This window comes from Tenrec ecaudatus, chromosome 10 (assembly GCF_050624435.1).
Source record: "Tenrec ecaudatus isolate mTenEca1 chromosome 10, mTenEca1.hap1, whole genome shotgun sequence".
Lineage (NCBI taxonomy): Eukaryota > Metazoa > Chordata > Mammalia > Afrosoricida > Tenrecidae > Tenrec > Tenrec ecaudatus.
In genome coordinates this window covers 51,120,579-51,263,214 of record NC_134539.1, presented here as the reverse complement: position 1 = coordinate 51,263,214, position 142,636 = coordinate 51,120,579, and the positions used below count along the sequence as shown (strand labels likewise).

Genomic DNA, 142,636 nt, shown 5'->3' with positions numbered 1-142,636 from the left:
CCCCAGAGCCGCTGGCAGTTTGAACGGCTGACCCGACAGTTAGCAGATCCATGTGTAAGTCAGTACTTCACCAGGGCTCTGGAAGAATCAAGCAGTGGCTGTACATTTAGCATCAAGAACTGGACTGATATGTGTTAGTGACAGTACCTTTTGTTCTTAGCAGCCATTGAGATGGGCCCCGGATAGCTGTCGAGGTGGCCCTGACCTGTGGAGTCTCGATGCATAGGCTCAGACCTCTGTGAACGATAAGGTTTTCACAAGCGGGTTTTCGAAAGGTAAATTTCTAGGCCTTTTTTCCTAATCTGTCTCAGTCTGTGAGCTCTGCTGAAATATGTTCAGCATGGCCGTGCACACAAGTCCTGACTGACAGCTGGCTGCTGACTGCACTTGAGGTCCACGGGTCACAAATCGACCACTGCGCCCTGTGTGTGTGACTGTCGATGATGTGTCCATCCATGTGTTGGTTTTTTCGCCTTCTTTATCTGTGGAATCATTTAATTGAAGGATGTCCGTCATAAAATAACCTGGCGGGGTAGTGGTTACGACGTGGGCCGCCGTGATTCCCAAGGTCCGCAGTTTGAAACCACCAGCCTCTCTGCAGAGAAAGACGGGGCTTTCTACTCCGGGAAACAGCTCTAGTCTCGGGAATTCCCAGGGACAGTTCTACTCTGTCCTGATGGGTCCTAGGAGTTGGTATCGACTCAACAGCAGTGAGTTCGAGTTTGGGTTTGCACATGCTCAAAGGGTATGTTCTTAAAGTTGTGACTGATGTGAACACCCCATAATGAACACATCTCCTAACTTTCCTCCTGCCCATAGAATCTCCCCAGGCTCCTCCCATTACCAGACAGCCACACAGACAGGTTTTCATCTTTCTGTGTGTGTGTGTGTGTATAAGAAAGAGCTTTATATAAAAGAACAAGTATATTAAAACATCCCAGTCCAGATCAAATGCATAAGTCCAATATTAGCCTTTATGTCCAATACCAGTCTATAAATTCCTCTTAAGACTCATGCAATGATGCTGACTGCAGGAAGCTCACAGGCCAGTGGGTGGAAAGCCTTGTGGATCCAGTGGCAGTGGAAGCATCTCAGTGCTGGCAGGGGTCTCCACATGGCTCCTCCAGCTCCATGACTCTGAGCCCATCAGCGTAGCTCCAGGTGGCTTGTCCACAGGAATGTGTAGCAGGGAGAGTGTGTCTGCCCGCCAGTGAGTTCTCATCTTTTAGAATGTCTTCTCTAATAAAACATTCCATGCTATAGCTTCCCCTAAGTACTACTTTATTGCAGTTCTAGCAGGTACACTAGCTAGCAAACTCACTATCTGTCGGTTTGTCCTACTGTGGTGGCTTGTGTGTGGCTATGAGGCTCAGAGCTATGCCAGTAGTATCTCAAATACCAGGAGGGTCACCAGGGTGGGCAGGCTTCCATGGGATTTCCAGATTGAGACTAGGAAAGTGGACTGGAGAGCTGGATCCAAACACTCGCCCATGAAAACCTTACGGGTCACTGTAGAATCGAGGGCTGGAAAATGAGACCTTCAGCTTGGAAGACTTTCACAACAGAGCTCCTTCCCTGGAGAAGGACACTGTGTTTGCTAAAGTAGAAGGTCGATGGGAAAAGGGCGATGTGTGAGGAGATGGACAGACCCCGGGCTGCAGCCGTCTCTCAAGCACAGCAATGACTGTGCAGGACCAGGCAGCTGCTCACGTGGTTGTCTGCGGAGTTGCTATGGACCTAACAACAATGGTGGGTGCAGAATGGTATCTCATCGCAGTTCTGGAATAGCATGTACATTTTGCTTTTTGAAAGTCTTCCCACAAGTCCTCATGTTCTGTTCAGGTTCAATTCTCTTCTGTCCTTAATTTTGGGAGTTTCTATTGCTGCATCATCAAGACCAGTGGTCTTTGCTTCTCAACTGATGATTCTTCTCAACCTACAATTGTTTCCTCGGACATTACCGTTTTCTGCTCTAGAACTTGCATTGGGGTTTGCTCTTTTCTTATATCTTCCACATACCATTGAACATGTCCGACCTTTCCTCTAGCTTCTAGAATGAATGCTGTTACTATGACTGGTTTTTTTTCCCATGTCTTTTATCTGCTATTGTTGAGGTGTAGCCCATGCTGAAAGCTCTCGTCTTTAAACCCACCAGTGTTTCAAGTCCTCTCTGGCTTCAGCAAGCAAGATTGTGTCATCTGCAAACTGAAAGCTATTCAGGAGTATTTGGATCCTGGTGTCATGTCCTTCTTCAGATAATCCAGCTTCGCAGATTATGAGCTCATCGTACAGATTCAATAAATATGATAGACGGATACAACCCCGATGCACAACTTTCTGGATTTTCAACCACTCAGTAATCACTAGTGCTGTCCAAAGGACAACCTCTTGGTCTGTGTACAGGTTCCACATTAGCATCGTGTTTTTCGAGTCCCATTCTTTGTGATGCTAACTGTAATTTGTGATAATCCACATAGTTGAATGACCATACAACCAACAAATCATAAAACATCTTTGTGTGAAAATATTTTGAAAATGATAATGGCAACATATGTACAAAAGTGCTTGACACAGTAGATGGATGGATTGTAATAAGAGCTGCAAGAGCCCCCAATAAAGTGATTAAATAAAAAAAAACATCTGTGTTGTTTTCTGCTTTGGCTAAGAGCCATCTGACATCAGCAATGAGATGTCTCATTTCATATCTTCTTCTGCAATCAGCTTGATTTCGGGCAGTTCCCTATTACCATCAGCAAGACTCTATTTGCTGGATGCTAATGCTGTTCTTTGATGTTGTCCTCATTATGCTGGGTCACCATGGTTTGGAATGGGCATGCGTCCAGGACAGGTCTCTTTCTTGCAACTCTCTTGACATAGACAAGTGAGTGTTTCTGGGGTTGCACCCATTTGTTGAAGCCTCTCCATGGGCATTCCATCAATTCTTACAAGTTTGTTTTGGGCCAATGCCTTTGATTCAACTTGAACTTCTGCCTCTAATACCATCGACTTTTGCGCATATGCTACCTCATGAAGTGGATGATGAACATCAACCAAATACTTTTGGTACACCGATTCTGGGTATTTCTTCCACCTTCTTTTGAGGCATCTTGCCTTATTGAGGGCTTTTTCTGTCCATTTCATCCTTCAATATTTTAACTTGAGGTTTTTTTTCCTTTAGTTCTTTCAATTTGAGAAATGCCAAGCACATTCTTTATTTTAGGATTTGAATTGGTCATGGATTTCATATAACTTGGATCCACAGGCACACCTTAAAAATAAGGATGGTTTGGACATCCCCTCACAGAGGGGACACAGGGAAGAGATGAATCAGTCTGGGGGCAGTATAGCACCAATGAAACACACAACTTTCCTCTAGTTCTTTGGTGCTTCCTTCCCCACACTATCATGACCTCAATTCTGCCTTACAAATCGGATTAAACCAGAACATGCGCACACTGCTATAGATAAGAGCCCACAACACAGGGAATCCAGGATAGAAAACACCCCTCTCCCCAGCCAGGCCAACAATGAGAGTGGAGATACCAGGATGATTAGGGGAGAGTGGTGGGAGAAAGGGGAAATCAATCACCCGGATCAACCAGCAGGATGAACAACGGAAAAGTGAGTGAGGGGTGATGGAGGATCATGTAAGATATAGAAATAATAATCTATAACATATCAAGGGTTCATGAGAGAGGGCAGGGAGGGGGGATGGGCAAGAAATGGGGAGCTGTTATCAGGGGCTCAAGTGGGAAGAGAATGCTTTGAAAATGGCATTGATATTTCAGGGGGCTTAAGTGGAGAGCAATTGCTTTGAAAATGATGAGGGCAAAGAATGTACAGACGTGCTTTGTACAATTGATGTATGTATATATATGGATTGTGATAAGAGTTGTATGAGCCCCTAATAAAATGTTTTAAAAAAAAGAAAATGATGAAGGTAGCGTATGTGCAGATGTGCTTGACACACTGGATGAATGTATGGATTATGATAAAATATCTAAGAGCCCCCAATAAAAGTATTTAAAAAAATACATTAAAAAAAAACAAAAACAAACAAGGATGGCATGAATTTGTCTCATGTATTTCAGGCATGTTATCCGGAGGGACCAGTCCCCAGAGAAGGGCCTGCCACTTGGTAATGTCGAGGATCAATGAAAACAAGGAAGACCTCAGTGAGATGGATGGATACAGTGGCTGCTGCAGTGGGGCAGTTATGAATCAAAGTCGACTTGATGGTAGTGGTTTGGGTTGGAAAATAAACGCATGGATGTTTGAATCAAGACAATTCCAACTTTTGTACTTGTCGCCAGAAATAATTAAATATATAGACTTAAATTTTTCGACACATTTAATCCATCAACTTAAAACTGTTGTCTAGCCAGGTCACACTTCCACATTTCCAGAATATAGCTTTGGACGTTTCTTCTGGGAGGTGGTTACGTTGCTGAGAGCAATTGGATCTTTTCAGGGATTCCTTTTCCAAACTTTGTCTGGCAGGTTTTTTTTCTTTTCAGTCTAGTGTTAATTTTCCCCACGACTAAGGCAATGTGTTTCTTTGCCTTCTAACGAGAGCCCCAAATAGGATGAGATTTTATTTTTTTCTCTTCAACTGTTGGAGATAGGCACTCTGGGCACTGCTCCCGCTAATGCTTGGGGTGAGGAATTAGTCAGTGAGCCTGTGCAGAGCCCCAGAGGCTCCCTGGCTGTGCAGCTTCTTCCCTCCTCTCAACCCTGTCCTACCTTTTCCTCACCACCCAGGTCTGTATCCTCAACTCCTGGGCCATGCAGGGACCTGCCACAGCCTCACACCTGCCTGCACCGTGGATGGGGACATTCTCAAGGCGGTGAACTCCGCTCCTTTGCTGCTCAGCTCTCAGCGAAGGAACGCTTCCTCACTGACTGGTGTCCACGTCGGGAGCGTTGACCTTTCCGGAGGGAGAATAAATCTAGTGCGTCTGACTCCATTTTATTGAGAAGCAGAGGCAGAAAACTTATTATTTGGATTGTTTATGCCTCAATGTCCTAACCTTTAAATTGTGAGTAATAATAGAACCGATCTCATACCGTGCTCACAGGATTACGCGTTATCTTGTGAAGCCTTCAGACCAGTATCTAAAAACAAACAAGCCAAGAACCAGTCTCAGACAGTTGCCTTCGAACTAATTGGAACTCAGCCAGGGCAAGACCCTGTGTTTCAGCGTCAAAGGGCTCATGGCAGTGAGCTTCCAGATCTCCTACCACAGTGGCTTTCTTCCGGGAGGGATTGAGTTGCCCATCTTTTTGTCAGGAGCTGAGCGTGAGCCCCTTTATCCAGGGACTTAGTACCAAACCAAATGCCCAGAGCCATCGAGCCATTTCCTGTCACAGCAACTCTGTGGGATTTCTGAAGCTGAGATTCTTTATGGGAGCAGCCACTTTGTCTTTCTCCCCAGGAGCTTGAACCCAGCTGGGCTGGAACGGCTGACAGGGGCTTGCTCAGTAAGTAGAATGATGAAGATGTTGTCGTTACTAGCAATAACATGAGGGACCCTGGGACCTGAGAAACTTCCACCTGTTTAGTACCCAGCCCCGTGCCCAGCACTTAGTGATGGTCATTTTTGTCCCTGCCTGTCTCAGCTCCCAGGCCTGCAGCCGAGAAGCATTTGGCCTCCTATTCTGGAGCAGGCAAAGGATGACCTTTGAGATTTTTAACTGCCATAACTTCAGTTCCATGCCTTGGAACTCTAATTGATATTCTCCCGGAGCAGATTAGCATTTTCAGCAAACACAGTTCGCTCTAGATTTATTATGCTCCCTAAATTAATTGAACAAGGGTGTCCTGAAGAGCAAACCAGACCTTCATTCAGGGAGTCTGAGTGAGCGATAGGCAGGCGGGGCAGAAAGAGGAGCACATTACATCCCTTCCCTGGCTCACCATGCGGCGAAGAGGACAGAGAGACAGCCCTTTTCAACAGCGGACGGTAGAGCAAATGGTTTCTCTCAGCCCCTCAAGGGTCACAGTCAAGGAAACCCTAGGAAGCAGATCTACTCTGACATTAGGCACCGCGTGCTTTGGAATCCACTTGTTGGCAGGGGGTTGAAAAAAGAGAAAACAGTCATGAGACCTCTTCACCCCTTTTGATTTCCCGCCCCTGGCCTTCAGACCGCTTCCCTCAGGGTGGATGTGTGTGGCATTCCATGTGCTGTTCACAGCAGCACCTGACAGGCTCCTTCTGAAGGACCCGGGGAAGCCGGCAGTGTGAGGCAGGCCCCAATGTGCCACCTGAACAAACTGCCTATGGCCCACAGCAGCCTCAGACGAGGCCGGCCTTGCAGTCTTCTGATACAGCCTCTTCCGTCCTCCCGCGTCCACCCTAGGAAACCAGGCCGGCTCCCGCTGGTCCATCTTTGCCCAAGTGGAGCAAGAACATTTGTCTCTGTGGCTTATCAGTGCCTCACTCACTCTCAATCAAAGCAGGGGCCCACTCTTGTTGACCCCACTGCTCTGTCTTGCTTAAGAAAACCAGCCTGTTTGTCAACAAGAACTACAAGTCTGTGCTCGAATCGGCAGTGACCACTTGGCACAGTGGCTTCGTATCATGGCATTTGCAGTTCATTAACTGCAAACTGGCAGATGCTCCTTTCTCATCTGAAAGTACATCAAGATGCTCTACAGAATTTTCACAAATATCTCTACACTACAGAGGATTAAGTCTGATCTTTGAGAAATCAAAGAATACCAGGAGGATGTTGACCTGCGTTTTATCGACTACAAAAAGGCATTTGGCTGTGTGGATCATTCCACATTATGGGGAATCTCGAACACCTGATTGTGTACATGTGGAATCTCGACACAGAGCAAGGGCACACTGCATGGTTTAAAAGCAGGAAACTTGAACATCAGGTTGTTTCTTTTACCGTACTTGTTTATTCAGTGTGCGCTGAACGAATGATCCTAGAAACTGAGCTTTATGGAGCAAAGATTATTCACAACCTACGATATGCAGATGACACAACCTTGTTTGCTGAAATCAAGGAGGGCTTGAAACCTTGCTGATGAAACTCAAAGACTACAGCCTTCTATATGAATTTCAACTCCATGTCGAGAAAACCAAAATCCTCAAAACGGACCAATAAGCAACATAATAATAAACAGAGAAAAGGTGGGAGCTGTCAAGGATTTCATGCTACTTCGATCCACCATCAATGCCCATGGAAGCAGCAGCCAAGAGATCAAATGATGTTTTGCACTGGGCCAATCGATTGCAGCTAACCTCTTTAAGGTATTAAAATGCAAAGCTGTCGCTTTGAGGACTAAGATGTGCCTGACCAAACCCATGATATTTTCAATCACATGCATTTTCAATGTGTGGAAACGCTGGATAATAAATAAGCTAAAATTAAAAGGAATTGAGGCTGATGAATTCTGGCATTGGCAAAACAACAACAAAAAACCTCTTGAAATGACCATGGACTACCAGAAGAAGAAACACACCCATCTTTGAAGTACAACCGGAATGCCCCTTGGATGGGAGGATGGTGTGACTGTCTCAAGTCCAGCCCCTGGAGAAGGCCAGCATGCTGGGTAAGGACGAGGGCCAGCGGCACAGGGAAAGCCCTTCACAAAGATGGATTCGCACAGTGCCTACCGCAATGGTCTACGACACACCAGCCATTGTAAGGATGGTGCAGGACTGGCCGGTTGTATGTTGGGTCCCTATGAGTCAGAACCAACATGGAGATACCTAACAACAACAACAACAACAACAAAATGCTCCGTCAGATCTTTGAGGGGATACTAGGGCCAGTGGAGTGAGAAAGAATCTGTGAAGTTAGGGTGCAGGTCTGCCCTTAAACCGACGGTATTCATTTGAAGGAGCATTCTTTTTCTTTATTCAATAGTCAAGGAAAGATCTGCAGTCCCCACAAAGAGAGGGGCTGCGTGGAGGAGAAAATGCATCCAGGGGGCAGTTTAGCACAGACGAAATACACAACGCTCCTCTAGTTCTTTAATCCTCCCTCCCCCCACTATTATGATCTCAGTCCAGTCTCGCAATTCCCACTAGACCGGTGTACAGACAGCGGCACAGACGAGAGCTTCCAGTGTACACAATTCAGGAAAGAAAAAGCCCCTCAGAAACAGTAATGGGAGCAACGATTCCAGGAGGGTCAGGGAAGGGAAGGGGGAGGAAGGGAGGGGATGGAGGGAAGAACACCAGCATAGTAGGTGGAGGGATAGAATGGGCGGTGTAAGATATGTATAAATAGTAATAACAATACATGATATATTAAGGGTTTGAAGGGGTGGCAGGGGAGGGGAGGGAGGGGGGAAAGAGGTGCTGATATCAAAGGGCTTAAGAAGAAGATAATATTTAGAAATTGTTGATGCCAATCATTGTACATGTCCACTTGAGAAAACGGATATGCGGCTTGTTATAATACATGTAAGAGCCCCCAATAAAATGATTTATTTCTTTAAAAGGATGAAAAAGAAACAGAGGGAGGAGGTGGGAGAAATGATGCTACATTGAAGGGAATCACAGTAAACACAGACAAAACAGAATGGATATGAAGTGTTCAGTGTGAAACAAATGATCTATCTGCTCTGTGAACCTTCTTCTAATGCACAATTAAAGTTTAAAGCTGGGGCGGGGTGGTGGGGGAAGAGAGCTGCACTTCAATAGGGGGTATATAAGACAGGGACATAAATCATTGGAACTCATGGTAGAAAATGCTTAGGGCCAGCAAAGTGTATCATATCAGGATTCAAGATTTAGAAATTTGGAGTCAAGCCTGTGTTCAGCTGCAGGCTTTGACTCCGACTAGTTGTGTGACCTTGAAAAAGTCATTTCAGTTCCCGAGCCGTGGTTTTCTCATCTGGCAAAGAGAGCGGGTCGTGTACTATTTAAGAGCTCTGTGCATTCTTTTGAGTCAGGAGGCAGTCAGTGTTAGCTATTATTATTTGTTTCTTCAGTTCAGAGGAAGACAAGATCTCAGGTTTCCCATGGGGTCCAGTCCCTTATACTGGCCCCACCAGAGGCCGGGGCTCTGGCAGACGGCTCATTCTACCACAGTGCAGGGACAGTTGGAGATGGCTCTCTAGGTAGTTCCCAACTGAGCGCAGGGTTCCATTCCAACCACTCCATTATTGTGTCAGTTCTGACATAAGTGGAATAAGTTTCCTCCTTTTTGTTTTCACTATGATTGCCTTCTATGCTCAGCATTTTTTTTCCAAAATCATTTTATTGGGGGTTAATACAGATATATCATTCCATAGTGCAATCACATCAAGAAGTATTGTACAATTGCTTCTATGATCAGTTTCTAAACATTCTTTCCCTTCCTGAACGCCTTGACATCCGCTCCCTTTTAACCACCCCCACCCCACCCCCACCACACTCCCCGGAACCCCTTATTCTACTTGCTGTCCCTATAGGTTCATCAATCCTGGTTTTCATAAACAGAAAAACCATGTAACAAAAATTCAAGAGGGGGACCCCAATGACATAAAACATCTGAGATAAACCCCAATATGAAGAAACAAAAACCAACCAAACAAAATATTTACAGAAAATGTTGAAAACCAGATTGGGCCCAATGTGCATCAGAGGGGCGATCAACTGAGAAGGCTTTTTTAACTGCTCAAGTCAGGTGTACGTCTTTGAACTTCTAGACTCATCTCTCCAAGACTCTGTTTAGTAACCACTTTCCTCCATCCCTCTATTCTGCAGAGAGAGAAATCACCAGAGGCTTCTTTCCTGTGTAAATCCCACAAATATACCTTGGGCTCCCACGGTCATCCATAGCCTTCTGAAAACCAGATTCTCACAACGGAGGCCTTGATAGTACTTCCTTCTTTGGATTGTATGATTTACCATCCTTCAGTCACTGAGGTTGGCATGCTTCTTCCATGGGAACTGAAGTAACATCTCACTTAGATAGCTGCTTGTTTGGAAACAAGCCTCTAAGACCCCAGACGCTATTTGATCTGATAGCTGGGCACCATCTAGCTCCTTCACCACACTTTGCTATAGCACCATATCTTCTGAGTTCCCTTACTGAGGGTGAATTTCGATCTGGACCATGATGTAAGAGCTGATTATTCTTAAGTTGGAGCTAGGAATCAGTGCGAGCCCCAAACCCATTCCTGGATGTATGTTTGTTTGATCTGCCGTTGGCTCGCTTTCAAAGCCCCTTGTTAATTTGTGGCAGAGGGTCTTATGGATCACCCTCTGGGGCATAACGATCTTCTGTTAATATTGGCTAACTTCATATTGCAGTAGCTGGATTATTCTCTTGTACAGAATCTATTCTTTCGGGCTGGACACTATTTACACAAACATTGGGAGCTGATTGGCAGGGAAAGTTTACAATAACAGTCACTGAAAATATCAGTCACACATTTGCCAAAATAATAGATATCTTAATAGAGCAAATAGGGCATGGGTGTAGCAAGACCAAATTTGTCCGCCTGCCAATAGTTCAATAATTTTGGTTCAGCTGTCTTCTGCTTCCTCAGACACCATGGACTTCCAGTGTTCAGTTCTCAGGTTACAGGTGTGTCTGAGGTAGAGTCCAGTTCACCCAGTGGAGATGCTGCATCGGATCTCCCTGATAACATTTCCAATATTTCCTCTGGAGCATGCTGCACGCCTTGAAGACCCAGGATTCAGTGCTCCAGCCTTCCATGGCACTCAGCCTGGGTCCCCAGGATGCACCCAGAGACTCAGGTCAATGTGACCCATTCAGTGCATATCACCAGGGACACTCCCCCACCAGGGACCCCAAAAGCAGTTTCAGTCATTCTTCCCCCAACTGGAGGTCATTCCTCCCTCTAGTCCTACCAACAGGCATGCATTTGTGTTCCCCAGACGTGTTTGCTCCCTTTCCCCTCTCCTGACTTGTTTTCCCATCAGCATCCCTCAGCCCTGTGATAGGGCTGTCCACCTGACTGGGGACCTCATCAGAGCCTTGCATGGCATCCACACAGTAGACACCAGCCCCTTCTTCCCCTCTTAACAATCTGCTCCCAGCTGGCATGAGGTGGGTGACCTTTAAGATACACACCTGGAGAGGATGGCGTATCGTTCAGCATCTTTATAAATCCGATCTTTGTCTTTGGAGATTGGAAATATTACACATTAACTCATGGGTATATTTGAATGTATGCATATACACATAAAATATACACCGATCATAAAAATTTACTGATGAAGACAAGTTGGATTTTGTCATTTGCGGTGATAACACCACGTGTGGAAGGTTCTGGATTATTCCTGGGAATGAAGATAATGTTTCCAGCTAGAAAATTACTGAGAGTTGCCTGGGTAGGCCCTCTCGTGTTTCTCTTCAACTATTGCTGGGCCGCATCTCGGTGCCCCCAAATCTGCCTCCTGACTTTAGCAAAGCGATCAGGGCCTGGGTCCATGCTTTCCAGCTGTGGGAGCGCCTGGTTTCATTTGGAACAAACTTCAGCGAGTCCTTGCAACACAAACAGTTCTGACAACTTCCGTTCTTCTTCCTCATTCTTGCTCTCTCCTTCAGCATTTCCTTCTTCTTCTAAATCCATTCAACTCTGATGGGCAAGTGACCATCTGGGAATGATAGCATCAGCAGATTATCTGCTGCAACATTATATGAAGGACATATTACTAACAATACGATCCACCCCCCCACTCCCCCAAAAAATCTCATAAATACAACAACAGCAGCAGAAGATGTATGTGAGTGCAGTTCCGGTGCTGGTGCCGTAAGTCAGAGGCTACTTGAGCTGCCACCTGGAGACCCAGGCCGCCGATGTGTGGGGGCTCTGTCCTTTCTTGGCCTTTGGTTTCTTGACAATCATATTCATCAATGTCATGTGAACGCTTCGCCTGAAATACTGAGAGGTCAAGTTTCTTGGCCCAAACTAAATATTCCTCTCTGTGTGACTCCGATCTCCAGGGTGAGGTGGCACCAACCTCTCAGTGATTAAAACCAGAAATCTCACCGACTTCTTCCATGTCGCCCATGTCTTTTCTTCTTTCTTTTACCTGCTATTGTCCCCATTCCCCCGACTGGATTTAAGACAACCTATTCTTGTTCATTTTACTGTGAGCTATTTGTGGACTCCATCCGCACACCCCTGTCTGGATCGTCACCCCGATCACCACATTGGATGCAGCAGCTTCCTCTTGGCCCGCTGTTCCTGTCCTGTCCACTCTCAAGTCATTCTTCGCCTGAAGTAAGGATGCTAGGAATTCACTCATGGGTCTGCTCTTTAAAAGACTTCCACAGTTTCCAGTACAATCTTCTTCCTCATAATCTAATATTTCATGTCTTCTTCGCTTTTCTTATAGACTCTCAATTTTGCTTGGGTTGGCAATGTGCTCAATAACAATCTTACTTTCCTGACAAGGAAGAGACAAGCCAGTCAGGGTGCCATAGAGCACCAATGAAACATACAACTTTCCTCGAGTTCTTTAATGCCCCCGCCCCACTATCATGATCCCAATTTTACCTTACAAATCCAGCCAGACCAGAGGATGTACACTGGTACACATAAGAGCTAGAAACACAGGGAATCCGGGACAGATAGACTCCCCTCAGGACCAATAATGAGAGTGGTAATAACAGGAGGAGAAGGGGAAAGTGGGGGGAGAAGGGGGAACCGATCACAATGATCTACATATAACCCCCTGCCAGGGGGACGGACAACAGAAAAGTGGGTGAAGGGAGACATCAGTCAGTGTAAGGCATTAAAAAAATAATAAATCATAAATTATTAAGGGTCCATGAAGGAGGGAAGGCTTGGGAGGGAGGAAGGGACGGGGAAAATGAGGAGCTGGTACCAAGGGCTCAAGTAGAAAGCAAATGTTTTGAGAATGATGAAGGCAACAAATGTACAAATGTGCTCGACACAATGGATGGATGTGTGGATTGTGATAAGAGTTGTACGAGCCCTCAATAAAATTATTTTTTAAAAGAAAGAAAGAAAAGATTCCACCAACAACAAATGTTACTTTGCAGACTTCCTTGCTGCTTTATGGCCGATTTCCGGTCAACGGGATGGAACCAGAAGACCATGAGGTGGGGCTTCCAGGGAAGCTACTGTTTCCCTGCTCTAAAGGGATGCATTCAACTGTACAACATACTCGATGTCCTCTCCTCTTTCTTCCTGTCTAAGACAGGGACTGATGGTCAGCGGAAGAAGAATCCTCTTGACACCAGAAAAACGGAAGTCACCTGTGAAGGTTGGGAAAGCAAAATCGAGACTGTTTTCTTGACAACTTCACAAAGCATCTCCAGTGACCCAAGATGGTCTAGCTCCAGATGTTTTGTTTTGTTGGGAAAATTAATCTCTATTTGGTTAAATCTCAGTTTCCGTTAGAGAAGGCAGCCATAATGGCACACTTTCCCACCAAGGATGGGAAAAATTTGGAAACTTTAGTGAGCATCCAAATTACCTAAGTGACTTAATATAAATGCAGAGTTGGGACTCCACCTCCAACAGGTTCTCTCTTAAGCAAATTTCCAGTCTGGTCTGAAGCTAGTATGGTTTAAGAACAGTCCTAAGTTTCTGATCCGACGATCCTAGAGAGGACCCTCAGATAAATATCAGATTTTGGAACTTAGAAATATGTATGATTTACAAAGAATTTTATGAACTGACCTCTGCAGCTTCACTAGCTGCAGCTCTGCCGGCACCAGCTCAGAAATCATCTTTCTAAGGCTTAGCTCATTCTGCTCCCATGCCCAGAAAGCTCTTCCGACCTCTCCTGATCTTCAAGATACAGCTCAGGTACCCTCCTTTCAACCCCCCATCCCTTCATCTTGGAAGCCTTCCATTGCTTTCAGACTGTGTTTGTGGCAATGGCATTGAAAGGCTGTGTTAGACAGGGTTCTCTAGAGAGATAAAACCAGGTTGCTGATAATTTTATATATATATATAAAAAGTTAGATATATAACACAAGAAATGAAGTTAAATTATAAACAGATAGATAGAGAATACAAGAAATGAACAGCTAAATTATAAAGCAGTACAAATGGCTCAGTGCGACTCACTCCTGTGAGAGAGTTGTGAGACACTGACAGTTCTTCAAGTCTTGAGGGCCACCAAGTAGTCCTCTGTAGAGAGAGCTAGGCTATCCCAGCACAGGCAGCAAACACCAAGGCAGGTCACCAACCAATGGTCAGCCAGGTCATCAACTGTCAGTCCTCAGCTCCAGAGATGTAAATTTCATTCGTGTGGCCTTAAAGGGACCTCAGTTTACAGCGACACAGTCCACAGGCTAGGCGTCCCACAGGTAGTGTAGCCTGTAATTGAGTCACAGAACAAGCAAGGCAGCTGCACACTGGTCTGATGATTAAAGAGCGAGAGACAAGAAAGGTGAAGCTTACCGAGCCACTTATCTCTCTGCCCTTCAATTAATCCCACTTGTGTTTATAGGCCAGGCTGGCACAATAAACTATCTCAAAGGCCATTGAAAAGTGCTGGCTGGTCCTCATTTTCCCCCTCGCTCCCCATTCCTCCCTCCCTCATAAACACTTGATAATCTACAAATTATTATTTTGTCATATCTTGCCCTGTCCAACGTCTCCCTTCACCCACTTTTCTGTTGTCTGTCCCCCAGGGATGAGGTCACATGTAGATCCTTGTAATAGGTTCCCCCTTTCCAACCCACCCTCCTTCTACCCTCCCAGTATCGCTACTCACATTACTGGTCCTGAAGGGATCATCCTCCCTGGATTCCCTGTGTTTCCAGTTCCTATCTGTACCAGTGTACATCCTCTGGTCTAGCCAGACTTGCAAGGTAGAATTGGTATTATGATAGTGGGGGTAGGGGGTGGGGAGGAAGCATTTAGGAACTAGAGGAAAGTTGTATTTTTCATTGTTGCTACATTGCACCCTGACTGGCTCATCTCCTCCCTGAGACCTTTCTGTAAGGGGATGTCCAGTGGCCTACAAATGGGCTTTGAGTCTCCACTCGGCACTCCGCCTCCCTCATTCACTATGATAAGATTTTTTGTTCTGATGATGCCTGATACCTAATCTCTTTGACACCTCGTGATTGCACAGGCTGGTGTGCGTCTTCCATGTGGGCTTTGTTGCTTCTAAGATAGATGGCTGCTTGTTTACCTTCAAGCCTTTAAGACCCCAGACGCTATATCTTTTGATAGCCGGGCACCATCAGCTTAAGTGGAGAGCAAATGTTTTGAGAATGATGAGGGCAATGAATGTACAAATGTGCTTTACATAATTGATGTATGGGTGGATTGTGATAAGAGTTGTATGAGCCCCTAATAAAACAATTAAAAAAGAAAAGAGCTGACTGGAAAAAGCGTCCTGGAAGAGGGGAGAGGATGACCACAGATGTGGTCACATTTGGATCACACATGCTTCCAATAGTTTGCTTGAGGAGAGTGTATTGGCTACTTGGGACTGCCATTATCAATGGCCACAACCTGGATGACTTAAAACAACAGAAATTGTTTTTCTCATAGGTTGGAGGTCTCAGCTGGGTCCTATTCCCATCAAAAGCTCTAGGTTAGAATCTTCCTTTGCCTCTTGCTAGCTTCTAGATGCCAAACATTCCTTAGTTTGTTGCAGTATCACTCCAATCACTGTCTCCATCTTCACCTGGCTGCCTTCTTCCTGCTTCTCTCTTCCGTGTGTCCAAATTGCTCCCTTCCTATTTAGACACCAATCTGGACTTAGGGCCCACCCTCCTCAAGTATGACTCATCTCAACTCGATTACATTTACAAACAGATTCAAAGGCCATTGGGGATAGGACCTCAGCATGTCTCTTCTGGGGGACAAAAATTCAACCCACAACTGGGGTAGAGCAATGAGAATTGGCCTCTGGAGGAATTTTACTTTTTATTGGCTTTTTTTGCTTCAATTTTCCTTTTATAATAATGCCTAGAGTCTATAATCTGTAGCCAGAGTTGAATAGCTAACTTTCCCGGAAATTCATTCTTTTTACCGGGCTGTTTTCTCCTCGCACTTTTCACTTACATTCAGGAGCTAGCGTCAACAGCAGATAATCACACAGCCCCGATGGAAACCAGAACATCACATCCAATCTTTCTATTTGCAGCGCTAGCTCTCAAGAGAGGGGAGGGCATTGGCCAGTTTTATTTTTATGGAACTCATTAATTCGATCATTCAAGCAGCCATTGATTTATTTACTCACTCAGCACTGATAAGAGTCTGTGGGTTACAAGTAAGAGAAGCCCATTTGAAGTGGCCTCAGGTCAAAGAGATGGAATTCCTTGGCTTGTGCAACTGGAAAGTACAAGACTATAACTGGCTGGACACAGTGGGGGCTTAAATGATGACCCTGAGTGTCTTCCCCCACCTTCTTCTTTATCCCTTACCTTTTCTTTAGTCTCCCTTTCCTCCTCCTCCTCCTCCTCTTTCCTTCTTCTTTCATTTCCCATCTTCTCATCGCCCAGTCAAGCTTTCTCATCGCCTACTAGCATCTTCGTCTTCCTGAAGAAGAGAGCTTGTCTTCAGCTGGTACTAGCCACGAGGGCCCAGGGAGGACTCTGCTCTTCCTTGTTTCACATGCTTTTGCCTGGCATCAATCTTTGGGACGAAAACTTTGGGGGTGGTCTGATTCGCTAGCCTTTGGCCACATGGACAGGTAAGGGATAGAGAGCGTGAGGGGGTCATGTTCAAGCCCACAGGGAATATTAAAGGAAGGCTCTATTTCCAGCAAAAGTATCCAGACGAAAGGGCACTGCAGAGATATAGCCAACAGATTCTACCATTCTATCCATTTGTCCCTCCAGCCGGCATTGACTTAGAGCTTTGCCATGCTACGCCCTGGATAGTCACGCATGTAAAGGCTACTTCTCATCAAGCTACCAGGCAGGATCGGGCCCGGCACCAAGTCAGTACCCAGTAAGTGCTTGAGTGAATGAGTAGATGACTTTGAGTCTTGAGCCTGGGCCACTAGAGCCATAAAGATGCCCCTGACCGGAAATAAGAAGATGGACAGGAGGAGTGAAGAGACTGAGCTTTTGCATGTTACCCTCACGGCTGATGGGACCATCACTTTTTGGGTAGGGAGGGGAATCATCTGCTGTCATCACTTGTCATTCTCAGAGGCTGGGGACTAAGCAATTATTCAAATGAATAAATATTTTGGAATGTAATGAGAGCCAGCAGGGACATGGGATGGGATGGAAATAGTGACACCATATGTTGGACTGCTCTCAGGGGCCCTAGTTCCTGGGCAGGATGGGGGGATTTGGAGAGCCAAGCTTGTGCACCAGGGACCGGCTAGGCCAGAGAGTTCATTCCTCATAAACCGTCTTCTCTTTCAGAGGATGCTCCCATAGAAGGGCACAGCACTCTGCCGCCCTCTCTCTCGGACCCCAAAGTCCACGTGCAGCTGGATCAGGTCAGTGGGCATTCTGCACATCCACCAGTGATAGGAAGCTTCCTGGTGAGGGAGAATTGGACCCCACACACTGACAACCTTGAATTAGTGTCAGTTTCTCTTAGTTGGCCTTTCATTTGAGAGCCCAGGGTGATTGCATGTTGGTGGAGATGTTCTTTCTCTCCTTGAATGAGAAGTGGGGAGGGACTCCCCCAGAGGGTGGCTGCCAGCTGCCATGTATTTACAGCTCCTTGACCCCCATTCGACAGCGCTCACTTGCTGAGAGATCACTTGGAACATCCTTTCTGTAAGCTCATAAGAAAGTTGGTGATAAAGGTGGAGTCCCTGGCATCCTGTCCTGACTCTACACCAAGGCAGCACCCTGACAAGAAGCAAGCAGCGTCCCTGCCACGGGGATTCCACTAACCCTCAAACCCAAGATAAGTTAATTAAGAACAAATCTTTGTGCCTTTACACGTGAATCCATGAATGTCTGCAGCAACTGATTGTACAAAGCCATTTTTTTAAGCGCCTTTAATTTTCCGTGCGTGGTGCAGGGGCGTGAGTTTGTCTCTCCCTCGGGGCTATGTCTAGAGATGGCTCCGTTATTTGCAGAGGAAGGGCCCTAGGCCCCAGAGTGTGAGCTCGGGCAGGTAGGACTAGCCATCGTAGCTCGCTGTCCAGAGCAATGACCCTGTCTTCACGTAACCCCTGCACTGCCAGAGCTCCCTGAAGCCAAGACTCACAGCAAGCTCCCCTTTTTGCTTGAGAGAAAGAACGCCAGGCAAACGGGGACCCAGAGAACAACTTCTCCAAGCGAATGCAGAGCAGTCCTCTGGGGACCTTGTTAACAGGCAGAGTTAAGGGTGGGACGGAGGCTGAAGTTCTGTAGTTTTAATGACTTCCCAGGCCATGCCAATGCTCTGGACCACAGTTTGGATAATTTAGAACCTGCTGCGGAGGCAACAGGCCCTTAGAGTATCTCAGACCAGCTGCTGAGGTAACAGGCTTTAGGGTACCTGAGAACCAACTGCTGGGGTCACAGGGCCTTGAGGTACCTAGGAACCAGAGACTGGGGTCACAGGGCCTCAGGGTACCTGCGAACCAGCTGCTGAGAACAGAGGAAGCCACGGTCATCCTTGTTGTTGTCATCAGAATCACAGTCACAGGCTGTTAGTACCTGGAAGCGGAATTAGAAGTTATGTCAGATCAGATACGCGCTACATGGGGGATAGCATTAGACTTGGCCTCCTGACTGGCTCTGGCCAGCAGGATGCGAATGGGGTCACTGGGGTAGAGGTCTTCAGACTGCTATGCCCACCTTTCCTTCAGCCATAAGGCTGGCAGTGCCAGCATGACCTCCAACTTCCCTTCGGCGCTGACTCTGCGGGGCCGGAGCTCCGCCGCCAGCTGGCAGCCTTTGGTTGGTAGGAGAGGCCACTCAGAGGGGCTGCAGGGCTGGAGTTGGAGGAAGGGCCTTGCCTACTTCCTTCCGAATGCCAATGCCATCTGTGTCGCCACAACAACAGCCTTTCATCCTGGAAAGAAGAGTCGGCTCCAGCTTCTGGCTTCTCCCAGCCCTACCACAACCAGCTTCGTCACAGCTCCCAGGAGGTGCCAGCCCCCACAGAGCAGTAGCCCCTCCTCAGAGCTCCGGGGATCGGTTGTGTGGCACCCCCTCTGCGTTGCTAGGCTCAGAGCTCCAACCTCTTTGCTTTGTGCCCTGGCTCCTGTGAGTGGCCTTTGCTTTCTGCAGCTAGGCTCTCTGCATTACATCACAGCTTCCTTTTGACTTTTTGCGCCTCAACAATTGGTTAAGAGGATTCTGAGTGGCGCCAACCGTTTGCAATTTAACCGAAGTTCGGCAGTCTGAACCCATCCAACGGTTGTTATGTGCCATTGAGTCGATTCTGACTTAAGTCCTCCCAGGAACAATCCCAAAGGCAAACTCCCTGCCATCTGGTCCATGACGGCTGATAGCAGCCCTACGGGGCAGGGTAGGCCCGCCCATGAGTTTCTGAGACGGTGACCCTTTATGGGTGTGGAAGCTTCTCATCTTTCTCCTGAGAGTTTCGATCTGCCAACCTTGCAGTTAGCAGCCTAGCATGTTAACCATTACACCATCAAGGCTCCTTTAACCCTGTAGGACTGTCAGGGGAAGCCAGCCCCTAACACATCATTACGGGTCCAGTAGGAGCAATTGTACAGCGATAATAAGATCATAGTAAAGTTATCGAGAGCATGAGAGATAGAAGTATTAAAATAAATGAAGTCAGACGCAATTCATGGTAGCATGCTCACCTCAGCCCTGCTTGGTGGTCCACGTGGAGAGAGAGAGAGAGATCTTTAATGCTAGCCCAGGCTTTTTATATTCTCTGGGGACATGCAAGTCCCCTAATTACAGGTGAGGACCTACGTCACAGGAAAGGGCGGTGCTATAGGTAATGCAGTAATGAGAGGGGGTGGTCTAGGGACATACACACAATAGGAAGAGGAGGGATTGGGGGTATACATGTGACAAGATGGGCAGATCCTAGACTTGGGATGGCAACTTAACCTTGGATGCCACAGAGCCAGTTTGGCCTGTTCCCTGGCTCAACTGATAGAGACCGCTACAGGTGGGGTGTGAACTCCACCTACAGGAACCAAGCTAATGGCTGCAGGCCCCCACCCCTGTGGTGTGGGGAGGCAGCAGTCTGGCAGAGACTGCCTTCAGGGAAGCTGCCTGTGAGCATCTGACCTCCCCCCACATAGGTCAAAGTAGAATTTCCCCGTAGAGTTGATTTCCTAGGCTATGGTCTTCATCAGAGCAGATGCCCAGACTTTTCTCCGGCAGACTGGCTGATGAGCTGCAAGGACTGACTTCTCAGTTAGCAACTAAGTGCTTAACCACTGTACCACCTGGGCCCCTTCGCCTAGGAGCGGGCAACGGACCATGGCGGGCCATGGACTGGTGGTCTGCTTCTGTTAAGATTATAACTGTGGATCAGTTCTACTCTGTAGTCTCTGTGGTCGATCTGATTGGAATCAACTTGATGGCCGCTGTGTTAGGCCGGGTTGATGAGAGAAGCAAATTCATTGCCAGTCATCTATGTGTAAGAAAGAGCTTTGTATCAAAGAGTAATTGATACATCTCAGCCCCATCCAAATCAAGTCCATAAGTCAGATATTAGTCCATAAATCCCTCTTCAGATTCACACAGCCACACGCAATGATGGAGAACACAGGAGGATCACAGGCCGGTGGGTGCAGTGTCTTGTGGATCCAATGGCTGTGGAAGCATCACAAGGCTCTGGCAGATCTTTGAGTGACATCTTGGCAGGAAGGTGAAGGCAGAGCGAGAGAGAAAGTTCCCAGAATCCTCCTTATGAGAAGGCCCTGCCCAAGAGGTATCATCAGGCAGTGACCTGATTGACAGGCTAGACTCCACCCCTACACTCATATCTTCAAGTTGACACAAAATTATGCAACTACATAGCTAACAAGCTCTCATCCAAACAATTCTCTGTGTTAAATTCCCTCTGTAAAAGTACAGCATGGTTCTGTTTCCCTCAGTGGATCCTGAAGTCCAAGACAGGAGCTTTTCCAACTCCTTGGGTCTTTGAATAATGACGGGGAGCAGATGTTGGCCAACCTGCCATGGACCTGTGCAGTGTGAGCGAGAAATAAGCCTTTGTTCTGTGACCCACCCAGCATCTGACTTTGTTTTTATAAACGTGTCTGCTGTGCTTTGTCTTGATGAGTGCAGAAGCCACACAAATCACAATGTCACCCTCTATGGACTTGGCCCAATGTGCTCGCACCCTGCCAGTGTTCAGAGTGCTGGACCCGGGGCACGCCACAGCCTTGGGCGGCTTTTACCAATCCACCAAAATCTAGACAGCACCTACTATGTTTGCAATTGAGAGGAAGGGGGGGGGGCAGGGGGCATAGATCTGAATATCTTTATGATACTAAGAAAACTCTAAAACTCACTGCCACCAAATTGATGTTGACTCATAGTAACCTTATAGGACAGGGTAGGACTGCCCTTTGAATCTGTGAGACTGTAACTGCTGATGGGAGTAGAAAGCCCTGTCGTTCTCCAGAGGAGCCACGGGGGGTTTTAAACCGCAGACCTTGCGGTTAGCAGTCCAACATGTAGCCACCACACCACCAAGGCCCCGGGGTATACAGAGTGCTACATTGATAAGGAAAGGACAAGTCCCCTGTAGAACAATGGGCTAAAGTGCTTGAGTAGAAATGTTCAATTTTATCAGTGACAAAAAAATAAAATAACCTAATACTATTATTTTCACTTATCACATAAAAAAAGAGTAAAAACAATAACCTCTTTCCCAGGTTACCGAGACATTCCTGAAGGGGTACTTTAACGGCGCTCATTTACACGGCTGATGGGCAATTACACTGATATCATCTTTTTGAGAAGCGAACAGGCAACATGTCTCAATAGCAGCCTTTAAAAATGAATGTAGCCTTTGACCTAGAAGTTCTATTTCTATGAAGTTATCAGAAGGAGTAATCAAAGGTTCACAGATGTGTGTTATAACTGCGTTGGATAGTCAAACAGGAGTAAAATGAATAAATTGTGGTGGCCTCCTTATTTTGACAGATTTATTGGGACTTCATGCACATACCATATAATTCGAAAGTTCAGTCCTATCAAGAAGAGTTGTACAATCACCACAATCAATTTTAGAACATTTTCTTCTTCTTTGTACTCATTGTTATTCGTGTAATTATTTTTTCTTAATTGTGGCAAAAATACACAAAACATTCTCCAATTCAACGACTTCTACAGGTATAATTCAGTGCCAATGATCACCCTCTTTGTGTTGTACAATCATTATTGATCTCCTTTTCTCAATGATCCCGCCACTATTAACATAAACTCGATGCCTCCTTAAGCAAGAGCGCTTCCTCCTTCGCTCATGGTAGCCATCGGTCAGGTTTAGCTTCTTTCTGTTTTAGTGGTTTTCTGGGTATGATATTCACACACACAATAGTCACTTACCTAGTTGCATTGCTTTTTAAAAGAGTTGTCTATACATCATCACAATCTGTTCTAATGCTCCCTGGCCCCTCCTGCATTCATTGTTTGCCCCCCAATTCCTATTACCCTCCCACCCCATCCCTAGTCCCAGTAAGCCATCACATCAATTATCCACTCCTTCTGAGCTTCACAAACTGGGAAACCTAACAGAAACAATAACAAACAACCACACTGAAACAGAAAGAAGAAAGTAAGAATCATATAAAAATAAAGAGTAAGAAAGAAATGACCACCAGCCATATTTTTAAAGTGAGAGAAGAAATTTCTGTTGTGGAACAAGTGAGTGATACTTAAGCCTAGAACAAATTCAGGTTGGGTCAAGAGAGATTATACCATGGTTGGATCCACCATAATCAAGTGTACAACCGTCTCTGTCTGATAGCAAATTTGTTCGAGTCCCTGGCCCGTGGCTAAAGCGGATCTTCATCTGACTAGACGCTCTGCAGATGGTGGGGGACTGTGTAAGGCAACCTTGACACATTCTGTGTGGTCACCCAGAAAGACGTGTAGATCGACCAGCACTGTCCTAGAAAGGATGTCGATCATATTGTTAGAACGGTGGATAACTTAAAAGGATAAAGTGTCTGCATACCTCGTTTAGTTTTAGGAAGAGATGTATGCCTTCACACACGTACATATGCAAAGAAAAATGTCCCCAGAGGCAAGTAAAGTACCCAGCCATTAGCAGGCACACAATCAACATTTAATAAATGAATGCGTGAATGAGTTAAATGAAGAAAAGTTATAAACCAGACTATTACTGAATGCTAATGTGGGATTTTCGTAGGTGCTGACATTGGGTGAACCTTTTCAAAGTATGCTTTATTCTTTTAGAATGGTCTGTACTTTCAAATGTCTACGCAACGAGCATATACAACTGCTCTCATGAGGGGGAAGGGCGAGAAAGGAAATGGAACTCTCCTGCTTCAGTTCTGCCCTCAACTTTATTTTCTGACTGGCACCACTGCATGCCTCCTGTCCTGCCTCAGGTCCTCAGAAAGACGAGGGGCAAGAGTGACATGATGTCCAGGCCGGCCCAGTGGCCTGGTGGCAAGGGCTAGGGAAGGCTCCGCAGCAGAGTGAACCAGAGTGATATGGAACGAGGAATGGAAAAGATTTTCCCTGGGCCTGATGAAAGTGGGGAAGGTGTTGTGTATACACCTTGACCTGGGATTCGGAGCCCAATGGGAGGCAGTGGCAGAGCTGCTAGAACATCATGAACTTCATAGGGCCTGGATCCACAGCACATCGGAAGCCCGGCCCGGGAAAACCTGGGAAACAGCAGCAGCAGCAGTAAAGAAAGAACTGGAAGTTACAGGAGCAGGGTTCACTTACAAAGCCCCAAAAGGCTGACTCTTGAGGCTAATAAAATGCTATGACTTAAGCACACCTTGAAAGACAGTCTATAGATAACAGAGTCACCACATGACCTAGCTGTTCAACTTGTAGGTACAGATCCAGGAGAACAGAAAGACACCTGTTTGTCCATAGAAAACCTTGCCAATGAATGTTCACGGGGTGTTGTTCATAGTAGGCAAACGTGGAACCAATCCAAATGCCCATTAACTGATGAAAGGCTACACAAAATGGTGTATTCATACAATGGCACATGATTCAGCCATAAAAAAGGAATCAAGAACTGATACCTGTTACAATGGGATGGACCTTGGAAGCAATATGCTCAGTGACAGAAACTAGTCACCAAAGAGGACCATATACTGTAGGCTACCATCTGACATCAAAGCTACAGAGGCAGACAGGGAATTAAGAGATGGAAATTCCAGCCCTTGGTTGTGCTCCTGCAGAACTCGTCCATGGATCGAGAGATAGTTGCAAGAGTACAACAAGGGACTGCTGGGTGCCTTAAAGTCAGGAAAGGTGTGTGCCAGGGTTGGATCCTCCCTATTATGTCTGTGTGCTGATCAACTATTCAGAGAAACTGGATTAGATGGAGATATAGCATCAGGATTGGAGGAAGGTGCATTAACAACCTGCAATGTGCAGATGACACGACCTTGCTTGCTGAAAGTGAGAGGCGGGCTTGAAGCACTTGCTAATGAAGATCAAGGATTCCAGCCTGCAGTGTGAATTACAATTCAATGTCAAGAAGATCAGCATCCTTACAACTGAACCAACAAGGAACATCATGTTAAATGGGGAAAAGGTTGATAGTGTTAAGGATTTTGTCTTGCTTGACAAGACACAATCAATGTTCACAGAAGCAGCTCTCAGAAGATCAAAAGATGAATTACAACTGGAGGCACAGTGTGGAAATAGTGCCCCAGCTGACCCCATCCCACTGGGGTGAAACACTCAGGGCGTGCAACAGAGCAAGGGGAGCAAAGCAATGAAGTCCCTGAGGAATCCCAAAAATACACTTTGGGCACAGGGCGTGGCACCCCATCAGACTCTATCAGAAAACACTCATAAAGGTCAACAAACAGACCTGGAACTATTTATGCGTTTTTCTTTTTTGTTTTGTTTTTTCATTTTGTTTTTGTGTTTATTATTATTTTTGCATGGCTATCTAGATAAGATAGGTGGGTAAACAATCCAGAGGGGAAAACAATCCAGGAGGGACACAGGAGAGGGGAAGGTGGAGGGACGGATAGGAGGAGACAACAAACCCAGGGACAAGGGAACAACAAGTGATCTAAAATCAATGGTGAGGAGGGCATAGGATCCCTCGTGGGGCCTGATCAAGTACAATGCAGCCAAGAGGAATCAATGAAAGCTGAATGAAGGTCAAACATGATAGTGGGACAAGAGGAAGGTAAAAGAAAATAGAGGAAAGAACTAGGAGGCAAAGGACATTTATAAAGGTATAAATACAGGCATGTATATGTGTAAATATATTTATATATAACGATAGAGAAATTGATCTATGTACATATGTTTATATGTTAAGTATTAAGGTAGCAGATGGACATTGGACTTCTATTCAAGTCCTCCCTTAATGCAAGTACATTTTGTTCTAATAACTTGGTATTCCATGATGCTCACCTTCCTGACACAATCGCTGAAGACAAAATGGTTGCATAGCAAATGTGGTGAAGAAGGCTGATGGTGCCGGCTATCAAAAGATATAGGTCTAGGGTCTTAAAGGCTTGAAGATAAACAAGCGGCCATCCAGCTCAGAAGCAACAAAGCCCACATGGAAGCACACCAGCTGTGTGATCATGAGGTGTCGATGGGATCAGGTATCAGGCATCTAAGACCCAGAACAAAAAACCATATTGATGTGAACAAGGGGGAGGGCAGAGTGGAGACCCAAATCCCATCTGTAGACAATTGAACATCCCCTCACAGAGGGTCACAAGGAAGAGACAATCCAGGCAGGGTGCAGTATAGCACTGACAAAACACTAAAACTTTCTTCTAGTTCTTTAATGCTTTCTCCCCCATTGCCCACTATCATGACTCCAATTCTACTTACAAATCCAGCTAGACCAGAGCATGTACACTGGTACAGATAGGCGCTCACAACACAGGGAATCCAGGACAGATAAATCCCTCAGGAACAATAACGAGATTGGCGATACCAGGAGGATAGGAGGAAGGTGAGGGGAGAAAGGGGGAACCGATCACAAGGATGGACATATAACACACACACACCCCACACACATCATGGGGATGAACAACAAAAAAGTGTGTGAAGGGAGACAGCAGATGATTGAAGACGAAAATAATAATAATTTATAATGTATCAAAGTTTCATGAGGGAGGGAAGGTGGGAAAGGGAGTGGGGAAAATGAGGAGCTGATACCAAGGGCTCAAGTGGAAAGAAAATTTTGAAAATGCTGATGACAGCATATGTACAAATGTGCCTGACACAATGGATGGATGGATAGATTGTGACAAGAACCGTAAGAATCTCCAATAAAATGATTTTTAAAATAATAAATAAATACCTTTAAAAAGCTAAGCTGCATTAGGTAAATTTGCACACAAGGCCTCTTTCGAGTACTGTAAACCAAGGGCTAAGGTGCACCTGACCCAAACCACCACAGTTGTTTTCACTTGTTTCATAGGTATGTGAAAGGGGGACATTGAATAGAAAAGACCCCAAAGGAATAGAAGCATTTGAATTGTGGGGCTGGAGGAGAACAGTGTAAGTACCATGGTCTGCTAAAAGGGCGAATGCTTGGAAGGAGCTCCGCTAAAAGGCCCCAGGGAGGCAAGGATTGCAAGGCTTAGTCTTAAAGACTTAGGACACGTTGTCAGGAACAACCCATGCCTGGAGAAGGACATCATGCTTGGTTAAGTGGAGGGGGCAGGGGGAAAGCGGAAGGCTCTCAGAAATGTACTGACACAGCGGCTGCAGCAACGGGCTCATGCATAGGAACAATTGTGAGGATGGTGCGGGACCAGGCAGTCTTTCCTTCCGACGTATCAGTGGAACGAGGGAACACGGCATGGTTTAAACTCCGGAAAGGTGTGTGACAGGGCTGTGTCCTCTCAGCATACTCCGGTGACCTGTGTGCCGGGCAAGTAAGGGTCTGAAGCAGCTGCATGGCACTGACAACAGCACAGCGATGGGCCACTCTCGGTCCTCCTGTGGCTTGCATGTGTCCCTCTGTTAGATGCCTGATGCTATGGCACTGCTCTTCCAAATGCCAGGAGCATCACCCATGGTGGGCAGGTTTTAGCAGAACTTCCAGCCTAAGATGAGGAAGAAAGCCCTGGTGATCCACTTTTGAGAAGTAGTGAATGAAAACCTCTGTAACAGCAAAGCCTCCAGGCCAGTGCTCGGATAGGAGAAGATGCCACAGCACGGGACCACACACTGCGTATATAAAGTCACAGGAGCTGGCGCTGCTTTGAGGGCAACTTCAACTACAGCGGGGGGAGAAGGTGGTAGGAAGTAACATGAGGCAGCTGTGGAAGCCCCCTGGGTCAGTTCTCCTTGATCCTGCTGTGTCTTTGAGTCGGAATGGGCTCCACAGCTGGGGGTGGTAGAGGATGGGGGTCGGGTAATGGCTAAAGAATTTCTTTTGGGGTATTGAAAACGATCTGACATGGATTGGGGAGACAATTGCACAGTCCCGTGAATATATGAGAAGACATCAACTTGTATACTTTTAAGGGGTAAGCTGTGCAGTATGCAAAAGAATGGCTCAATAGACCTTTTCTAAAGAAAAAAACAAAACCCGAGAGACGGCCCTTTTCCAAGCCATGTTCTCAGTTCATCCTGCAGACCAGTGGGTTGCTAGCTCTTGTTCCTGGCTGCATGGTGAACATGACCTCCTGTTGGAGAAGGATGAGTGACAGGGGCCCTGGTGCTCCTGTCACCTCAGCCAATGGTCAACATCCATCAGACTGGTGAGGGCGGCCATTCTAGGTCATCCAGCTGCCAGCTAACCTTCCACCTCTTCATAGCTGCTTTAGATTGCCCAGTAGATGCCCATCAAACTGGGCCCTCTCCGAGGACTTACCCAACTGCCCCGTGAAAACATGAGCTGCATTAATTCTTGTTGTCTTAGCTCCTCCGTTTTGGGGTGGTTTGTTACACAGCACAAACTAACTGGTGCGCTTCTGGACAGGCGCCTGGGTGAGAGTTCTCCCAGGGAAGACAGCAAGATATAAGCTGCTGAGTTATCCAGTGGGCGGGTCTCCAACGCGACTGGACTTTGCCACGTAGCTCCTCATGCTGGTCATGCCAATCACACTTCCAACAGCTAGGTGATTCTCTGTTGCGCCATGATCTTGCCCAAATTTGGGAAGATCAGATACTGATTTTTCCTTACTTGGTGTCAAATGATATTTCACCATTGCTTTCATTTGCAAGTCCCCGATGTTAAGTGAGATTGGCTATCTTTCCTGAAGTTCCTTGGTTGAATGAGGTTTCTGCAAGAGAAAGGTCCGGGGCCACAGACTTCGCTTCTCCACCTTCCTATCTGGCAAACACCCAATCATTCTTGAAGAAGCATGTTGGACTGCCCTTCTGAGTATTCTGCCCAACACAGCTCAGGCGGGGCTACGTGTCCCTGCCACATCCCAGCTGCCTTCTTCTATCTGAGCTTTCACAAGCCCAGGTGACATGTGAAAGATGCAGTTCTATCCAGCCTTAACGATGTATGCTTTCAGCAACCCCCAGGAGCAGTGCTACTCTGGATTTGGGCAGGATCTGGGCATCAAAGGGGCCCTGGTATCACAGTGGATTAAGTGTTGGGCCACTATCCAAAGGCACAGTAATTTGAACTCCTCTCTGGAGAAACACTGGGTGACCTGCTGCCCATAGAGAGTCTCAGCTTCCTCCTCTCGTCCTTGGGAATGATTCTGGGATTTGGAAAGTTGGCCTGAGTGTCAAATGAAGAAAGGATCATAATGCAGATACTGCATGAGAGAGACCATTACGATAAAAAAGAGATGGTTTTCATATTAAAAGAAGCAGACTTTGATGGTTATAGAAAAGTCGGGACTGGGGAAGAAGGCTAGGAAAATAAGGAAATAAAAATTATTCTTTAAATAATACATAAATAGTACCCTGCATAGGCAGAAAAAATAATAAGAATGTCACCATTCCATCACCAAATCTAGTCGGTTTGATGCCAGGAGGGAGGGAAAAGACCAAAGGAAAGAGCACATTGCCCCTGCGGTAGGTGATATTTAAAATCGGGGCGCTCTCATCCTGTTGCCTCCTTGACTACAGAATCCAGAAGAGTGATACCCTCGTCTGTATACATAGTCACCACATCCTGCTCAATTCCAGGAAGTTCCAAGGAACTCTGAAAACCACAAGCCCCAGGTTAAGAAACCGTAATTAAGGCACACATATAAATGTCAGTTACTTTTATTATACCATCAGCAGCCCCTAATGATTGCTTAATAAGAAGGTGCTGCTGCACAAGTTAACAGTGGAGACAGATCAGCTGTGCCTGCAATGTCTCAGCCCATGACCTTCTCAGGGTGGGGCCAGGCCTTCCTAGCATGGAGGGCTGTAAGGATGGAGGGCTCCCAGCCAGTGGGGGAACCTGGGCTTTTTCTGTCCAGCAAGAACAGTGGCATAGAGCCTTCTCCACATGACGAACAAAGGCCCCCACCTCCTCCCCGGGCCACCTCTCCCAACCCCCTCACAGTTCAGTTTAAAATAAAATCCTCTTTTCCTCCAACTCCAAAACCAGAACAACTGATTCTGAAATGGAACTGCAATCTCTTTGCTACAGTGCCTTTTAATTAGGCATCAAAACGCCCTGGAGATCAAACTGCTCCCATGTAAGAGGGTGTTCTAGAAAATTACTGCCATCGGATTAAATTAAAGGAAAGTTATTCAACTGATTCGTTATGCATATTTCAAAGGCGCTGGCTTGGCATCAGGGCTGTTGTTGCTGCTGCTGTTATTTACAGTGTAAGCAGCAGATGCATAGCCATCCAGAACAGCGGTTCTCAACCTGTGGGTCGTGACCCCTTTGGGGGTCAAATGACTCTTTCACAGGGGTCCCCTAAGACCATCGGAAAACACATACATATTTCACAATATATAATTACATATTGTTTTGTGATTAATCCCTATGCTTTAATTATGTTTAATTACATTCAATTTATAACAATGAAAACACATCCTGCCTATCAGATATTTACATGACGATTCATACCAGTAGCAAAATGACAGTGATGAAGCATCAAGGACATTAATTTGATGGTTGGGGGAGGTCACCACCACATGAGGGACTGTGTGAAAGGGTGGCAGCATTAGGCAGGTTGAGAACCACTGCGATAGAAGCTTCTGGGTGAGACGAACTAGCTTTCACAGAATCCATAGAATGGAGGAGGTGGAGAAATCATGCCTGGAGCCAGGGCAGAGCATTTTGGCTGGAGGAAGAAGAACCCGATGTTAGTGGAGATATGTATTTGTTGCCAGATGAGGGTGTGGCACATCCAGTTACCTGTAGTCTTCACTGGAGTCTCTGTGGGGCTCCTTGGCCAAACGCTGGACCGCTAGCTGAAAGGTTGGGGTTTGCACTCACCCAGAAGTCGCTTTGAAGGAAGATCCCATGTCATTGCCTTGAAAAACCAATGGGGCAATGTCCTCCGCACACCAGTGATCCTCCTGAGGGGGAGTGGGTACCATGGTAACTGACAGCAACAAGCTCTGTTGAAGCCCGTATGATTTCTGATTTCCGTTTAACAGAGGAGGAAACAGAACCAGGTGGGTGAGTCACTTGCTCCAGGTCTTAGCAGTTGGCAAGTGGCAGAACCAGGAAGGGAACCCAGGTTAGACCAATTCCAGTGTCTAACACATGTGGTCAAGCTGCATCAGCCCAAGGTGAGAAGAACGGTCATTGGCCTGTATGATCTTCGAAAGTCTCTTACCAAGTTCAATAGGCTAAGGTGCAGGATCTATTTTTGAGAAAACTTTGGTGTCTCTCAGTCTCTTGAAAGAGAGGGTTCTTCATGGAGCATAAGAACTTCTGTAAATCTTTGAAAGCTGTTTCAAGAAGGCGCCTGATGCTTCTCCGGGAAAATGAGAACTTTCACCTGCGATTCCATGGCTCTCTGATACTCAAAGAGTAACCCCCAACTGCCTAGCTCACCACTTGAGATCTGCCACGATTCAGCCTGCCTCCTTGGCAGTCCAAGCTGGCCTCACACAAACTGGATCCACTCTGCAGAGTGGCGTGGAGTTCCCGGACCACAGTGCACTCTCTTGCCTCCGTGTCTTTGTGAGTGCTGCTCCTACTGCCGAGGGTACCCTTCCACCTTGCCCACCTGGCGACCCCTCCTCATCTAACAAATGTAAGCCTTTACGAGCAAATCTTCTCTGCCTCAGTCAGCAGAATCAGGGAATTTCTTCTGTAGTCACGGTTACAATTGGTCCATCTTCGGAATGGTGGACCCATCCTAAGATGATCAGAATACTCATTAATCATGCCTTTGTATCATCTCCCCACCCCCTTCAATTCAATTCAGGTGATTTGCTTCTAGCCAATGGAATATGGTGAAGGTATTAGGATATTATTTGGGGGGCGGGGAGCTAGGTTAACTTATATGTCAACGATGTGGGATGATATTCTTGTGATTATGTCAATTCTATCTGACTTCCTCATAGCTGACTGGTTTTGAAATACCCCTACTGATTTTGAAGAAGTCAGCTTCTAGGTTATGACCATGTGTTAGGGCACTGAGAGCAGTCTGTGGGGTCAGCGAGCAGGCCCCAGTCAGCAAAAAGAATCCTCAGTCACGTCTGATGAACTTGGAAGCACATCCTTGCACATCCAGCCTCCAGATGAGAACACAACCTTGCTCAATCCTCAGGGTACATACCAGGTCTCCCTGAAAATAAGAAATTTATTTTTCCTCCAGAAGACACGCTATGGCTTATTTTCAGCCATGTCTTATTTTTATGAAGTATGGTACAACAATCTACACTTATTCAAACATAGTGAAGCGGTCTTCTGGAACCTGGGCCCACGGAGCGGAGTCAACGGCAGCCACAGCTTTCCTCCTTCCCCTGAGGACACACGACTCCTAGAGCAGCGCGTCCTGCCTGTGTCTCCCTGTGCGCCTCAGCCGGCAGCACGCACAGAACGACCGGGACCCGACGGGGCGACCTTGTGGGTGGGGCTGCCGCACCTCCCAGTCCCTCCCGGACAGCAGCTGTCCCGATGGGGCAGAGGGGAAGGGCTGCCCGTCTTTGACCGCTCTGCGCCGGCGCGCTGCAGAGCCAAGCCCATCACGGTGTCTTATTGCCGGGGGACGGCTTATATTGAGCAAATGCTTACTTTATGGGTATGTCTTATTTTCAAGGAATCACGGTCGCTAAGTCATGACCATACTCCTGATTCATGGAAATGAGATAATGAAGGTGTGTTTAAGTCTGCATATTTCTGGCAATTTTTTATGTAGCCAGAAAGAACTGGTGCACTCTGCTAATAGCATACCGCCAGTGTCATGCTTCTTATGTCACTCTCCTCTACATGGGAGCTACGACAAGGTGCAGCATTCGACTCCGTCAGCCTATCCGCAGCGCCCTTCCATTGCTTTTGTCGGGAGATGCCGTCGAGCCGGCTCTGATGCAGCAGCCCCGTGCACAACTGATCGAAACACCACAATTCTTCTGTTTGAGCCCCTGTGTCCGTCTGTCTCACCGAGGCCCCTCCCACTCCCTTTGCACGTTACCAAGCATGATGTCCTTTTCTAGGGACTGGTCTCTCCTGACGACGTGTCCAAAGTACCTGAGATGCAGTCTCGCCATCTCGTCTTTAAGGAGCATTCTAGCTTTACTTTCTTCTAAGTCAGATTTGTTGGCTCTTTTGGCCGTCCACGCTGTTTTCCAGATTCTTCACCAGCACCACCATTCACCTTCACCAATGCATCAGTCTTCCCTATGCAGCGTTCAACTGTCGCATGCATGTGAGGCAACTGAAAATGCCATGGTTTGTATCAGGCACACCTTAATCCTCAAAGTAGCATCCCTGCTTTGCAACACTTTTAAAGAGGCCTCATGTAGCAGTTTTCCCCAATGCAATGCATCCTTTGGTCTCTCGACTGCTGTTTCCATGAGCATTGACTGTAGATCCTAACAAGATGAAATTGTTGGCAACTTCCATCTTTTCTCCACTTCTTGTGAGGGTTGGTCCAGTTGTCAGGATTTGGGTTTTCTTTTTTGTTGTTATTCTTGTTTTAAACATTTTATTAGGGACTCATGCAACTCTTATCACAATCCATACATACATCAATTGTGTAAAGCACATCTGTACATTCTTTGCCCTCACCATTTTCAAAGCATTTGCTCTCCACTTAAGCCCTTGACATCAGGTTCTCTTTTTTTCCCTCCCTCCCCACTCCACCATCCCCCATGAGCCCTTGATAAATTATAAATTATTATTTTGTCATATCTTGCCCTGTCCGATGTCTCCCTTCCCCCACTTTTCTGTTGTCCATCCCCCAGGGAGGAGGTCACATGTAGATCCTTGTCATCGGTTCCCTCTTTCCAACCCACTCACCCTCTACCCTCCCAGAATCACCCTTCATACCCCTGGTCCTTAAGGTATCATCCGCCCTGGATTCCCTGTGCCTCCAACTCCTAACTCCTATCTGCACCAGTGTACATCCTCTGCTCTATCCAGACTTGCAAGGTAGAATTCGGATGATGATAGTTGGCAGGCGGGGCGGGGGGTGGGGTGGGAGGAAGCATTTAGGAACTGGAGGAAAGCTGTATTCTTCATTGGTGCTACATCGCACCCTGACTGATTCATCTCCTCCCCTAGACCCCTCTGCAAGGGGATCTCCAGTGGCGGACAAATGGGCTTTGGGTCTCCACTCTGCACTTCCCTCTTCATTCACTATGGTAAGATTTTTTTTATTATTCTGATGATGTCTTATACCTGATTCCTTCGACACCTCGTGATCGCACAGGCTAGTGTGCTTCTTCCATGTGGGCTTTGTTGCTTCTGAGCTAGATGGCCACTTGTTTACGTTCAAGCTTCTAATACCCCAGACACTATCTCTTTTGATAGCCGGGCACCATCAGATTTCTTCGCCACATTTGCTTATGCACCCGTTTGTCCACAGGGATCATAGCATGGAGGTGTGCACCCAATGATATGATTTTTTTGTCCTTTGATGCCTGATAACTGATCCCTTCAGAACCACGTGATCACACAGCCTGGTGTGTTCTTCCATGTGGGCTTTGTTGCTTCTGAGCTAGATGGCTGCTTGTTTATTTTCAAGCCTTTAAGACCCCAGACGCTATATCTTTTGATAGCCGGGCACCATCAGCCTTCTTCACCACATTTGCTTATTCACCCACTTTGTCTTCAGTGGTTGTGTTGGGAAGGGGCGCATCATAGAATGCCAATTTAATAAAAGAAAGTATTCTTGCATTGAGGGAGTACTTGAATGGAGGCCCAATGTCCTTCTGCTACCTTAATACTAAACCTATAAATATAGGCACATAGATCTATTTCTCCATCCTCATATATAAATATATTTGCATATATACATGTTGTGTTGGACAGGGTTCTCTAGGGAGACAAGAGCAGATTGCTAGTAATTATATATATTTATAAAGATATATATAATACAAGAAATGAACCGTTAAATTATATACAGATAGATAATACAAGAAATTGTTAAATTATAAAGCAGTGAGACACTAGCAGTCCTTTAAGGCTTGAGAGCCACCAGTTGCCAATCCCTTTCTGTAGAGAGAGCTGGGCTATAATACACCCAGGCAGCAAACAGCAAGGCAGGTCCCCAACTGTCATCAACTGTCAGTCCCCAGCTCCAGAGATGAACATTCCAATTGTGTGGGCTTAAAGGGACCTCAACTTACAGTGACACAATCCACAGGCTAGGCATCCCACAGGTAGTGTATCCCCTTTAAACTGAGGCACAGAACAACCAAGGTGAGGCTCACTGAGCCATTTATCCCTCTGCCCTTCAGTTAATCCTACTTGTGTTTATCGGCCAGGCTGGCACAATAAACTATCGCAGATGTCTGTATCTAGACCTCTTTACATGGAGTTGTAGTCCAAACTAAAGGCTGCAATCCTTGCTGTTCATCAGGAAGTGCTTCAAGTCCACTTCATTCTCAGCAAGCAAGCAAGTTGTGTCATCTGCATATCTCAGGTTGATAATAAGCCTTCCTTCAATCCCAATGCTACATTTTTCTTCATACAATCGAGCTTCTCTGATTATTTGTTTAGCCTACAGATTGAGTAGCTATGGTGAGAAGATACAGCCCTGACACACACCTTTCTGGATTTCAAAGCATGCAGCGTCCCCTTGTTCTGTTGGCACAACCACCTCTTGATCTGTGTATAAGTTTCATATGGTCACACTGGAAGACCCATTCTTCTCAAGGTTATCCATAGTTTGTTATGAGGCCTACATTCAAGGGCCTGGCATAGTCAATAAAGCACAAGTAAACATCTTTCTGGTGTTCTCTACTTTCAGACAAGATCCACATGACATCAGCAATGACATCTCTTGTTCCATGTCCTCCTCTGAATCCGGCCAGAACTTCTGGCAGCTCCCTGTCAATGTACTGCTGCAATCATTGTTGGATGATCTTCAGCAGTACTTTACTTGCTCATGATAGCAATGATATTGTTGTATGGTTTGTACATTCTGTTGGGCCACCTTTGGACTATGTACAAATATGGATTTCTTACCATCAGTTGACTAAGTAGCTGTTTTCTAAAATTCTTGGCATAGACCAGTGCTTCATCAGCTGATTGAAACATTCAGTTGACATCCTGGGGCCTTGTTTTTGGCTCATGCTTTCAGTGCAGCTTGGACTTCTTCCTTCAGTTCCAATGGGTTTTACGTATATGCTACCTCTTACAATGGTTGAGTGTCAACTAGTTGTTTTGGGTATAGTGACTCTGGGTATTACTCCTCTCTTCTTTTGATTCTTCCTGCCTCCTTAACTATTTCACCCATAGAATCTTTCAATATTGCCACTTGAAACTCAACTTTTTTCTTCAGTTCTTTCAGTTTAAGATATGCTGACAATGTTCTTCCTGTCTGGTTTTCTAACTCCAGGTCTTTGCACAGCCTGGCACACAAGAGGCACTTAAATACTTGTTGAATGAATGGATGAATATGAGCATCAAGGTTCCACTTGCCTAAAAAAAAAGACAATAATTGTAGGGTGTGTCTGGTTATATCCACGCCTCATACTTATTCCATCTGTACACCGAGCTAATTTAAGAACCTGGACTATAAAAGAATCACATGACATCAGGATTTGAAGAAGACTCATAAACAACCTGTGATATACAGATGACACAACCTTGCTTGCTGAAAGAGAAGACTTGAAGAACTTATTGATGAAGAACAAAGACGACAACCTTCAGTATGGATTATATCTCAACACAAAGAAAACAAAAACCCTTACAACTGAACGAATAAGAGGCATCTGATAAACAGAGAAAACATGGATGTTATCAAAGACTCCATTTGCTTATAGCCAGAATCATTGGCCATTGAGGCAGCAGTCAAGAAATCAAATGACATAGTCATTGGGCAAATCTGCTGCAAAAGATTGCTGGAAGAGTTAAAATAAAGTAAAGATGTCACTTTGAAGCTCACGGTCCCCCTGCCCCAAACCATGGTATTCTCAGTCTCCTCCGATGCACAGGGCAGCTGGACAATGAATAAGGCCGAAGAAGAATGCATGCCTTTGAATTTTCGTGTTGGTGAGAAGTATTGCGTATACCACAGACTGTCAGAATGCATGTGTCTGTACAGGAAGACGCTCAACGAGAGCGCTCCTGAGATGTGCAGACAGCGAGACTTCATCTCACACACTTTGACAGCGTTGTCAGGAGAGAGCAGCGGCTGGAGAAAAGCATCATACCGGGGACAGCAGAGGGGCAGCAAAAAAGAGGGAGGCCCCTCCCAAGATGGACTGACGCAATTACGGCAACAAGAGGTTCAAATGCATCCGTGATTTGGTGGAGGCACCAGACCAAGCAGCATCTTGTTCTGTGGTCCTAGAATTGCCCTGAGTTGGAACAGAATCAGGGGCCCCTAATGACAGAAACAACCAGGTTGTTTGTCACGGATTGGTTTGTGTCCCCCCAAATTTGTATCAATGTGGCCGGGCCATGCTTTTCAGTGGTTATGTTATGATGTAGTCTAGTAGTTGTGTAATAAAGTAATTATTCTTCAGGATGTGATCAGCCAATCCATTGTAAGGAGACGACGGTGTCCCTTACAAAACCCGTACTTAAGTCACAGCCCTGATCCTATGTAAGAGGAGTTTCCCTAGTGTGTTAGTCTGAGTTAACTAAAGAAACAAATCCAAAGAGACTCTTATGTGTGTAAGAGAGAGTTTTATATTCAAGAGTAAGTGTATATTAAGAAAGCATCCAGGCCCAGTCCAGATCAAGATTGTAAGTCCAATATTAGCCCATATGCCTGATACTAGTTCATACATTCTTCTACAGACTCACTCAGCACATACAATGATACCGAAAGCAGCAGCATAGCTTCATGTGGCTTGTCAACAGAATGTGTAGCAGGGAGAGTTTGTGTCCTGCCTCCAGGGAGGAAGACAGGACTTCCCAGAATCCTCAGAAGAAGGGCATACCCACACAGAGGCATCACGGGCTATGATCTGATTGACAGGCTAGACTCCACCCCTTCAGTCAAGTTAACAGGAGATTATATCATTTCCACACCTAGGGTGTGATCTATATTACCTTTCATGCAACAAGAGATACAAACAAAACGAGAGAGAAGTCGAGAAGGAGGGACCTGGCCAGCTGGCTTGGGAGTGGAGCACAGCTTTTTGACTTAAGGTCCTTATGCTGAGAACCTCTTATACCCCAGGAGAAGACTGGTGGTACTACACATGGAGCTTGCCAAGGAATACGGGGTCCACAGATGCTGGAATGAGACAGGGACCTCTTTCCAGAGCCCACACAGAAAAAAAGTCTTTCCCTGGGGCCAGCTGTCCTGAGTTCAGACTTTTAGTCTTTAAAACTGAGAGAGAATGCGATTCTGTTTCTTAAAGCCAACTGCTTGTGGTATTTATGAAATAGAAGCACTAGAGAAACATTGAAACTCCCATTTACTGTTACCTTCATAGAAGGTCAATGACAGTATCACATTTCCAAAGGATAAAGAAGAATGCAGAGAGCAAGCATTCCTCTGAAACAGCTCTAGATACACGTTGACACAATTTGCCAAGTGGTTGGGCACACAGGGCCTGTGCATGTAATACCAATGGCTGCCAAGTGACTTTGAAGATGGTCAAAGTCAGAGGCAAATCACAAAACCTGCCGGAAGGCGGCTAGGACCATTAGCTCTGATGTGAAACCCCGAGGCAAAAGGACATTAAGAGCCTGGAACCATTCAGAGGAGGAGCCAACAGTCAGACACTACCTTCTGCACAGAATCCTGATTCTGTATCCAGCCAGAGGCTCAGGGAAGTCTCCATGCCTCCCCACTGTCCTGCCTCTCCCTCGCTTCCTCCTCTGCTGTAAGTACAAAAACACAGTTGACTGTGTCCAAGCCCTTCGCTGTTCAGACGGGAGGATGGAGGCTGGCAGAGAAAGGACTTGGCTAACAGTACACAGAGGGTCCCAAGAAACATATTCATGATCAGAATCCCTTGAAGCTAAAAATCAAAATAAAAAGCACATCGGTGGTTGCCAAGGCTAAGGAGAACAGGAGAGGATGGATTGGTGGAAAATGGGCATTTGGGGGGGGGGGCAATGAAGCCAGTCTGTGTGACTCAGTCATGGGGGCTGCATGGCATTAGGTGTTCGTGAAAACCTGTAGACCTTAGAACCTAGAATGCCCCAGAGGTAATCCATGAGCTTTAGTTCACACTAATGTCTTAGCGTTAGGTCATCATTCATAGCAAGTGCATCGTGCTCATGCCAGGTATTAATAACGGGAGAGTCTGTGAGCAGGGGCAGAGGGGTGCCTGCGAAGTTTCTGTAAACCCAAAACTATACTCTGAAAAATAAAAGTCTATTACCATGAAATGAAATAAACTCAAAAAACTTCCTTGAGGACCAGGGAGGAAATGAGGCAATTATACAGCAATTCAGAACGTCACTAATTGAAAATAAATTAAAAGCTTTATGGGACCTCTATGGAGAAGAGAAGGAACGCTGTCATTTTTCCGCAAGTACTGGGATCCCTGGAAAGCCCAGGGCTCCTTCCTGCAGGCCAGGGCTGTGCCGCGTGCTTAACCCGTGTTTCTCCTTTAGCTTTCCAAACACTCTGGCTCACCGCCCTTTTAATAGATAGAGGAGCCCCTAGTGGTGCAGGGGTTAATGCGCTTAGCTGCCAATCAAAATGGTTGGCATTCTGAACCCATGAGTCACTCCATGGGAGAAAGACCAAGCAGTCAGCTTCCAGAAAGATGTGTAACCCTGGAACCCTGCGGAGCAGTTCTCCGTCCTGTAGGGTCAATATGGATTGGAAGTGACTGGTCAGCAATGGGTTTGGTTTGGGTTTGAATAAAGAAACTGATGCTCATAGAGGTGATGTGGTCCTTTAAAGGTCATATCCAGAAAGACCCAAATCCATTGCTATGATCCATTTGTGGATCATAGTGACCCTATAGGAGTAGAACTGTTGGTGGCCTCAAACTGCCCACCTTTCTGTTAGAGTTAAATGCTTAACCACTGCGCCTACCAGAAACCCCAAACCAAACCATTGCCATCGAGTTGATTCCAACTCATAATGATCCCTTAGTCCAGTGGCTCTCAACCTTCCTAAAGCCTCGACTCTTTAATACAGTTCCTCATGTTGTGGTGACCCTTAACTATAAAATTATTTTTGTTGTTACTTCATACTTTAATGCTGCTACTGTTATGAATCATCATGTAAATATCTGATATGTAGGATTTATTTTCATTTTTACAAATCAAACATAATTAAAGCATAGTGATTAATCACAAAACAATATGTCATTATATATTGTGAAATATTTATTTCTGATTACAAATAAATGAAATTTTGTCTTGAAGCATGGTGTAGCATGGGTAACAGTCTTCAGTCAGGTACTCATATGTGGGCGTATCTGCCTGTGGGCGGACTCACCTGGAGACGGATGGAGGAGCGGTGTCTCGGTTCCTAAAACCATCAGAAATATGTGTTTTCTGATAGTCTTAGGCAACCCCAGTGAAAGGGTCGTTTGGCCCCCAAAGGGGTCACGACCCACAGGTTGAGAACCGCTGCCTTAGCCACTCTTTAGGCCAGAGTAGAACTGCCCCATAGGACTCAGATCTCTATGGAAGCAGCTGACTCATCTTGCTGTTGCAGAGCAGCACAGGTGGGTTAGAATCACTGGCCTCTGAATTAGCAACCAAGTGCAGTAAAGGCTGCCCCTTTAACATGGCACACCTTGAAGACCCATGAAGCTCTGCTGCCAAAGGAGTGGGTATCTGGGGTCCAGAGAAAGGGCTACCAGATGAGAAGCCTTGTCCGGGCCCCTTACCTTAGAGCTCAGGAGACAACTACCATGATCACATTTGATCCACACAACTCAAGAGCCCCGGACTGTCCACGCCAGAAGGTCAGGGACTCTGGAGGTCTATTCCTGCTAAATTCCCAGTGTCACAGAGCAGAGAAGCCATGTTAAAAAAAAATCTGTGATGTACATTTTGAATACAAATGGATGATTGAATGGATGGAGTGAATGAATGAATGGATTGTCCCAGTGAACCAGGCTGATATGTGCCTGGCCAGCACATGTTTTTGTGGGGCCTGCTCGGATTTGAACCAAGCTGGTGGGTAGAGGGAGTGTCCCAGCGTAAACCATACATAATCCCTGATTAGGGAAGCGCTCCCAGATTTCGCAGCAATCGAATTGTAGCTCAGCAAGCCTGATAAAATCACTTCCGCTGCTCTGCCTCGTTCCAGCTTCAGATTGACTCCCGGCGATTTATTGCTATCATGATAATTTGCTGCTTCCCCCAAAGCGGTGTTAGACAAATCGGCATCAATCCCATCTGTTTTTCTACAAACTGCAATGAGGATTTACCGTGGGCAGGCACTGGAGAAGCCAGCTCGTTGCCCGGACTCTCTGTCTCCCCATGTATGAAGTGGGGCGTCCCTTCACAGGAATGTTGTGAGGGGGAGAAGTGAAGCCTGTCAAGCGCTTCTTCTTCTGGGGTCCTGTGGGGGTAGATTCTGATTCACTAGTGACCCCTGTGACCGCGTGACAGTAGCACTGCCTCATGGAGGTCGCTGGGTTGGAATCTGTATGGAAACAGGTGGGCTCGAACTCCAGCCTCTCCGCTCATTGTTGAGCACTGGACAGTTGGGCCATCAGGGTGCTTGTGAAGTGAGGGTACCCTGTAAACATCGCATTTATTTGGCTCCCCATGGGACTGTGAGCAAGACAGCAACCTCCTCTGGGCCTGGCTGACACTAGAGTCACCCAGTAACTATTGAGTGCCTACTCTGACTCGTGGCGTTCCCATGAGTTAGAATCCTCTCGATGGTAATTGTTTATCTATCATCTATCTATCTATCTATCTATCTATCTATCTATCTATCTATCTATCATCTAGCTATCCATCCATTCATCTATCTAAACTTCTATCTATCTATCTATCTATCTATCTATCTATCTATCTATCTATCTATCTATCTATCTATCTATCTAAACCAGCAGTGGGTAAAGAGTTGGGTTGCTAACCAAAAGGTCAGTAGTTCGAACCCACCACCTGCTCCATGGTAAAAAGATGAGGCCGTTACTTCTACAAAGATCTTCAACCTTGAAGACCCTATGCAACAATCCAACTCTGTCCTATAGGGTTTCTGTGAGTTAGAATCAGGCTCTGATTAGCTCACTGGGTGGAGTGGCTGACATAAGAGAGCCTTGTGCTTGCTTTCAGTCTGGCAAGAGAACTTTTACGAAGATACCAAGCATTGCAGGGATGCCCGGCAAACACCAGGCATTATGCTAATAAGCATTTGGCATACATGAGCTCAATTCCAAATTGCCACAAGGCCAGTAATAGCACCATGGCCCCCATTTACCGGTAAGGGATCTAGACACAACAGCCCTCTGTAAGATTTGAACCCGGGGAGCAGCACTGTGCTCTAATGCTCTGCCCTTCCAGCACAAACATCACATGAATCTTGGGGACCTTGAGACAGACTCTGTGGATTACAGCCAAGGCAAGATAAATACCTGTATCTTTCCTCTTTCTCTGACGTTTTGTGCATTCTCTTTTCTTCCTGCTTACCTCTCTGCACTGCCATCAATATGGTTTATATTCTCTATCAGGCAGAGGGGAGAACGGCTCCCGTTCCCACTGACACACTGACATTGCAGAAAAGAGGCAGGCTGTGGTCCTGGTGCAGACGTTACAATTCCAGTGGCTTCTGGTCTCTTCCCCCCGCCAATCCAGGGCTGGGAAAGGCTCCCAGAGATTCCTGGGATCTGAGAGCTTTGGATCTCCTGCTCTTTTCCTCCTTCATTCAGGCCAAGAGCCCCTTCCCCCTGGTCCTAACTCCTCTCTGTCTCCATCTCTTTTGATGGCCCTAGTCTTTATGAAAGCCTTCCTCTTTCTGTCCACTACAAAAGGTCAGCATACCACCCAGGGAGCCTTGCAGTGACTGGCTCTCCGCCTCAGGCATTTCTAATCTGACTTTCTAGAGAAAATGTGGTCCTCAGACCATCCCGATTTAGGGTCTTTCAGCATCTCTGCACCAAGCATGCAGGGAGCAGAACAGCACCCGGGGTTGAGAGTAGTAGCTGAAATCCCAGCTCTTCCATGACCTAGCTCAGTGACCTTGATAATTCATGTCCCTGTAGCTCTGCTTCCTATTGTTTAGGGATGATGATGATGATGGCCATAATCAGACCCTCCTTGCAGTGCAGTTGGAGGCTCAGAGGGGTTAAAATCCGACCGTGCCCCCACCAATGCCTGGCACTCAGCAACCGTTGGCTACAGCATTGCATGTGTCCCACAGGAAATGCACCAAGTTAAATTAATCTCTACTGCCTTCTCTGAATACATGTCGATGGAGGAGAGGGGAAGGGGAAATCAGAAATGACTGTGGAACAGAAAACAGTTTTGTTGTTTTAAAACAGAAGAGGACGCCAGCTCGCCATTTTACCTCCGGGCATAAGATAAGGGGCTTATGACTGCCCTCAGGAGAGACAGGGAGGCTCCGAAGTTCCATTCCACAGATGAGCGGTGAAGTCACAGGGCGAGGAAGGCTCTGAGATGGGAATGAGGACGTGCTACCTGAGAGAGCAACCCCAGATGTTGCTTCTGGGCCAAAACAAACAGTGAGAAACAAGCAAAAATCCAGTACAACCAAAAGCACTGCTCAGCTGAGCAAGGCCCACCTTTCTTCCCTTCCGCCTGTCCAATGGCTCCTCTGAGTTCAGGTTCAAGCACCATCCAAAGGGGGAAGGGCATCGATTACTCAGAAGGGGAAGCCGTCATGAATAAAGCTTCCAATGAGCTTTGGCGAAGACACCAAAGAGAAGCCTGCAGCGTCTTTGAAATAGCAAAGTTCCTTCTGAAGAGGGCAGTGTGCAGCCAAGGCCAGGTCTGCTCGGGAATGCAGCACCTCCACTTCCCTATCTTAAAGGCTCCAGGCAGTTCAGCCCTCAGGCGTCCAGGCATCTTGGGTTTCCAGGCGATTCTTTCTGATCGACAAACACAGCCTGAGACGTGAAATAGGATTCCTGGAGTCGGAGCCCTGTTATACACTGCCTTGATCTGAGGGTACACAAGTGCAAACCGGTACAGAGGTGGTTATGTTAGATGGAAGGAAGAAGCCCACGATTGCTCTTCTCTGCTCCTACACGCTGCGCTGCCCTCCCAAAGCAGGCCTCCATGCAAGGAGACAATAGCGCAGCATCCCAGATGGTCTCTACTGTTAGCCGAAGAGAGTGTCTTTCTGTACTGAGACTCTCTGCTGCCTGAAGCAAAATACCTTTTCACAAACATCCTTTGCACAGAAATAAAAGTGTTAGGAACGGGGAGCCTAGCTCCTGGGAGGCATTTATCAAGCCAATCACAGTAATTATAATTAGAACACAAACTCGGTGAAAGCTATGCATGAAATGCACAGCAGAAAACCTGACCTGCATACAATTAAGCCCTGCTCGGTGGCATTTTGAGGTACGGCATTAATGCGTTTTGGGGGTGAGGGAGATTGATTTTTTCCTTAAGTGTCTTGGCTAGTTGCACAAAGGCTTCAAGGGCAGTGAAGACGGAGGAATAAAGACACACTGTTATCTACAGAGCTCAGATGTCCGACGTGAGCTTAACTGGTGAACATCAAAAATGTTGGCTAGATATGAATGTAATAGAGGTTTATTTGGGGGACGTGGAGAAGAGGATGGAAGATTTTAGGGGCAACTTTAGTTTCAGTTTCTGCCTCAGTTTGGAGAGTGCATTTGGTCAACAGTGTTGAAAACCCTTCCCCTTGTTCATTGTCCCGAGAAGAATGTCCTTCCTCCTTAGTCACCTGTAGTTCAGGTGTCAGCTCTGCTGCAAACGCTCCCCGTTATTCTGCTTGCCCGACCCTGAGTTTTCTAAGTCATGTCACATTTAGCATGCTGGGCTTTAACTGATTATTTACCCATGCTGTTTTTCTCTTCTGCTAGACTACAACCTCCTTGAAGTCAGCCTGTTTGTCTCTGACCTAGGACAGAATGTTTGTCAAGTGTTGAATGAAGAGTGAGCTAACAGATAAGTGGATGAATGAATGAATGAGTCTTTACTACCTCCATAGTGCAAATGCAGGCCCCAAACACTGACGCCACTAGTTGATGAAGGAGCTTGGCGCAGCCCAGGCTTCAGATAGTGGCTAAATTCCACTTTCTCAGCACACCCAAATCCATCCTCTAGGCCCCCTTAAACCTTCTCCTTCAGGTAGCATGGCTTCTCTCCCTCCTCCAGGTAGAAGTCAGCTGGCTCTGCAATGGCAACTCCAGACGTTTCTACCGGAAGGTGTCTGGGTTGTAGTTTGAGTTGGAAGGAATGTGTGTGTGTGTGTGTGTGTGTGTGTGTCTGCGTGTGTGTGTGTGTTGGGGAGTGGGGCAAAGATGACTGAGAGATTCCTTAGGAAACACAGAGCTAAAGCACAGAGCCTTTATGTGATTGTATTTTGTCACAAGGGATGCGAGGCAGGAGGCCATTTCTTGGGGTTATGGTGCCAGGATCGCCTCATTTGGCCTCGAATGGAAGAGCAGAGAATCTTTATATATAAAGGGGAGTTGGTGTTTTGTGTGTGTGTGTGTGTGTGTATGTGTGTGTATACGAGGAGGCTTCAAAAAGTTTATGGAAACATGGAAATAAAATATGATGGAATTTTCCATGAACTTGTTGAAAAAAAAATATATATTGATATATATCAACCTTTTTTCTGGAAAATGCTGGATATTCCAGACTTAGTTCTCTACCTTAACATGCTGCTCTTCCCCCTTGCAAACATTTATATATATAAAGGTTGGCATCTTACATAATTGTATACACTGCCATTAAGCCAATACTGAAGCATAGTCCTGGTGGGCTGCAATCAGAAAGGCAGTTGGAAACCCCCTTGGGAGAAAGATGGGGCTTTCTACTCCCATCACTGTGAAACTCACAAGGGCAGTTCTACCCTGTCCTATGGAGTCTTTGTGAAATAACTATATGTAGCACATCAGAATCAGCAAAGAGGCTGACTCTACTGGTAATGTCTGCATGTAATACATAGCTTACATACAGCAGGTGCTCAACAAACGCCCCCCCCCCCCCCCGCCACACACACACATTCACAGCACACTTGAACTTGCATCGCAGTACATGTGCAAGGGAGAAGCGCAGCATTTTAAGGAAGAGGACCTCGTGTGAAGTGCCCAGAATATTTGAGGGGAAAAGTTGATTATTTTTCCCACAGTTGCGAATTAGCCTGCTGGCTAATTGCTCCAGAGCGATCCTGATGCACACGCTCCGAGCGATCGCGGAGGAGCACGTCCTGAGTCCTCCCGTGACACCTCCAGAGCTAGAGAAGTTGGGGTGGGGCTTACAGTGCCTCCAGGGCATCTCCCACCCCTACCCCCACTTTCACCCCTTTCCCCCCCCCAGGGCCGAACTGTTTCACCCCGTCTCTAGGCAACCGCCAGGCGCGAGGCGGGACGTCATTTCCTGAAGAGCCTGCGGGGGGGAGCGGGGGGGCGAGGGGAGGGGCTAGGGGCGGGGCCAAGGCTGGCTGGCCACGGCGACGGCGTCGGAACTCACTGGAAGACGCTGCCCCCGGCGGCTCAACAGTTCCCAAAGTCCGGGCTCGCGTCCGCGTGGCTCTGCAGGCGCCCCATCGGCGCAGGGGCGCGGGGGTCCCCGGGCGGCTGCACCCCGGGCTGCCGCGGACATGCCCCGCACCCCCTGCCGGACACCCGCGCGGCTGCAGCAGCGGCAGCGGCGGCTTGGGGGGTTCTAGGAGTAGAGCGCCCCCTCTCCAACTTCTGGCTTTGGGGTCCCCCAGCCCAAGAGGAGCGGGCAGCCCGGCTGGGGGAGCCCCGGGGATGGTGTGACGGGGCGGTCAGCCTGGCCGCTCCCCCGACTCCAGCCACCGCCGTCTCCGCGCCCTCCGGAATGTAGCTGCTCCCTGCGCGCGCCCGGACGCCGCGCCGCCCTCTCCGCGATCCCCGGGCTCCGGCCGCCACCGCCGGCTCCACGCGCCCCGCGCGCCCCGCGCCCTGCGCGCCCTCGGGACTCCGAGCCGCGGGCTCCGCGCACCGCTGCGATCCAGCCCGGGTCTCTGCGCCCCTCCAACCCAGTCTCCGGCCGCCCTTCCTGCGCTCCCCAGCGGGGATCAGGCTGCCGCGCCAGTGGCTGCAAGTGCAGCGGCTGCCCCACCGCGCGCCCCAAGTCCGTGCGGGCCTCGGCGGGGAGATGAACGCGCAGCTGGACGGCCTGTCGGTGAGCTCGTCCTCCACCGGCTCGCTGGGTTTGGCCGGGCCGGGCGGCGGCGGCGGGGGCTCGGGGCTGCGGCTGCTGTCGGCCAACGTGCGCCAACTGCACCAGGCGCTGACCGCGCTGTTGAGCGAGACGGAGCGGGAGCAGTTCACCCACTGCTTGAACGCCTACCACGCGCGCCGCAACGTCTTCGACCTGGTGCGCACCCTGCGCGTCCTGCTGGACAGCCCGGTCAAGCGGCGCCTGCTGCCCATGCTGCGCCTGGTCATCCCACGCTCTGACCAGCTGCTGTTCGACCAGTACACGGCGGAGGGTCTCTACCTGCCCACGACCTCCTCCTACAGGCAGCCTTCCTGGGGAGGCCCCGACGGCGTGGGGCCCGGGGAGGTGCGCCTGGTGACTCTGCGGCGTGCCAAGGCCCACGAGGGCTTGGGCTTCAGCATCCGCGGGGGCTCGGAGCACGGCGTGGGAATCTATGTGTCGCTGGTGGAGCCGGGTTCTCTGGCTGAGAAAGAAGGGCTGCGGGTCGGGGACCAGATTCTGCGTGTCAACGACAAGCCTCTGTCCCGGGTGACCCACGCTGAGGCCGTCAAGGTAAGACTATGACTCGAGGAGGAACGGTTTTGGGCAGAGGCACTCTTGCTTCTGCACTTCACCTGCTGTGGGTCTGTCCTTAGGCAATTCATTAGCCTCTCTGGGCCCCGTTTTCCTTAACTTTAAAACAGGGCCGTCTACTTCAAGCAGCAGACATGCATTGGATGCAGTGAAGGAAAAACAGACTTGGACCCTGCCCTGGCGGGCTTTGAAGACAAGCATGGGAAATGGATGTTATTAACCAGGCACTGGGGAGGGAGTTGCCTCTGAGAGTGAAAGTGAGGCATATACTAAGTACCGGTACTCAGTGGGTGGCCTCGCGTATTGCATTGCTGTTCGTCCTCCTCTAGGCTTTTGCTGAAAGAAAGTTTTGTTTTATTTTATTTTGCAGACTCTGGAGCTAGGAGCTGAGCTGGGGTCTGGGTGAGGCCGAGGAGTTGGCTTGCTAGGCAGAGCTCCTTCTGACCAGGCCGTTTGTGGGAGGCTGTGTGTGCATCCTGGGGCATGGGGCTTGCCCTCCAGAAGTTCTGGTTCTCCACGTGGAAAATGGGGCACTGGCCCTGATAAGTGGCCCCCAGCTTGTTGGGAGAGGAGCCCCCTGGCCCAAATGTCAAAACTACCCCCCAACCCCCGTGAGAGCAGTTGTCATTTTGTGTGTGCTAATTGAGAAAAATATAACATGCACCTAGGGATCTAATCACGCTGTTTAAAAGATATGTGTTTGTTTGCCAATCTCATAGACCAGGGTCCTGGAAACCCAGTGTGGATTTGAGGATACCCCACCCCCAACACACACAGACAGAGAGAGAGAGAGAATACTAAATAGAGATGCTTAGGTGGGGGAGGCTGCAGGGGGGAGACCCAGTGCATTAGGCTCAGGTTCTGCAGAGAGAAACCTACCCACGGACTTGGGTTGGCCTGTGACTCCACCACTCCCTCGCTTTGCTTCTGCTTCTGTCCATTCTTGGCTTCTTGAAGGCAGGTGTTTTGAGCTCCAGCCTGCTGGCTGCTGGGTAGTAGGGACCTGGAGCAGCTTCCCCTTCCCGTGGCCTGATGGTACCCTACACGCCCTGACTGCACCTGGGACACCTTCATCTCATCTCTGGCCTCGGCTTCCTTCCTTCATTTTCCATCTTGCCAGGCCCTCTGGGGAGCTCCCCTGAAAGCAGGCTGGTCGGCTTAAATTGTTGGGGAGGGGGGTGCAGCCAGCAGAGCTCACTGTGGGAGCCCAGGCCCCAGCCCTGCTGCCTGCCTTCTCTCTCGTTGTATCTGACATTCTCTATTGATAAAGGAGCAGGCCATTAACCCTGGCCCTAAGAGGCATGGAATTCCAAGATGATAAATGCACACGCTAAAGATTCTTGATCCAAATGGTGACTTATACATTTGGACTCAAATTGAGAAGCAGTTTTAAAAGACTCATAATTTAACCACCACAAGGTGCCGAACTCCCAAAAGGCTGACAGGTAACCCGGGCATTAAAAATGCTGGCTCTTTCCATTCCGGCCCAGACTCAACCTGCTTGGCTGTGAGTTCCAGGTTCCCAGGAGGACCTCCCCTCACTGACCCCTCCCCACAGGTCCCCTGTTGGCTTTCTGGGTCTCTGTCAGACCCTCCTGGAGCAGCCATTCCTTGGGCTTGTGGTGGCTCAGAGCAGGGCCAGGCCTTAGCTCTGTGTTTACTCTTGTTACTTCCAGTGCAAAACCTATACTCTCCATGCAGACTTCTGAAACCTGAGAACTAACACTTGCCCCTAGAGGAGAGGTAGGTTTGAGCAGATATGTCCTTGAAGTGTGGGCCTGTGGCCCAGGAGCGTGCATGGGCTGGGCGGCCTAATTCATCACTGACCGTGACTGCCTTTGCTTCAGGAGGCCTCGCTGGGGTGAGAGTGCACCGGCCTCAAGTTTGTCCTCATTCCCACCACCTGCTCCAGACATAGAGCCTGCTCAGCATGACCCCCTTTTGGATCTTGCAGAAGCAACAGGCAAATGAATATTGCTCTGTGTCACCTTAACTCCAAGGGAAAATGAGGACGGAGTGTCCGGGAGGTGGAATTTAAACCGGAGGAGGCGGAACTCGGTCTGGGAGGCCCCTGCGCCTCAGGGTAGCACGAGGGACAGGTATTTACTGCGATGGTTGGGAAGAACAATTGGAGAGCTATTGATACCTTTCCACAAAATTCGGGGTCTCCCACCCTCAATCAAAAAGCTGGGACAGGGTCCCCAGCTTCTCTGGAGGCACCCTGCTGCTTACCAAGACTTCTCTGCCGGCGCTCCTGTCTATAAGCTGCAGTGCCGTAGGGCAGCGCGCCTGGGGTTTTATGGCAAAGGTGACCAGTTCTGATGTTTCATGCTTTTGCAGGATGGTGCTCAGTCTCTTGGGGAGGACCTGCTTTCCTCATTTCCCTGATTTCGCTCTACCCCCAAGTAGGAAGGGTCAACACAGACATTTGTGGTTCTTTTATAAAAGATGTATTATTTGGGGAGGGGGCACTGTTTTATTTGTGTGGGGTTTTTTTCCCAAGTAAAACATTTTTTTGGTGTATGTACATTTTTCTTATTTTGGAGTAATTTTAGATTTACAGGAAAGTTGCAGCAATAATGCAGAAGATTCTCTAGATACTTAATGCAGCTTATTCTGGTGATACCCAAACCAGTGCAGTCCCCCATGGTCGAGTCCATTCCCAAGCTTGGCAGCCCCTTAGGACAGAGAGGACCTGTCCCTTTGGGTTTCTAAGGCTGTAAACCTTTATGGAAGCAGACTGCCTCATCGTTCACCCATGGAACTACTGCTGGGCTAGAACCGCCTGCCTTTGGATTGGCAACCACTTGCTTTACCACAGTAGCACCGGGACTCCTCCCCTAATGGTAACATTTGCATAACCATGGTACATTTGGTTAAGGCATTGACCTTGCTCCAGTGCAATGGACTGAACCTTAGACCTCATTCGAATTTCCCTCTGTTTTCCCCTTCTTCTTCTCTTTCCTGACTTGGGATACTGCCCCACCAACATTTGGTGACAGGTGTATTTCCAACCTTAACAGCGTTTTTTCTTGTGCAGGTGGGAGGAGGGGCACAGATTCCCAAAAAAGAGATTGATTAGTTGATTGGTTTTGTTGTGGACTAAAAAGTGTTAGAAGTCCGGTTATCTAGGAGAGAGCTTATGAACCAGGAGCGACACCCCCTTCTCAGTGGACCGCAGCTCCTGCTACCCAGAGTAGTCCAGAGAGGATTTTGTCCAATGTCTGGTGGCTCCAGGCCTCAGTTGATGCCTGTTTGCTAAATCAGTAGTGACAGGTCTAGATAAAGCAAGCCATTTATGCTTTTCAATTATGTTGAAACCTTTGATTCTTGGAGGGGAAAAAAATCTATCTTGAATGACTAGGAGCCCAAGGGGGGGGGGATAATAAAAAATAGTTGACCTTTTCAAAGTTTTTCAGCAAAAATAAAACCTTGATCAATTAGCCAAGGAGTCTACAGACCCAGGTACTGCATTGGATGCTGTGTTGCATGCTTGCTGTGTGAACTTGGGCAAGTTACTGCCCACCTCTGTGTCCAGGACGGATCTATGCTGGTCTCTGTAAAGTCCCTTCCAGCTGCGAAGGCTTGCCATTTGCTCATCGTGTGCTTGATTCACAGAAGGTTAAAGCGTCTAATTCAATGTTTTGTTTTGGTTCTGTTCTGTTCCTTTGGGATTTGCTTTCCTTTAAGGCAAGTAAGGAAAAGTTGGCGAAGGATTGGGAGACCAGAATCTTGGCACGACTGTGCAGCCTCCTACTAAATCAGGAGATGGGTAGGTTACACACTGTACTGGTGGGAGCTTGACGGCCTCCCCTGACCCAAGAACACCACCCCCAAATGCAATTCCAGGGTACACTTGAGAATGCCCCTAGGGTTCTGGCACCAGCAGCACCTCCCTGGAAGCTCTCAAAATCGAATCCACTTACTTGATTGCTTTCTGAGTCCCTCGATTCGGCAGGGAGCAGCGCAGGGCATCCAGGTGCTGCCGGGACGTGTGTGTGTATGCCTGCGTACATTTCATCTCAATACAATTAAACAACTGCATTACAGTCTCGGCATTCCCATGGGCAAATCCAAGGCCCGCATGAAACTTGAAATGCTCTTGGAGTTAAAAAACAGTCGCTGGTCCTTTCATTTAATAAGGGTTATCGCAGCCTCCCTTCCTTTGCATAATAAGCCGAGAAGAATCTGTCCGTATTAATATAAGTCATTATATTTGGTCTGGCAGTTTCTAAATGATACGTTTGTCATTTCCCCATTGTACATGGTTAGCCAAAGCCATTACAAATTATTACCACTTCCAACTTTGCATCCGAAACGTTGCTTTTCCACCCACCCCTACTCCCCTACCTCCGGTCCCGTTCCAGCATTCCACTCTGGAAAGGTGGGCCATGTTTTGGTGGACAGACACATAGGACACTCCTCTGGATTCATTCTGGGGTCCTGTGAGCCCCGCCAGCCATGACACGCTGAAAGCCCATTACTAATAAACCTTTTATTGAGTCGGTTTTTGGTTGCTGCATACCCAAGCAAGTGCGATGCAACATGCTGGGTCCATTTCTTTAATTTCGTCTGGTATATTTATTTGGCTCAAGCTGAAACTCAACGTTTTAGAAAATTACGGTGCTTTTGCAAGGAAAGGGGCAAAAAAACAAAAACCAACCTCTCGACTGGTTATGTACTGTTCGGTTCAAAGGACATTTTGTGGAGCAGAAGAGAATGCATGTGCTATTTGGAACAGTGATATTTGTATAGCAGCTTCTGGACTTCATGCTGGACACGGAAGAGGTCTAGCATCACCCTGGCTCTCGCTGTGCACTGTCCGGCCACGCCCCTTGCTGACAAGCCCAACGTGTATCACCTGTCATCAACTCCTCATTTAGATGGAGCTGCAAAGAGGAGTAGACTCCTTTAACCCCCAGTCAGCTGGAATTTGCTGTGTGCTATTGCTTCCCACTTCTACCTGCCCGCAGCCGCGCAGCCCACCACCTGCAGGCAGCTGGCAAGAGCACACGGCCCTGCACATGCCTGTCGGCTCACACTGCACGCATGCACACTCCCCGAGCCATGATCCCACCCCTTCCCTGCTTGGGGCTGTGTGTGCCTGAAGCGGGCGCTCCTAGGGAAGTAGGCAACCTTTCTAGCAAGGTTCTTTTGTGACCTTACAGGGCAGCGCTGGGTCTCCACTGCTTGGGGACACCCTGGACTGGTGCACAACAATGGCCAGAGAATCCGTCTAGAAGGGATGACATTTGGTAGCCGGAGGTGGCTGGAGGCTGAAATATGTAAATCTTTCAACACCCCCTTCTTTATTTCCCCCTTTTTGTCACCCTCCAGCAAGATGCTAATTCTTACACCAAGCTTACAGACTTCTAATTGTGCCCCCAGGTGGAGGGAGGGCTTTTAAAAATTCCTATGCTGCAGATGGAGCCTCGATGCCCAATAATGAGTGGAAGGTCAGTGGTTCAAAACCACCAGGTGCTCCTTGGGAGGTTTATGCAGCTGCTTCTGTAAAGATTCCAGCCTGGGAAACCCATTGGGGCAGTTCTCCGCTGTCCTGGAGGATCGTTAGGAGACCGAAGCGACTCCACAGCTACGGTGTTTTGCATGCTGCGGACACATTTTATTTTTACAGCGTGGCAGGTGGGCAGGGTGCAAAGAGCAGGGCTCACTCTCTCCCTGGTCCTTTTCCAACACACCTGGTGTCCGCTGCAGGGGCAGCAGCATGGGGCCAATGCATTCACGTGTTAGCTCTGCTTTTGTGTAACTGCTCTGAAAGGAAAGGAGGCAGAGACCAATGAGGACCCACTCCATGTTGCCTGCTCTGTCCCTCCTGTCCCATTCAGTCTGCCCAGGTCAGGCAGGGAAGTGAGGGCCATGCTCCAGGGTTGAAGTTCACCAGCCCATGGTCACCGTAGGGATTAAGAGACTTTACCTCCCTGCCTGGAGCCCGGCCCAAGTATTGCCAGACAGCCTCCTGGAAGAGCTGCCAGCCCCCTGAGCACACCCACCCCTGCTGGAAGGTGGCAGACACCACCTAGCTTGTGTCTGGCACTGGGGGCCTTTTAAGCACCATCAACTTCCAGGGCTTGTCTTACTGAGTGGGGAGGCTCCGGCTTGCCCATCCAGGGAACGTGGAGCAAGGGGAAGGGCTGTGTATTTCTTTCTGCTCTTTCCAGTCCGGATGGGGCTGGGCCTGGGGAATCAGAAGCGACTGACATGGGGCCTCGCCCTGGAGGACCCCGGAGCCCAGTGTTCTACGAGCCTCCGCCTCCCTGCCAGCCACGTCACCTCAGTACCCGCACTCACTTCTGGGTGAAGGATTTGTTCTGTTTGTTTGCCGGCCTCCCACACGTCCAACGAGCTCCAGGGACCAAGACCTGGCTTTGTCTGCCCACAGAGCTCCAGCGCTTCTACAGTGCATGCACATAGTCAGTCCTCAGTGAATCTTTGCTGAACGAGTAGAATCCTGTTTCCACCCTAATCCTGTGCTGGTGCGGTCAGAATGCGGCGGTTCCTATCTGGTAACTGGTAAGAGGTAGAGGGTCAGGAAGGGGGTGGGACAGGGGTCGGGAAGTAATCCCGTGTGATGCAGAGTCGAAGTAGACCCTGGATGGAACATCGGAGGGAAGCCATAGGCTCAAGTGCCCGCTCCTACCACTGTGTGGCTTCGGGCGGATCACGCGACATCACGGAACCTCTGTCTTTGCATCTGTGAAATGGGCATGAGGGATTCGGTGGGCGACTAGGTGTGCAGGTGCCTGGCATGCAGGAACCCCCCAACTGCCGCGTCAGTGCAGGACTTGTTAACGCAGTTGGTGCCTGGGTGGGCCACAGCCGTTCACACTGACCCCTCCAAAGGTTTCCTTTGTAACTTTGCTCTGCATTTTAAAATCACCTTCCCAGGCGGTGGGTGATTTCCACAGCCCGTGCGTCTGCCATTCCAAAATAGAACCGTTTATGCAATCCGAAGCAATCAGTGAGCCTCGTTTGGATGTGAGAGAGCTCCTGGCTTTTCGTTTGTGAAGACGCGGTTGGGTTTCCTGCAACCAGAATGTCTCAGGGGAGGGCGGGGTGCTGCTAATCAGACCCGCATTTGAGAACAGGCTGCGTTTCATTCTGTACCAAGAACGTGGGAATGCATGGATATTTTCCAGCTCCGGGTCGAGCAGCCCCTCTGCTCGCTGCTTCCCCCCTTTGAGAACGTGTGTTCCTTCTGCTACATTGGCCGCGGTCTTGCTTCAGCTGGCAGCCAGTTTCATGGTTCTCCCTCCTGAGTGTCTGTAATATCAGCATCCTCTTGACTTGGGAGTGCAAAGCAAACATATCCGCCTCCCGAAGTCCTGACTTGTCCACCTCCCAGGGCTCTAAAGCCACAGATTGTGGCAGGACATCATAGCGTGACACATGGAAGGGGGTTTCCTTTGGCCAGGCGGTGGCCTCAGCGTTGGTGACTGTCAACCCAGAGCTTGCTTGAGCGTGCACAGGCTCCCCAGGCCAAGCCTCACCACCACCAAGGTTGGAGAAGCGGGCTCTTCCCTTCGCGTGCCTTCACCCCAATGTCTCTCCACGGGAAGACTTGACCAGAGAGGCTGACCCACCCGCCCCTAACCCCTCCTCAGCTCTTTTGTAGCACCATCCCAGATGTGCAAGGTCACCTGACACATTGCAACGATCCAAGAGAGGGAGGCCCATACCCAGGGGGCTAGAGATGCTTTTGTAGATAGAACCCCTTTCATGACCTTGGGCAGGTCCCTTTGCCGGTCTGTGCCCCTGTCACCGCACCTGGGTTGCAGCAAGCCCCCACTAACAGGTCCTGGTCACTGTCCCCCAAAACCCCCAAATAAACCAAACTCGCTGCCATTGAGTCGATTCTGCCTTATAGCAACCCTATAGGACAGGGTAGAATTCCCCCCCCCCCCCCGCCCCGGGTTTCTGAGACTGTGCCTCTTTATGGAAGTAGAAAGGCCTGTTTTTCTCCCATTGAGCCAGCCAGTGACTTTCAAAGTACTGACCTTGCATTTAGTAGCCAAGAATGTAATACACTAAGCCACTGGGGCACCCTGTGGCCATCACAGCACGTGAAGTTTGCAGAACTCCAGTCGCGGGGCTCCTGCTTGCAAGCCTTCGATGAAAACAAAGGCTGGCGGCATTTGCGTGGGTTTGAGAGGCTTCTGTGTGTCTGTTGAGTGGTTTTTAAGGGGCCATTGGGAGAACAGCCCAGGACTGGGAGCCGCAGATCTGCCGTCGTCGTTGGAATTGCAGTCATTTGCTAAACGGAGTCAATACTCCTGTGTAGACAGAGTTTCTTTTAAAACCTAATTGCGCCTATCTGGGTTTGGGCGTTTGCGTTTCCTCTTCACAGCAGCCATAAAGCCTGGTGGTTGCGTGGGATTGTTCCCCCCCCACCATACCCCCACCTTTCCCATTGACTGTGAGGGCTCAGAAACGCCAGGAGGCAGACAGACAGATGCATGGCCACACTGCAGCAATGTCAAGGGGCAGGAGGGCAGAAGCTGGGGATCCTCGGGAAGCTGTCCATCTGACTCCCAACCTCTGGTCTGATGGGCTCCCCAGGGCCCCTGATGAGGAATGGGAGGCTGCTTCCTGGGGCCGATTAAAGCAATTAATGCAGGTGAAGTGGTGAGTTGCTTGCATGGGCACCTGCACTTACAAACAAACAAACAAAATCAACCCTGCAGTTTATTTGAACCCTATCTGAGATGGAGCGCTTGGCCTCATGAAGGGGGTTCTGATGAGGAAAGAGAAGTGATCTCACCTTCGGAGTTTCAAGAGCCCTGGTGGTCGAGCTGGCTAAGGACTTGACTGCTAAGCACACAGGCCGGCAGTTCTAATCTACCAGTTCCTCTGGGGGGGGGGGGGAGACGAGGCAGTCTGCTCCCCTAAAGACTGACAAGCGGTTGGACACCCATTGTGGTCAGTCTGCTCTGTCCTGGAGGGTCTCCATGCGTCGGTATCCACTCTGCGGCCTTGGGCTGGGTTACAGTTGTCAGAGTTTAACCTCCCAGGTAGGCAGGGCTGCTCTGAGGAGAAGCCCCTGGGGTGAAAGGTTTCCCCTCTGCCTTTTCCATCCCCCTGGTGTGGAAGGGAGGCAGTCCTTGGGTGGCACAAACAGGTAAGCGATCGACTCGTATGTTCGGTGCACTGCCTGGAGAAGCAAAAACCGGGTAATGTAGGCATCTGTATAAGCAAGAAGGAGAGGCTCTCACTGTCTCTAGTAAAAATGGCCACCCGCCGCCCCCCTCCCCAAGAGGGTATCAGGCTGTGACCTTACTGATATATTGGACTCCACCCTTAGAGGTTCAAACAAACTCAAGTTGACGTAAAACTACCACAACTAGTCATCCAAAGCTTGATATTTCAAGACCACCCTGTAGCCCCTCAGGAAGGTGGTATGTGTCTAAAAGGTCCCAGTCTTGAAGACTCACTCCCTAATGCACAGTTCAAATCTGTTCGCAGGGAGTCACCAGGAGTGTCGATCAACTGTGCCGTGACTGCCTGACTGGCTCTCAGTGTTGGACTAGAAGGGAAGTGAGCTGCCCTTTGGTGGGTCTGGCGACAGTGTGACCTTTATTTTCTTCATCCCCTTTGTGATAGGTAGGTTTATTGTGCCAACCTGGTCAATGAACACATGTGGGCTTAATTGAAGGGCAGTTTAAACGAAGGGCAGAGAGAGAAATGGCTCTGAACCCTCCCTTTCTTGTGCCCTGCTCTTTGAGATCGGACCAGCCTTAGCTGGCTCTCTGTCTCAACTTGCAAGCTAAACTACCTGTGGGACACCCAACCTGTGGACCGTGTCGCTGTAGTTTGAGGTTCCTTCAACACGTGCTTCGGCACGCTACTGGAGTATAAATCACTTGAGCTGGGGACTCTCGGACCCTGTCATCCGGCTGACTTGGTGACCTGCCTTGCTGTTTGCTGCCTGTGGCCGGATTGCCTGAATTGCTCTACGGAGGACTCAGCTTCCTTGACTTGCACCCGGTGGCACTCGTGACTTGCAGGACTGCCAGTGTATTAGCTGTCTCATGGAAGTGAGCTGCACTGAGTCATTTGTGCTGTTCTATAGACTAATTAGCTGTTTATTTCTTATGTTGTATCTATCTGCCTGTCAATCAAATCATAAGTGTCCTGGTCTTGTTTCTCTAGAGAACCTGTCTAACGCAACCTCCTTCCATCTTCTTTTCTCTACAAGAGCCCCGAAACCTTCACTAGACATCTCCCAAGACTCTTAGACTTCCTTCCCAGTCTTCCTTGAAGATTCTTCATGTTCTAGTGATTTGAAGTCTACCTCAAAGGCCAGGATGTACAGAGGACCCTTTCCTCCCATCCTCCGAGGGTCTAGCTTCATTCACCACTAGCCTTTCTGTCTCCGAACAGATTGGGGTCTCCTTCCATTTGGGTTTTCACTTGTATTCTTAGCTCCTCCGCAGTATTCCACACCATCCACCTCTCCCCAACAAAACCATACAAAAACCCCACCAAAAACCACATCACTGCCACCGAGTCAAATCTGACTCATAGTGACCCTATGGGACAGGGTAGGACTTCCCTGTGGCTTTCTGAGGCTGTGAAACCTGGTCTTTCTCTACCTCCCAGAATCAGGAATGATTGGTCTTCGGTCGGGAAACCCTGGCTGGTCTCTGGCCCTCAGCTGGCCCTCCCTCTCCTCACTCTCTTCCTTACAGCATGGGGATTTTCCAAGTCTTGGTCACTGTTTACTCTCCATGGTCTCCCCTTGGGGGGGTGGGGTCCCTGGAGTCCAGTGAGGGCAGGCTCTGCAAAATGACTCTCCGCTCGAGTCCCAGGCTACCCTCACCCTTGCACCCACCATCGCCACTCCCCACTGGTGCTGCTGGTTCCCTTTTCATGGAGAGAAGGGTGCTCTCCATCTGGGGGTGGGGGCAGCTTTTCAAAAGTGTACTGAAGCTGTACTGAAGCTGGGCCCTCCAGGACCTCAGCCTGGGACCTCAGCTCACCTTTGGGCTGCTCATCCTTGTTTTCCCTTTACCCCCAGCTAGCCCTTCTCTCTGCCTCCCTTCCCTGATTACCAATGTTGCTGTGTCCAGGCCGACATAGTGGTGTGTGTGTGTGTGTGTGTGTGTGTGTGTGTGTGTGTGTGTGAATTTTCCTTCTAGATAATAAATACTCTTTCTGCCACTGCCAATTGGATTCTGACTCTTCATAACTTCCACCAGACACAAGATGCCTCCAAGCCCAACCCACTGACATCAAGTGTCCCGTAGGACAGAGCAGAACTGCCCCCTGGGGGTTTCTGAGAGTGTCAGTCTTAGTGGAAGCAGACAGCCTCATCTGTTTCCTGGAGGAGCAGCTGGTGGGTCTTGAACCATGGACTTTGCACAGTGTAGCCAGGGCTCCTTTCCTGAGTTCCACTGACAGAGAAACTGAGTCAGAAAGGGGAAGTGAGCCGCCATGAGTGTCGGTGGGCACCGGAACTTGGCATTCATCCAGCCTTTCCTGCCTCCAGAGCTCTTAGCCTGGTCCCGGCTGCTGCTTGGTGAGCAGCAGGACACGGAGGCCAGCCCAGGCCTGGCCAGGGCAGGTGTTTCATGGAGATGTGGCTCTGCACTGCCTTTTATACATGTGGGAACAGCCTGGCAGCCCTTTGATGGGCAAACTTGCAGGGAGTCTGAATGCCAGGGCTGCAGATGCAGTGCCCTGTGCTGAGCAGAGTGATGTGCATAGCATTGGACTTCAGGGACCAAGATGCCCTGGGACAACCCCCCCCCCATTCCCTTCTCTTCTCTCTTATCCCTCTTGGCATCCTCTGGCCTTAGTCAGATTTTCATGGTGTACATCGCCTATGGATACGCCCCAGACCGGGAACTGGGACCACACTCGGCCCTGTCAGGACAAAGCAGTGACTTGTGAACTCATCTCATCAAATGGCTGAGCTGCTAGATCCGTCCACACAGTCTGAGGGCAGAAAGAGAAACTTTGTGAGACAAGGTTGGCGTCTCTCACCGGCCTTGTCAAAAAGGCTGGTGGGAATCCACCCTGTATGTGTGAGAGGACAAGCTGAAGGGCTCTCAAAATTGTGTGTGTGTTGGGCCTTGGTAGTAAGCATTGGGCTACTAACTGCAAGTTCAGTGGCTTGAACCTGCCCCCTGCCTTGCAGGAGAAAGATGAGGCTGTCCTTTTCTGTAAAGACTTAGTCTCAAACGCTATGGCGCAGTTCTGCTCTGCCCTCTAGGGTTGATGTTGTTGTAACAGACTTGATAACAGTGTGTTTGAATGTATGCATGGACATGCACACATGCATATATTTGCATAGATCTGCATGCACTTATGCACCTATCTGTGTGTATATGTATAGACACACATGAAGGGGCTTCAAAAACTTGATGGAAAATCTCCATTATCTTTTCATTCTATTTTCTCAGTAACTTTTTGACGCCACCTATGTAGTGTGTGTGTGTGTGTGTGTGTGTGTGTGTGTATAAACCCAAAAAACTCAACTGCCATCAAGTCGATGCCGACTCAGAGTGTGTATATATGTGCTTCGATTATACAAATTATGTGTGTGTTTGTCTTGTGGATACAAGTGAGACCCTCCTGGGTGTGAAAGTAGTGAAGGTGGGAGGTTTGCGTCTACCTAGAGGTGCCTCCAGAAAAAGACCTGGCAATCTCCCGAACAAAGTGGACATGAAAGAGAGAGCCCTCAGGACAGGGGTCTGCTCTGACACCCCCGGGGTCACTATGAGTTTGGCATTAACTCAGTGAGAGCCAGGAGCCGGACACACACACAACCACTTTTTAAAAGGTCCTAAACTATATAGGTGTAGTGGTTGTGCATTCAGCTTCCAACTGCAGGGTTAGCAGTTCAAAACCAGCTACTCTGAGGAAAAAAGACAGGGCTTTCTACTCCCATAACGAATTACTGTAAAGTCGATTATGCAGATGAAGTTAGGTCAAAATGTTGTATCTTCACATGTGATCTCCCGTTTGGCCCATTTTAAGGTATTTACAAAACAGTGAACGGGAAATTAGACTTGGATTAGCCTCTGATGAACCCCCACTGACTGCGGACCAGGCAGTGACTGGCTTTGCTCTCGTGCAGAATGCCCTGGAAGAGGGGATCACCGCACATGCAGTTAGGTGGACATTTAACTCCTTATCATTTGATCTCCCTTTTGACCCATGTTAAATTTGTTCTTGTTGAGTGAAGTTTTTATCTGTTTTCCCTTGTTATTGTTGTTCATATTTTAGAAAATGTCTCTCTGTCCATGAAATATGGGATAGATCGATCTACTAAGACCGTAGCTGGATTAGCGGTTCCTTGGGGGAGTGAGAGGGGAGGTGGGGGAAATGGGGAGCTGACAAGGGCCAGCACAAGAAGGAAGAAAATGTTCTTGAGTCGATTGTGGTGGTAATTGTAATTCTTCTTGATGCTGTTGAAGAGTGGAATTGTACGACATGTGAATTATATGCCAACAAAATGGCTTGTTTCGCTGTTTACGTGTTACAGTCTTGGAAACTACCCTGTCCTGTAGGGACGCTGTGACTTGGCGTCAACTTGACGGCAGTGTTTTGTTTATTGTTCAGGTAAGATATATAGGCCCATTTAGAAACTGCGGGAGCCCCACAAACACACAAAGGAAATAAAATTGGTCATCCCTTCCCCTCAGAACGAATCCCCACGGGCAGTTTGATGCCCATCATGTCAGTACCTTGTGTGCTCTGAAACTGCCCTTCTGAACATGGTTCCCTAGCCTACTACCTTCACCCCGTACTACATCATGGCAATTGCCCACCTTGATAAATGTTTCTAGAACATGAGTTTGGATGACAGGATGAAATGCCATAGCAAAGAGGTTCATGATTTATTTTACCGATTTCTTCTTGTTGAATAGTTCTCTTTTAATGTTATCAATATTGCTGATTTACACACTCCTGCACATTAATCTTTGAGCACATCTCCGATAAGTCCTCGGGCCATCATGCAGGAGGTGGCACTGGCTCAGAGAACACATATGTATTTTTTTCCACTTTGATCTTTTGTTTTTTAAATCGTTTTATTAGGGGCTTATACAACTCTTATCACAATCCATACATACATCAATTGCCTAAAGCACATTTGTACATTCATTTCCCTCATCATTCTCAAAATATTTGCTCTCTACCCAAACCCCTGGCATCAGCTCCTCATTTTCCCCTCCCTTCCCGCTCCCCTCTCCCTCATGAACCCTTGTGTATTGGACAGGGTTCTCTAGAGAGACAAACCAGATTGCTAGTAACTATATATAAATATATTTATAAAGATAGATATATAATTCAAGAAATAAACCGTTAAATAATATACAGATAGATAATATAAGAAATTAACAGTTCAATGATAAAGCAGCGAGACACTAGCAGTCCTTCAAGTTTTGAGAGCTGCCAGTTGCCAGTCCCCTTCTGTAGAGAGAGCTGGGCTATATATCCCCAGGCAGCAAACAGCAAGGCAGGTCCCAACTGTCATCAACTGTCAGTCCCCAGCTCCAGAGATGAACATTCCAATCGTGTGGGCTTAAAGGGACCTCAACTTACAGCGACACAGTCCACAGGCTAGGCATCCCATAGGAAGTGTACCCCTTTAAACTGAGGCACAGAACGACCAAGGTGAGGCTCACTGAGCCATTTATCCCTCTGCCCTTCAGTTAATCCTGCTTGTGTTTATCGGCCAGGCTGGCACAATAAACTATAGCACCTTGATAACTTATAAATTATTATTTTGTCATATCTTGCCCTGTCCGACATCTCCCTTCACCCACTTTTCTGTTGTCCATCTCCCAGGGAGGAGGTCACATGTAGATCCTTGTAATTGGTTCCCCCTTTCCAACCCACTCTCCTTCCACCCTCCCGGTATCGCCCCTCTCACCCCTGGTCGCGAAGGGATCATCCGCCCTGGATTCCCTGTGTTTCCAGTTCCTATATTTTGAAGGTTTTTGATAGCTGTTGTCAAGTTGCTCTTCAGAAAGTTTTCTCTGTTTGAAAGGTTATTGCGGTTTGGATGAACATTTACGCCAGTACATTGGTTTCCCACTTCAACAATTGGCGCACATTTTCTCCTGTGACATTAGTTGTGCTAACGCTACGATGTAACAGCACTCTATCTGGTTTCTCCCCATGTTTCGGTTACTGTTCCCCTTTCTGGCCACATCTTGGCGGCTTTGTTTGGGGGCGAGCGTGGCCGTTGGGATGTGTGTGGTGATTATTCTGAGGAGTGCCTTGCTCACCATGTGACTGTTCACTGTAGAGACCTGTCTGTTACTTGGCTGAAAGGTGATCCCCGGGCATGAATTAAGTTCCAGGCTTTGCAAGAGTGGCCAAGCCCTAGTCTCAGAGGTTACACTCTCTTTGCAGACTGACAAGTCGGTTTGTTCTTTTATGATTTTGAATCCTGCCTTCCTGTTTTCCCCCTACTCTGCCCAGGACACCTTCTCTTGGGATCCCCAACAGAGGGTCCTCAGTGGGAGCCGGGCACCATCCAGTCCTGCTCTCAGACTGCAGTTCACGTGATCCATCAGGACTCAGTTCCTCTGGTCATTGATTTTCTTCTTTGTTGCATGCTGGATGCAGAGAGAGCAATAGCTATCGTATCTTAGAGAGCTGCGCCCTAGCTTTGAAGACCCCATTCCCAAAGAGTTCAGTGTTCACAGCCCCTCTTACTGACATGAACTGTGTAGGAGGACCCTCGGTTCCCGCCAGACTTGACAGTTTGTTTCTTCTCTATGTTTGCCAATCTGATGGACTGAAAACGCTTCAGTTACTGACCTTGCGCTTCTCCATGGTTTCACTGGCGGTGCGTGTGTTTATGCCCACGTAGAAGCCATCCCCGTTCCTGTTGGCATTGATCCCGATGCAGGGAGAAGAAGCCCCTTTGTTACAGAACAGCACTGCCCAGCATTGGGCTCTCCTGTCTGTGGTCGTAATGGAAGAGGATGGCAGCCCTTTCTCCCCAGGCTCCATGGAATGGGTTTGAACCGCCAGTCTGCTTTCCCTTGGAGTGGTTAGGAGGTGAGCGCTGAACCGTGTGCACCACCACCCCCGCGGGGCCTGATTCCATGTAAGTGTGTGTGCATGTATCTTTGCATGTCTGTGGTGTGTGACTCGTCTGGTGCGATCCTGTGCCCATTCAGTCACACGAGTGTCGCAGTCCGATGCTGTTGGATCCATCCATCTGAGTGTGTTTTGAAGGGATGATGGATTCATCTGCCTTGATTTCAGACGTCTGCAGTGTGAAGTTGAGGTACATGCAAAGCCCCTCACCCTTTCAGCTGAAAGTGGGCAGACTGAGGCGGGCCCGGGATCTAATAGAGGCATAGAGGGAGGGTAAAGCCCGTCAGCGTGTCTGCTCCCGGCCCAGCACGGTGTCCTTGAGAGAAGCAGAGTCTTCTGATGGATGGTGGGTGTGCGCATCCGTTCCAGACAACAAACCCATCGAGGTTTGGCTCAGGCTGTTATATTTATGACTCCTAGGATCTCGTTAATTCTTCAGGGGGTGGGGAAGAATAGAATAGAGACAAAATTCAAAAGAACATTTTTAAAGCAATTTACGTAAATTATAAAAGACTCAAAGCTGGGCCTGGTGGATAATTGAAGAATTGCATTAAAAAGGAATCGATATCTTTCTGGAATCTGCTCTGTCCTCATCTCCTAAGATGCTGTGGAAGGACGGCCACTCTTTCCTGGCACTTTCTTGCGGCTTTCTCTCCAAGGCCACCACCCTCCCTCCCCTTCTGTGACTGTAGTTCTGTTCCTCCTCACGCAACCTTAACTAACTAACCGTAAATTAACGTGCAGAGACATCTAGGAGCAGCAGCAGGGGAGAGGAGGGCCTTTGAAAGGTCAAGTTTCTGTCCCACCCTCTGAGTTGCCAGCCTTCCAGGGCCAGGAGCGAAGTTCTCCTCTGGGCCCTTCAGAAGGTCAAAGTCATAGAGAAGAGGGAGGAGGAGGGGGGTGGTGGTAAACAGTTGTTGTTCCAGAGCTACTTTGTTAAGTCCCTAATTAAATGCAGATTTAAATAGCATTCAAGGACCAGGAGAAGGAGAGAGAAGTTGGCAGTACTCGCCTACTCTCCTCACCAGCCACGGGCCCTCCCTCTGCATCTCCCCTGGCCTTTCCCCCTGGGGTCCACATCGTCTCAGCTGCTGCTCAGCCTCCTTGCTTGGGCCCATGTGCATGTGCGGCTCCCTTGTGTTGTTTCACCCCCCCTTGTTTGGAGCCGCACTTTCAGGGCCTGGGGTGGGGTGGACCCTCCTCTCACAATCCACCTGATTTAGCTCAGGTGGCAACAGCGCAAGGGGATGTGCCCGCCGGACAGGCCACTGGGCCACTCCAAGCGGGCAGCATCAGGACAGGGATTCATCCTGGACCCCAGCCCCCTGAGGGCACACAGGTGGGGGTGGGGGTGAGGGTGGGGGAGGACAACAGGACACCACAGAGCCACGCTTCTTAGAGAAACAGTGAATTCTTACCTTATTGTTACCCACGACCACCATCGTTCCAGTGGAATACAGACTGTCAGGTTTTGAACTCGTATTGAAAGGAATGTTCACCAGCGGTGCACATCTGGGGACCAAACCAGCAGCAGCAGCAAGGTATTTCAGAGAGCGAGAGGAAAGGTAGATGAGAAACAGTTACTGCCTAAGGCAGCGGTTCTCAACCCATGGGTCTTGACCCCTTTGGGGGTCACACGACCCTTTGACAGGGGTCGCCCAATTCATAACAGTAGCAAAATAACAGTTATGAAGTAGCAACAAAAATAATTTTATGGTTGGGGGGGTCACTACAACATGAGGAATTATATTAAAGGATCCGTGCATTAGGAAGGTTGAGAGCCGCTGGCCTAAGGACTCTGAGAAATCTCAACCCGCACCACGCCCCCCACCCCTCATTGCACATCAGACTCAGCTCAGTGTCATCCAGTTGGCCCCCCTCCAGCAGCCCCTAGGACAGGATAGGACTGTCTCTGCACGATCCTGAGACTGTCAGACTCTAAGGAGCAGAAAGTCTTGCTTTTTTCCCCATGGAGTGGCTGGTGGGTTGGAACTGCCGGCCTTGTAGTGAGCAGCCCAGCGTGGGAACCACTGAGCCACCACCAGCTGCACGCAGAGGGTGTCTGACTCAGAGGTGGACATTTGGTGCCGTGTGTGTGTGTGTGTGTGTGTGTGTGTGTGTGTTAGTCCTGCTGGGCTTCCACAAGCACCAGATGACTTACCTTAAAAAGTGCATTGCTTTAAAGGCAGAGGCATCAGGTGTGGACGAGGGGGTTTCACCAAGTGCACGGACAAATGCAATGAAAACAGAATGCAAATGTCCACCAGCTCTCCAAAGCCCCATCCTCTTAGTCGTGTTTGCGGTACCTTTAACAGGGACAGTATTTCATCTTTCAATTATGTTCTGAGCTTCTTAGCAACCGAGATGAAAGAGAAATGAGTGGATGAACAGGTTATTTAGATTTCACCACAGGTATGCTTCCTGCTTGGAGGTAAATTCTGAAGAAGGCATCCCGACCTTTCCTCCGTGTCTCTCTCTCCGTCTGTCTGTCTGTCTCTGTGCAGAGGCACCCACCATTCCTTTCTATGTTCCATACTCACTGCTGTGTCTGCAGCCAAGCCAGGTGGGCTTCCTGCCTCCTGAGGAGATGGGATGACTGAATAAACAAGCCGGTGCAGAGGTGCACTTTCAGGGAGGGGGAACAGTACATGCAAAGGTCTGTGCTGTGGTGGAAGAGCACTTGGAGCCCGGGGTCTGTTAGAAAGGCCATTGTGGCAGGTGGCGGTTGGGGAACAGGGCAGGAGATGAGGCTGTCCAGTGGTGCAGGCCTGAGACGTGGCTGCAGAGTGGGGTTTACACTCAACTTGGGGAGCAGCGGGGTAAGGGAGGGTTCAGTTGTATTTTACCAGGATCCTCTGAGAGGAGGTACTGAAGCGGTGGCAGTGAGTGGCCCCTGCAGGAAGTAATTAGTATGGAGAAGAATGCAGTGCAGATGAGGGAGCACAGTGGGCAGAGCGCTGACTGGGGCTTTCCTTGTTCACGTGGAAACGTGCCACCAGGGCGGAGAATTCACAGCTGCATTGGGGGGGGGCATGTCCAGCCCATGTGCCCATGCCTGCTTGGGGCCCAAGAGCCTGCCCAGTTTGCAAATCCCATGCCTTCTTTCAAGTCCCTCTCCCGGTTCATCCTGTGGCCTTGTGTTCTCGGAACTCACTTGAGCTGCCACTGAGCTCGGACATCCGATAGAGGGTCATGGGGAGAATGGGTGGGTATGCCTTTCGAGGGTCCAAGTCTCACATCCATTCCCCCACTTTGCGACGTTGCCCCCTGTCTCATTCCTCATCGGTGCAATGGGGAGAATTCCACAGGTGGCCCTGATTGTGGCTCTCTGGTACCACTGTCGTAATTTGGACATTAGCCATGCCTGGCCCTGTGTGCATGAGCTGGTCTGTTCCCCACAGCCCTAGTGGCAGCGCCAGCTTCCCTTGTTAACAGTGTGTTGGGGAGGGTAAACTGAGGCCCAGAGCGGATACAAAACTTGCCGCCTATAGCCTCAGAGCTAGATGAGATGGGATATTGTTTGGGAATGGCTTTTTAGTGAGTAAATGTCCAGTCTCCCCTCCCACCCACCCCCAGTTCCCTAAGTGGCTACCATGTTGTTCCCCTTTTTATTTTGCTGCTTTTCAAATCCTTTGGAGCCCCAATTGAGCTCCCAACAGAAGCTGGAAGATGAAGTCAACATTTGCCCACAGGAGATTTCTGCAGCCAGGACCAGCAAGGGTGAAGGATCGTGAATCCTTGTCCCAGACTGAGTGAGAGAGAAGGAGACCTTGGGAGAGCCAACACACGTCTCCTTCCAAACCCTCCTGAGACCGCAGGGCTTCTCTAGGCTGGGTGTCATTGTGCTGCCCCCTCCAGGTGGATACAGGAACTGCAACCCCTGGAAGGGAACGTGTTCTGGGAGAGTCTCTCACAGAAATGTGATGGTGTGTGTATTGGACAGGGTTCTCTAGAGAGACAAACCAGATTGCCAGTAATTATATATAAATATATTTATAAAGATATATAATTTGATAAATAAACTGTTAAATAATATTACAGATAGATAATACAAGAAATTAACGGTTAAATTATAAAGCAGTGAGACACTAGCAGTCCTTCAAGTTTTGAGAGCTGCCAGGTGCCAGTTCTCTTCTGTAGAGAGAGCTGGGCTATATATATACCCAGGCAGCAAACAGCAAGGCAGGTCCCCAACTGTCATCAACTGTCAGTCCCCAGCTCCAGAAATGAACATTCCAATCGTGTGGGCTTAAAGGGACCTCAACTTACAGCAACACAGTCCACAGGCTAGGCATCCCACAGGTAGTGTACCCCTTTAAACTGAGGCACAGAACAAGCAAGGTGAGGCTCACCGAGCCATTTATCCCTCTGCCCTTCAGTTAATCCTGCTTGTGTTTATCGGCCAGGCTGGCACAATAAACTATAGCAGTGTGTGATAGTGTCTACTCTCCACTAAGGCCCTTTAACTCCACAGCCATAGAGTCTGTTCCACTCGTCATGACCCTGTCGGGCTTTGGGGTTTCTGAGACTGTAAATCTTTAGGGGAGCAATTAGCCCATTCTTTCTCCAGGGGAGCGGCTGGTGGGTTTGAACCACTGACCTTTCTGTTAGCAGCCCAACACTCACCCGGCAGTACCATCGGGGCTCTGCTGAATCCCTCAAACTCACTGCCATCTCATTGGATCAACTCACGGTGCCTCTATAGGACAGGCTAGAACTGCCCTTGTGGGTTTCCGAGATTGTTAATGTGTTAGTCCGGGTTGACTAGAGAAACAAATTTGTAGACACACTTAGGTGTATAAGAAAAAGCTTTATGTAGAAGAGCAATTGTATGTTGAGAAAACACCTCATCCCAGTCCAGATCTAATCTATAAGTCTGATACTAGCCCATAAATTCCTCTTTAGACTCACACAGCACATGCAATGATGCTGGATGCAGGAAGCTCACAGGCCGGTGGGTGGAAAGTCTTGTGGATCCAGTGGCAGTAGAAGCATCTCAGCGCTGTTGTGGGTCTTCACGTGGCTCCTTCAGCTCGAGGGCTCTAGTTCCATCAGTGTAGCTCCACATAGCTTGTCAACAGGAACGTGTAGCAGAGAGTATATGTTCTGCCTCCAGGGAAGAAGACTGGAGTTCCCAGAATCTGCAGGAGAGGCCATGCCTACACAGAGTCATCATTGGCTATGTCCTGACTGACAAGCTAGACTCCACCCCTTCACTCAAGTTGACAGGAGATTATGTATCTGCCACAGACCACCCCTTGTCAAATTGATGCTTTTACACAACTCTTTAACCACATATACTTTTAAAACCAAACAATAAAATCATAACTGTACCTAACAGGATAAAACTAAAATGTATACAATTCAGTATGTGCCAACCTCATTTAAACATAATAATCTATATGTGAACAAAACAACATTCTATGCCTAACAATTACAGTTAAGCCTAATAATTACCTACACTTTTATCCTATGAATATATTCCCCCACCTATGAAAATTTGTAAGCCAGCCACTTCATGCCTTTATTCTCCCAATTTTGGGTATCCAGTTTCTATAATGCCCACTTATGTCAACCCAGTTCTCTGAGGAGACAATCATGTTCTTTGATGTGAAAAATCATTCCCGTTGGAACCTTGTGAATCTGCATCCATAAGCAAAGTCAAATCAGGACAGGCCATCCATAAAGTCAGCAGCAATATGCACCAATTCACAGGCTCAAAAGTATTTTCTTCGTTTGGTCAGGTTCTGGTCAACTCAATGTGGGCGGCCTCACTTAGCCTGACCAGGGTGCCCATTGGTCATCGCCTCACCTTAGACCATGAGCCCCATCACAAATTCTCAACAAGCTTAGCCCCCTTGTGCTAGGTCATTAACTTCATACCAGTCAACCCACACTCATCTTCTCTAGTCCCTGTGAACCAGGTCCACGGGTGCCAGTGACCAGACTCAACCTGTCTCTTTATTGCTGCATTTCTCTCACTCCCACTCAACGAGTGGATCCAGGTGGTCACCTAGCAAGCATTTCAGCCTGCCTGCAGTCTCCCTTTAACGTTCAGTCCTAGAGAGGAGAGTTTCTTCATGGCTCCAATTTTTTCCAGCTTCTGGCTCAAACCACTAGTTCAAAATTCAAAAACCAAAGGCTTCCCTTTTTCCTTTGTTTTTCTTTTTGTTTTTCAATCTGTTATTATCCCCCTAGACAAGTCTCTCCACCTTCAAATATCCTGGAACTCAAGACATTGTGGAGGGCTTAGTTTTTCAGAGCCTTCTTTGCAGGTGTGTTCTAACCCATTTAAAGATTCAAATTAATGGCAAGTGGGCTTACAAGCTCTCTATTTTCATACTCCCCAATAATCATTTCTATCAATCATTATATCAATAACAAGGAGAAGAAAACAGTACAAACCTAGTACAGCCAGATCCTATATTCAATTTTTAAAACTGTCAAGTTCAATTTTTTTCTATCCTATCTTAATCCTTATCTAAATGATTCCATTGATATGGAATATGGTCTTAGGCATCAAGCCAGGGCCTTCTGTCAGCCATTTTCACTAAGCAGCATGATCTCTGAGAAATTTAAGGGCGATTTTACCCCCTGAGCTCAAAGTAAACATCAATCAAATCTAATTTTGCTGTTTCAAAGAGGAATAACTAAAGATAACAATCAAACAAAATAATCAAAACTTTAACTTCCCATATTCTTCCCAGAAAAAACACCAGGACACTGCATGGCCATAGCTGACCTCTGGCTAAGAAGAAAAACTACCAAGAGGCAGAGGTCAAACAAGCACCCACTCTCCGTCTTTATGATTTATTTCTCTGGTACCCCACTCCTGGTACCATCATGTATTAGTTTGGATAGACTTAAGAAACAAATGCATAGGCACTCATGTGTGTATAAGAAAGAGCTTCATGTAGAAGAGCAATTATATATTGAGAAAACACCCCAGCCCAGTCCAGATCAAGTCCATAAGCCAGATATTAGCCCATATGTCCAGTGCTGCTCCATAAATTCCTCTTTAGACTCATGCAACACATGCAATGATGCCAAATGCAGGAAGCTCACAGGCTAGTGGGTGGAAGGTATTGTGGATCCAGTGGCAGTGGAAGCATCTCAGCACTGGTGTGGGTCTCCACGTGGCTCCTACAGCTCTGAGTGACTCAACATCAGGAAAGGGAAGGCTGAGAGAGTGTGTGCGCCTGCGCGGAGGAAGACAGGAGTTCCCAGAATGCTCAGGAGAAGGCCATGCTCACACAGAATCATCATTGACTGTGGCTTGATTGACAGGCTAGACTCCACCCCTTCGCTCAAATTGGCAGGAGATTATATAACTGCCAAAGGAACTTTTTTTAATGAATTGTTGAAAAAGCCTTCTGAATCATCTCCTTTTTTTTCTAGTTATTTTTAAAAATTGTTTTATTAGGGTCTCATGCAACTCTTATTACAATCCATCCATACATCAGTTGTGTAAAGCACATCTATACATTCATTGCCCTCATCATTCTCAAAACATTTGCTCTCCACTTACGCCCCTGGCATCAGGTCCTCATTTTCCCCCCTCCCTCCTCACTGCCCCCTCCTTCTCATGAACCCTTGATAATTTATAAATTATTTAGTCATATCTTGCCCTGTCCGACATCTCCCTTCACCCACTTTTCTGTTGTCCGCCCCCCAGGGAGGAGGTCACATGTAGATCCTTGTAATCGGTTCCCCCTTACCAACCCACTCACCCTCTATGCTTCCAGTATCACCACTCACACCACTGGTCCTGAAGGGATCATCCGCCCTGGATTCCCTGTATTTCTGGTTCCTATCTATACCAGTGTACATCTTGTGGTCTAGCAAGACTTTCAAGGTAGAATTGGGATCATGATAGTGGGGGTGAGGTGGGGGAGGGAAGCATTTAGGAACTATAGGAAAGTTGTATTTTTCATCAGTGCTACATCGCACCCTTTGTGGCTCATCTCCTCCCCGAGGCTTTGGGCTTTGGGTCTCCACTCTGCACTCCCCCACCCTCATTCACTATGGTAAAAATTTTTGTTCTGATGATGTCTGTACCTGATCCCTTTAACACCTCACCATCGCACAGGTTGGTGTGCTTCTTCCATGTGGGATTTGTTGCTTCTTAGCTAGATGGCTGCTTATTTACCTTCAAGCCTTTAAGACCCCAGACGCTATAGCTTTTGATAGCCAGGCATCATCACCTTTCTCCACCACATTTGCTTATTCACCCGCTTTGTCTTCAGCGGTTGTGTCAGGAGGGTGAGCATCATAGAATGCCAATTTAATAGAAGAAAGTATTCTTGCATTGAGGGAGTACTTGAGTAGAGGCCTAATGTCCTTATTCTGCCTAATACTAAACCTATAAATATATGTACATAGATCTATTTCTCCATCCTCATAAATATATTTGCATATATACATGTCTTTAACAAGATCTGTATAAATGCCCTTTACCTCCCAGCTCTTTCCTCTATTTCCCTTGACTTTCCTCCTGTCCCACCATCATGCTCAGTCCCCACGAGGGTTCCAGCAATTCCTCTTGGTTACATTACCCTTGGTCATGCCCTACCAGGCCTCTCACACCTTCCTTACCACCAATTTGGATCACTTACTGTTCCCTTGTCCTTGGGTTTGTTAACACCACTTCCTTTCCCCCCACCTCTCCCCAAAGGAACTCTTTATGGGAGTAGAAAGTCTCATCTTTTTTCCAGTGAGGTGGCCGCTGGTGGTTTCAAACTACCAACCTTACTATTAGCAGCCCAATAAATAACTGCCATGCCACCAGGGCTCCTCTAGGTGGTGCAAATATTTCATGCATTTGGATGCTAACCTAAAGTTAGAAGTTCGAGTCCACCCAGAGGTGCCTGGACAGAAAGCCTTGTGATCTATTTCTTTAGAAAAGACATGAACAGTCTTCTGGATCTCAGTTGGCTCACCAACACGAGTTGCTATGAGTTGGAATAGCTTCAACAGCAGTTGGTACCCTGCCTCCTTTCCTTTTGGGGGAAGTTAGATATATACAGCATCCCAGGATGTCCAGATAGGGATCTTCATTGCAGCATTATTTGAGCTGGCAAAAATAAATAAATAAACCATGAGAAGCAACCCAGTGTCCCACTGACCGGGGAGTGGGCACTATTGGGTAAGCATTGGACTGCTAACCACTAGGTTGGTGGCTCAAACCCAGCAGCTGCTCTGAGAGAGAAGGTTGAGGTTAGGTGCTTGCATAAGGTTTACAAAGCTTTGAAAACCCGATATAGGATCACTGAGGGGCAGAAATGACTTGATGGCAGTGGATTTGGCCTTTGAGTTTTGGCTTGAGTTCTTTTGGGATCCTCACACTGCAGTGCAGAATGAGGTGAATAGGCTGGCGTGGAAGAGGCCTCCAAGTAGGATTTTCACCTGGAAAAGGACGGTGGGGAAAACTGCTCCGTCTGAGTCAGCTTATGTGGGCAGCAGTAACGAGGAGGTGGCTTCCAAACGCTCAGGGGAAAGTTTTTCTCCTGTCATTCCATTTTCCACAAGATCCCTGAAGCCCCCATGTCTCTGTGTCCATGTTTGTGAACAAGCCAAGAAGGACAGACACTGAGGGTAACAGTCTCGGCACTAACAATGGGTTTGAGACTGCAGGTTGGGTCTGTAGATCAGCATTTCCTGACCTAGTCCCATCTCTCACCTGTGTCCCAGTCCCTAAGCACTCTCTATGTATCAAGTAATTTAATTCTCACCAGCCTGTGAGATAAAGTCACTATTATCCCATCTTCCGCCTGGGAAACTGGGACACAGATTGGTTAAGTACCTTGCCCAAGGTGGCCCTTGGCAGAACTAGGAATCGCAGCAGCCTGGACCCAGAGCCGGGGCTCTGAACTGTGAGCTCTCTGCTCCCCTCTCCAGGTTCTGTGATGCTCACATACCAGCACCGGAGAGCGTAGAATGGCAACTTTGGGCTGCCTGGCACCCGTATGCGCTGCTCAGTCTGTGGCCCAGTGTGAACAGCTTCCCGGGGACTGCATGGCTCACAGCGAGCACCGTGAATAGGGTCTGGCTGGATAAAGGAAGGCGTGGGTCCATGGATGGATGAGAAGGAACAAGGAGAGGTCATAAAGAACACAGAATATGGAGTGTGTCTCAATGGACCTGCCTCGCGGCCTGAGAGGGTGGATGTGCGAATGTGGACCTGTAGCCTGTGATGACTTCATGTGCGTGCTGGGTGCTCTTGGAGAAGGAATGAACCAGTTATCACCCAGGAAGGCTTCCTGGAAGAGGCGGTTCAGGAGCTGGCCGCTGAAGGTGGGGAGACAGACAGAAGACGTGGATTAAAGGGGAAAGGAGGGTGTTTGTAAAGCAGAGGAACCTCTGAAGGGCAGGTGGCGAAGGCTGCTCATGTGTTTGTGTCCTGTCGAGGAAAGAAGTTTAGAGAATTTCTAGAGCTTGCTTTGAGGAGGAGGAGCTGGCAGTCTGAAGAAGGGAACTGAGGCGTTGCATCCCTACTATGTGCCGGTATTACATCAGCTGTTCCCATGATCTTGGCGGTGCTTGCAACACTTGCATTTTAAATGCAGCAGCAGGCACAGCCTGGGCCACACAGCCAGTGAACCATGGAGTCCAGACTGGGACCCACTGTGGCCCAGCCCCAGCCCCGGCTCAACAGCGGGGATTCAGGAGGAGCCCATGTGCAGCTTCCCCCCACCCCACGCCTTCCAAGAACTGCAGAGCGAGAACCAGCTCTCTGCCTAAAGTTGATCATCGGTTTCCCAGAGGAGAGAGATGGTCGGTCGATGCCCCAAACTACACTAAACGCGGGGTGACTCTGCAGCTCCTCCCCATCGCAGCATCCCGTGCCCCGACACGGAGCTTCTGTGTGCGTCCCTCAGGATGGTGGCCCAAGAGCCCGTGACCTGGGGTCACCTCGTGCTTCTGCCTGAGTGGGTGTTTATGAGCACAGGTGTGGGCGCACATGTGCTTCGTCCACACAGCTCCACTTCCCCGTGGTCCTTGCCCGTTGGTTTCTCTGTCGCCTGCTGAGCCGAGAGTAGTCGCGGCGGGTGGCTTTGGGGATTTGAGAATCTGTGCTCAAAAGCCGAGTGTGGCAAATCTGCCCCCTGAGAGCATTAATCCAAGTAGCAAGTTATTAAGTTTGAAGACAGACACATACAATTTACATTTCCGTCGCCCTAACGCGCTGCCTGGATGGTTGTCTGTGATTGATGGCCTCCTCGCCGTGCCACCTGCTGGGTCAGGCAGGGAGGTTCGTGTGGTCTGGCGTGATGGAATGGAGACAGGGCCCTTGGTGGCTGGCGTGTCACGGAGTATACACACACACAGGGCAGCAGCGTGGTGCTCTGAGGAGCACCCTTCCTTGAGGAGGATCCAGCCTTGATGGCCCATTTGTTTCTTTGGAGCACTGGAGGTGGCGGTGGTGGCAGTGGTTGGTGGTGGTGGAATGTGCTGTCATGAGGGGCTGTCACTCATCATGGCCCCACGTGTCTCAGAAGGAAGTGCTGGCCCTGCCCCACCCTCACGCTTGTTCTGTTTTAGCTACTCTGCCGATCTGCCCTGCAGGGGGTCTTCCTCTTTTTCACCGCCCCTCAGGCATGGCGCCCTTCTCCAGGGATCGGTCCAAAGTGTGTAAGGCAAAATCTTGCCCCAGCCCACGCTTCCCGGGGGCAGTCTGGCTGTACTTCCCGGTGGGGCAGGTCGGTCTGATCCCTGGCAGTCCGTGCTCCGTACAGTCCTCTTCGTCAGCACCACCATGCAGATATCCCGGTCTTCTCCTGTCCCCCTCACCCATGTCCTGCTCTCCCAGGAGGAGGAGGCCGACTCCTGGAATTCTTAAGGAACAGGCAATGTGCTCATAGGGCTCCCCCCTCTCTGAATTAGGATTTCCATAGAAAAAACCCTGATGAACAGAGAGGGTGGGTTACTTCTCAGGGTCAGGAGATTGGCTGGCCCTGTAGGGTTGCCCAGGGGGAGAGGGAAGCGGTTGACAGCAAGTCTAACGTGCACAGGGCATGCTGCCTGCCCTACCACAGAGACTGGAGGTGGCTGCTTATGAAGAGCAGGGACATCGTGGCAGTCCCATTGCAGGGGTGTCCACTGACCCTTCCATGGACTTTTACGTCTGATGGGAGAGACCTGGTTGGGGGTATGCCACTTGCCACCTCCAAGATGCTCCATCTGCCCTTCTGGCATTTCTTAAACCCCCCGGCCCCTCCCAACTGACACAGAACCTCAGAGCCCCCAAGGAGCTGGTAACAGCCCCAGTACCTCCTGAGCGTGTTCTGGGGAATGCTGGGGACCGTTTGTTTCCCAGACCAAGCGTTGGGCAGAGGGCAGGCCCCAGCTTCAGGCTGCCTGACCCCACGCTCCTGATCTCTCCCCTGCTGTGACTCAAGCGCACTGCAAGCAAGCACAACCTTCCCTGCTTCTTGCAGCTGTAAGCCAGAGAGACAGAATGTCCCTTTGGGCAGGACCTTAATCAGCCAGTCCACCCTGCTCCTGCCAGATGGTAGAACTCACATGGTGGAGAGAGGGGAAGCAGCCCCAGGCCACCCAGCATGCCTGGGTCTAGGTCTCCCAGGCCTGACCCCTCCTGCACTTGCCCTGTGGCTGATGGCAACCTGGTGGGAGCCGGCTCATACCTGTGCAAACGGGGGTTGCCAGAGGTGGCCCAGACCTCGGGGTCAAGGTCTCAACCTTGAGTGAGTTTGGGAGTCTGGCAAGGGGAGCACCAAGTGGGCAAGACTCCTCACTCAGCTTCCTTGGAATTAACTGTCGGGTGAGGACTGCCCATTAAAAGGAGCAGGCGGTTGTTTGTGAACACAGCAGCACCAGCCCCTTCCTCTCCCTCCTCCCCCATGCAGCGCGCACCTGTTTTAGTTAAATTCAGGAGCGGTGGATGGAGCTGCTCCCGCAGGATTCTAATGGCCACTGCACCAAGATCAGATTCGGAGAGCCTGCGCCGCGACGCAGGAAATGCTGTCTCAGGAACCTGGTTCTTGTTAACTTGGCCAGAGTAACAATGGGAGGGAGGCAGAGGACAGAGATGTTGGGGGGCTCTCTAGGATCCCTGAAAAGGCCACCGCTCTTTCCCACGTGGAAGAGCCTGTGGAAGAGGGCCTGGTACAGCCTGAGCTTGGGTGGTCATCACGGATTCTGGCTGCGGTGGGGAAACTGAGGCGCGGGGAGGGGAAGGGCCCTGTGGGGCCCACCTCCAGTGCTGGGGCTGTACTCTCTCACCTGTGCTCGGGCTGCCCCTTCCCCTCTCAGGGGCCCTGAGTGCAGCGTCTGGGAGACATGGCAGCCTCCCGGGCTCTCAGGCACTGGCTTCCACAGTAACGTTCACACGGAAGGCCTTCACCGCCTCTCCCTTCTCAAGGTTGCTGCCTGCCTATTTATAGAACTGACCAGGAGAATTCAATAAAGAATACAAATGGTGCTCTTGTGCTTTTAAAATGTATGTATGTTTCCTTTTTTCACCCTCCCCCTCTTCCTTATTTCACTCCTGGGCCCATGCGTGTCCACCCCTCCCGATCTTCCTTCTCGATGCAGACCCTCCGGTAACCGGAGGGGAGTGGGCTCTGCCGTGTGCCTACTGTGTGCAGAGACCCTGAGCTTTCCACCATTTAAGCCATCCAACCCCGAAGTGGATCTATATTGCTTCTCCCCAGTGTGTGTGCACTGCTGATGGGGTGGGGGAGGGGTGCTGGCCCTTGGGCACTCGGCCGACAGGAGCAGAGAGGCGATGGAGTTCAAGTCCTGCCCGTCTCCACCAGCTGTGTTCTTCCACACGCGTCCCTCTGCTCCTAGCTCTCCTTCAGGCTTCCGGTCTGATGGAGCAAGGCTTTGGTCAGGTGGATTAGGTGCCTGCGAAGAAGGTGCCACCACGGACTGCTTGGCTTTTTTTTTTCTGGGGTGAATTCACCGCTCAGGGTCCAGCTGTGCTGTAGAAGGTTTTCTTTGTTGTTGCTTTTTCCCCGTCTTTTTAATGTTTTTTATTTGTATTTGTGAGTGACGTGGGGGGTTACATTTCAGATTTTGTATTCCACTTACACTACTGATCTCTGCCCCACCCCCTGCCCTCCACCCTGGCCCCTCTTTGATTTCTCTCTTCCCTCCTGAAGAAGACTGTTTGCCCTTCACCCCGGGTTAACAACACCTATCCGTCCAGCTCTGGGAGCCGCTCTCCACTCCCCTCTGGCAGAAGCCTGCCTGCTCTGGGCTCCCCTCCATCATGCTTCTGGGCTTAACAGAGATTTTATTTTCCTGACTGTTCTGTCGGGAGAGCTTGTGGGAATCGGAAAAGAACACCATAAATCTTCCCCTGCTTGTCTTACCAGAAATCATTTTTAAGCTAGAATTTTGGAGACCTGCCACTCTCTGGTTACCGCTCCACCGGGGGCTGGCAGTTAGCGGTGGAATTAGGGACCAGGAGCCTTCTAGTCCACTTCTCTCTCCCCTGGTAGGGCTCCAGTGTCACAGGGCTGGCCGGGCAGGGAGTTCTCCCCTCTGCGCAGGCTGCTGCCGGCCTTGTCTGCTCATGGTGTCTGTTGGGGGTGTGGGGGAGTCCGTGGAACCGAGGGAGCAGCAGTCTCAGACAACCTGGGGGAGCCAGAGAACCCAGTGTCCCCCTCTTCAAAAGGAATATTATGACTTTTTCCCATCATGAAAGCAATCGCCCTTAAAAGCAAACGAACAAGCTCAGGGCCATGGAGTTGATTCTGACTCCCAGTGACCCTGTGGTGCTGAGGCTGTCACTCTTCAGAAGGGTGGAGAGCCGCCCCCCCTTACTGTGGGACATTTGGGAAATACTCAGAAGCAGCCCCTAACCCACTGCCATTAAGTGGGTTCCTGCTCAGAGTGACCCAACAAGACAGGGTAGAGCTGCTCCTGAGAGTTTCCAAGACTGTACGTCTTCACGGGAGCACACAGACTCGTCTTTCTCTCAAGGCACTGCTGGTGGGTTTGAACCGCCAACTGAGGAGCCCGAGAACAGCCACCCACAATGCAGACCCCTCAGAGGGAAGCACCGCTAGCACCCGGCTGCCTTGCTTCTCAGTTTCTGTTTTTTCTGTACGACTTTTCTCTTAGCGTGGCTTTGATTACTGTAGGCGTGATGCATCGCCTTTTGACCCCACTCAACATAATTCCACATTTTCGTGACGTTACAAACTCCTTATAAGTAACGATTTTAATGGCAGCGTAAAATTTCTGTTTGTATAAACACCATCACTTACTCAAACAGCCCCGAGTTGTGGGGCATGTCGGCTGTTAATCTTCTCATTAAAGGTTCCCTGAAGAATAATAAAACTTGTCATCAAGCTGGTTCTGCCTCAGGGTGACCCTGTGTGTGTTAGGGTACAACTATACTCCATAGGGATTGCAGTGGCTGGGGTTTTTTTGGGGGGGTAGGGTGGAGGTTGTTTTTGGATGTGGCTTACCAGGCTTTTCATACAAGGAACCTCAGGGTGGACTTCAGCTTCCAGTCTTTCTCTGAGCAGGCCGGTTGTTTGCATACCCAGGCACTCCTGTCTCCTTGAGTAAACACCTGGATTTCTGCTCTAGGGGCATTGTGGGAAAGTCAGAGAGCTCATCTCAGTTTCTCCCAAGGCAGGGGGTGCAGGCTGACCCCTCTTTGAGTACCTGCTTTCCTTTGGAGAGTCTGGGCTGCTGGCTCAGGCAGAGGGTGCCTGGGCAGGCTCCTTCCTCAGGTGGGAACATACAGGGTGAAGGTTAGTATCTACACTAAAAAGTACTTCCTGGGGTAAAGGAGCCTCTAACCAGCTGTGTGGGGAGGGGATTTCTCTCCATTGCTAAACAGGGTCCTGCCCACAGGATTGGCTTTCAGGAGCATTTTGTGAGCTCCTGCATGTCTGCGTGCAGAGCAGAGGCCTGACACCTGCTGCACGTCCTCTATGAACACAACCCTGCTGCTGTGATCAATACTTTCATCTCTTGGCTCTCTCGTCTCGTATTGTGCCAGGGTTCCCAAGACCACCCCCATGTGCAGTGAGCTCGCAGGAGTCAGCATATAGTGAGGTGTCACTACCAACAAGAGCATTCAGATGTATAGCGACCCTCTACAGATAAGGTTCCTGGGATTGAATCTTCATGGGAGCAGAGAGCCTCATCTTTCGTCCAAAGAAAAGCCAATGGACTTGAACCACCACCCTTGTGGTTAGCTCCACACATGCTGTAATAGGTAGGATTATTGTGCCAACCTGGCCAATATGCACATGTAGGGTTAATAAGGTTGCAGTTTAATTGAAGAGCAAAGAGATAAATGGCCCAGTGAGCCTTGCCTTTCTGTCTCTTGCTCTCTGATGATCGGACCAGTGTGCGGCTACCTTGGCTAGTCCTCTGCCTCAACTTGCGAGCTACACTACCTGTGGGACACTCAACCCATGGATCGTGTCACTATAGTTTGAGGTTCCTTTGAGACCTGCTTCGCCACACTGCTGGTGTATGCATCACTGGAGCTGGGAACTGTTGGACCCTGTCATCTGGTTGACTGTTGTTGGTGGCCTGCCCTGCTGTTGGCTGCCTGTGGCCGGACTGCTTGTATTGCTCCACAGAAGACGCAGCTGTCTGCTTCCTGGACTTGCACCCAGCAGCTCTCATGAGCAGAAAGACTGCCAGTGTATTAACTGTCTCACAGAAGTGAGTTGAACTGAGCCATTTGTAGTGCTCTGTGGACTAATTAGCTATTTCTTACATTGTATCTATCTATCTGTCTGTCTGTCTATCTATATAAAACCATAAGTGCCCTGGCTTTGTTTCTCTAGAGAACCCTAACACACATGGCTAGGATTTATACCAGTCAAAGGCCACAGGGCAACATCAGCAAGAGAAAAGATGCCTGGGTTGAAGGCTCGGGGGACACCAGGCATGAGCTTCCAGGAGTCCCTTCCTGGCCAAGTGCCACAGGATGCCCCTCGTAGCTCCAGCTCTGCCTGTGACAATGCATGCCAAATGCTTTCTACCAGGGAAACTTGCTGGAGACACAGAATCCAGGCTTTTACTGGGGGCGGGTCACCTCCGCCCCTATTGCCGGCACCTTTCCTTCACAGCAGGAGGACAGGTGCTCCCCGTACACGACACTGTTTGTATAGTCCAGGCACAGCAAGATGTTTTATTAAGGGGCGGCAGATGTGCTTTCCATGTCCAAGCGCCCAGATGTAAGCCATGGACCTGTCTTGTAAGCAGCAATAGCCCCAGGCCTGAGAGGCGAACTGTTTCCGCACAGGACACTTGGAGACCAGACTTCTTGTGTTTGCATCATTTCAAGACATGGGTGGGCAGCCCTCCCTGTCTCCATAGAGCCAAAGCTGGGGGCTGGATAAGGGAGGGTGCTTCGGGACTGGCCTCCTACTCCATGTGTGGAGCCCTTGGAGGAAGCCAGGTGGGGTAGTAGACAGGTGCCTCTCACCTCTCCCACCTCCCACTCACCCGCGTGCCCCTGTCTCTGCAGGCTCTAAAGGGTTCCAAGAAGCTGGTGTTGTCTGTGTACTCAGCAGGGCGCATCCCAGGGGGCTACGTCACCAACCACATCTACACCTGGGTGGACCCACAGGGTCGAAGCACCTCCCCACCCTCGAGCCTGCCCCAGCCCCATGGCAGTTCCCTGAGGCAACGTGAGGGGGACCGGAGGAGCACCCTGCACCTCCTGCAAGATGGGGACGAGAAGAAGGTGAGTTGTCTGACCTGGGCCAGGCAGGTGGGCGGTGGGGCAGAGGGCTGGTTGGAGGACCGGCCCCCTCAGACACCATGCTCTCGTCCAACCCAGAACAGGGCAGCTTCTGAGAGGTTGGAAGAAGGGGCTTGTTTCTCTTGGGGCCATGCACCCCTCCCTGAAGTCCCCCACGAAGGCTTTCGCATTGTTCTGTTTTTGACGAGGCTGAGGTGCTACAATAAAAAGTGATTTCAATAGACTAGGTGATTTCTGCCTCATATGGCCAGATCGAGGGGACAGTGAGTCTGCTGGGGGACAGCTCTGCTTCCTGTGTTACTGGGGCCAGGTCTCCCTGCCCAGTTGATCTGGGGTCATTCTATGGAAGGGCTCCACTTCCTACAGAGGAAGTGGGCCCAGCCCATAGGAAAGGGGGAGAGAGGGTACCCCGGCTGCTCTTTGTATTCGAAATGATTTCCTTCCTGCGGCTCTGGACCCAGGTGCACAGGACTCCCGACTCCATGCACCATAGGGAACCTTCTGCCGTGGGGGGATTTGGGTTGCAAGCAGCAGAAGCTGGCCCTGGCCCACTTTAGCAGAGTTAGAATATCTGCTGGAAGGGGGTGGGCAGTGGGAGACTCAGAGTGGAGACTGTGATCCCCCCACCCCCAGACATCATATCCATCCTCTCAAGATTCATAGTCCAGAGCAAGAGCACCTGGCAGGCCGACAGGGAACCCCCTCCCTCCCACCACCTTTCCCCAGGCACTTTGATTGACAGCCCCAGTAGGGGTGAGGCAGGTGGCCTCAGTCTCACTTCCAGTGGTCAACCCATCCACAATGCTGACTGCTGCTGACTGCTGGCGACCCCACATGTGTCTGAAAAGAACTCCATAGGGTCTTCAGTGGCTGCTTTTTAGGAAGTACATCTCCAGGTCTCCCCCCGTGCCCCAGTTGATTCTGGGTGGATGGGAACGTGTCCTGCCTTTCCATGGGTGGCTGAGCGCTTTCACCACATGCACCCCTGGCACTTGCAGGACCTTGAGGAAGAGGGACGGGTGCCAGCAGGCTGCACACACTGATGCCCCGTGCCCTGGCCGAGTGGGTTGGGTTTGCTCTGGCCCCACTGATGTCTTGGACTTGCCCTCTGTTGGCGGCAGACGCACCTTGCCCATGGCTCCTCCTGAGAGCAGGAATATAATCCCTTGGATCCGAGCTCTGGTGTTTTAGGATCTTGACACGGATGCCAGGAGGCCAGGGCCTCAGGGGCGCCGGGCCAAGCCCTGCCTCTGGAGAGCCTTCCTGCGCCGCTCGGCCTGTCGATAAGACCGTAACATTTATTTAATGTGTTTGTGTTTCTTCGCTCAAACGTCAATATGCAGGACGTGGCTGAGAGCACAGCGCCGGGCGGGCGGCCTCATTGGTATGCTCTGCATGCCCCGTGGAGCCTCTGCCCGCTGCCAGGGCTGGGCTAGGGCCCCTCCCCTCCAGAAGTCTTGAGAAAAGAGGGAGGAGAGAGGAAAGCTGGCTGTGGTACTGAGTGCGTTTCAAGGCCTGCTCTCAAGTGCTGGGCCAAGAGCGGGCTTTGTCTTCCTCTGGAGCCCTGCCCTGGGCTTGATGCGGTAAACTCAGCCTTCTGAGCCCTGAGCGCCCAGTGTCCTACCGAACCCTCCCATTTGACGGATGAGGAGCCAAGGCTCTGCCCCGTGGGGCTTTTAGACTGAGCACATATGCTGTGCCTGCCTGGAACGAAACAGCAGACACAGCAGTCGGAGCCCCTGCGCTGGGGAGCTCAGAGCTCTGGGGAGGCCAAGCCGGCCCAGGGATGAGCATAAATGAGCGAGAGAATTAAGTGGTGAAATTTTGTGGAAAGAAATAAAATCCAGAGAGGCCATAGCAGGTGAAGGAGGGAGGGGCTGCTTCCCACGAGGGCCTCTCAGAGAGGGTGGCTTCTGAGCTGAAGCCCAGAAGGTTCCAGAGCCCAGCCAGGATGATAGGGCAGCGTGTGCAAAGGCCCTGAGGTAGAGCAGAGGCTGGTCTTCCAGGTGAAGAGAGGAGGACCCTGTCACTGGAGTTGAGAGGGTGGGAGGGGTGAGCTTCCATGTGGGAATCATGGAGAAACCTGTAAAGAATGCAGCTGGTGGGGGCTGGGGGTCCTGCTTGGAGGACGGCCCAGGCAAAAGAGGTATCTTTAATGGCTCTTCACATGTCTCGGCTCCAGACCAGGGCTGCTGCCCTGCCCTCCCTCCCCACCCAACCTGGGACCCCATTTCCCTCTTGGCTAGGCATGTGCATGTGACGTCTCTGGGAGGCTCGCCTGCTGCTGGCTCCTGGAGCCTGTGCCCTGGTCGGCCCGACTCCCACATGTCAGACGCCAGTGCTGATGCTTCATCCACAGTGGGGCTGACACACATCCCGGGTGAAGTCCCCAGGCTTCTTCCTTCTTAAGCTGGGGCCAAGGTGGAGGAGGAAAAACACTGGGGCCCTGTTTGTGGATTTAATTTCCACTCCCCCAGCCCCCTCCCACACAGGTCGGTCAGCTCAGTCCTGATCATAGCAGGGACGCAGCTGCACCAAGAGAGGATTTCAGGAGAAGGCGTGTGTCCGTCTCTGGCGTCCACTGTTCTGTCATCCTGACGGATGGCCTGTGTGCAGTGGGACACAGAGGCTGTCAGGACAGAGAAGTTGGGGGCGGGGGGTGCAGGTCAGGCAAGATCTCACAACTTGCTGTGGGGCCTGGGACTTTTACTCTGAGTGAGACGGGAGCCATGACAAAACCATTTCAACAGGCTCGCTGTGTTAGTCTGGGTAGCCTAGAGAAACAAGTCCACAGAAACTCGTATGTATATAAGAGAGAGTTTTATATAAAGGGTAAGTGCACATCAAGAAAACATCCCAACCCAGTGCTGCCCAAGCCCACAAGTCGAACATTAACCAATATGTCCGACACCAAACCACAAAGTCCTCCTCCATCTCACAAAATACATGCAAGGACGTCAACTGCAGGAGGAAAGCCGAGTCAGTAAGCATCTCAGCACTGACAGGGATCTCCATGTGGCTGCTCCAACACCCAGGGTAGCATTGGGGTAGGTCCATGTGGCTTCTCCTCAGGGATGTCTCACAGGAAGTGAGCCTTGCCAGCTGAAGCAGGGAACTGGCTAAAGCAGCTGCACCCTGGTCCGACCATCAGAGAGCAAGAGACCCAAGAACCGAAAGGCGAGGCTCACCGAACAATTTATTATTGGCACAATAAACCCTAACATTCTCAATCGCTGTGGCTGCTGGGTGGCCGTTGGACTGCAGGAGCAGGGCTAGAAGTGGGGAGGCCTATCTTCTCAGCTCTTGCAAGCAGCCTGGCAGGAGGTGCCCCAGTCAGGAATGCTCTAGGCTGCAGCGAAGAGAAAGCCTTCGTTCGTTGCAGGAGCTGTAAACCGGTGGGGGGGTTGGTTATTTTCTTATGGCGCCCACCAGGCTCCAGTGCTCCGTTGGACTGCCAGTCCGTGAGTCTGTTATTCGTTCCCGCATGGTAAGCTTTTGCCTCCAACTCGTGCTTTCCCGCGTGAGGATGCCAGCTGCGGTTCCAGCCCCTGGCCTCGTGCCGAGGGGAAAGCTGGGTGGGTGGAGGGGCAGGGTGGGTGGAGGGGCTCTTCCTGGACCTCTCTTTTTTCAGGATTGGGACTCCTCAGAATAATCTGCCAGCTGACACCTCCCACTACCACCCCCTGCCCCAAGGGCTCTCGGCCAGAACTGACCCCTGGACTATCCAACCCAAACCTGGCAGAGGGGGATGAGATGAGTGGACTGCCAGCCATCTCCTGGGGCTGTCCGTGTTGCTTGCAGGGCAGTCAGGAGTGAGTCTGGCTGCGAGCGATGAGGCTTATCCCTGGGTTGTCGGAGACAAGGGCAGAACCAGGTGGTGAACTCTGGCCTGGGATTGGGGCGGGGACAGCATGAGGGGTGCAGCGTAGTGTGCCGGCTAAATGCCCAGTGCCTGCAGTCAAGCCAGCCTGGCATAAGAGCCCAGCTCTGCTGGCTGCCAGGTGTGTGAACCTCTGAGCCTCAACTCTACTCATCTGTAAAATGGGCCCCATAGCAGAAAGCTCATGTAAGGGGATGCCTGGGGTATAGGAGAGGAACCCAGGGGCCTCCAGGGTTAGGCATTGGTCTGCCAAGTCAGGAGTTTGGACCCCCCAGCCATTTCTCAGGAGGAAGAAGAGACTGCTTTCTGTCATTAAGTGTTAGTCTTAGAAACAGAAGGTAGGTCACAATGAGCCAGGCTCAACTGGATGGCAGTGCTTTTTATTTTTTAATTTTGATGGTTAATGTTATTGACCACCGTGGCATGGTTGCACCGTGCTGGGCTGCCTCACTCAGGGAACACACCGGAAACCTTCATTTGCTTTTCCGTTGGTGAGCTGCATTTCGCACCAAACACCAGGAGACTTTCCAGCGAGTGATTGAGGCAGACTGCCCTGTGGCTGATAGGACGGGTATTATAGTGCGGTGATCCAGACTCCACTTCACTCCGAGGTAGAGGATCTATGGGGAGGTGGCGGGGAGGTGGGAGCTTGTTTTCCTCCATAGGATTCAGGTAGCTGCTGCAGAGCCGCGGCCGCCGCCATGCCATGTATGTGCCCCTGGGCTGCAAACACTAGCCCCTTCCCACCACAACCTGAGGGGTCCGTATCTGGGAGAGAATCAGGGGAGGGGGTGGGTAGGACTGACTCCAGTTCACCCAGTGAGCTGTGGAAGACCCCACACAGACCTGTTCCTGTCCCTGAAGGTGCGTGGTAGAGGAGGGAGCCTGCCCGGGGGCACAGTGGAGCTGGAGGGGAGAGTTGCCCGCCACCCGGTCCCTCACCTCCCATTGTCCCAGGGCATGCACATGGTATGCGGGACCCAGGCCCTGTTTAGAGACTGCTAGCACGGAGCACCAGTGGCGCGCAGGTTGCACATTTGGCTGCTAACCGGAAGGCCGGTAGTTTGAACCCACGAGCAGAGCTGAGGGAGAAAGGCAAGGTGTCCTGCCCCTGTAAAGATTTACAGCCTCAGACACACAGAGGGGCAGTTCTGCTCGTCCCTGCCCTGTAGGGTTGAGGTGTGTCTGAATCAACTCTGCAGCAGTGAGTATTGGGGTTTATTAACATCATCATCATCCAGGAGATAGACCTAGCGGCACAGTGGGTTAAACGTTTGGGCTGTGTATTAGTCCAGATATACTAGTGAAACAAAGTCATCAACATTCATATGTGTATAAGAAAGAGCTTTATATACAAGAGTGGTTGAATATTGAGAAACCAGCCCAGTCCAGATCAAGTCTATAAGTCCGATATTAGCCCATATGTCCGATACCAATCAATAGAGTCCTCTTCAGACTCACACAACACATGCAATGATGCTGAATGCAGGAAGATCACAGGCCAGTCGGTGTGAAGTCTTGTGGATCCAGTGAGGTGGTAAGCATCTCAGGGCTGGCAGGGGTCTCCACGTGGCTTCTCCAGCTCCCAGGGCTGCATCAGGGTAGGTCCATGTGGCTTCTCCTCAGGGATGTCTCTCAGGGAGTCAACCTTGTCAGTAGAGAGTCTCCAAGGGAGTGAGCAGAGAGTGTGTGTCTTCCGCCTCCAAGGAAGAATAACGGAGTTCCCAGAATCCTCAGGAGAAGGCCATGCCCACACAGAGGCCTCATTGGCTATAGCCTGATGGACAGTCTAGACTCCACTCCTTCACTGTTAATCCTCGCAAGTCCCAAATTGACTCCAGATTACATAACCATACAGGCTGTTTACCAGGAGATCAGCAGTTTGAGCCAATCGACCACTCCTCGGGAGAAAGAGGAGGTGGTCTGCTTCTGTAAAGATGAGCAGTCTCAGGAGCCCCCAGGAGCAGCCACCCTTGGCCCTACAGGGTTGCTATGAGTCGGGATTATGGACCCCATTGCAGTGGGGCTAGGCCAGGGCGTTTTTCTGGCTGATGGTGTTGTTTTTGTGATGTGTGCTGCCTCTCTTTCACCCCCACTGAATCCACTCCAACTCCTAGCAATACTCTAAGGCCAGCTAGTCCTGCTGCTGAGGGTTTCTGAGATGGTCAACCATGCCTGGGGCAGCTGGCTTCCTCTTTCCCTGGTAGGTTTCCCTGGTAGGTTTGGCCTTGACAGTGAGCAGCCCAACCTACTGCCCCACCAGGGCTCCTTCCCCTCCCACTGGTCGCTCTCAAAGACCAAGCTGAGCCCACCACTCTCCTGCTTAAAGCCCAGGCCCGTCAGCCTGACTCAGGCCTATCTCTTCCTTTCCGTCCTCCAGAGACCTCCAGCTATGCCCAGACCCGATTCCGGCTTCACGCTTGCACTTACCCCCACCCCTGCAGAGTCCCCCATACCCACCCCACCCTTTAGCACTTGGGCTCAGCGGTCCCTTTTCTGGCAGCCTCTACCTGACATCAGGTTTTCTCGAGAATGGGCCTGGAGCCCGAGATTTGCCTGAAAGAGGTGTTGGGGAGTTACCTGTGGTAGACAGGGCCCCCCACCCTACACACATGCACCCAAAGCTGCCCATGGACTCATCCCTAGAGCCTGTGAACATGCTACTTTTCCTGGCCAAAGAGGCTGGGCAGGTCGGTGAAGTTAGACCATGAGCTGGGAAGGGCACCATGGCTTATCCAGGTGGACCTGGTGTGATCACAAGCCTCCCAAGAAGGAAGGCAAGAATCCCAGAGTCAGCAATGGGAGCTGTGAGGACACACACACACACAGAGAGAGAGAGAGAGAGAGAGAGAGAGAGAGAGAGAGAGAGAGAGAGAGACTGAGATTGGAAGACGGACTACTTTGAAGGTAGGGGAAGGGCTCCATCAGCCAAGGATTGAGGGAGCCTCTAGAATGTGGAAAAGGCTCCCCCTTGAGCCCCGAGAAAGAGGACAGTTCTGTTGACTCATTTTTTACTTGACCTCCAGCCCCATAAGGTAACAAGCCAGTGTTATTTTGAGCACTGGGCTTGTGGCAATGTGTTACGGCAGCAGTACCCTGCCTTTGGGATCAATGCTGGCTAATGAGGGAGGAAGAGAGGCGAGGCCGGGAAGATGACATCCCAGCAGCAGCCTCAGCTGACCCTGCAGGAGCCCTGGAGGGCCTGCAGAGTTGTCCCAAATGGATGCCATGGATACTGGTCCTGCCCCATGTACCACTACCTACTAGTCATTGGCTGCAGGATGCTCCCTGGAGCGTGAGGCCCCTTCCAGCCAGGCCAGAGCCTGGAGGCCGCAGCTGCAAGCCAGCCTCAGCCAGCCTTCCCAGCCTGGTCCTCAAGGAGAGTCACCACACCTCCTTGGTCGCACAAGCATGCCCGGGCTTTCTTTTCTGCGTTTTCTTACCACACAGGGATGTCCCTATAAGAGTTTGGAGGGCAAGGACCCAGTCAGGCTCTTCTCTGCCTAAGATGTGCCCAGCACAGAGCTGGCAAAGGTCTGAGCTCCTCCCATCTGCCTGACCTGAAAAGCAGCTCACCTCCTGTGTTTGTCCGGGTTGACTAGAGAAGCAGATCCAGAGACACTCATATGTTTGTAAGAGAGAACTTCATATCACAGAGTCATTGTATATTAAGACATCCCAGCCCAGTCCATACCAAGTCCAGAAGTCCAATATTTACCCATATGTCCAGTACTAATCTATAAATCACTCTTCAGACTCCCACAGTCACATGCAATGATGCAGAATGTAGGAGGATCACAGGCTGGTGGATGCAAAGTCTTGTGGATCCAATGGTGGTGGATGCATCTCCAGGGCTCTGGCTGCCATCAGCCTGTCTCCATTGTGGCTTGTCAACAGGAAGGTGAAGCAGAACATGTGTCCCGCCTCCAGGGAGGAAAAGAGGAAGTTCCCAGAATCCTCATGAGAAGGCTACACCCACAAGGAGGCATCATCAGGCTGTGACCTGATTGACACTCGTAATAACTCAAGTTGACATGTGATTATGTAACTACCACATCTCCCTCCCTGTGAGGAAGACTTTGCCTCTCCTTCCAGGTTGCACCTGTGAGTGCTTCCTTGAAGACTTTTCCCGACAGTGAGGAGGAGGAGGAGGAAGAGGAGGAGGAGGAGGATACTGCAGCCTATGTTTTCCTAGTGCTGCTGCCGGCCAAGCCCTTGGTGTGTGCACTCTGTGCACAGACCCCTGCGTTTCTTAGCACAGACTGGCAAAGTGGTGCCACTGTGTCCCCTACATTCTAGAGAGGACAGCAGAGGCACAGGGAGCTGAGGGCGTTTGCCCAGGGTGATATACCGAGCAAGAATTCAGACCACAGGCTGGCAGCAGCATGGGCACACTGTGCCAGAGCACCTCCTGAATGCCCAGATACCAGGGACCAGGGTAGGCTCTGCCCCACGTCACCTCCACATCTTCCGGAGGCAGTGGGGCCAGATCACAGGGTTGGGCCTCCAGAGAGCTTGCATTTCCAGGGGAGCATCCATCTCTCTGACACTTTGGGGTCCCCAGTCCCCACCTAGAGCTGCCCTACGAGTGCCCTCTGGCAGTCTCTGGCTGTCCTCTCGTCTGAGGAGTGACCTGGAGCTGGCTTCCCTCCCAGCAGCTCCTCCTGGTCCTGCCCCACTCCCGACATACTGCACGATCTGCCTGGGCACCCAGCCCCTTGCACAGAACGGCGTGAGGCTGCCACCTGTCCCACAGGGGGAAGGGACAAAATCAACATCAGCCAGAGGTGGAGGTCAGACACGCCTCTACCCTCCGTCCTCATTTATTTATTTAAAATAAATCATTTTATTGGGGGCTCTTACACATCTGTATGTATGTTGCCATCATCCTTTTCAAAACATGTTCTTTCTACTTGAGCCCTTGGTATCCGCTCACTTCCCCCCTCCCCCACCCTCATGAACCCTTGATAAATTATAAATCATTATGATTTTCACATCTTATACCATACGCTGTCTCCCTTTACCCACATTTCTGTCGTTCCTCCCTGGGGAGACTGTTATACTCTATCATTGTGATCAGTTCCCCCTTTCTCCCCACACCTTCCCCCTACTCTCATGGTATCACTACTCCCGTTACTTTTACTGAGAGGGTTATCTGTCCTGGATGCCGTGTGCTGAGAGAGCCTGTCTGTACCAGTGTCCATGCTCCATGCTAGCCGGATTTGCAAGGTAGAACCCTCCACCCTTGATTACTGTTTCTGACACCAGCCGTCCTTCCCACTGCACCCCTGCTGCTCTGCGGGTTCCGTACTTCACTGCAGGGGCCATGCTGAGTCGGTACTCATGATTATGGGGTTGCTTGGGGAAGTTAATGGATGACAGTTTAGGGTCAGAAATGCCCAGGATATAGCTCTTCTGGTCAGGAGTGCCTCTTCTCAGCTGTACACTCAGGCCCACCCTCTCTGGCCCTCAGCCTCTCAGCCATGCAGTCCCTTGGCCTCTACCTTGCTTGGGCATGTGCCACAAGCTTTCTTTAGTGCCATCAACAGCACTAACTACCCTTTGGGCACCTCACCATAATCCTCCACCCAAAGGTGCTCAGCTCTCGCTCTGTGAGTCGGCAACCCTAACTCCCCCTGATTACATGGGGTGGGGGGAGCCCACTCTGTAAGCGAGCCTCCCACCTGGAGGCCCTCAGTCTTACTCTGTAGCCTGAGAACCCCACTACTGCTACATCTTGTGCAATTAGTCCTGCGGCTACTGCCCCTCTGCTACCTCTCTGGTGCCACAGGGCCAGCAGACAGGGATCTCAGGGTCCAAAGGACACACCCCACTCCCAACTCTTCTTTTCTCATGGTAGTGAGTCTCTGCTTTCCCCTCTGAGATGGCCCCTTTCATACCCGGTTGGGAAGGCCCAACTGGCCCATCCCTGTGTTGGAGTCCTTTAGTTGGAAGTCTAAGCACCTTATCAAATAAGTCTCCACACCTCATCTGTAGGGTCACTCTGTCAGTTGGGCTTTTCCTTGACTCCAGTCTGCCAGCCTACAGGAGGGAGCCACCGTCCGTGGGGGCCTCGAGGCAGCGAAGCGCAAGAGGGCAGAGTTCCAAATTCCCAAGGCTCAAACCTGGCTGGGTTCCAAACCCACCTTGGCCTGGAGTTGGTCTCAGCTGTGTGACCTTTTTCCGCTTCCAGATGCCGAGTTTCCATCGAGTGCAAATGGAATGGACATGGCTCACGTTTTCTGAGTATGCCGTGGTCCTCGGCGACCCCATGTGCTCACGTGTGCTCTCCGTCTGCTCCCCGCCACAGGGACCTGCTCAGACATGCTTTTCCTGATCTTACCGCCAGGGTCTCCCAGTCACCCGCGGAGCTTAGTCACTGGCTCAGGGCTCATGTTCATGAGCCAGCAGCAAGCAGGGTGGACCTGAGTCACTTCTCTCCGCCACCTCCACTGGGGTGGTTGGCTGGTTAGGAAAAAAACTGCTCCTGGTGGCCCATGCAGAGGTAGCACGTGGTCCACCTTAGATGACAGCCATGAGTTCTGTGAAGTGGTTTTGATCTCTCTCACTCTCTCTCTCTTCTCTCTCTCCCTCCCTCCCTCCCTCCCTCCCTCCCTCTCCTCGCCTCTTCTCTCCCTCTCTCCATCCCTCCCTCTCCTCTCCTCTCTCCCTCTCTCCCTCCCTCCCTCTCCTCTCCTCTTTTCTTCTCTCTCTTCTTCCCTCTCCTCTTCCTCTCTCTCTCTCTCTCTCTCTCTCTCTCTCTCTCTCTCTCTCTCTCACACACACACCATCCACCCCCACTCCCCCCCCCCATGCTGAAGTCAGCTGCCCCGCAAAGTGTGCCTGCGTGTGACTCACAGGCATTGAGTGCCGGGTCCTTGCCCCACAGAGCCACTCAGTAGATTTGAACTACTAAGCTTTCCACAAGCCCTTGAATGCTCACTGTGTGCACCCCCAGGACAACTCCGTGGGTCACTGAGTCTCCACATGGGGAAAATGGTGGGCAGGCCCTCCCTCCCTCCAGGAATCGTGGCCTCCCCCGAGGCCTGCGGGCCGCCCACCCTCCCTTCTCCCATGGGCAGCCGCACTGTGTTCCCATGCACTGCTGAGGGTCTCTGATAAGATGTTCTCCGTGCTTTCCTGGTGGGTTCCTGTCGTCCTTCCGGCTCTGTTCTTTTTCGGAAACCCTCCTCTCCAGACAGACCTATGTCACACTCAACCCTCAGGCCCTCAATGGATAAGGAAGCCTTTCAGAATCGGCCCCCACCTCTCCTGTCTGCCCTCCATGCCCCCGTGCTCTGACCTCGGGGACTCACTTCCATGTTCTGTGCGCCCCCCCGCCCAGTGTCCACGGCTGTCACATTCACCTGCACCCCACCCCCCACACCTGGCTAACTAACCACTGTTCGCCCTCCCGTCTCATCTGAGGCACCATTTTCTCCAGCAAGTCTCCCTTCCTGACCTCGCACCACACCATTGCCCCTTCTCGGCCCACGTGGCACCCAGCCCGCCCACCTCATCTCTGCTCACCCTGTGCTGTGAGCAGGCACGTGTGGCCATTGGCCTCTGTGAGACCGTGTGGGCAGGACTCCGGGGGCCATCTGAAGCCCTCCGGGCCAGCTCGGGGTCTGCACTAGTGGGGCCCACCCTCGATTTGTAGAGCTGTGGGCTGACTGGGATACTTAAGGATGGAAGGAGGATGCCAACAGGAGCCCCTGGGCAGTGGGGGGAGGCTGCCTAGAGCCTGCACAGGACCCTGGGCCAAAGGAGGGGATGGCCGGTGGCCAGGGAGGAAGCAGGCACGTGTGACAGCCCCATTCTGCAGCCACAGCAACACCCGGACCAAGAAAGAGGCTTCCACAGCCACCTGGCAGAGATGAGGCAGGAGCCTCAGGTCCGACAGGATCTTCTGGGCTGGGTGCCCTCCGAGCCAAGCCACTGATGCTGTCTCCCTCCTGCAGGTGAACCTGGTGCTGGGGGAGGGCCGCTCCCTGGGCCTCACCATCCGAGGGGGCGCCGAGTACGGCCTGGGCATCTACATCACTGGTGTGGACCCAGGCTCGGAAGCAGAAAGCAGCGGGCTCAAGGTGAGACTGCCAATTCCTGAGGAGGGATGGAGGGAGTGGGGCTGCCCAGCCGCACTGCGGGGACTCCGGAGGGGAGAGTTTTTCATGGACTCTCAAGCGCTGATATTTATTTTTAAACCACATCTACTTATTTTATGTCTGCCTTGGTTTGTTTGTTTTTTTTTAATCATTTTTTTGGGGACTCTTACAGCTCTTATCACAATCCATCCATCCATCCATTGTGTCAAGCACTTTTGCGCATATGTTGTCATCATCATTTTCAAAACATTTTCTTTCTACTTTAGCCCTTGGTTTCGGCTCTTCATTTTTTCCCCCTCCCTTCCCGACCCTCTCTCCTTCATAAATCCTTGAAAATGTATAAGTTATTACTATTTTGTCATGGCTTATACTGGCAGATGTCTCCCTTCACCCACTTTTCTGTATCCATCCCTGGGGAAGGTTATACATAGATCCTTGTGATCGGTTCCCCCTTTCTCCCTCTACCTTCCCCTTATCCTCCTGGTATCGCTACTCTCATTATTGGTTCTGAGGGGTTTATCTGTCCTGGATTCCCTGTGTTTCCAGCTCTTATCTGTACCAATGTACATAGTCTGGTCTAGCTGGATTTGTAAAGTAGAATTGGGGTCATGATAGTGGGAGGGCGGGGGGAGAAAGCATTAAAGAACCAGAAGAAAGTTTTATGTTTCATCGGTGCTATACTGCACCCTGCCTGGATTGTCTCTTCCTTGTGACCCTTCTGTGAGGGGATGTCTAATTGTCTACAGATGGGCTTTAGGTCTCCACTCCACCCTCCCCCTTATTCACATCAATATGATTTTTTGTTCTGGGTCTTTGGTGCCTGATATCTGATCCCATTGACACCTCATGATCACACAGACTGGTGTGCTTCTTCAATGTGGGCTTTGTTGCTTCTGAGATAGACGGCTGCTTGTTTTATCTTCAAGCCTTTAAGACCCCAGACACTATATCTTTTGGTCACTGGCACCATCAGCTTTCTTCACCACATTTGCTTATGCACCCATTTGTCTTCAGTGATTCTGTCGGGAAGGTGAGCTTTATGGAATGCCAGGTTATTGAAACAAAGTGTTCTTGCATTGAGGGAGTACTTGAGTCAAGACCCACTGTCTGCTACCTTAATATTAAACCTATAAATATAAATACATAGATCTATGTCCCCATTGTCATATATAAGTAATTTACATGTGCACATGCCTGTAGGCAGACCTCTAAACATGTTGGGCTTTGATTTTAATCAGACTCTCAGCAGCACAGTGAGCTTTCCCCGCCGGCCCCCGTCACCACCCCTCCCCACACTCAGGATGTCTCCAGAGCCACGCAGCCTCCCACCTGATGCTGGGCAGTGGGCCAGTATGAGCTTCTCGTGGGGCTGTGGCACAAACAGTGCTGGGGGCCTGCGATTGCCCTGACTTCGGGGCTCCCTGGGGAGCTTGGAGAGGGAGGAAGAGAGAAAGCCACAGACCAGGCTGGAGCTACAGTGGGCAGCTGCAGAGCTTGTGTTCAGCCTAGCACACGTACCCAGCCACTACAGAAATAGTATTGTTGGCGTATGTCTTTCAGGGGATGGGCCATGTGTCCGGCACTTGTAACCCACACCACACGTGCCATTGCATTGACTCCTCATGCTAACCGGGGGCATGGGTTGTTTCTGTCCGCCTTTCCCAGTGGGGAAGACTGAGGCACGGGTAAGCCAGCTTACGCAGGGTCACACATCCCGTAGGGGTGGGGTGAGTTGCAGAATAGGATCCGAACCCACGCAGTGTTCATTCTGAAGCCTGTGGGTTGCAGAGGGCTGGGAATTTGCTCCAAGTGTGGGGGAGAGTCCCTGTCCTTGAGGAGCAGTGGGCCCAAGACCCGGGTCAGCTAACCAAATCCAGGTGCTGAGGAGGCCAAGGGAGCTGCCATGTGGCACAGTGGCCACAAGGGCAGGTGGCATCAGACTCAGGCAGTGAGGTGCAGAGGTTGATGGGAAAAGGGCCTGGGGAAGGTAGAGGCTGTGTGAGTCTGATCCTGGGCGACCGGTCCATGAATAAGGCTGGGGAACAACGCACAAGATGGGATTGCCTCACTCCCAGGCCTGAGGTGCTACACTACCCCGGGGTGCCCAGTGTGGGAGGATGCTGACCAGACAGGTGGAGGGGCCAATGGAACTACCTGGTGGGCCCGTGGGAAGCTCAGGGAGGTGGGAGGAGCGCTGTTTCTGGAGATGGGAGAATGGGATTCAAACCCCTGCTTCTGCTGCCTTCCTTTAATAGCTATGTCATGTGGGGGGTGGGGGGGTCCGTGTACCTGTCTGAGCTTCCCTTCTCCAACAATGAGTACAGCAATGAGTACAATGTCTTTCTCAAGCTGCTGAAAGGTAAAAGAAGGTACCAGTGAAACAATACCAACCACGCTGGGTGTCTGTTGGTTGTCCGCGCTCTCTGATTCCACGTTTGACAGATGAAGGAGCAGCGTTGAGCACCTTGCCCGGGTCACACCGCTCAGGAGTTGGGGAGCTGGGTCTGAGCTCCCAGCATGGCAATTCAGGGGTGCTGTTGTACCCCTGCTCCAGCAAAAGGACCCAAGTCATGTCCAGTGGGCCCCAGGGTCCCCTCCTTTCCCTGTCTAAAGTCAGAGCTGGGATTGGAACCCCAGCTTGACAGAAGCCCAGGAGCCTGCCATTGACCACTGGGTGAAGGTGGGCCTCTTTGTCCCTCTGTGGACAGAGGGTAGTGGACCAGCTGGGTCAGATGGTGTGCCTCTGAGGCTTTGCCCCCGGGCTGGGAGAGCCAGAGGATGCCCGGGCCCCAGGAGTAGCCTGCACTCTCCTCCTATGGATTCTTGTGTCCACAGCTTCCCACGCAGGTTGCTGCAGGCTGACCCCTGTTTGAGATGCAGACCATGGGTGTCCGGGACTGGCGCTCCCTCCCTCTGATCCGTCATGATGTAAGGAGCACTCCTGTGCGCTCCACGCCAGGCTGGCCATGTGGCTTCAGAGCTGAGCAAAACCTGCAGCTGCTGTCTCCTCCCTCCAGCAGTTTATAGCCTACTGGGAGGACCAGGCAAACAAGTCAGCAAATTGGACAGCGTGATGAATGTCAAGGTGGCCAGGTCCCTAGAGGGCCGTATGGGGCTTGGATATCCTGGCAGGCTTCCCGGAGGAAGAAATGTCTCAGCGTAATGTGAAACACTAAGCGAGGACTTGGAGCAGGGAAAAAAGGGGGTGCCGAGGCCCCAGGTGTGCCAGCATCTCAATGAAGGTCGGTGGGTGGGCTGGGAGAAGAAGGTGCCCAAGGACACCTGTTGGAGGGACGGAACCGGGCCACACCGTTCACCCATGACCGTGCCTCCTGGAGAAGATGGTGCTGGAGAGGTGTGCCTACAAACGTGAATGGATGCATCATGTGGGACATCACACAGTGGGATACGCAGGCTGCAGCCCCACACACCTGACAGGCGTTGCTTTACATGAGACAGGGCTGCAAACACATGCATGCATGCACAGCAAAGCATCCACGTGCACTGCTACCCCAACGCCAGCCGCGGTCACCTCAGGGTGGCAGGCTCAGGGATGCGCTCCACCCTGTACCTGACACCCGGGCGTCGCCTCTGAATGGAGAAGCTCTCACCTGTGTGATCATGGGAGCAGAAATTTCCACCTTGAAACAGGGCCCAGGGGACATATGCTGGGGAAGCTTGCCCGCTGGGATGCGCAGCCAGAGGCAGTAAGATGCCCACCTTCCATAAAGCCCCTGCCCTCCCAGACCCCTCCAAGGGTGAGCACTTTGCAGTCCCTGCCAACCTTTCCACTCTCTCCTCCTGGGCACCTGCCTACACCCACCCGGGCTCCAGGCTGATGGATTAATTCCATGCATTGCCAGTGCACTCCTGTGGAACTAGGTGTATTGAAGTGGAATAAAGGTCCATGGCTATGTGGGCTGGGGAGCGGAGAACAGGCTTTCTTTGTAAATGGGGCTCCACACTGCTATGCACAGCTTCCTCGGGGAGCAGGTGGCCCTTCACCGAGTCCCGGCTGCTTGGTCCACTCCCCAGGGCCCAGGTGAGTCCTGCAGAGGGCAGGCAGCCCCTGCTGAAGGGGGAGAAGCAGGTAGGAGGCCTGGTAGGCTCCCGGCTGGCTCTGCCCTCAGGATTTATCCCGCGGGCCTCCCAAATTCCTTTGCACCTGCCTGTACTCCCCCTCCCCCAGCACCTACTTCTCATCAACGCGCAGGTCTCCAGCCTTCCTCCCCTGTGTTCCTTTTGAGGCTGGCTGGGGCTGGTTGGTATTCAGAGATCTTCATGATAGCAGTTGCCATGTATGAAGGGGGTCTAATGACTCGGGAGCTCTACTGAACACTACAGACAGCTTGCTGTTGATAGCTTCCCACCCCACGATCAACAGATCAAAACTCCGCCCAGCCCTGCAGCGCCCTCACAGTCCCCGTTGCGTTTGCGCCCCTCGGGTGGGCAACCACTGGGTCCATCCAGGTGGCTGAGGGCCTTCTTCTTCATCACTGCCCCTCCGCTTTTCCAGCCTGCTGCCCTTCTCCCGGTCACACGCCCAAAGTATGAAAGGATGCCCCGCTGCCCTCACTGGGAAGGCGTGCCCTGGCAGTGCTTCACGCAGGACGGGTCGGTGTGTTCTGGCTGGCCAGGGCACAGCTGGCACTCTTTGTCAACCCCGTCATTCAAAGGCATCCATGTGATCTTCCCCATCGCTGCCTGGTGGGCTTCAGCAGAGCCGTTAATAGATGTGAGACAGGGCCCCAGACGGATGCAGCAACTTCCCCAGTGTCACGGAGGGACCTCAAAGTCCACGCGCTTAGCTCGGCACCTCCGTGGAGCAGGCATCAGCAAAGAGCAAGAGCCAATCCTGTCCCTCACAGCCCTTTAGAAATGAGTCGAGAGCCATACGTGCCTCTTTGCAAATGAGTGACATCTCCATTTGCTGAAGAATGCCCTTTTAAAATCATATAAACGGAACAGAGAGCGTTTTGTCTTCACCTCTGTCTTACTTCAGAGCCATGTGGACAGACGGAAAGAGCTCGTGCGTGCTCGAGAGCCGCCGTTAGGACTGAGCTCCAGCCCGTCTCTAGCATCTTAGCTTGACACAATTGAAGGAAGAAACAAAGGGCCAACCTTCTGACACTCCTCATGGTTGACCCAGATCCCATGGGGGCCACCCCTGAGCATCCGCGTGGGCCCAGCTGCCATCCTGAATGAGGTGCCTGGGGCCCAAGCTCTGCTCCTGTGACTGCGGCACCATCATCCTGGTCCCTGCTGGAAGCCTGCTGACGGAGTGGGTCACTCGCTGGGCTGCTCACCACAGCGTCAGCAGTTTGAAGCCACCAGCCTCTCCCGGGAGACGGACAGCCTCGGGAGCCCAGGACAGCAGTTCTCATGCCTATAGGGTCGTCATGAGTCAGAGTGGACTTGCTGGCAGCGGGGTTTGGTTTGAGTTTGGGGGTCACTACTGTGCTGCTCACATCTGGCTGCAGGCCACCATGGGGCATATGTGGGCACAGCTCGGGGTCTTGGGGATGGAAGACTGACCACCATGCTCCAGCTCTCCGGTGTGTGCTGGGCCCTGTGTGCCACGTCACTGGTGGAAGCCCCCTGGCAGGAGCTGCACCAACAATGGAGCTTTAAAGTATCTCCCCCGCTATATGCTGAAGGGAAAATCATGCATTCACAATGGAGAACCTTGCCAAGAGCCCACATCAGCATCTCTGGTGATGGAGTGAGGACACCACAAAGCAGAGCCCTGCCTCCTAACAGGGAAGCTGATACTGGCACAGTCAAGCAGGGCCCTGGTCTGAGTTGGCATTCGATCCTCTGCCTCGCCACCCCCTGCCCAGCCTGGGCATGTGACAATGGGCTTCTTGTATCTGGCATGCTGGGCACATTGGGGCTTGGGAGCCCCCTTGACAAGCCTCTTCCCTGCATGGCTGGACCCTCAGCTTCCCAGGAAACTGCTTGCCTTCCAGTCTGGTTTGCACAACTAACTCTGGCGAGGTGGATGTCTGCCATGTCCTGGTGCTGAGGTGGGTCTGCTCAGGTGCAGATGCACAGACACTGCAAGACTGTCCCGTCCTCCTCCTGGGGGATCACCCTTGACCGTGTGGCTGGACACCCTCAGACCTGGGTGGTCCTGTAGGCCATTGTCTGCTGGTGATGCAAGGGAACATGGGAAGCAGAAGCCATGCAGTGTCTCCTGACTCCCCTCCTGCTGGTTCCTGTTCTTGGAGCCGGGTCTGGAGAGACCTCTGTGTGCTGGGTGGCAGAGGGGGTGGCCGTGGCCCTGCCGGCACCCCAGGGCTGTGGATGGCATGGCTGGAGCGCCACAGGCATTGGGGGGGCAGGTACTGGGTGCTGCCATCTGTGCCACCATGGCATGTGTTTGCAGCTGCTCAGTGCCCTACATGGAAATGAGGCCGAGCGGGGAGGATGGAGGGGGAGACAGAAGCTGCCCGGGCGGGATGTGATGGTGGGAGACACGATGTGGCCACCCACCACCCTCTGAGTGACTCATTCTGGGCTGGGGACTACGGCAAGCATGGGCTACCATCCCTGCAGGAGATGCCAGGCTTGCCTTTATTCGAGGAGGAGCCAAGTTGGGTGCAGAGGGGTTTCCATCTACTCCAGGGCTCCCAGCAAACACGTGGCAGAGCCTGGGTGGGAATCGGCTCCAGATCCACCCTCTCACCCCCGGGCCTTATAGCCCTGCTTTTTGCAGTAGAAGAAATAAACCTGGGCAGGGGGCACCTGGCAGCCTTGCACATCAGTGGCACCTGCCTGATGTTGCCATACATGCTGCTCCTGTGCTTGGACCCTGGAGGATCAGGCCATGGCCGTGGGAAGGTGTGTGAAAGCGTGGCGAGAGGCCAGCGTGTGCAACAGTGCAGGCCGGTATGCTGGAGGGCTGTCACCATCGGCCGTCACCCTGGGCAGCGCCCTCTAGTTACTGCTCATTCACAGTGAGGTAGCGCTGGGTTCCGGCAGCATCTGGGGAGGGTTCCCTCGGAGCCAATGTGTAACCCAGAGAGTGCGGTGCCTGAAGGGAGCCATTGGGTCTTCCCGGAGGGGGAGGCACTGGTACTGTGCCCATTTTAGAGATGGAGCAACCGAGGCCCAGGAAGGTAGTGTGACTTGCCTGAGGTCACGCAGCTAGTAGGTAGGGGGTCTGGTTGCTCTAAGCTTGGCCACAGAAGTCTCTTTCCAGGGTCTTTCCCAGGTTGCCCTCTTCCCTGGCCAACCCCATTGGGCTCTTTAGAGGTCAGATGGGGATGGAGGTTGGGGTTTGGGTTGGGGGGAGAACAAGGGCAGAGTCCTCACCCTGGATGTGCAGACAGAGGGCTCTTTCTGGCCCTGGCCCTGGGATCTGCCTGGAATCTTCATGATAGTAACAGCCCCATAGCACCGGGTACTGACTGCTCCGGCAGGGAGCCCCCGGCCACATGCTGCCTCTGCACATCTGCCGTCATGGCAGCCGTGAGGCCATGATAGAAACACAAGCAGCCACAAACCACAAACCCTTTGCTGTTGGGTCACTTGCAACTCTGGGCGAGCCCATGAAGGCAGTTGAGCAGCTCCACAGGTCTCCAAGATTGGGGGCTTTCCCAAGTCGACTGTGGAGCGGCTGGTGGGCTCAAGCCACTCATCTCTCACTTGGAAGCCGACACTCAATCACTGACCCACCATGCATCCTTCAGGCAACAATAGACAGGTAGCAATAATCACACTCACTGCATCACGGCGAGCCTGACTCACAGCGACCTTATAGGAGAGAATAGAACTGTCACTTAGGGTTTCCGAGATGGTTCGTTTTCATGGGAGTGGACAGGCTTGTCTTTCCCCCGAGGAGCAGGTGGTGGTTTTGAACCGCCAATCCTGTGGTGTTCAGCCCAAAGCTTCACGCAGTGCACTCTCAGGGCCCCCTTGCGGGAGCAGCGGTAGTAGAAGCAAATCAGGGAGGGCCACGATGTGTTCTGAGGGCTGGTCACATGCACAGATCCCCAATCTGACAGCCAGGCGTCCCCATGAGTGCCCACTTTGCCCCAGAGCGCTGTCCCCCTCGGCAAAGAAGCACGGAGCCAAACACGGGCTGTCAGCCACGGCCACCTCGGCCAGCTGCTGCTCAAGAGAGGCCTTTGGTTTGGGTCTTAGCTATTTATTGTGCTTTGGGTGAAAGTTTAGAGAGTAAATTGGTTATCCATTCTGGCATTTTGTTGTGGGGCGTTCACTGCAAGCCCCCTTCCCACGCCCCCATGTGGTCACCACTTCCCACGGCGGCACCTGGGATGTGTGCGCGCATGGTGGGCACCCTCCCAAAGGGGCCGGAGGTGGCCTCTGCAGACAGACCTGGCGCTCGCTGGGTGGTGACTGCTTCAGTCTCTCTTCTCTGTTGGAGGCCCCATTCTCCAGCCATCTTCTCTCTTAGCTGGCTTTCTGAAAGGCCCTCTGAATGGATCTTTAATAAAATGCAAGTGTTTGAGGAGCTTAGTCCCCCTGCCTGCCCTTTCAATCGGCCCTGCTAGGGCAGTAATTGCTCCTGGCATACTGCTGTGTACAGGGCAGCACTCAGTTTCCACAGGGGGGGGGGGGGTGAGTCCAGCTGTGGCTCGCCCTGGCACACACAGCAAGGTGAGCTGGCCAAGCACACTTGGCCATACTGCTTGCTCCAAGTGTGGCCCCTGGACAGTGTCAACCGAGCCTAAAAGCTTGCTAGAATGCAGACCCTCAGGCCCCTGGGCAGGGCTGGCTGCTGGTGTCCCTCCTAATCCCAGGGCTCCTGAAGGACGGAGCGGACACTGGCCAGATAGCTTGGGGAGGAGCATCAGCCAGGCTACCCGGCTCTGGGATCAGCCAGCCATCCCATTTCAAAAGGGAAGTAAGGACTGGTAAGCCTTGCCTCACCCCTGCTGTGGGCCCAGACACATGGGAAGGCTTTTGGGAGGAGTAGATCTTGGGCAGTGATTCCCACACTGGACAAGGTGTACCAGCCCCCTGGGGACCTTGTTCGGGGCAGATCCTGACTCCCCAAGTGTTGCAGTTTTCATGACTGCATAATAACCCAGTGGTGGAAAAGATGCCCCAGTCCCGCTCATGAATACGCTGACAAGCAGGGAATTGCCCTTGCCCCATGACCTCGGGGACCTGCTCTGGGCACTTGGCATCACCTCTGGTTGTCTGGTGGTTGATGCGGGCTGAGGGCTGGCGGCCCCATTTCTCTAGCCCGGCCTCTCCAGGAAGTGCCCCCTCCTGGCTAGTGTGGGCTGGTGCTCAGCATGGTGGTTTAGAAGGGCTTCCAGTGGGGGGCAGGGGGTATCCGAGACTGAGAGAGGGGCAGGTGGAGCCTGTGTTCTTCAGGAACATCTCGTGGTTTGGGTCTGTTCGTTGGAGCAGCTGCAGCCCAGGCAGGTTCTGTGGGAAGGGAATGGACTTGCACCTCTGGCTGGTTGGGGCTAGTGGAGCAGCAGGGTGAACTTGGAATAGTGCAGAGCTCAGCTGGGGAGGTACAGTCTGCCTCAGACAAGCTGAGGATGGGGCCTGAGGATCTGCACTTCTAGCAAACTTTTAGGTTCCGTGGACACTCTGGTCCGGGGGCCACATTTGGAGCAGCCAAGACGCAGGTACTGATTTCCTATGAAATCCACAAAGGCAGTTCTGTGCTGCTAATCTAGTGAGGGAGAGACACGGGACCTGGGTGCTATGGGGGAGGCATTGGATTACTAAACGCAAGGTTGGCTGTTCAAACCCACCAGCGCCTCCAAGGGCAAAAGATGAGCCTGTCTACCTCCATAAAGAATTCACCATGTCGGTCTTAAAGGCTTGAAGGTGAACAAACGGCCATCTAGCCCAGAAGCAACAAAGTCCACATGAAGAAGCACACCAGCCTGTGCAATCACAAAGGGTCGAGGGGACCAGGTATCAAGCACCCCACAAAAAATCATATCACCGTGAATGAGGGGAGTATGCGATGGGGACCCAATGCCCATCTGTAGACAAGACATCCCTTGCAGAGGGGTAGTGGGGAGAAGATGAGTCACTCAGGGTGCAGTGTAGAGTTGATGAAACTCACAACTTTCCTCTAGTTCGTAAACAGCTCCCCCCCCCCCAACTATCATGATCTCAATTCTACCTTACAAACCTGGTTAGACAAGAGGATGCACAGCAGTGCATATAGGAACTGGAAACGCAGGAAATCCAGGACAGGTGAAACCCTCAGGACCAGTGGTGAGAGTGGCGATACCGGGAGGGAGGAGGGAAGGGGGACGGAAAGGGGGAACTGATTACAAGGATCTACATATAACCTCCTCCCTGGGGGATGGACAACAGAAAAATGGGTGAAGGCAAATGTCAGGCAGTGTAAGATAGGATAAAATAATAATTTATAAATTATCAAGGTTTCATGAGAGAGGGGTGGGGAGTGGGAAAATGAGGAGCTGATTCCAGGAGCCAAAGCAGAAAGCGGGTGTTTTGAGAATGAGGAGGGCAATGAATGTGCTTTACACAATTGATGTATGTGTGGATTGTGATAAGAGTTATATGAGCCCCTAATAAAATGATTAAATTAAAAAAATGAATTCACCATGTCAGAGACCCTGTGTAGAGTCACCGTGAGTCAGAATTGCCTCGATGGCCGGGACGTTGGCTTTGGTTTTCAAGGTGTGCCGTAATACTTACCTGATATCACACAGTAATCTGTGATGTGCCAGGTATCAGCGCGTTTGTCCTTCACAACAACCCTGTGAGGGAGGGGACATTCTTGTCTTCTGTTCTCAGGTGAAAGAACCCCAGGGGCGTAGGGGTAATGCTTTGGACGCTAACCCCAAGCTCTGTCATTTGACCTCACTGGTTGCTCTGTGGAAGAGAGGTGAGGCTTTCAGCCCCTGTAAAGACACACAGCTGCCTCAGATCCCCACAGGGGCAGTCCTGCTCTGTCCTGTAGAGTCACTATGAGTCAGAATTTTCTCAGTGGCAGAGTGGGTGTGGGTGTTCATTCTCAGGTGAGAAAGTAAATCTCAGGAAGCTAAGGTCAAATGTCTTGCCCAAGGTCATGTTTCTAGGAAGTGGTAGAGGTAGGGCTGGAACCAAGGCAGGCTGGGTCAGAGCCCTCGTTGCTAACCAGTACCCCACCCTGTGGTGCCAGGACCCCCGCAGGGAGCAGTCTGGTTGGGGTGGCAGGGACAGTTTGGGGGATTGCCCCCCCACACACATGTTGGACTTGCAGGGCATTCCCTTGGCTGGCAGAAGTGAAGGGAGCATCAGCCGGTGCCGCCCACGCTAGCAGGAGTCAACACCTACCTAGTGTCCTTTGTGACGTGCATGGTCAGGTTGGGGTGCTAGATAGGCAAGGTTTGGGCAGACAGTGAAGTGAGAGAGGGGACCTTCAAGGAGTAGCAGGAACAAAGGCACGGAGGCTTGTAGGTGGGGTGTCAGGTGTGGTGAGGTGGGGTGTCCCCAAAGTGGACAGAGAGGAGAGGTGGTGAGAAAGGGAGGGAGAGGGACCAGCTCCAGTGGCCCCAGGGCTCCCCGCTGGCTAGTCCTGCATGCACCTTGCCTGTGGGTTTCCTGGGGTCCTGGCAGTAAGTCAAGAAGGTGTTTGCTGGAAGGCAGCTGGGAGGAGACTGGGTCTTGGGGCTCTGGGCCGTCTGGGCGGGTTGGGGAGCGAAGATGCTCTCCCACAGTTTAAACCCTTGAGGCGACCTTCTTTCATTCTCTCTTTTGTCCAGCTATTAAGGTCATTCAACCCATAATGACCCATGGGACAGAGTAGCGCTACCCCAGAGGCAGGGTTGTTTGTTTGTTTGTTTGTTTTCTGGGCTGTAGTAGTCTGGAAAACTCACGAGGGCAGTTCTCCCCTGTCCTGTAGAGTCACTGTGAGTCTCCTCGACACGATGGGTAACCTTGATGGGGACCAGGCATGGCAGAACCCCTGAATGCATGCGTGCGTGTGCACGTCTGCCTGCAAAACCCCGGTCCTGGCTGCAGCATCCTGAGTGATGTGCCACCAGGGGGCGCTGTGAGTCGAGTGGACTTGTCCAATATCACAGCAGGAGGAGGGTCGGTGCAGGATGCACCTGCTAACATTTGTGAAGCTGAAGGGCCCCCGTTTGCTTCCTAAGAGGAGCTGCTTTCCCCAAATCCATTCACCAGCGTTCCGTCCAGCAGCTTTCAGTCTGTGCCGCCCTCACCACGGAGGTGAATTCCAGAATAATTTCTTCGTCTTCCCCAAACCATAGAGCCCTCTGGCCACTTCCCCCCCAGCCCTCCCTCCCACCCCTGCCCATCTCTGTGAATTTCCCCAGGTGGGGCATTTCCATACTTGAATCGTGGAGTGCGGTGTGACTGTTCGCACTCAGCTTATGCTGTAGCACGCACGCATATCAGTCCATTCCTCATCGTGACTCAGTGATATTCTGCATGCAGATCTATCCTACATCATGCATCGGGCTGCAAGCCGCAGGGTTAGCAGTTCAAAACTACCAGCCACTTCAAGGGAGAAAGACAGGCTTTCGCCTCCCGTAAAAAGTTACATTCTCGGAAACGTGCAGGGGCAGTTCTGCCCCATCCTGGAGGGTCACTGTGAGTCGGCATCGACTTACGGGCAGGGAGTGTGGTTTTGATTTTGCTGGTTCGTTCGTCAGTGCACGGACATCCGTGTCGCCTCCACCTGCCAGCACCTTGTGGGGGTCCCTCCCTCCCCTCTTCCTCCATCTATTTCCTGAGACGCCCGTGAAAGGGAGGGCATGTGCCATGTTGCCTCCCACGCTTTTCACATGTGTCTTCCCGTGTCATTAAAAACCTCTCAGACCCGGTTTGGAATGGCTGCGTCCTCATAGTCCACCTTGCGGTGGAATTGTCAGTGACTGTGCCCAGTTGAAAGGTTTAAAAAGGAGCCAAAATGCAGGAACCTCAGAGGGTCTGTGTAAGGAGTTTATAACGGCCTCCCAGCCTATCTCTGCCTGCAGGCTGCGGGGCCTGGGCGGGGGGGCAGGGGCTGCACATCCCAATGACTGGAAGGCACAGGGTGGGCTGGGTGGCCTAAGCAGATGCTTCTGTCTGCAACCTGGCCCGGCGGCGCAGCGGTCAGAGACCCAGGCCCACCCCGCAGACACCCCAGGTGTGAGGGAGGCTGGGCAAACAATCCCCCCTCCCCCACATCTTTATATTTCTTTTCAGGATTTCCCTCCCCCTCCACTTTGTGCCCAGGACAGTAGTGGTCTCCGTGTACAATCTGGAGTGCTCAGAAAATGGCAAAAGCAGAGGAAAGCGTCAGTGACCTGGAATTCACCACTCAGAGGCAACTCATGTGACCATGACACCCCCCCGCCCCCCAGGCCTTTAAACAAACTGAGGACCATTCCAGACAGGCAGTTTTAAAGAGGATCACGCAGCCGGAATTCAAAATAAAGTCCCTTGGTTAAATACCTTCCTTTCCCACTTCCGCCTGGTGATGCTATTCATTTGAAATAAGTCCTTTGTGTCTGATAGTACTCAGCTTAAGGATTTCTCCTCAGTCTTGTGGGTTTAGTTTTACTTTTAAAACTATATATGTTAGGATATTAACAAATGCTTTTATTGGGGGATTGTTTGCTTATTTGTTTGTTTTATAAACTTTTTTGGTTGGGAATTGACCGAATTAGAGTGTACATGTGAATTTTCCTATCTTGGAGGTCTTTCTAAAGGAGAATTGCTAGAAGTGGAATTTCTGAGTCAAAAGAAATGAAGGCCCACGTAGCTTGCTCAGCGTCGCCCCCACCAGCTGGTGCTACCCAAATTTCCCACCCTTTTCCACATGATAACGGGGAACAGGCATCTCGATAATTACTTTATTTTGGAATTTTCTTTTTTTTTTTTTTTAATTTTAACAATTTATTGGGGCTCATACAATTCTTTTCACAGTTCATATATATACATACATCAATTGTATAAAGCACATCTGTACAGTCTTTGCCCTAATCATTTTTTTCTCTTTTCTTCTTTTACATTTTATTAGGGACTCATACAACTCTTACCACAATCCATACATATACATACATCAATTGTATAAAGCACATCCATACATTCCCTGCCCCAATCATTCTCAAGGCATTTGCTCTCCACTATTTTGGAATTTTCTTATGAGTGAAGTTGAACCTCTCCATGTTGCAAGGCCTTTGTAAAGAAAGATCTTTTTTTGTTTTGCTTTGTGTTTATAAACATGTGTGTCTTTCATGGCTCATGGACTGCTCCTGGGGTTTGGGATTTTTCGACCAAGATAAAGAATTCTTTACAGAAGGAAGAGAGTGCCGAAAAGTCGGTGGGTTTTTCATTTTTAATAATCTCCGTTTCCTGTTATGCACAGTGATGGAACACTGCTCACGGCTCTGAGCTGGCTGGTCCTTGGCCTGTGGCTTGCTTGGGGAGAGTGGACATCTTGGGTCTCTAAGCTATTCCCGAGCACAGGGAGCCTTCTCCCCACTTATGGAGGGTTCCTTCATGTATTGTTAGGGGCCCATCCAGTTGCGTCCACCCTATGGCTACGGAGGAACGCCTTGCCGAGTTCCCTGTGGTCCTCACGGCCAGCCCTAGCCCTCTGAGCCCATTGCCGCAGCCACAGTGCCCGTTCCTCTTGCTGATGGTCTTCGTTCCCTCCGGACTCGCCGCTTTACCAAGCACGGCCTCCCTCTCCCGGGACGGGGCCGTCCTGCTCACATGTCCAAATTTCATGGAAGGAGGTCTTGCCATCCACACCTCGGAGGGGTCTCCCGGCCATACTTCTTCCAAGCTAGTTCTGTTCGCTGATGCTGGCTGCAGTCCAGGCTATGTTCGCTATGACAGAGAGGCGCCGGGGCCCTTGGTCAGCTGCTCCCTGTGTGTTCTATCTGTCCTGCAGCCATCACAGGTGGGTTTCTCCTTCGACCACATGCTCTCACTGATCACTGTTGGAGAACGCGGTGCACGGGGGAGCGCACACTTCTCACACGTCTGTGGAGCAGAAAGAAGCAGGCGAGGACTGGGTTCCATGCTTACCCGGCCTTCAATCACGATGGGCCCTGGTCCTATGACGTCTTTTCTCTGCCACTCATCCAGTTGCCTCGTTTCCAAAATGAGGGGCTGGAGAGATGCGCGTCTTTCCCCAGACGGCAGTTCCAGCTAAAACAACACTCGCGCTCTGTGTCTTCCTGGCTTTGGGATGGGCTTTCCCTGCTGCAGTGCACAAGAGCCAGACCGCAAGCACTCAGCCAGCCTCCCGACATGCCCTGGCCTTGTCAAGACCAACCTTTACATCAGTGGAGAAGGGCTCCAGTCAGCAGAACCCAGCAGAGGTGGCGGTGGGGGAGCTGGGCCTGGGAGGCTGATGAGTCCGCTTGCCTCCACACCTGCTCATGAATTCAGTTTATCCTGCATTAACTCGTGCACCGATTCAGGCAGCCATTTGTTGAATGTCTCCTCCATTGGCTCAGACCATAGGGCAGGGATGGCCAAGGGCTGGGCAGAACAGGGCTCCCAGAAAACGTGTCATTGGAACTGAGACCTGTGAATTACAAGTCCTCCTGGTGAGGAACGTGGGGGAAAGTCGTGAGCAGAGGAGCGTGTGTGTGTGTGTGTGTGTGTGTGTGTGTGTGTGTGTGTGTAAGTCAGAGGTGATACTCTCTCAAGGGTGTGTTGGGCATTGCTAGAGAGCATGAGATACACCAGTGAGACCAGGCCCATCTCAGCCGGGTAGAGCAGGGGCTTGGGAGCCACAGTCGGGTTTCAGGAGGCTGGTGGTCTGGTCAGATGCTCGGTATCAATGGCCTTCTTGGTGGCTGTGTAGGTGTGGACTGGAGGGGCAGCGAGTGTGGGCCAGGGAGGCTGGTTAGGAGGCCGTGGCAGTGGTCCAGGGGAGGGATGATGGTGACTTGAACCAGAGTAGGAGAGTGAGTGGAATAAAGATCCTCATGGATGGAGGGGTAACATCTGGCAACACTGGTGGTGGATCTGCTGTTCCAGGAGGCTGATGGCTTAGACACTGAGAATGGGGAGATGCAGCGAGGAGGGGCTGGTGTGGAGGGGGGTAGATTGAGATGAGGGGTTCCATCTTTGGCGCAAGTATTTAGAGCTGTGCTGTGCCACACTGCACCCCGATCTTGTGCGGCTGCATATGTGGAGCTAGAGGAGCTAAGGGAAGGCTTTTAAAAAAATTCTCATTTCGTGTGAATAAATTTCAATGTAAGTAGCAGCGGCTCCCATGTCCCATGTCCATGACAGTGCAGACATAGGAGGTTGCCCATGTCACAGAAGTTGTTTGACACAGATTTAGAATGCCCCCACGTCATCTGAGTGGGCAACTGGGAGTCTGGACCCTGAAGAGCAGTCAGGCTGAGTCTGTAGCTTGCTCCCCGCTCCTGGCTGGCTGGGTGCCTTTGAGCAAGTGACTTCACCTCTCTGGGCCTCTTCATCAAGTAGGAAGGCCATTCCGTGCGCCTCCTGCGGTGCTTGTGAAGTTTGGAATGGAGGAAGCGCACCTGCCAGTTGGTGGTGACAGGCATTGGTCCTAATGACTGTGTGCCCCCCACACACCTGTGGTTGTTGGCTGCTGTGAAGGTGGCCCGACTCATGGTGACCCAGTGTACAAAGGCAGTGGACCATTGTTAGCCATCGGGTTTTTGTGGGCTGATTGTCAGAAGTAGATCTCCAGACCTTTCTTCCTAGTCTGTCTCAGTTGGGACGCGCTGCTGAAACCTCCTCCCCTGCAGCCAGATGGTGGCTGTGCTTGAGGTGCACGGGGGTTTGATCCTGAGTCTCCTGCATGGAGGGTGAGAGCCGGTGCCTCTGCCCTCGTCCATGCCTGCGACCCCAGCTGTGCCCCCGCTCGCTTGGGAAGGCAGCCTCTCCCGGGGTAAGAACTCGGAATTGGCATCTCAGCTCTGGCTTTGACCTTGACTCAGAGCACAGCCTTGGGCACGAGGCCCTTTTTCCTGGGTTTCCATTTTTCCATCTATCACCAGAAGGGTTTGGGGTGAAGGCTCCCCATCTTGTGAGTCGAAGAGGCCAGGAGGGGCCCAAGAAGGAAGGCAGCAGAAGTGAGCAAGGGCTACCGTGGGGTCCTCGTGCCTTTGCCTCCGCCGGTCCCAGCTCAGCTTTCCCAGTTGGCAGAATTCTACCTGTCAGAGAACTAAGCCAGAGAACGCGCCTCGAGCTCGCTTCAGGAACCTCCTTAGCATTTACCTTCATCCTCTTCTTCAGAAACGTATGGACGAGTTTATTGACTTCTGAACTGTTGGGAAAACTAATGTGGTCTCATTAAAATGGCATCGCTCACTCGTACTTAAAAAAAAAGCCCATTAAAGTCTTATACCTGACATGGAAAACTATGAAAGATTCATAATTGCAATAAAACTCTGTAATGGAATTTGAATTTCCAATTGTGGCAGTGCCGCTATCAGCCAGCGGGCTCGGAGTTGGAGCTGCAATATCCGCTCAGGAGAAGGCTGGGAGGGGCTGCTGGACAGACGCTGCCTTCGGGGAAGGTGGAGCTGCGTCTGGGCTCCGTGCAGGGATCTGGTGGTGCTGGGTCCTTTGCCGACTTCCTCTGGTGGGAGGGAGCTCCAAGCTGCCTCGGCCTCTTTCCGCTGCTTCCGTGGGTCTCAACCTGTGAGTCACAACTCCTTTGGGGGCCAAACGACCCTTTCACAGGGGTCATCTGATTCATCACAGTAGCAAAATGACAGTTATGAAGTAGCAACAAAAATAACTTTATGGTTGGGGGAGGGGTCACAATAACATGAGGAACTGTATGAAAGGGTCACGGCATTAGGAAGGTTGAGAACCACGGTGCTAGTTAATTTCAGGTCCCTTTACCAGGCAGGAGTACAGCACCTACTGTGTGCATCAAGCAAAGCCGAGGCCGAGCCAGAAAGGCCAGGCTACTTTCTCTTACTGGGGGTCTGGTACTACTTAGAGCAGCAGGGGCTTTGGAGGTAGGCAGATCAAAGGTCAAAACCAAACCCCTAGTTCTTGTCACCTCCCAGCCGCAGCCTTCCGTCTGTAAAATGGGAATCATAGTATGGGCTTCATGGGTATGATGGGGGTTGGGAGGTACCTGCAGCTGGGGGTGGGGCCCGAGGATCAGGGAGAGGTGGGGCATGGAATTGAGACACGCTGCAGAGGTGGAGTGGTCATCTTTGGGGGGTGAGGGGGGCTGAGCTTGGGTCCCACTCTGCACCCACCGTGTGTTTGTGAGTCAGCCCTAGCAGCAGCTTTGGAATTAGCGTAGTCTTTTTGAAAACACGGCAGGTGTTTCCTAGGCACTTACTGTATGGGGATGGAACACAGGTGGTGCTGGTAAGTGTAGGGCCGATAGCCACAAGGTCAGCAGTTCAAGTCCACCTCCCCAGGAGAAAGACAAGGCTGTCGGCTTCCAGGAAGACTTACAAGGCCTACGGGTTTGCTGTGAGTCAGAGTGGATGGACTCCATGACCCTGGGCCTGGTTCCCCTGGTTACTGTGTGCTGATGATGCTTCTCAGGGTTAAGTGTTGATACATAATCTCTAAGCAGCCCATGGCCTCCACTGTTCTCAGTACGCGTTACCTCATTGCATCTGTATTCGGATGAGACAGATCCTGGTCCTGCCCGTTTTCCAGAGGTGATAACTGAGGCCCAGAGAAGCCTATGACCCACAGACATCCATTCTGCCAATGGGTGGCAGAATGTGAACTGAGCCCACTGGGCCGACTTCGGGGCCTGTGTGCAAAAGCACAGGGCATACTGCTGGCGCTCCTGGCGTTGCTGTAGCTCGCAGGCAGGGGGTGGTCTAGTTCCCTTTCTGAGGGAAGGATCAGTGATGTTCCCAGGTATCTTAGGGAGTCAGATGCGGGGCGGCATGCCCCATCCGGAGTCGGCTGAGCATTTCCTGCTGCTCCCAGGGTTCCTTCCACCGTGCTCCTGGGTCTTAGAGAGAGATAAATCCCCCACTTCCAGCTGGCCGGCTGTGGTCGGGGATCCGCGTGCTGTGCTTGTGGAAGGCCTTTCCCACCCCTTTCCCCCTGCCCCCTGCCCCCCACCCCCCATCCCTCCAACCCCAAGCGTCTAGAACCGTTTCTCATACTGGAAACGCTCCTGCTGCCTGAGAGGCATTCGGAGGAGGCAGGACACCGGGCTGAGTTTGCTTCTCAGCGTTTGTCAATTCATCTTTTCTTCCCAAACTCCAGCTTGGCTTACCTTGCCCGAGTCTTGCTTTGAAAACACCGGGACAACGCCAAGGGATTGTCATGTGCTGCCCTCTGCCAGGGAGGCTGGGTGAAGGGATGCCAGCCATGGGGAGGCGGCACTCTGAGGTGGCCTCCTCAAGGCTGTGGCGGGGAGTGACCCAGGCCTCAGCCCCCTCCGTGGAAGGGACAGGGAGGTGGAGTGGGATTGGGGTTTAAGCGTGCCACAAGTCTTTGAGACGTGCCCCGTCTTGCTCTGCTTCCGTCGCATTTATTTTAAAGGAGTCTCCTCCTTTAAATCCAAGCAGCTTCAGCAGGAGGCCGGTTTTCCAGTTTGTAACTGTCCTTGTGTGTAATGGTCGTGTTGCTGCCGCCGCTGAGACTGTATACAAGGGACTGTCCACCGGCTCACTGGCGTCTCCATGTGCCGTCTGGTGACATTGATTCCAGGCTTGAAGACACACAACCATCTTGCCCGTGCCTGCATTCCCTCTCCATGAACATAAATCCACCAGCAGCCCGGTTACGTCACTACGTAATAGCGGGGCACTGAGGATCGCCTCCCCGCCAGAGTGGCACAGACTTCGAGAGAGCATTCAGTCTGTGGCACCATCCCGGTGGGAGGGAAATGATTTGCATCCCTCTGGTGCAGCGAGTTACGTGTTGGGCCACGAACTGCAAGCTTAGCACTTTCAAACCACCCACCTGTATGCCCATGAAGGTTGGCACTCTCAGAAACCCACAGTGCAGTTACATCCTGCCCCGTAGGGTTGCTGAGAGGCTGTGCGTCAGAAGTGGCTCGATGGCAGTGAGATGTTTCCCCTTTTGTCTTCTCTTTTAGATATCTAAGGACACTTGGTATCCTCGCATGTGTGTGTGACTAACTGGAAGTTCTCTTGGGTGAAATGGCAACTGAAATCCTATGCTCATACTATGACTAGGCCATTTACCTTTTTGTTAGCACGGACGAGTTTTGTATATACATTGCTGCTTAGATTCTTGTCAGATAGATGGTTCTCAAAAGCAGTCTCCCATTCAACTCAGGAGCTTGTCGTCTTCCTGTCCTGGTGGAGTGGTCTGAGGAACAGAGCCGCTCGTTGTCATGAGGTCCCTTGTATCTCTTTCCTCTTTTGCTGTGCGTGCCTTCAATATTAGTATTAGACAATCCGGTGTTGAAAACGAGACCTGACAGCACCGCCCCTGCTCATTCTGACAAGACTTGTGTGGCTTTCGATCCACATTCGGGTCCTTCAAGCATGTTGTTTTTGCATGTGGTGTGAGGCCTGGATCCTGTTTCATCTTTAGGCATGTGGAGATCCGATTTCCCCAGTACCATTATTTGAAGAGACTCTTCTTCCCCCTTCGAATGGACTTAGCCCTCTTCTCAAAAACCAATTGCTCTAGACTGTCAAAAGGCCTAATGCTGCAGTCGTGGTGATCTAAAAGTAGGCGCTTGGATGGATGGGCAGGCAGGCTGAACATCAGTGGGAGTATACCCACACGCACATATATATCCATACATGCTTGACAGAGGATATTTATGCATGGGTATTTCTCTTTGCTGCAAATATGCCCCAGGAAGTGGCAGAGTATGCAGGGGGCAAAGTTAGGAAACACTCCTTAGGCATCAACACCTTGCAGGAAGGAGTCGCTGGGCCTGGGGTTGACCAAGGTCAAGTAGCATCTTGGCAGCCAACTTCAGTGAGTAGCAACTGGAGTCTGGAAAGCTCGTGAGCAGCCGTCTTCTCTGTAGCTATTGTTCTCTCCCTGTCGGGAGGAGAGAAGTGCAGTGATAGTGGAAAGACACATGGCAACAAAAAGCCCAGAGGACTCGTGGACCACACAAACAGTAGTCTCCCAGCCCCAAACGGGAAGAGCTAGATGGTGCCCAGCTGCCACCATCAGCTGCCTGAAAGGATCCCATTAGAACAGCGGTTCTCAGCCTGTGGGTCACGGTCCCTTTAGGGGTCGAATGATGCTTTCACAGGGGTCACCCGATTCATTACAGTAGCAAAATGACAGTGATGAAGTAGCAACGAACATAATGTTATGGTTGGGAGTTACCCCAACATGAGGAACTGTACTGAAGGGTCTCGGCAGGAGGAAGGTTGAGAACCACTGCATTAGAAGATCCTGGGTTGAGTGGAAGAGACACGTGGGGGACAGCCCTCAAAGTTGGAACAGAGAACTGGTTTACTGGTCAGGTCGAGATTGGTGGGACCCCCAAGACCATGGCCATTCATCACCCTTCAGGTCTTGAAATGAACACCCACCTGAGTTAGAATCACCAGTCATTTAAGATCCAATGGAGCAGCAGCATTTACCTAAGGACAAAGTCCAAGTGGCCCGGGAAGGAGGAGGAACGGGAACAAGAGCCACAGGGAAGAAGCGGGGCACGAGAGGGTGTGCCGAGGAGACTGCAGTGGATGGGTTGAGTCGAAGGCGTGTGAGCTGATGGATGTAGACATGATGGTCCACTCTGGACACCATCCCCTGATTCGCTGCAGAATAAGAGTAAAAGCCAGAGAGAGTTGCCCATCGGTGAAGTGGAGTTCATTCTCTTTTTTCATAAATGGAATTGTTTATGACTTACAGTCAGTAAAGATGCCCAGGCTTGCAGTAAAAGGAGACAACCGCGTCCAAGTGTGAAGGGAATATGGGATTCTGCCTTCCTGCCTGTTGCCTCCCTGCCCTTCACCGCCGTGCTCCCTGTCCAGCCTCGGATGACTGCTGCTTCCCTGATAAGGGGACCCTTAGCAATGTCATCACAGACCTCCTCACAGCTGTTGCCAGGTCGTGGCTCAGGACTGGAAGTGACAGGGGTCTGGCTCAGCCACTGGCTATAACCTGTAACCCTGTCTGAGCGGTGACGACGTCCTTGGCCGGCGGTCCAGGAGGAGGGTGAGATGGTATGGCCCAGGTGACTGTTTTCCCCTGGTCTTGGCAGGTTGGGGACCAGATTCTGGAGGTGAATGGGCGGAGCTTCCTGAACATCCTGCATGATGAGGCCGTCAAGCTGCTCAAGATATCCCGGCACCTCATCCTGACGGTGAAGGACGTGGGGAGGCTGCCCCATGCCCGCACCACCGTGGACGAGACCAAATGGATCGCCAGCTCCCGGATTGGGGAGCCCACCTCCAACACCACAGGGTCTGCCCACTCTCCTCGCTCTGGGCCCCGGGGCCCCAGAGTTCTTAAGGTTTAGAGAGGATCCCTTCCCCTTGCAGCACAGCCGTGGGCACATGGTTGCCCCCTTCTAGTCTCAGTTTCCTCATGACAACCTGAAGTGCATGCTCCCTGGTGACTCGCCCAGGCCTCTCATTCCTTATTCGCCCTTGGGCAAATCACTTACCTAATTTCCTCTCCTTTTTTTTTTTTTTTCACTTTCTTTTTTTTTTTTTTTTAAATTATTTTTTATTTTTTAACAAATTATTGGGGCTGATACAATTCTTTTCACAGTTCATATATATACATACATCAATTGTATAAAGCACATCTGTACAGTCTTTGCCCTAATCATTTTTTTCTCCTCTTTTCTTCATTTACATTTTATTAGGGACTCCAACAACTCTTACCACAATCCATACATATACATACATCAATTGTATAAAGCACACCCATACATTCCCTGTCCCAATCATTCTCAAGGCATTTGCTCTTCACTTAAGCCCCTTGCATCAGGTCCTCTTTTTTTTTTCCCCCCTCCCTCCCTTTTCCCCCCTCCCTCATATGCCCTTGGTAATTTATACCTCGTTATTTTGTCATATCTTGCCCTATTCGGGGTCTCCCTTCCCCCCTTCTCTGCTGTCCCTCTCCCAGGGAAGAGGTCACATGTGGCTCCTTGTAATCAGTTCCCCCTTTCCAACCCACTCACCCTCCACTCTCCCAGCATTCCTCTCCTTTTTTAACACACACACAGTGGTAACTGTGTAACAGGACATTTGCCATTGCATCCGATTTCCTGTGGACAAATCAGTGACATTAATTGTGGTTGTCACATTGCACAACTCTCTCTGGGCCTCAGTGGCTTCATCTGAGGAGCAAGGCTCCTAGTCCCTCCCCTCCCCAGATCAGAGGATACTGGGGGCTCTTTGGGTGCAGGGCTTACAGTGGGATGGAACTGTTATGTGACTGCATTCAGAAGTGTCCTGCCTTTGAGCCAGGGCTGGCTCCTAGCCACCCGGAGGTCAGAGCAGAACTGGCCCTGGGGGGTTCCAGGACTGCAACTCCTTACGGGAGTAGAAAGCTCCATCTTTCTCCCATGGAGATGACCTTGTGGTTAGCAGCCCAACATGTAACCCCGACACCACCAGGGCTCCTTGCTCACGTGACTGCACAGTTGCTGGTCATGTAATGCGCCACTTTCCAGTTACCATCAGAGTCTCAACTGCTGGTCTGCTGGTCTACTGCCAAGCACTACCCAGAGCCAGTTCCCTCTCCTCCTCCCCTTCCCGCCCGCCGTCCACCTGCGCAGTATTATAAATGTCAAGAATGTAGCTGCCAGCATTTAAAAAGACATTAGACTTCCTGTGGAAATCTGGGTTTCTGGCTTTTGCCTAAAAAAGCTGGAGCATGGCCTGAGCCTACCTTTCCTCGTCCAGAGAAACTGGAGCTCAGCCACACCCTGCAGTGGCACTTGGAGATCTCCAGTCCCCTCGAGCCCTCGCCCACCCCAGGGGTGGCCTGAACCTGAGGCCACCTGGCAGACCACCTGCTCCTGGGGCTGGGACGGTGCAGGGGCCACCGCGCACGGCGCCAGAAGTCCTGTCTACATACTTGAGGGAAGCCCGAGGTGCCCTGTCTGTCCAGGGGTCCTATCCCCCCAGACCTGAGCTGGCAGCAAGTGAGTGGCCATGAGGGTCATGCATCTTTCAGGGACATGGGGGAGCAAAGGCCCTCTTGCTCTCAGAGCCTTAGCACCTCCCTCGCTCCTGCCTCGTGGGTCCTCGCAGACCCGCAGCTGACTACGCCTGTCTGTCTTCATAGGTTTCCTGGGGATCTCTCAACAGAAGGGACGAACAAGGTAGGATGTTCCTCGCCGTGGGGTACCTTCGCCTTCTTCCTAGCTCCCCTGATGTAACTGATGAAAGCGTGTATGTCACTCATGTCCTCTCTGCCCCATTGGGCGCTCCCTTTGCCACGTGTCTGTGAGAGCTTGCCGTGCCCCGGGCGTCGCCCCAGGTCCCAGGGTAACAGCAAGGAACAGAACCCAGCAGGTCCAGTGCCCGCCCTTGTGCAGAAGCCCCATAGAGCAAAACAAGCCCATAAATAGCACCGAACCAATTACAAAGGATGCATGTGCCATCGAGACCCGGGGCTTGGATGTACGAGAGATTACAGGTGAGATACCTACTCTAGATGAGGTCAGGGGAGAGTTGGAGAGAGGAAGAAGGCCACTATGGGGTCGTGACATTGGTATTTGTGCTCCAACTGATTGTTTACCCCAAGTCAGTGAGGTCAAACTGGGGGAGGGAGGGAGGGGAAAGGCTGTGGGAGAACCCTGAGGCAGGGGAAGAGCTTGACCAGTTGGGAGGAAGGAAGGAGAGTGGGTGGGGTGAGGAGGTAGGAGCAGGGTGCTGACCGAGGTAGTCCAGGGCAGATCTCGGGCTCTGTGGGCCATGGTGGCTCTGTGGGGCTGGCTGGGCTCTCTGCAGGGGAGGACCAGAACAGGACAGGCGATGCACAAGATCATTTCCACCACGCTCTGCTATGGAATCATTGTGTGGATGGCACAAAGGACCCTCAGGGCCCGGAGGGGAGTCTGCAGGGCATCTCAGACCAGGCTGCGGATGGTAGAGGCAGTGGCGGGAAAGGGTGGGCAGTGTCCATGCAGGTTTGAACTGTACTTGGGAAAGAAATCCAGACCCAGTCCATTCTGACTGGTAGCGGCCCTGTGTGTGCTGTGGTTATCCCCAGAGTCCCCGAGGGGTGCAAACGCGCAGTGCCTTCGGCTGCTGACCCCAAGGTTATAGCCGGGAGTCTGCTCAAAGACTTGACAGTCTGCTTCTGAAGATTCGGATGTCCAATGCCTGCCGAGGCTAGTTCTGCCTGGGCACACCCCGGGGCTCCAGGAGTTGCAATCGACTCGACGGCACCTGGTTTGGGCACCTGTCATTTCAGGCACAGGAGACACTGATGTTGAGAGATGCGACAGAGCCCGTGATGCTAGTAGTGTCTGCCCTCCTCACGGTTCCCAGGGCCTGGGAGGTGGCATATGAAGAGGCTGTCAGGGTTGAAGCAAACACTCCTCGGAATTGTGTCGTGGGGTCCCCTCCTGTCACATGGCTTCCTGTGTGCACCGGGACCGCTGAGTGCCTTCGGGAGACCATCCATCTCTGAGTGTCGGGCCAGGTTGCTCAGCATGCCGGGGCATCTGGCTTTCTGTCTTGCAGCCAGGATTCTACAAGGGGCCGGCCGGCTCCCAGGTGACCCTGAGCAGCCTGGGAAACCAGACGCGCGTGCAGCTGGCGGAGCAGGCGCGACACCTGCTGACGGAGCAGGAGCGGGCCACGATGGCCTACTACCTGGACGAGTACCGCGGGGGCAGCATCTCTGTGGAGGCGCTGGTCATGGCTCTATTTGAACTGCTCAACACCCATGCCAAGGTGATCTGCGTCCCTCCTCTGGCAAGGCCGCGGGGGCTGAGCTCTGTGCCCGTCTCTGCCCTCCTCCCCTCTGCTGAGAACCTACTAGGAGTCACGCTTGAACCCTGGGTAAAGACCAGTGATACGGGCAGTCCCGTACTCCTAGGGGAACAAAGAGCATACCGTGGGAGTGGGGCTCCAAGGCTTTACTGGGCGCCTTTAGAATGACCTCAGTCGCCTTTAAGGAGCACTGCCTGGGCCCCGTCCCGGCCACGATAACCCTGCATGTCCTGTATGGGAGCCGGTGTCCGTCCCCCCACCTCTTGATCCCCCCCCCTCACCCCCTGTGACTGACCTGCTCTGCCGGCTCTGAGGACCGGGCTCTAGTGGAGGCCTGTTTGATGAGGTTCAGAAGCTGAGCCAAGAAGGACTCAACCGGCCGGGAGTGGTTACAGTGGGAAGACAGCTGAATGAGGGGGCACGACTTGGAGCCAAGCAGGGAGAAGGCTGTTCTAGGCACAGTGGAATGGAATGGACAGCCAGGCGCTTAGGTGTGATAGTGTGCTGAGGGAGCTCCATCATGCATGGGCAGCACAATTGCAGAGCAGGTAGAGAGAAGAAAGGAGGAGTTGGATGACACTGGACCCAGTGTGTAGGGCAATGAGGCAGACAATAGGGAGCCACAGAGGGTTAAGGAGGGAGGGTAGCAGCAGAGCTAGTGTGCAGGCCACTTGAGGGTAGCGAGTGAGACTGGACCCTGATCAACACCTGCTTGTTCCTGCCCCAGTTCTCGCTCCTCTCGGAGGTGAGAGGCACCATCTCCCCTCAAGACCTGGAACGCTTCGACCACCTGGTGCTGAGGCGGGAGATTGAGTCAATGAAGGCGCGGCAGGCCCCAGGCCCAGCAGCCGGCGACACCTACTCCATGGTCTCCTACAGTGACACAGCCTCGTCCACGGGCAGCCGCGGCACCTCCACCACCGTCAGCTCGGCCAGGGTGAGTCGCCTCTGACTTTGTCCCTTCCCTGTGTCCCGCAGGACAACCCGGTGGGTAAGTTCAGAGACTGGTGGGGTTTAAATCCCAGCTCTACACACACCAGAGCCTGGTTCCCTGGAGCCTCCATGTCTTTGTATAAAATCAGTTATCAACAGAGTGTCCACTGCATGCCAGGCACGGACCCCAAGGACAGCTGACCAGGGAGGTGGGGCTGGGGGAAAAGCAAATGAGAGAGGGCAGGGGCAGGTGCCGTTTGCCCATGCTTGGCTCCCAGAGAGCACTCAGTGGGTTGGTCAGTGGTGGTAGCAGTGGTGTGTGCATTGTGATGATGCTGTGTCCCCTACCTGACTTGTTCTCCAACTGCCAGCCCCTGGGAACGCACCTGGTACAGTCCAGGGTTCAAACCTGCCCCCAGGATGCTAAAACAAACAAACTCCCTGCCACGGAGTAAATGCTGACTCTTAGCACCTGTATAGGACAGGAGAGATGAACTCTACAGAGCTAGGAGGACATTAGCTCCAGGAGGCCTTTGCTAGAAAGGGACAGGTGGAAGGCCTTGCCCCCCATGTGGGCACGGTCATTCGTGGACGGGTGTTGTGTGGTGGACGTAAAGAGTCTGGGCTGGGAGTTAGGGGCTAGCACTCTGTGCCCACACCGTCTCCCCAGCTCTGGTTTCCTGCATCTGGGACCCTTTTCACCACTTGGCTCCAGAGAAGCCTCTGGGCGGGGCGAAGCCCCACCTCGGGCTGTGTTTGACTCTATGGGAGCAGTTCCCCCTGCGTTTCCAGCTCCACTGAGCCCGACCTTGGCTGTGTCCGCGGGGCCTTCTGTGGCACTTCTGTTCTCAAACCTCAGAGCGACTGCCTATCATTCTGTTGGGGCTGCTTTAGAATTGGGGGTGTGAGCCAGCAGGTGGAGGGGGGGCGGAGTGCTAGCCTCAGAGGCCTCTCTGAGCCTCAGTTTTCCTACCTGAGAAAGGTCTCAGGTTCCTGGCTCCTGCAGGCAGATCAGGTAGGAGGCTTGGAGGCAGGGTACCTGTGCCAGGAAGGGGTTGCAGGCAGGGGCACGGGTCAGAAGTCCCCAGAGTTGACTCACGTGACCCCCTTGTTCCAGCCCAGGTCTGTCCCTACCTCAGACCCGCTGCTCCAGGCCAGTCCAGGACCAGCTCAGTGTTGGCCTGCCCTGCTGAGGGGCCTCTGCTGGGGCGTCTGGGGCAAGGCAGACTTCAGCAAGGCCATGGGGTGTTTAGAGACCGTGGGAGGGGTGGTCCCGGAGCCCCTTCTCCCACTTCTGCTGAGAGGGCAGCGGGCGGGCCCCAGGTAGCACGTTGTCCCTGGGATGGGCTGGAGGTGGGGTCTAGGAGACATCAGGACCAGCTGCAGGAGCAGCATGTCAACAGAAGCTACAGCTTCATGCTGTACCTCAGTTTCCTCACCTGCCTTGGGGCCTTACCACTGTGCCCACAGGTGCTGGGGGAGATGGCATGTGAGCACACCTGTGTTCCAGGCTAAGGGAGCACCAACAGGTGCCAGGCTATCTCCCTGTTGTTGTTTTTAAGTCATTTTTTGGGGGGGGGGGGCTCTTACAGCTTTTATAACATTCCATACACCCATTGCATCAAGCACATTTGTACATACTGCCATCATCATTTCCAAAACATTTTCTTTCTACTTGAGCCCTTGATATCAGCTCTTCTTTTTCCTCTCTGTCTCTCCCTTCCTGTTCTTTCTGACCCAACCTGGCTGGGGAAAATCCCTGGGTATTTATGCTGCTCACATGGAGACTTGCGGAAAGCATTGGGCAGAGGGACTACCAGACCCTCTCTGACCACCACTGTCCCCTCCCTTGCCCCCCACCTGGTGCCTTCGGCATGCACAGCCCCCTGGGGTGCACTGTCAGACTTTGGCCTGCTCTGCCCCTTTGGGCGTGCCCCTCCCTGCTAAGCTCCGCCCTTCTCTGGTGGAGGCCCCCTCTCTGCAGACACCACATTGGGGGCACTTCATGGGGGGGTTGTGATCTTGCACCCAGTCTCTCTCCTGCTCTGAGCCAAATGGGAATCCAGTCCCAGCTCTGCCTGCCAGGCAGCCCCAGGGTGGCCCCTAGGTGGTTGACCATGCTCCACAGCCCTCCTCAGGGACAAGTACCATTTCTTCAGAGGCGCTGGGCCCCCAGTGTCCTTCCAGGGGGCAGGCAGAGTGAAGGCGCTGGCTGGGGTGCCAGGGTCTTCTTGCCCCTGCTACGGTCACAGAAAACTGGAAAGGGGCTTGGCACGGTGTGTTCATTTTGCCTTTGTGTGCCAGTGTGTGTGTGGGGGGGGGTAGGTGATGCCCTCACCCCCATGTTTATTTTATGTACTCTTCTTTTTGCCTTTTGTGCCCACCCTTCCTCCCCAGGAGCGGCTGCTGTGGCTTATAGACCTGATGGAGGTACCGTCCTTCCTGCTGGGGCGGCGCTGTGGGAGTTCCCTGGCTAGGGGCAAAGGTCAGGGGCTGCGGCCCACCCTGCTGCCCCTCCGTCTGTCCCCAGCCTGCAGAGGGGCTGGGCCCTTGGGGCTCCCTGCTTCGGCAGGTGTTTTCAGGTGTCAGGGTGAGCCTGCACCATACTCAAACCCCAGAGCTTCCACCCACCGCCACTAAGATCCATTCCAACTCATGAAGCAAAGCCACTCACTGCCACCCAGCCCATGCTGACCCACAGCCACCCCATCGGGCATAGGTTCCCAGACTTGTTTGGCCTGCCGCTCCCTTTTCATAAAACTACTCAGCACCCCGCTGGCAATTAGAAACATGTGTCCCACAGCCCATAATCGAGGGTCAGATGAGGTGCCTGCTGTGGCCGTCCCCCGGAACATTCCAGAATTCCCCAAGGGGTGGATCTGCCACTTTCAGGAAACACTGCTATCTATCTAAGGTTTCGGAGCACGTAAAGCAGACAGCCTCATCTTCCTCCTGCAGAGTAGCTGCTGGGTTTGAACTGCTGACCTTGTGACGGGCAGCCCCGCACATAACCTTATAGAGCCACCAGGGCTTCTTGTACGACCTTAGGCAGTGGATTCACCTCTCTGAGCTCCATCTGAGGTTGGCCATTTCTGTGCCGTGGAGACACCTGGTCATCACCTGCGTGTGTTCCAGCCCTCAGCCACCTCTTCCAAGCACATGCCCCTCATCCTCTTAAGTGGGTGACTGTCAGTCCCAGGCTCCCCTTTGCTCATGGCCCCCATCTTATGGTGTTCTATACTGTATGTCGTCTGACTTCCTGAGGGCAGGACAGAGTCTGTAGGCCCCATGGAGTCCCTACCACCCAGCAGAGGGCCTGGGCGTCACGAACGGCCTTCTGAGCAGTAATACCAGCCGGCTTCCTATCGACTCTCTGTGGCACAGGGATAACGCTTTGCAAATGCATCTGCTTGAAGGAGCCCCGGTGACTCGATGGTTAAGCGCTTGACCGGTAAACAGAAGGGCAGCGGTTCAAATCCCCATAGACAGTGTTTCCCAATGTGGGCCATCTTGCCCCCCTTGGGGCTGCAATGTCAGGGGGTTCTATACTTTATCCTGGACTGTGGGCTAGAGCACAAAAGTCTTCCACTGCCCAGGGAGAGACGTTCCAAGAAATGCTTTCCTCTGAAAAGGGGTAGAGGCCACGGGAGTGAGACAAGCTGTGCACCAGGTGACCTGGGGATCTGCTCTCAGAGTGGGGGGGGGTGGGCGGCCTGTTGGGAGTCCTGCTCTGTCGGGGAGGGTCACAGTGAGTCAGGATTGAGCCATGTCCCCGGGACCCTGTTCTTTTGTTTTGTTTTATTGGGGGCTCCTACAGCTCTTATCACAATCTATCCATCCATCCAGTGTGTCAAGCACATGTGTACATTTGTTGCCATCATCATTCTGAAAAAAAATTTCTTTCCACTTAAGCCCTTGGTATCAGCTCATTTTCCCCATCCCCACCCCCCTCCCTGATGAACCCTTGATCATTTATCATTTTTTCATGTCTTTTTTTATATCATTTTATTGGGGGCTCATTCAACTCTTATCCCAATCCATACATACATCCATTGTGTCAAGCATATTTGTGTATTTGTTGCCATCATCGTTCTCAAATAATTTTCTTTCCACTTAAGGTCTTGGTATCAGCTCCTCATTTTCCCCCTCCCTCCCCCACCTCTCTCATGAACCCTTGATAATTTATCAGTTATTTTTTTCATGTCTTACACTGACTGATGTCTCCCTTCTCCCATTTTTCTGTTATACATCCCCCAGGGGGGAAGTTGTATGTAGATCATTGTGATCAGTTCCCCCTTTCTCCCCCCACCTTTCCTTTACCTTCCTGGTATTGCTACTCTCACTATTGGTCCTGAGGGTCTTTATCTGTCCTGGACTCCCTGTGTTTCCAGCTCTTATGTGCATGCTCTGGTCTAGCCACCTTTGTAGGGTAGAATTGGGATTATGATAGTGGGAGGTGGGGTGTGGAGGAAGCATTAAAGTACTAGAGGAAAGTTGTATGTTTCATTGGTGCTACACTGCACCCTGACTGGCTCTTCTCATTTCCCCCGACCCTTCTGTAAAGGGATGTACAGTTGCCTACAGATAGGCTTTGCATCTCCACTCCACACTCGCCCTCATACACTATGATAATGATTTTTTTTGTTCTTTAATGCACAATACTTAATCCCATCGACACTTCGTGGTCACACAGGCTTTTGTGCTTCTTCCAGGTGGGCTTTGTTGCTTTTAAGCTACATGTCTGCTTGTTTATCTTCAAGCCTTTAAGACCCCAAACAGTATATCTTTTGATAGCTGGGCAACGCCAACTTTCTTTACCACATTTGCTTATGTACCCGCTTTGTCTTCAGCGATCGTGTCAGGAACGTGAGCATCATGGAACGTCAGGTTAATAGAACAAAGTGTTCTTGCATTGAGGGAGTACTTAAGTAGAAACCCAATGTCTTTCTGCTACCTTAGCATTTAACCTATAAATATATGCACTTATAGATCTATTTCCCCATCGTCATATATAAATATATTTACATATATACATGCCTTTATTTAGACCTCTATAAGTGCCCTTTGCCTCTTAGCTCTTTCCTCTATTTCCTTTTACTTTCCTCTTGTCCCACTATCATACTTAGCCTTCATTTGGGATTCAGTAATTCTTCTCTGTTACATTGCCCTTGATCAACCCCCCAGACCTCCTAAACCCTCCTTGCCATCGATTTTGGATCACTTATTGTTCCCTTGTCTCTGGGTTTGTGAACACCCTCTTCCTTCCCCCACCCCTCCCATGTTCCCCCAGAACCTTGGGTCCCATTGTTTTCTCCTCCAGATTGTTTATACTGCCTATCTTATCTAGATAGACCTGCAGAGATAATCATATGCACAAAAACCAAGACAGAGCAAAACAAAGCAACAAAAGAAAACAAAACAAACTAACCAATGACAAAAACAAAGAAAAGCCTGTAAATAGTTCACGATCTGTTTGTTGACTTTTAGGAGTGTTTTCTGGTCCAGTCTGATGGAGTGTCACACCCAGGCCCAAAGTCTATTTTTGGTATTCCCTGAGGACTTTGTCGCACTGTTCCCCTTGCTGCTTTGTTGCTTGCCCTTAGTGTTTTGACTCAGTATGGTGGGGTCAGATCGGGCACAATTCCCACACTGTGGCTCCAGTGTTGTCCCCTGTAGTGTTAGGGGTCAGTGAGGGACGTCGTGTCTCATAGTGGGTCCGGTTCTTTGGGACACTGTTTGACAGAGAGGAATCCCAGAGCTCAGAGAGGAGGATGACTTCTCCAAAGTCCAGCTAGTAAGTGATGGGGGGCGGGGTCAGGATTGGAACCCAAGTCTCCTTGTGGCCCTGAGGCTGGCCATGCAGCGGCTTTGATCAACCGAAGCCAGCTGTTGCCTAGCTATCGTGGCTGGAAGTCTAAGCTCATGCCCTCTCTTGACTGGGGTGGGTTTGGGGGTGGACTTTGGACTTAGGGATGCCCCAGGATTTGGGTACCCCTTGGTTGTAGGTGTGCCCTCACAGGCCCTCTCTGCTTCTGTGACTATGACCTTTATAACACACCAGGGCAAAAAAAAAAAAAAATAACACACCAGGGCTTACTCTATGGCCCTCCCTGCTATTCCAGTTCCTCCCTGTTAACGTAAGGGATACACCTGCCAAGAACCTCCTTGGAAAACGAGGGCCTCTTCGTAGGACAGGGTTTCAAACTCCAACAGAGCTCTGAGGGGGCACAGTTCACCTCCATCCACCCACCCGGGTCTCCATCTCTTCATCCCCCTCCCTCCCCGCTTTCCTCCGTACTCTGCAAAGGGTATTCGCTGAGCGTTTACTGAGCGCCGCGTGCACTTCTAGACGCTGGGGACGCAGGCGTGAACAGCAGCAAAGAGACCTTCCCAGGCTGCAGTTTCCAGTCGAGCAGGATGACAGGCAATAGCACAGTGCCGTAACTGTGCATGTCACTTAGTTAAGAGGTGAAAGGCTAAGTTGGAAAATAAGCCCGGTGGGGGGGGGGGACATTAGGAGATGCAGGGGCAGGGAGTGTAGGAAGAGATTGAATGGCCAAGAAACAACACTGAGCTCAGACCTGAAAGAGCTTAAGGAGGAACTATTTTTTTTTGGGGGGGGGGGAGCTTCGCAAGCTTGGGAACAGCAGTTGCAAGTGTCCTGGGGTCAGTGCATGTCAGGGGTGTCTGAGAAGTAGAGGCCAGTGAGGCTGCATGGGGCTCTGGGGTTCACATGCTGCAGATGTCAGTTCTCGATGAGTGGGGTGGGAGCCACTGGCTCGTTGGAGCATTGGTGGGCGTGGCTGTGTTGTTGCAGGGACCCGGTTACTGTAGAGAGGAGCCAAGGGTGGGTCTCTACCAAGATGAAAAGATTCATGCACACGAACCAGCCCATCTCGACTGTGGGCTGCGAGGGGCCTGGGGGAAGCTGCAGCCCAGGCTGCTAAGAGAGGTGGTGGCAGCCCCTGCAGCTGCCCAGCTCTGCCTGCTCAGCCCTACCTATGCACCCAGCAGGCCTCAGCCTGAGACCCAGTCAGCCTCACTACCACCCAGGAAGCCACCACCCCACCCCAGCCCCCATTCTTCCTCCACTCTCTCTTCCATGCACTGGGTTCCCCCGCCCACCCCCACCCCCCGGAAAGCCCCTCTACTGCTCTTGGCCTCTGTCTCCCCATCTGTACAACTAAAGCAGACTACCAAGGCGCTGCCAACTCTGTCGGTTGGGAGTTGTCAGCCTAGCGGGGCTCTGCGTGTTCAGACAAGGGCCGCAGCTGTGTTCCCCCAGAGAGCTTGCATAGAGGGAAAGTCCTGATCTGCACCAAGTGCCAGGTGACAGTGCCACACACCCGTCAGTTCTGGCTGTGGCAATGCTGAGTCACACGTGGTTCCCCAGACCTCGGACAATCACCAAAGGTGCTGCTTCCTTACGGCCACAATGGCTTTGCTGATGCTGCTCTAAGGCCCGTCCTACGGCTCCAGCCTGCTCCGGCATCTGCCTTCCCCAGAAAATGGGGAAGCTGCCAGGACACAGGAGCCACCTCCTTCCCTCCCGGGGGCTCAGGAATCAATTATGAGACAGATATGGAGATCACACCACCCTCCCCAGCACCCTCAGGAGTGCATGCAAACATTGGTCGTCTGCGTGGTAGCAGACTGCTTGGCTCTCACGTTCCGGCAGGGTGGCATCAGGCATCTGGTATCAGTGACCCAGATGCCCCAATTGGTAGCCCCAAAGGGAGCCAGTTTCCACTTAGCCCAAGTTGCCTGTCTCGTGCTGTGTGGGCTGCAGTCCCAGGTTAAACCTGTCCCCAGCGCTTCCTTCAAACCAGACACCATCCATCAAAGGGAATCAGATGCAGCCGCCCTGCTGACAAATCGTGTTTATTCTCCATTTGTCGAATACAGGGCTGGCCCTGGGGGTGTTTTTCTACCTCTTTTATGTCCCCATAAAACTGTTGGCCAGGGGAGCAGCCCCCATGGCATGCGGGGCCAGAAGCAGCAGGTAGGGCTGCTCTGTGAATCCCTCACCCCGGGCAGCCCACCCACCTAGGTGCTGTGTGACTGTGGGCAGGTGACTTGAGCCCTGAGCCTCAGTTTCCACATCTGTACAATCGACTGGTAAAACCGGTGGTGGTGAAGCTACAGTGAGGTGGGGGGGCCACAGAGGGGCCGATTCTGTTGTCAGGGCACCACTGTACGCATTGTAGAGCCAACCTTGCGCCCACAGAGTAGATGCCACCCACAGAGGGCAGGCGTTGGCAGCTAGGGCTTGCCCTGGTTGGTGTCATTTCTACCTGGCTCGGAAGGATTTTGTACGCCAGGTTCCGATGTATCTGAAAAGGTCTTCTTCTTGCCTGCCCAGGGATGCTTGAGGTAGGGCCCTGTCCTGCAGGTTCCCCCTCGGCATTAGGGTAGGAAGGGGCGCTGGGTGTGGTTGCCCCCTTGGTCTCCAGCCCAGTGACATGGTTGGGGGGCAGGGGCTAGGGCCTGTCTTGAAACTTCCAGCTGCAGAGAGCCCAGGTGGCCAAGGCAGCTTTCCCCAGAAGCCGGGCACACACTGCCCAGGGTCCTCGTTTCTTCCTGCTGTAGTTCTCCCGTAGGTCCGCCCGGGGTGGGCTTAGGGAATTCTCTCCTGAGCAAGACTGCCCGGGCCAAAGGTGAGCAGGAAGGACAGTTCCCTGCCCGCAGTCATGCGCTTCTCCCTCTGCTTCTTCCTCTACGCAGTTCCTGAGACCGCACGTGTGCCAGGCTTGTACCTTGACCACCAGCAGGGCCAAGCAAGAGACATGGCTCTCCCAGAGAGGCAGCTAGAATCAAATGGTGGGAATAGCTATGTGGGTCACACTCTGATTAGTGGGCCAGAGGGTGGGGTGAGACCAAACAGCAAGTCCAGAGTGCATGCATGTGTGTGTGCGTGCATGCATGCATCTGCCAGCAGGAACCTATCATACCTTTCGGGGTCTCTCCCCTACACTGTGGAGGGGGCTCTGAGGAGCAGGGTGATAGGGTGCCCCAGAGGGGCTGCTGTAGATGGAGCTGTCCAGGCATGCTCACAGGTAGATTGGTCCCCTGTCTGCCATCCAGGAGTGGCCAAGTGGCCATGGGGCCACAACGAGGCTCATACTGGCACACCCCCACCGCACCTCCCCAGCCCCTGCCGGATGTGTCCTGTTCCACCCCCTGCACCCCCAGGACCAGACATTCTCTGGAAGCACCAAGGGTCCGCAGAGCGGCTACGGCTCCACCTAGTCCTGTGATATGGGCTCCTCCCGCCCGCCAGCCTTTGCCTGCCTCTGTAGCTGTAAGTGTGTGCCTGGGTGACTTGGGGTCGGGTGCTAGCACTTCCCACCCAAAAAAGTCACGTCCTCAGGGGCCGGCCCCTGCACCTTGAGCCCGGATCCTCCCAGTGGGAGAGGGGAAGCCGGCCTAAGGCCTGGCTTCCTTCTGAACCTCTCTCCAGTGAAGCCTGGGGCTCCTTCTGAGAAAATTGACCTGTTAAAGCATTTAAGATACATGTGATTACAGAGGAAACATTACACGTGTGAGGAGGCTTCATCACATTGGTAGAAAAATCCCATTCTCTCTTCATGCTACATCCTGTAACAAAGTACAGTTTTCAGCTTAAGGAAACATACTCTCAGAACAAGTGCTGCTTTATTACAGCCTGTGGACCTCCTCCCTCCTGACGTCCAGCATCCCTGCAGGACAGAGAATCCTCAGGGTTTCAGGCTGCCATAACGGGTCTCCCATGAGCAGCTGGTGGATTCGAACCCTCAACCTTTGGGTTCTCAGCCAAGAACCATAGCACAACCAGGGTTCCTGCTTGTTTATAAGTGTGCTCAGGTGGAGGCCTGGCAGTGGGCCAGGGACTGCTGCCATCACCAGGTGAGATGTGCACAGATGGCCGGGGGGAGGCTCACACACCTGGCCCGTGATGTGAAAAGTCCTTGGCCACAGTGTGGCTGTCACAGATACTGCTGCTCTGTGTTCATGATGGGAGTGGGCAGGGGGTCGGGGGAGGGGGCTGCAATTGGAGGTTTGATGATGAACCCTTTGCCCAAGCCAGGCTCACCAACACCCTGCGTGCCACCAGGGAGCCCTGGCAACTCATGCCTGCACCTAAGGGCCCCTCCAGTCCTATCTTTGGAGTCCTGGGCCACCCAGCCATCAGGGCCCAAGTGCTCTCTCCCAATGCACTCTGAGCCTGTGGGGAGGAACGGCAGGGAGGCAGGGACTGCTGGAAAGCAGCATCACTTCCCTGGGACCCTCCTCTAGTGATCTGGTGGTCAGACGTAGCCTAGCAGGAGTGGATGCGGTAGAGAGGGGTGAGGCGCTGGCCTAGTACTGGGGGGTCTCACGATCTCAGCCCACCAGTGAGCATGGGCTCTCCCAGCCCACTCCTCCCACCTCCCCTCCAGCCCGCAGCCTTCTGCTCCTACCCCATGCTGGGAGAACCGGAGGGTCAGACCCCGCCTGTCCAGCCCAGGATTGCTCTCAGCTCAGGTTCTGGAGCCATCACACCCCACCCGGCCCACTGGGCCCACCCCTTCACTCTGGTGAGCACCACTGCGCCAATTCCTCACCCCTAACACTGCCTCTTCTTTCTGGGGTCGCTGCCTTCTCCCCACCCCCAGGGCTAGGCGGGGCACTAGGATTTCTTTCTCTGTCCCTCTGGCTGATTGATTCTTTCCTTGCAAGGCTTTCTGGGTCTTGTCTTCCAAACCTCACCTGCTGCCCTTGACCTTGTCTCCCTCTTTCTGGCAACCCCTTGTGTGGAAATCTGGTGCCCCGCTGATCACCTTCCAGAAGGGTACTCGGCCCCCCAGTTTCCCTGCAGAATGAATGGGGCCCAGGTGGCCCCATTTGGGGCAGGGGCCCGGGGAGCCTTTTGGGTAACAGCAGTGTAAAGAACAAACAACAACGAGCTGAAAATAGCACCTTTACTTAAGAGCAAGTGCCTCCTTTGTAATGAGCAGGAGAGGCCCAGAAACCTGGAAATTGGGCAGGAGCAGGAAGGTGGGAGGAGACTCAGTGAGGTGACCCAGGCCCCCAGGTAGCAGCTGGGCAGTGTCCTAAGGCCTGAGCTGCCTCCCCCACCCCTCTCCAGCAGTAGGAGTCTACCTGCCTGTGTTCCTTATCTCCTCCTGGGCTGTCTGGACCCTGATTGGGCCACCATGGGCCACAAAGAGATGTTCCTTCCTGTGGGGATGGGGTGGGGTGGGGGGGTTGTAGCCCGCTGGAGATGGGACTGCACTGGCAGCAGGTCTTGGAGGTAGGCTGGCTTTTGTGGGAAGCAGGGGTTTTTTTTCAGGGTGGGGGTTGGGTGGCCTGGCATATGAATGGATTCAGATCTTGAATGAGGTTCTGCTTCCTGCCCCACCATCGCTATGTGACCTTCGGTGGATGACCTTCCTCTCAGCCTCCGTAAAGTGGATGAAGGGTCCCATGTGTGGCAGGATTCATGGAGTCACCTGGCCTACGGAGGCTATGCTTTGACCTCAGTGGGTGCAAAGGGTAGCGGTCGCCCCAGGCTGGTGGGGCGGGGAAGTGGCCAGACTGTGCCGTCCAGCTAGCTCCCACCAGATCCCTGACCTTGATCCTCCAGGCAGAGCTGTTTCTGCTGACGCATCCCCGGGCTTCTTAGCCTGCTGTCTGCAGCTATTTCCAGGGCATGTGGAGCATGGCTTCAGGACTCTGCGCCCAAGCGTCTGGGTTTGGCAGATGGAGACGGGTCTGTGCCGGCTGCCTTTCGCTCTACTTCAGGCCCCCCTCCTCCAGCCCCACTCCCTCCTCCAGCCCCACTCCCTCCCTCCTCCAGCCCCACTCCCTCCTCCAGCCCCACCCCCTCCCAGCCTCCTCTCTCTGCTCCAGGCCAGCATTAATGTCAGAGAATGGCGCCTGTGGAGGTCAGGGGACAGCAAGATCTGTCTTCTCTGAGAGCGTGCCTCTGGGAGCCCTCTGTGTCCTAGTGTCCTGGGGTCAGGCTGCGGCAGCAGGTTCCCATGACCCAGACCTGCGTGAGAATTCCAAGCTGCCATTGAGTGGTCAGGAGCTTGGGTGGTGTAACGTGTTGGGGGGCTGCTAACCACAAGGTTGGTGGTTCCAACGCACAGCCGCTCCATGGAGAGAAATGGAGCTGTTCTTCTCTGTCCCTTCCTTCTGCCAGCCCTGCCATTAACCCTGAGCAAGGCTTTGGGAGCAGCTGCGGTGTGCATGGCTCTGACCCCTTTGTCTTTGCATCCCCACCGAGCTTCCCCCCAAAAGCCATGGCTGCCTGAGGAACACGTGTTGATTCGCTCAATGAATGACCCAAGCTCCCTGGTCTTGGTCACACTTGAGCCCCACTCCACTTCCCCAGGGCCACCTGCAGGAGGTGGGGAGAGGCAGTAGCCAGAGCTCTGAGGCCTCTCTGCCCTCTCTGTGCCTCCTGTGGAAGCTGGAACTGTCACTGCCCAGTCCCAAGCTCCTTGGCAGGCTCTGCTTTTGCCCCCATTTTACAGCTGGGGGAAGATGAAGCACAGCTAAGTCCCTACCCTCACTCACCTGTGAGTTGCAGAAGTGGATGTGATCCCACCGATGCCTCAGGTGACAAAGCCAGAGCTGGTGCGACTGTAGCAATGGGTGAGACTCCCAGGCTCCAGTCGCCCCCTCCCAGGTCCCCCACTCTCCCAGGAATCCCAGGAGCTCTCAGCAGCAGTGTCCTGAGAGGCAGGAGATGTCACCGCCATTGTCCTAGCAGCCTCTTGAGGATGGGATCCGAAGCTCTGGGTATGAGCAGCTCTCCCAGAAGCCCGAGGGCGAGGCATTTTGTCGGTCTCATGGATCTCCCTGCTTGTGCATCGAAGACACGAATACTCAAAGCTGCAAAGAATACTCAAAGCTTCTCCAGGTTTTGGGAGAAGGGGGTGGGTGTGTGGTGCCTGAGGAGTATGGTGGGACAGGGAGAGAGTGAGGACCAAGCAGCCGGAAGTCCTGCTGCTGTGGCATGTAGGTCCTGGGGGATAAACGGGAGAAGCGCACAGTGTGACATCACATGATAAAGGCTCCAACAGAAAGCTCAGCAGGGGCACGGGAAGAGAGGTGATGGGGTGCTGTGTAGTCAGCGCAGGCAGGCCTCGGTGAGGGTGCTCCTCAAGAGCAGCATATGCAAAGGCCCTGCGGCTGGAGTCATCCAGGTGGAAGCTCAGCTAGAAGGGTCCCATCCATTTGGAAGCTTGGTGAGTGCACCTAGAATCTCCACCAAGAGAGAAGGGGGGTTCCTGGAGGCTTAGGAGTGGGGAGAGATGTTCTGCGCCTGGTATTTCAAGACGGACAGAGAGAGAAAGTCAGGAGGGTTGCTTGGCTGGACCTAACGGAGAAGGACATGTCCGAGTGGAGTGGAGAAGGAGCTGATGGGGGTGCAGCCTGGCCCGTAGGGAGGGACACGGGCAGACTGCTTGAGGCCAAGCCAACAGCAGGTCTTGGGGCTAGTGTGGCTGGGGAGGGAGTGAGCACCGGGAAGCCTAGAAGGCAAATTCAACCACATCTCTGACCACATCTCCATGGCAACCTTCCGCCCTCAGGCTGAAGCCCAGTCAGCTCCAGTTCTTCTGCCCAGCTGCCCGGAGAGCCTTGGGCATCCTCTGTCTCTGTCCTGGTTTACCCAATCCCCTCCCTCTCAGGGGTCCCAGACACCCATCTGCTTTGCTCAGCTCGTCCACCCATCAGCCGAGCGCCGGGCGGTATGCACTCGCCTGTATCTGCAGGCTCTGGCCAGTCAGGAGCCAGAGCCTGCTCAGTGTTGATCCCTATCCTGGGGAAGGGAGCCAGCTGTGGGTGATAGAAGTGCATTGCAATCCTAGGCCCACAAGACAGCCCAGCTCTGAAGGGAGCACTGCGTGTCCCCCGGTTGCTATTGCTGCTGCAGCTGTTTGGGCTCCTGGTGGCCTCCTTCTGTGCCACAGTGGGAACATTCTCTGTAGAGCATTGAGGGGTTGGGTTTTTTTGTGACTTTAAAAAAAATTTAAGTAGATTCACCAGGACTTTCTTCAGCGGTACCTCTGGCTGGGCTTGAACCCCCGGCTGCTCAGTGGGCAATCAAGTACATAACCATTTGCACCACCCTGGGAAACTGACAAACATTGGATTGATAACCACAGAGTCAGTGGTTCCATCCCACCCACCACTCTGCCGGAGAAAGAGGAGACTGTCTGCTCCCTGTCATGATTTACAAAGCCTCAGAAACCCGTCGTAGGGTTGCCGTGAGCCGGCGTCAACTCGGTGGCAGGAGGTGGCGGAAGGCTGATAATCTCTCGATGTGGCATTCGACATACACATCGGTTTATATATGAACACATCGTCTGCAACTGTGTATTTTTTCCTTTATTTTAAACCCTGCAAATCACGATTGAGTCCCTTTTGTGCAGAGACTGTTGAGGGGCCCCTGTGCCACTGAATGCCTGCCCCTCATCCCCACTCGTAACAGCAGTGACCATGGTATCTCAGCCGCCTCCCCAGAGCAGCTCACTGCCCATGGGGGTGGGAGGGGACTGTGCACATCAGGCTAGTCCCAGGGGTTGAAGGAAGGAAGAGAGGACCAGTTTGGGGAAAATCATGCCCCCTTAAGCCCTAAACCACCCATTTAAAGATTGAAACCATAAAATGAAAACGAGAGAGATGTTTTTCCATCCTCTCCCATTTCCACCTAGGCATTTCCACACCTCCCCTGAATCCCATCGGCTGGTGGTGGGGAGGCAGCTGCCAGCAAGGTTCTGGGCTCAGCTCCAGGGGACCAGAGACAGCCCACGGCATTTCCAGCTAATTCCAGGGGTGAGGCTGGGGAGGGGGAGGGTCTAAAAAAATCATCAGAAAGCCGCAGGCACAAATGAGTTTCCAAATGACTGTCAGGACTTGATGCCAGTCTGAGCCAACAAGTGAGGTGCGGGGTGTGCCCAGAGTTTCATGCCCATGTGAAGGGGTCGCCACGTCCCATAGACGCAGTAACCTGGAGAACAAGCCAGTTTTCACCTTTGGGTTGATGCATACTCACCGTGCTTACTGCTCCTTTTCTAGAACACTCTGGACCTGGAGGAGACTGGCGAGGCTGCCCAGGGCAGTGTCAACCCCCTCCCAGATGTCTCCCTGGTAAGACCCGCTCTCACCCCCTGCTGGGTTCCGCCCTTCAGGGCCAGCCTGGAGCCTGGGGGCATGGACAGGAGGACAGAGCCTCTATTGGGGAGTTCTCAGCCTGTCGGCTTGGTCACCTCCAGCTGGGCCCCAGCCAGCTTGTTCCTGGTGCACTTAGGTCGCACTGCCAGGCTGTGTACCTGTTTTCTGAGTCTGCTTCCCCTGCTGCGATGTGGGAACGTTCTCCCAGTGGGTGCTGACGCATAGTGACCAGTGTGGGAGAACTGGGGAGGCAGAGAAGATGCTGAATGTGCCTGGAGCAGTCACTGGGATGGCAGCACCCAGGCCCCATGGACACCCACAGCCAGGCTGCCCAGTTTCAGACCCTCCCTCTGACATACACTGTGTGACTTTGGGCAGGCTACGTAACCTCTCTGTGCCATATTGTCTCTGTCCATGGCACGGGAGTGGATGGCCAGGGTGTGGCTGCCTGTGGTGAGCACCAAGGGGTCACCAAGGGGGCGTATGTAGAGCACATAGAAGGGAGGCCGAGGGGCAGGAGTGTTGCCATCGGCAGAGGACAGGTAGGCATCGCAGCCCTCGCCATGCACCTGCTAATGGAATCCCCACATCACTCTGCTGGGGAGGTGCAATTTTCCTATGGCCCAGAAAGGTGGCGTGCCCTGTCCAGGGCCACACGGCAGCCTCGCCTGCCTCTCCACCGTGGCCCCCAGCAGACAGTGATCCCCTAAGCAGCGTGTCTGTGTGAGATGAGGCTGACCCTGGCAGCTGAGAAGGTTGGAGGGGAAGCTGGGGGATGAGTCACGGACACGGATGGTAGGCACTTTGGAAAAGGAGAGGGAGGATCCCATGGCATCCATTGGAGGTTGTCATCAGTCCCCTGACAGAAGCATGAAGAAAGGCTTCAAATGCTGTCCCTTTGCCTCTGTACTCTCTCACCAAAAAAAAAAAAGCCAAAGAAATGCCCTGTCCCCATCTTCGTCCACCCACCTCTAATTAAGGCGTCCTCCCTGGGACAAGCCCTAGCCCATGCCAAGAACTTCAATTCCCAAAGGGAGCAATGCCTTCCCCCAGAGACCCATGCCAAGATCCTGACGCTTATCAGCTGCCGAGATGCAGGTGAGCCGTTTTCCACTGGGGCATTGCATTATTCAGAGCGGCATGGCCACACGCAGATCACGGGGAACCGAATTCCAGCCGGGCCTGGCTGTGCTCGGGCCCCAGGGGCCGCCCCTCGCCCAAGCCACCATGAGCTCTGACTCTTGCTACTCATGTTGGGTCTCTTGGCAGGATGATATCAAGTCCACCTCCAAGGGGCTGCTGACCTCCAAGCCACCGCCTCCCTCGCCACCCCTGGCCCCAAGCCATGGCCACTCGCTCGCCCAGCCAAGGAAGCCAGGGAGCGAGGACCTCCAGCCACCCCCCTGCAAGTCGTCCCACTCGGGCATCATCTTCTCCGCTCCGAGGAACCGCAGCCCACCGGCAGGCATGGTGCCCTCCCCGGGGGCTTCCTCCACACAGGACGCGCCCTCCTCCCCCATCTATGCCTCCATCTCCCCTGCCAATCCCGGCGCCAAGAGGCCACTGGATGCCCACCTGGCCTTGGTCAACCAGCACCCCATCGGTCCCTTCCCCCGGGTCCAGTCGCCCCCCCACCTGAAAAACCCTCCTGTAGAGGCCACAGTTCCTGGGGGCTGCCTTCCGCCGCCCTTGCCCTCCAGCCCCCCAGAGCAGACGGGCACACACCAGCACTTTGTCATGGTGGAGGTGCACCGCCCCGACAGCGAGCCGGACGTGAACGAAGTCAGAGCCCTGCCTCAGGCCAGAGGTGAGTAGGGGCCCGGAGGGCACTGAGCCCAGGTCCCGGGGTCCCGGGCTGTGTCATCGTAGGCTAGTCCTAGCCCCTCTCATGGTCCCTCTTCTGCCTGCAAGAGGGGTCAAGCCAAGGGCTCCCCAAGGGGTCTTCTGGCTCAGGGTCCGAGCAGCCAGGAGTCCGTTAAGGTGGGCCTGGAGGCAGAGCCGCAAATGTGAATGAGATCCTGCTGCTCACAGCTGTGACTTGGCCACATTGCTTCCCTCACTGAGCCAGCTTTGCCCCTGCTCTGGGGAATCCACTGCAACTACCCTGCAGGAGTGCTAGTAGGGTGGGGCTCCCATACTGTGACCCCCCTGTAGTCACCCCAGCAACACTGGAACTCACTGGGGGTGGTGGACAGGGGCGTCTGCTTTCTCTTGTCTCAAGGCCTGGCAGTGTACAGGCATAGGGCACCAGTGAGCATTGAAAGCGCAGTCCCTGCGCCCTTGGCTCCTCTCCTGACCTGGGGTTGCAGGGTCTGATTGCAGGATGAACCTTCCTGATACCTGGTGTGACCCCGCCAAAGCCATGGCCCCAGATTTCCCAGTAGATGTCCAACTGAGGAGATTGGGGTGGGGGGTGGGGGCAGGGGAAACCGAGTGAGTGTGTTTTGTTGGCTTCTGCTGCCATCTTGTGGGCAAAGTAATATGTGGGTGTCCCTGTGACCCCAGAAGGAGACCCAGCAGGCCCAGGAGCAGATGAGGGCCTGCTCTGTGGCAGCAGGCAGACTGAGATTCCAGCCAAGGCCAGGACATAAGGCCCCTGCGCGCAGTAGCTCAGCAGGAGGAAGCAGGGTGGTACAGAGGCCCGGGACGATCAAATCCCCACCACTGCCTGCTTCTCCACCAGGCCCTGCTCGGGGTACACACACACACCAGGCCGAGCCAATAGCTGTGCAGCACCAGTATTGCCAGCTGTCTGTCTGTGAGAGCTCAGTTAGTCTTCCAGCCACCGCCGCCCTCGTGAGACTAGTTGACTGTTGACAAGGGCCCGGCGCTCACCTCACTTTTAAACAGCCCCCCCCCCCCCTGTGGAAGTGGCTACGCTCTTGTAAACGTTGTTTGTCCATTGTTGGGTGAAGGCCTCCCAAGTGACTTGTGCACATTTGTTCTCCGTGCACGCATGGCAGCCCCTCCAGGTACCACCACGTACCCGACTCCTCCCTCTACCCGCTTTCCATCCCCCGAGCTTTGTCCTTGGGTAACGCGTCCCCTTTATCGTCTTCCCTGGCTGATGAGCGTTACACAGGTGGCGAGTTCCTTTCCAGACCTGAAGGGTGATGAAGGGCCCTAGACCTGAGGACTCTACCCGTCTTAGTCTGACCCTGCTGGGTCTCCATAGCGATGTTCCTCCCCTCCATCCAGGCCCGTCTCGTGGGAACCTTGCAGAGTGGGCACCGTCCAGTTCTCCTGGTCTCATTGTTGTGGAGGCTGATGCTCGCCTGGTTTGTTAGTCCACGGGACAAGGTGCCTCCATATGTCCTTAAATGTCACCACTCTTCTTTCATTTGGGCGGGGAGAGATTGATACTTGCAGCTTACATGGCTATTGCTCATGAGCTTCGTTTTATTAAAAACCATTTTTAAATCATTTTATTAGGGGCTCTTGCAGCTCTTATAGCATTCTATACATCAGTCGTATCAAGCATATTTTCTACTTCAGCCCTTGATGTCAGCTCCTCTTTTTCTCCCTCTCTCTCCCACCCTCCCATCCTCGAGAATCCTTGATCAATTTGCTCACGAGCTTTTAATACCCCAGGCACTTTCCCCCGGAAAGTAGCCTGTAGTGCATTGGCGTTGTGGACTTCACGTGTCCTCGTGTCCCCCAAGACTGTAGGCCTGATCCCCCAGGCCCAGTGACTCATTAGGTCTTAGGTTATGTGTAAGAATTTCTCATAACTTTGCACTACCGAGTGCTCCATCGTGTTCAGGGATATACAGGGGGATTTGGCAGTGTGAGCATCCCCATCTTACAGGTGGAAACACTGTGGCACAGGAAGTAATTGTGCAGCCAAGGAGTCTGTGCCACTCTGAACCATGTCTGTTATTCTTTAGGACAGTCCCTTGGATAGTCATTACTGGCCCTGGGTTAGAACAAGAACAGAGAGGCCGTGCGTGCACCTTGCTCAGAGCTACGCAGCCAGTCCATGGAGTTGCCGCTGACCAGGCCAACTTACCTGACTCTGTCGTGTTCGTTCTCAACCTCGAGCCTCACACGCAGGTGCACCAGAGAACCCACTCCCGCCCCTCGCTCAGGGGGCCTGCGTGGAATCAGGCCTGACTTTGTCTTTTTTAGTTTTTTGAGAACCTTAGGCTTTTCGTGGTGATATGAAACCTAAACTGACTGTCTTGGCTGATGATTGAAATTCAGCAGCATCCTGTGTTTTGAGCAAACACCCCGTGGGCCGCGTGTGATGTCTGACATCCGGCTCAATCACTGGGAGGAGGCGGAGGACTGGGCAGTCCGGGCAGCAGTCCCATAAGTGACCGGCTTCTGGCAGGCCTGGTTGAGGGGGCGGGGCTTTAAGTGGGGAGAGGGCTGTCTCCTGTCACTCCTGCTGTCTCTGCCTGTGAGCTGCTCGCCTGCCCAGCCCTGCTTCTAAACTTTAGCTCCATCACTGCCTCCTGGAAGCCCTCCTGGACCCAGCGGCATGAGCCATTGTTTTCCCCAGCAGCCTCCACGCTCTCACAGCTGTCCGACAGCGGGCAGACCCTGAGTGAAGACAGTGGAGTGGACGCCGGTGAGACGGAGGCCAGGGCGCCCGGTGGAGCCAGGCAGATGGCGTCCACCAAGAGCAGGAGCAGCAAGGAGCCGCCTGGGAACGAGAAGACCACAGAGGGGGCCGCCAAGCCGGTGAGCGGGGAGGCTAGGGGGCCAGGCTTCAGCGTGGCCTGACTCCCAGGGGAGGTACTAAGCCTCCATCCCTGGAGGGATGTGGGCCTTGGGAAGAACCCTGGATTAGGGGTCGTAGGGCCAGTGTAAGTCCTAGCTCTGCCACTAACCCTGGGTGATGAGGCTGTGAGATTGGGGGTGGGCTTTGCTCAGGTCCCATCGGTTCTCACGTTTTGTGGTGGCTGACAGTGTCTGGAGGTGGGCAAGCCAGGGCGGGAGCCCTGGAGCCATCACCAGGCCAGCTCAGACAAACCTCTCAGACCCCAAGCCTTCAGGGTTTGTCTTGTAGGGGTTACAGGGCCCAGCAGGAGAGCAAACTAAAAGCTTGGTGGTTCAAATCCCCTCTGGAGACTTGGAGAGAAAAAGACCCTGCAGTCTGCTCCCACAAAGATCCCAGCACAGCAAAGCCCCCCACGGGGCCTCAGAAGGGATGCCTCAGTCCCCAGCAGTGCCCACAGCACAAAGCTGGGGGCCTGGCGCATCCTGGCACTCCCACACAGCTCTGTGGCTAAGCCCTGGTGGCCCCAGGGAGAGTGTCATGCCCAGCCCAGCCTCCCGGGCAGGCCTGTCCATCAAGGCAGCCTCGTCCATGTTCTCCTGCTCACATCCACAGCCTGGTCTCCTGGATCCTACATCCACCCTGGTCCGTGTGAAGAAGAGCGCGGCCACCCTGGGCATCGCCATCGAGGGTGGTGCCAATACCCGCCAGCCCCTGCCAAGGATCGTCACGATTCAGGTGTGTCCCCATGGGCCCTGCAAGCCCCAGAGGTGGCTCTGGGCTCGTTGCACCATTGCTCTTGCTGGGTTTCAGTTTCCTAATCCAGGCAAAGGTGCAGATCATAGCCGCCTGGTCGGTGGGGTTGGCCCTGTTCCCAGCCACCCACAGACCCCTCCCTGCTTGGTGTCTCTTCCCTGCAGCGAGGCGGCTCAGCTCACAACTGTGGGCAGCTCAAGGTGGGCCACGTGATTCTGGAGGTGAATGGGCTGACACTTCGTGGCAAGGAGCACCGGGAGGCCGCCCGCATCATTGCTGAGGCCTTCAAGACCAAGGACCGAGACTCCATTGACTTCCTGGTCACCGAGTTCAACGTGATGCTTTAGGGCCCCAGGTCCCCACGCCGCTCCACCACTGCCCGGCCCCCCGGCCCTGGCTCCTCTTCCCTCCCACACTCAGAAGGCCTGGGGCTGTGGCCAGAGTAGCAGGAAGACATTGTCCATCTCAAGGCCCATTGGAGCCGAGCTGGGCAGCCGAGATCTAGCCAGGCCCTGATGCGTGCCAGTACACAGTAGGCACTCCGTCCCCATGTGGACTGTGAGATGGGGTTGTAGGGGTGGATGAGGTGTGGCGTCTGGATCTCAGCACCTCTGGTGGAGACCTGCCACAACCTGGCCCATTCAGGTTAGGCAGGGGGTATTCTGGGACCCAGGCCACCCCTCTCTCTGGAGAAAGGTCACAATGAAACTGTGTGGACCCCATCCCCAGGCGAGAGTGGGGGGCTACAGGACCTTTAGTGCCACAAATAAGTATCAAGCACCTCCCTCTTCACACCCTGCCCCCGGCTCTGGTATCAATACCCCGTGGCATTTATTATTTATTTCCTGCTGCCCCACCCCCACCCCCCTGCCAAGAGCCCCAGAGCGCCAGCTTCCCCCAACCCTCCACCCATCCCAGAGGCCTTGCAGGTGACCAGCAACATCAGTGTATTTATATACAGAGCTTACAACTTTAATTTTTCAATAAAGAAACCTGAACAAGGTTAGGAGCCAGTGTGCTGTGTGCAGGGGGGACTGGGGCTGCTCTGAGTGTCACATACCAGCTCCCACTCAGTGTGCAAGGATACAAATCTTGCCCGCATCTCGGAGCACCTTCCCTGCAGGTCTGAAGGCAAAACCTAAGTGTGAGCAGCAAATACCTTCACAGTATGTGATGGGCGTGAGATGGCAGAAAGTGCAGGGATGTTTGAAAAACATAGGGAAGTGTCTGCTTTGGTAGATTTCCCAGCAGCTGGTCCAGAGATGACAGGACTCACCTTAAGGAGCAGGGGCAGGACAGGACAGAGGAGGACGCCCAGGTACAGGCCTGCAGAGGGAGCTTTAGACTGGCGTGAGGGGGCCCTGGGGTACTGTCCGCTTAAGGCCAGGGGTCCGGTTGGGCTTTCATTCACCTGCCAGCCTTGAAACAAGGTCTTGGGACCAGGAGTCCAGTGGTTCTGCCGTGACGCTTTAACACAGTGCCTCAGGTGATGGTGACCCCTAACCATAACATTATTTCCATTGCTACTTCATCCCTGTCATTTTGCTACTGTGATGAATGGGGCGAGCCCTGAGGGGTCGTGACCCACCGGCTGAGAACCGCTGGTGTAGAGGGTCTGAAGCAAAGGCACATAGTGGTGGGCAGGGCAGGTTGTGGCAGAAAGCGGCCACTGTGTGGCCCCAGTGCCAGGCCAAGTGCCATTTCCTTCTGTGCCCAGGTCTCTCAAGCTTGAAGAGCTCTGGTGAAGCCAGTCCCATGCCCATGTGCCTTAGGCAGAGCTCTCTAGAAAAGCTGAAGCGGTGAAGCTTGTGTGTGCGTGCATGTGTGCGTGCAGAGCCATACTCCTTGCCAAGACCATTCTGATTCGCACGCACTCTATAGGAGGTTTCTGAGACTTGCAGATCTGCATGGAGCCGGCAGCCTTACCTCTCTCCCAGGGAGCAGCTGGCGGGTTTGACGGTTTGAACTGCCCAAATATATTTATACCGATCGATTTACATTACGGAAATGGCCCACACAGTTGCAGAGGAAGGCTCGTTCCAGGTCCATGGGTCAGAAGTGAGGCTGGAGGCTTCTCCTGATGCTCAAGATTGGCGGGTCAGAAGATAAGCTTCTGGCTGCAAAGG

At 51.8% G+C, this 142,636-nt stretch overlaps 1 protein-coding gene across 4 annotated transcripts; it reads left to right on the top strand.

The window, feature by feature from the left end:
• Positions 1-46,050: 46,050 nt before the first annotated feature.
• On the top strand, positions 46,051-141,516 carry WHRN (whirlin). Of its 4 annotated transcripts, none has more exons than XM_075560373.1 (13): positions 46,051-47,350; positions 80,925-81,143; positions 93,003-93,128; positions 115,255-115,457; positions 117,294-117,330; positions 118,700-118,912; positions 119,679-119,888; positions 122,282-122,314; positions 134,936-135,007; positions 136,301-136,838; positions 139,539-139,717; positions 140,370-140,492; positions 140,675-141,516. In XM_075560373.1, exons 1-13 carry the CDS (start codon positions 46,733-46,735, stop codon positions 140,855-140,857), a joined length of 2,754 nt encoding a protein of 917 aa, XP_075416488.1. In that variant the 5' UTR covers positions 46,051-46,732; the 3' UTR covers positions 140,858-141,516. The 4 variants fall into 4 exon arrangements, with proteins under 4 accessions (XP_075416488.1, XP_075416487.1, XP_075416490.1 ...); XM_075560372.1 differs by having other exon boundaries at positions 139,536-139,717; XM_075560375.1 differs by lacking the exon at positions 122,282-122,314.
• The last annotated feature ends 1,120 nt before the right edge of the window (positions 141,517-142,636 follow it).

What these genes read in the sequence shown, in the direction of transcription:
- WHRN (XM_075560372.1), top strand. Translation starts at nt 46,733, where the DNA reads ATGAACGCGCAGCTGGACGGCCTGTCGGTGAGCTCGTCCTCCACCGGC. An exon ending in CCCACGCTGAGGCCGTCAAG is followed by an intron (nt 47,351 to 80,924) that starts GTAAGACTATGA and finishes CTGTCTCTGCAG; the next exon opens with GCTCTAAAGGGTTCCAAGAA. An exon ending in CAGAGGGGGCCGCCAAGCCG is followed by an intron (nt 139,718 to 140,369) that starts GTGAGCGGGGAG and finishes TCACATCCACAG; the next exon opens with CCTGGTCTCCTGGATCCTAC.